At 32.7% G+C, this 142393-nt stretch overlaps 3 protein-coding genes across 3 annotated transcripts; all 3 read right to left on the bottom strand.

Moving 5' to 3' along the window:
• Positions 1-62838: 62838 nt before the first annotated feature.
• On the bottom strand, positions 62839-93130 carry LOC132744929 (uncharacterized). The gene is made up of 2 exons (XM_060733720.1): positions 92878-93130; positions 62839-64849 (listed from the first exon to the last, which is right to left on the bottom strand). The coding sequence occupies exons 1-2, from the start codon at positions 92922-92924 to the stop codon at positions 63406-63408; spliced, it is 1491 nt and encodes a 496-aa protein (XP_060589703.1). The 5' UTR covers positions 92925-93130; the 3' UTR covers positions 62839-63405.
• A 13413-nt stretch (positions 93131-106543) lies between these two features.
• LOC132744927 (uncharacterized) lies at positions 106544-126888 on the bottom strand. Its single transcript, XM_060733719.1, has 6 exons — positions 126552-126888; positions 122119-122616; positions 118543-118729; positions 117876-118096; positions 109757-109861; positions 106544-107478 (listed from the first exon to the last, which is right to left on the bottom strand). The coding sequence occupies exons 1-6, from the start codon at positions 126708-126710 to the stop codon at positions 106954-106956; spliced, it is 1695 nt and encodes a 564-aa protein (XP_060589702.1). The 5' UTR covers positions 126711-126888; the 3' UTR covers positions 106544-106953.
• A 6213-nt stretch (positions 126889-133101) lies between these two features.
• Positions 133102-140513, bottom strand: LOC132744926 (caspase-3-like; the record flags this gene model as incomplete). Its single annotated transcript, XM_060733718.1, is given in 5 exon segments — positions 133102-133684; positions 134474-134644; positions 137023-137125; positions 137857-138050; positions 140400-140513. Coding segments are annotated over 5 exon segments (836 nt in total), but the record flags the coding sequence as incomplete, so codon positions are not given.
• Positions 140514-142393: the final 1880 nt, after the last annotated feature.

The raw sequence follows: 142393 nt of genomic DNA, 5'->3' as shown, positions 1-142393 counted from the left end.
TTTCATCATTCATTAATTATTCATGCGTATAAAAATCACGTGTCCATGACACAACGTGTTCTAATTTATCTCAAACTTGTACATTTGGCGGTGTCGTTTGATAAAATTGTGATACTTTAATACCTAACAATATGGAATTGGAAATGTCCATTGATAAAAATTATATAATTCTGATTTGTGCACAAAGATTTTGACATGCGGGCAATCATCATGCGTTTTTGATCAAAAGGAAAATTAAATCTCTAACTTCAAAAGTTTCCGTATGTTTTCCAACCGAAAACTCAGGTATTTAGAGGATTGTGAATGGTTTTTACCTACTATGTATTATTGGAAGAAAGTCTGATATTGTGGAAATAAACAGTCATTGGCAAATGTCTTTTTGTATTGGTTTAACACAGCGCGCGTTGGTTGGTTATAATCCCAGTCAAATCATTTATAATATTTGAAATTAAAAATATATGCAATATTTCGAAAGAGTCGCCATTTTCATGCTCATTTAATGGTTTGCTCTTTTCCCAATAAGGATTTTTTTATTTCCTAATTAAGTATATAATTTCAGTTATAAAGTTATTTTAATCTAACTAAAATAAAGTACGTTACAAAATTAGTACAGGTGTGTAAATGTCACAACGGAACGCAATTTTCCTTCTGTGACAAATGTCTCGAAAAAATTAAGGGTTTTGTAAAAGTAATTCGCCTCTCACCGCTGATTGAAAACATAAATATATTTAATACTGTAGTAAGCTGGTTAATTGCAATTTTTTAACTCAAAAATGTCCCTTTTAATTTCCCGTAAATTACATCTCAAAATACACAAAGTTTAAAAAAGAAATATTTATTTCCTGTCGCATTTCCCGAAAAAAAACCAAACATTCCGAAAAGTAAGAAGTATATTCAGACTTTTTCTTTCTAAAATTGTAATTCTCTCTCGAGATAAATACCTGTGTTACTATCAATTTTTAGGCAGTTGTTTTTAATGCACGCAACAATAAAATGTGATACATTTTAAAGAGCGATTCCTTTAATTTAAAATGCATCTGTTTTCTAGCAGCTAAAGCATCTTTTTCGAAAAGGTGCTTCAGTATAAATATGCCGTTCATGGAAGAGAAATCGGATAACTGTTCATTCAAAACATCTAATAATTTGGTATTACAAAATGTCTGGATTTAATTTTTTGTTAGTATCGAACCATTTTTGCATTTGAGACTAACTAATTAATTAGTATTTTATAGTTTGCATGTGTACAGTACAGTAATTTTTCTTTTTAACATGGTTTTCTTTTGACATGTTTGTTTCATTTAACATAGAAAAAAAACCCAATTTATAAAATTTGTTTATTTTATTGAAAAAAATTACATTGTTTGCATATTTATGAAAACAAGATACTAGTGTTTTTAGTACTTATACAAATTTCAAGACTGAAAATACTATCTGTAAGTTTTTGGACTGATTGTACAGATTGTTTAAGTTTACAGAGCACTTCAATTTGGGAAGTACTTAAACTTAAAAAATCTTATAGAAATTTAGCTACAATTTGATGAATCTTGATCCACTAACTTTTTTCGCAGCTTTAGATCCTTACCTTGCTCCTTTAGTGTAAATTAAATAATGATCAAAAAACCGAATCAGATTCGGGCCCCTTAAATACAGTTTGTAATGCCCGATAAACGAATTGTTTTATTATTTTCCTGCCCGTTTTAAATTACCCAAGTTTTATCGTGCAAAAAGCTTTATGTTTGAAATAGCCGTGAGAAAAAAAAAACCCATCTGACTCGATATCAGGGTTAAAAATTATCCGGAGAAATTACGTCTTGCCCAAGAATCAACCAGCTACACATGGGTTTTTACAAATACTTAAGCGAGCACCTTTTGGCAAAAGTACTATTACAGGAATTTAGAATTTCATTTTTATATGGAAGTCAAAAACGAATCGACTAACTTTTATAGTTTATATGTTGTTACTTTAATGACAGAAATTTGAAAATATGCGCTACTCTCTTCAGGGGGCCTGGTGTTTCTCGAAGCTCAGATAAAATTAATCGTCCGTTAAAGGTCCACCAACGCAGTTAAATGTAAGCCGTTGTGTTAAATTGTTCTTAAAATTTTTTTTATTATAACTGTCCAACAGCTACATCCCCGTCCATTGATAAAAGATTGCTGCCACCATGTTAGTTCCTGTAAGAAGAGATCGACAGTTTCGTTATACCACCATTGACATGACAATGACCGATACTGAAATGATTTTAGTAACCAAGACGTAAATTACCTTGTAATTAAACTTTAAAATGACTTAAGAGGAGTACAAACGGAAACCATGCTAGATCATCAAGAAATCAAGTGTTGTTGGCACTAAGATTTTTTGCACCTGGTGCTATGTATGAAGTGATTTGGGATACGTGTGGCTTCAGTAAGAGTACTGTATCAAGAGCGGTTGACAATATCTCAAAAACACTGGTGATCACTTAAAAATAAATATATAAAAGTTGGCCAAATACTGAGAAAAATGGAATTTTTTATCATTTAATGAGTTCCCGGGGGTTTTCCATATGTAATTGAGGATTCAGCGAAGGGACCCCTTCGTGAATAGAAAAGGGTTAGTCATAGAAGGTTCGAACGAGCTGTTTGGGGGGTAATCCATTTTCCTCCATCTCGTTCGTGTGTTCGTCATATTGCCGTTTAAAGTAAATTGTTTTTGTTACAAGCAAAACAATAAATATAAAACATTGATAACTGTCTAATAATTTGATATCTTCAAAAGGGTTTTTTAAGGAAATAAGCTGGAGCGTATTGTTGCTGGGATATTTTATTGCATTATTATATTTTTCGTATGGGATATTAAGAATGGAAAAAACAAATTTTTAACTACCAAAGAGAATATAAATGTACTGTATTAAAATATTGCATTATTATATGTGATCCGTATATGTTAAATATTGTGGAATAACCATATTCTTTATTTAACTATAAAAGGGGAATAGAAATATGAAAACAAAGATCAATGCGGGGAAGTTGGCATTCCACGAACGCGACTCCCAAAAAAACCCTAAAATCAAACACAGGGACCACAGGTAAGGAGCCCAACAGGATATCAAACAAAACGCCACACAATAATGTTTATTTGCTTTGACTTTGTTGGCCTATTATTCAATCATTTATTTGTTTTCTTTGAGTTCCATATCAGTTGCAAATTATTTCCTATTATTCAATCATTTATTTGTTTTCTTTGGTTTCCTTGTCAGTTACAAATTATTTATCATTTTTGTGATTGACCTGTCCGTGGTGCTCTGTCTTGTGTCCTGTCCTGTTTTTGTTTGGTGTCCGCCTGGGCTCATTGCCACTGGTTCTTGTTGCTGGGTCATATGGGGGTTGCGTTCATTGAATGCCGCCTTTCCTTGTTGATCTTGTTCATCATATTTTGATAATGCAAAACGTGTTTTTTAAAAGATTAAATAACGGTTTTAGAGCAAGTTAAATATTTATTCAGGGTTCAGGTGAAATTTGACCGACCCTTTAATTAATAGTACATTAAAAGAGCTAACCGACTGGTATTTAACAGTCAGTTTAAAACTAGAACTATCACTAAATGTGATTAATATCCCCAGAAGACTGCTTCGGAAATGAGGATGTTACTAGTAACAGAATACCTTGTAAAAGAATTGAAATATAGAGTTATGGTTGTAGGCAATTAAAGATAGTTGTGTTTCTCTATATGTTTGCATCTTCCTTCTAATGTGGTTTGGTTGATGATGAAGAAGTTTAATTAGGAGTAGGCGTCGGCGGTAATAAGTCCAGAAAAGCCAACGAATAAAGGAACAAAGGGCAAAAACTCCTAAAAAAAATACTGAATGATAAGAGTTATAGTCTTGGGTGCACTGCACTTCCTCTTATTTTGTGCTTGACCATTGTTATGAAGTTGTTTTGAATTCCAACCAGTCCCGTTTTTTAAGTTATGTTCCTGACAAGGAAAAGTATTCAAAGGCCAGTAACTCTGTATTACTTTGTCAAAATGGAGTTATTGGCTCTTGTGCACTGTGCACTTCCTTTTAATGTCCTTGACAACTGTATGAAATTGTAGTTTGAACTTCCCAAAACAGAAGTTTTCATAGTTATCTCTGGACAAGGGAAAAGTAACAAAAGGGCAATAACTCTGTAATTATCAAGATGGAGTTATCAACTGTTCTTGTGCACTGCACTTTCAATGTGCTTTGCACCATTGTATGAAGTTATATTGAATTCCAACCATTGGTCTTCAAGTTATGGTCCGGACAAAAAAAGGCAATGGAAAAAGCAACAAAAGGGCAATAACTCTGTTTAATTACTTTAGATAGAGGGTTATGGTTTCTTGTGCACTGCACTTTCCCTTATTGTGTTTGACAATTGTTATGAAGTTGTTTTGAATTCAACCAGTTCTGTTTTTCACAGTTATGCCCGGACAAGGAAAGTAACAAGGGCCAAAGAACTCTGTAATTAGTCAAGAATAGAGTTATGGTTCTTAACGCACTGCACTTCCTTCTCAATGTGCCTTGACCATTGTATGTAGTTATATTGAATTCCAACCATTAGTCTTGAAGTTATGCTCCGGGCAAGGAAAATGCAACGGACGTCTGGACCGACCGACCACCGGGTGACTCCTATATACCCCCCCCCCCCCCAAAAAAAAAAAAAATCCTATATACACCCCCCAAAAAAAACTTCGTTTTGGGGGGTATAACTAGTTGCTCAAATATTTTTTACAGAGTTAAATAACACACTTGTTAAATTTTAACTAGCTGTTCACAGTTTTGTTAATCCCATAAATCCCTATTCTGTAGTCTGCAAAATGGCGACCGAAACATCAGTCTCAACATAATATGCAAAATTAGACCCAGTACTGCCCTCATGTACAGACTCAATTAAACCGAGTCTGCAATTCTTATGTTATTTTTTTATGATTTAAAGCTTTTGAGGGGGTCACTTTTTTTTCCCGAATTTTGAGAATGGACCGCTCAAGCCGTGCTGTGGGGGTAATGTTCACTTTCATTATCCCTCGTGTTCAGACTCAATAAAAACCGGGGTTCTGCAATTTTTTGTGTATTTTCCCCTGTGATTAATGCTTCCCTAGGGATAACTTTTTTTTCCAAAATTTTTTGTTTAAATTGAGATTGTACATGAGGGATAATTTGAATACGTCCCCAACCCTTTCCCTTTCACGCCCCCTCCCCACTGCCCTTGAGCGGTTACTCAATTCCCCAAAAAAAAAAAAAAACGAACAAGAATAAAGTTTCCTAAAAGGAAAAGGGTACCCCGTAACGTTCCGCCCACACCCAAAGTAGGTTTCCCCAGAAGACGCCCAAAAAAAAAACCTGGAGTGGACATAAGAGCGGGCAAAGGGGAAAGGGGGAACCATTTTATTTCAAGTGGTGTGTGCACTAAAAAAAAGTTGCCCCCGTCCCTTAAATTTCAGTGTTGTAAAAAATTTTTCGGGCCCTTTCGGGAAATCATTGATGCCGAACTAAAATTTTAAAATTTGATACGGCTCACCCCCGGGGTGCTAGGGGGCGTGAGGGTGTTGCTTTTAAATTCATTATCCCCATGACAGCCCTCCCACCCTAAAAAAAAAAGTTCCCTTTCGTCCCTTCATTTTCAGTGTTGTTATTTTTCTGGGGATCTTTAAATTTCCCCAGTACTTTTAAGGGTTGAAAAATTAGTACCGCCCCAAGCCCCCCCCTAGCGGGGGGGAGGGAAATGTTGCATTTATTCCTCAGTACAGACTAAAATCAATCGAATTTGCAATTTTATGAAAATTGTGTTTTTAAAAATTTTCCGGGAATTTAAAATTATCCCTCGGAACCCAAATAATCACAAAAAAATTTCCCAAAGAGAATTTAACCCGGTTTGATGAGTCTGTACATGAGGTAAAAAAGTGCAACATCCCCCCATGCCCCCTTTTGCTTGTTGCTGGGTTGTAGGGGTTTTGCGTCATTAACGCCGCCCGTTACTTCATTTCCCCAGTGTCAATGCCCCCCAGCCGGTGCTATGGGGGCGTGGACGGTAACTTGCACTTTCCATTTCCCGCCCATAACGGGCTCAATAAAACCGACCCCTCCCCCAACATTTTCAATTTTTTTCGTTTTGGGCTTTCTTTAGGGATTTGTTTTCTCTATTTTTTTGGGCACACCGTTTTTTATTTGTGCCGTTGTGGCGGCTTTTAAAAAGTCCCCCCAAACAATTTTAAAAATCCAATTTAAAATTTTTTTTCCAACCTTGAAAGCGTTCAGCACGATTTTATTTTGTGTATACATTTTTACTTTGGGTTTTTTTTTTTTCTTTTTTTGCCCTTTTAAAATTTTGGGGGTTGGTTTCCGTTTTTCCCCTATTGAAAAAACGGGCTTTAAAAAAAACCCTTTTGGAATGTTTTCCTCCCTTTTTAAAATTTTGTTTTTTGAACGCCCTATCTTTTGATATGCAGGCTTCATAACCTCAGACCCCCTTTAAAAATTTCCCCATTTTTTTAAAAGTAAACGCCCATTGTTTTCTCTTTTAGGGCACTTTTTTTTGGGGACCCAACCCCCGTTTTCCCAGGGGAATTTGAAAATTTACTTTTGTCACATTAATTAGAAAACCGCCAAAATTCAAAAAACACCGGGGAAAGGTTTTTTAAATTAAAAATTTCCAACACAAAAAATAAAATTTAAAATGACAGAGCGGCTGGGTTTGATTGAGCCTGTTCTTTGGACCGGGAAACGGGAAAAGTGCCAAAACTCCCCGTCCGCCTCCTGGGAAACCGGGGTTAAGCAAAAATCCCAACTACCATGAAAAAAAGAAAAAATTTTAAAAATTTAGGGGTTTTGGAAAATTCTTTTTAAAATTTTTGTGAATTAAAAATTTTTCAAAGGGATAATTTTTAATTTTTTTTCCTTCTTGTTTGCAGGCTCCTGCCCATGCCCTCTCAGTTTTTGTTTTGGGGTCCCCCCTGGGTTCCTTGCCACTAAACTTTTTTCCCTTTTGGACTTCCTTTTTGAACCCCGGGCCCCCCTTTTTTTAAACTTTTTTTATAAATATTTCAAAACCCCTTCTGTTTTCCCCTTTTTAAAAAATTACATGTTTTTTATTTTTTACCCCCCATTGTTTTTTCGTTTTGGGGCACCCCGCTTTTTTTTTATTTGGGGGGGAAAAAATTTATGCCGCCTTTTTCATGGAATGCAAAAACTTTCACATTTGAATTTCCCCATAAATAACCCCCCCAATATGAACAAAAATCTGGGGATGTTTAAAAAATTAGATTTTTACCAATTCTTTTTTAAATTTTTAAATTTCGGGGTTTAAAACCCGGGTTTGCTAGGGGGCTGGCCCGGTAGTTTGCATTTTACAGAAACCGCCCATAAAGACTCAATCAAACCGAAGCCTGCAACATTTTTAAATTTATGTTGCTTGTTGGACTTTTCTTTAGGGATTCTTGCTTTCTCTATTTTATCGTCACAGCAGCGTTTTTTTTTTGTGTCTGTGAGGCCTGTAAAAATTCGCCCCCGTACATTCAATCAGAGATGTTATATTTTCCGATCTATATAATCGTTCCGCACACATATTTGTTTTGCTCTGTGGTAATTTAGTTATTTCTATTGGGTTTTTCTTGTGGGTGGTTTTCCCAGTATTCCCTCACTTGAATTAGTAGTAAAGAATCACCCTTAGGATATGTGGCTGCTGTTTTAAATTTTGTCTTTTAACGTATTATCTGTGATATGCAGGCTTCATAACCTCTGAATCCCCTTTCAAAATTCCATTTATTTAGTTACACCCATGGTTTTCTCGTATAGCGGTACACGCATTTTTACTTGACTTTTTTTTTTTTTTTTTTGGAAAAAAGTTAGACGGTATTGTTATTAGTCTGCGTCCGGCCGTTCACGTTGCGAGGCCGTCCGCCAAACTTGTACCTGGATCCTAACTATTTTTATTTCTTGTGTATTGTCTCATATTGGCCCACAACAAAAATATGATAGACAAGGAAATGCGGCATTCAAATGAACCAACCCTTGGGACAAGACCTTTCAGATAGACCACACTAACCTTGACTTCATTCCATCAAATGACCTTTACCTCAAGGTTAAAAGTCCAAATTTGCTCTGTTCATGCTTTATTGGCCCTGTACTCCGTATTTTTGAATTGATTCGTCTTAAACTTGAAACATGAATAATCTTCAAGATATTCCCTTAAATAATAACCTGCACAGACCTTGAACTTCACTCATAAAATGACCTATGACTTTTGAAGGTCAAATTATTGAAATTTTTCATGTTTTTGCTATTATTGGCTCGAACCTTGTTATTTATGAATGGATTGTCTTCACAAACCTCTGAACATAAAATCCTCCAATGGACTATCCTTAAAAAACCGAACAGACCTTGACCTTCACTCATAAAATGACCTTACTTAAGGTCAAATTATTGAAAATTTCATGTTTGCTATTATTGGCTGTAACTTAACATAACATAATGGATTGTCTTCGAACTGACATATAATCTTCCAAGAATCCCTTAACAAATAACCGACAGACCTTGACTTTGATTATTTATGTTTGGGGTCCCGCCTTGGCCCTCCCCCTTCCATTGGTTGTTCGGTCATTATGAGGGGTTGCGTTCATTGAACGCCGCCTTTCCTGTTGATCTTGTTTTCATAGTTTAGTTATTTTAGATGGATAATTCTTCCAAAAACTTCAACATAATAATTCTTTCAAGGAAAACCCCTTAACATAACCCGAAGACCTTACCTTTACTCATAAAGACTTTTGACCCTTGAAGGTCAAATTATTGAAAATTTTCATGTTTTTTGGCCCCTATTATTGCGCTGTAAACTTGTTATTTTAATTGGATCTGTCTTCTCAACTTGAACCATACTTAATCCTTCAAGATAACCCCTAAAAATAACCCGACAGACCCTGACCTTCACTCATGAATGACCGTTGCTTTTTTGGCTGTAACTGGCTGTTATCTTGCATTATTGAAAGGTGCATCAACTTCATATTATAACAGAACATACTTAATGACAAGACCTTGTTGTATCGTACTCACCACGTGACTCCACCAAACTTCACAACATGACTCCACCACGTTGACACCAACCACGTCCACTCTACCAACGCTGACGTGACTCCACACATGACCCTGCACCACCACGTGACACCACACCGTGGCTCCACTCACAGACTCCCACCACGTGACCACCACCATGCTGACGCGAATTGGTGTCCCTATTGCTATATTATATATAAATAGTAAATCTTATATAATAAAATATATAAGGACAAACACTAATGCCGACCAAACCCAAAATGTTTAATTTCTTTGTAAAAAAGGAAAGTTAATTTTGCTTCAAACATTTCTTTGTTTGCTTTTTAAAGAGAAAGTAAAAATCTGAGCGTTGCCCACCCCCGGTCGGTGGCCTCTTGTTTTACTTGGGACCATTGCGCATTATCATGGAAGGCACAATCGTGTCATCATTGAAGGTTCCATGAATAACCGACCATATGAACACATCTGCCGCGATGTTCAAAATTGACCGTTAAATTTTCTGCTTAAGCCGTGCTAGGGCGTGGGACCGTAGTTTGCCCACTTTTACAGTATTCCCGGTCCATGGAACCAGGCTCAATCACCTTTACAGTTCCGTCCCAATGAACAGGCTCAATCAAACCGAGTCCTGCGAACATTTTTAATTATGTTGTGTTTGGCTTCTTAGGCCATTCGTAATTGTCCTATTTCATGATCACATCCGTGTTATTGCCGATATGGCGGCTGTAAAAAGTCTCCGTACATTTAACCAATGAATGTTATATTTCCGATCGCTGAAGCATCGTTCAGCACCCGACATTATTGTTGTGCTTGTTGGTATTTTAGTCCAACTTTTCGGCATTTTCTAGTTGGGTAGTTCCCCAATATATCCTACTTAATAATTATTGAATCACCCTTAGGATATGTTGCCTGCTTTTTAATTTTCATGACGTCTTATTGGACGACGGCCTCAGAGCGCGGTCAGAGCTAAGTCATCTACAAACATGGATTTCCCTTGGTTACCACTCGCGCATGTGTCCGTAAACCAGATTAACAAGCCCAAAGAAATAGTACATGAATTGACTCTTCAACTCCATTACTGTTCTGGATGCATCCTTAATGTCTTCCCATATTTAGCCTTCAATTTCCAAATTAAGTTATCCAGTTAAAATATTTAACTATTTTATTTGTGTAGATAAAAAACGTTTTTAGTTCCGTCTTATAATTAATTTCGCACGGAAATATGCACAAATACAAATTACAGCTGGAATTACCCAAAACGCACTTTATTATCGTAGACATGCTAACAGATAAATATAACAGGCATATTACAGAAGCTATGGAAGTAGCGACAGCTAAACCTTAAAAACAAGACACAAAATAACAGGGTAACCTCCTGATCTCCAAGACATAATATTAGTAGGAAATAAATATATTCTTACAATTATACCAATAACATTATTATTAAACAAATCAAAAGTCTCTTTCTACTCCCAGCGCATAACTCCGCGCCATAATAAAAGAAGACACTATTTTCGTACTCATACGCGGGTTTAGCTGAATATTCAGCAGTTATTAATATATTAGATACAGTCAATGTTAGTATAAATATCCTATTTTTGAAAATGCATCGTAAGACACTTTACCTCCCATGTAGTCTGAAATCATGGTAAGAAGTTAGTAATAATATCAGTTCTACTTCGATTCTTGTGGTTCTGTTTACATATTTTACTACGGTCATTGATATGATTAACCTCGATATTCTAAAAATACGATTCCTGCTTTACCTGTTCTGATTTCTTGGAGCAGCGCGATTAGGAAGTACAACCAGGGATTGTAATGCAATAGTTTAGAAATGCTATACAATGTAAGAAGCCAAACAAGTTGAAAGATGTAAATTTAGTGAAGTGGAAAGACAACTAAACACTGTAGTCTTAAGTGACATTTAACATTAAAATAAAACGATGTGCTCTGGCCCTCTACACTTACCTTGTAAATAAAAAAATCTAAGAAATAACACTATTAATTGCTGATGATTTTAACCCATTTGTTTATTATGAGACATATACAAGAGAAATAAAAATACAAAATGACTTATAGTTTATTGTCTGCATATGCCCACTATAACTATAACACGACAGCAATTCTAAATAGCATTCTCAAATGTACAATGGTTTATATGCTTGAATCTTAGTTGCTGGATGTTATTCTAGAAATATATTCGTTGATAGTTTTTTTTTCTATTTACATATCATTTCTTAGAATTAAATCGATAAGGACACTGATTTACCGAGTTTGACCAGAGTTTTAGCATAAATTTCATTCTGTATTTAAGTGCCTTTGAAAGTAGAAAAATCTTACTTATTATTCCCAATTCTGGACACAAAATATATGCTCTACAAATCTCGAAGTTATGGAACCGCAATTTCTCTTTTATATACTTTTGTGTTTTGTTTTTATTTTGTTTTGTTTCTCTAAAGAAGCCTTGGGTCTCTTCCGGTTGCATTGGTCCGTCGCATTCAGTGCTGCCAGCACTTTGATCTGTGAGTGAGGCAGGCACACGCTTTATATAACTGCGGTGACGCCATAACGCCGCTTTATTCATGGAATGGGCACGAAAGGTGTCACACTGAAGCCGTTCTCATGATAGAACCGCCGTAAGATAACACCATCTGCGGACGTTTCTAAATTCAAAACATTTTACTAACATCATGTTAAATGTTGAATTCTGCTTAAGCCGGTGCTAGGGGGCGTGGACGGGTAACTTGCACTTTCCGTACCGTCCATGAAACAGGCTCAATCAAACCGAGCCTGCAACATTGTTCAATTTTGACCAGTGTTTGGCTTGTCTTTAGGATTCTGTATTTATCTATTTCATAACCTTCTGATCCCCTGCACAAAATTCCATTTTTATTTAGTACGCCCATTGTTTTATCGTTTCCGGGCACAGCGCTTTTTATTACTTGGGGGGGGGGGGCATACGCCGCTTTCATGGGAATGACACTACTGTGTTCACATTGAAGGTTCCACCGAAACCGCCGGTATGGAACACATCTTGCGGATGTTAGCCAGAATTCAACCATTTAACACAAAATGGTGAAATATTGAATTTAGAAACCATCCGCAGATGTGTTCAGACGGCGGTTATTACGGAACCTTCAATGTGACACAGTGAGTGCCATTCATGAAAAGCGGGCGTATGGTCCCCAAGGTAAAAGAATGCCTTTTGGCCCTAAACGAAGAAAACAATGGGCGAAACTAAAGAAACGGCAATTTTGAAAGGGATCTGAGGTCATGAAGCCCTGCTTATTCAACAGATAAAACGGTCAAAAGAAGAAAATTTTAAAAAATTCTCGAAACAAGTATCCCTCGAGAACTGCATTATCACAACAAAATAACAAGAATTTGTCAGACTCGTTTAAATTGCAGTCTGTACACATGCAGGGAATAATGTACAAGTGAACATTCCCTCACGCCCCCTGCACGGCCCTTGGAGCGTGTTACTAATTCTACAAGACGGCAAGCAGGCAACATATCCTAACATTCAAATTAGGAATACTGGAACGACCCAAATTGAAAAAAAGGCCAAATACAAGAAACTAAATTACCATCTAAATTGTATACACAACAATAATGTCGTGCTGAACGATCTTCAAGGATCGAAAATATAACATCATTGATTAAATGTACGGGGAGACTTTTTACAGCCGCCACACGGAACAAATATCTCAATGAAATAGTGAAAAACAGAATCCCTAAAGAAAGCCGAGTGTGCAATTCTCTTGTAATTTTGTTGTGATTAATGCTTCCGAGGGATCACTTTGTTTCTCGAGAGGTTAGTGAAAAACAGAATCCCTAAAGAAAGCCGAGTCTGCAATTCTCTTGTAATTTTGTTGTGATTAATGCTTCCGAGGGATCACTTTGTTTCTCGAGAGGTATCTTGTGCTGTGTGGCAGTTGTAAAAAATTCTGGAAACAAAGTGATCCCTCGGAAGCATCAATCACAAAATATGATAAACAAGATCAACAAGGAAAGGCGGCGTTCAGTGAACGCAACCCCCACATGACCCAGCAACAAGAACCAATGGCAAGGAGCCCAGGGGGACCCCAAACAAAAACAGGACAGGGCAAAGACAGAGCACGGACAGGTTAATCATTAAATGATAATAAATTGTAACTGATTAGGAATTCAAAGAAAATAAAAATAGGCCAGGCACAAAAAGGGGAAGGGGACAGGAGACCGGGGGAGGGGGTGGGGAGTAATCAAAGAAATAAAAACTAGAGGCAATGGGGAAGATACTTACCGTAGACGAGAAAACAACAAGGGACACAAGCAAAAGTGTCACCAAAACAGTATGAAACAACATAAGACATACATCTGAGGAACACAGAGGGGTGCCGCCTTGGAACGGTCAGGCAGCATAATAATGACTGCTGGGAGTTTAAACCGGTTAATGGTGCACCAAACCTCGCTCTTAGCCCCACCATGTTCCTATAAACGAGACAGTTTGTAATATAAATGAATCCCCGCCAGTGAAATTCTAACAGTTGTCATGGTTTACAAAAGGTTAAATAAGTAAAACACTAAAATGATCATGTAGAAACATATAAAAGTAAACCAATGACCATAACAAAAGTACTCAATGTCCTAAAGGAAGACAGAGCAACAAGAAAATCACCTACAAGGGCCCGACGAAGCAAGGCAGAAGACGAACATTAAGACAATTCAGTCCCAAAGGGCTTTAACCCCCCCCCCTTCCCCCGGTCTCCTGTCCCCTTCCCCTTTGTGGGCCTATTATTATTTTCTTTGAATTCCTAATCAGTTACAAATTAATTATCATTTAATGATTAACGTGTCGTTGCCCTGTCCTTTTTTATGTTTGGGGTCCGCCTGGGCTCCTTTCCTTGTTCTTGTTGCTGGGTCATTTTGGGGGGTTGCGTTCATTGAACCCCGCTTTCCTTGTTGATCTTGTTTTTTTTCTTTGTTTTTTATTTGCATAAAATTTACGAACTTTCCATCAATAGAGTCTTTCCACTTGGGTCCGTCAGATGCCAATCAAAGATGGAAAGCGTAGTGCCAACTGTAAAAAGGGTTTGAACACTAAACATGCAGTATGTCTTAAAATAGTAGGGTCATAACCTTTTTTAATAAAACGTTTTAATGATTTTAGTACAAAACAGCAGAAAAATTACCATGACCCAAAAAATGTTAACCCGAAGTTTCTGTAAATCACATCGCCATAAAAACCAGGCTGGCTAATCCCTTGTCGCAGAAGAGTTTTTTAAATCACTATTGAATTTGGAAATTAAAATCAAAGTTACGATTGTAAAATTTAGTAAAATATTTCCGTAATTTATGATAGCGGGTAGCCCTGTTTTAGAAGCTTGCTGGTAATAAAAATATTCCGCTCGTTGAAATCCTTTACGTTGCTACAACCTCTAGCGAATCTAATTAACTGGGAAACATAAACCCCCGTAAGATGTTGCATGGGGTACGTCTCCATCTAAATGTGGATAATGTAACTATACAAAAGTCAAAGTCATCTCTTTTATCATAGATTTTCGTGTGAATAGAATTGTGTTGATAGTAATATGAAGATCCAAAAATGATGTACTAAAAATTTGAAGAGTTTGTTTTATTAAGTTGTAGTTCATGCGGATAAATGTCAGACACCATTTGATCAAAATAAGGATTATCTAAATTAACAATATCATCAAGGTATCTGGAAGTATTATTAAATGCGACTATAACATCTTGTTGTTTATCTTCAGAGAGACTCAACATAAAATAGATAAATATAGAATCCCTAAAGAAAGCCCAACACAGCAAAATTGAAAATGTTGCAGGCTCGGTGGGGGTTGCGTTCATTGAACGCCGCCTTTCCTTGTTGATCTTGTTTATCATATTTGATTGAGCCTGTTCATGGACGGTACTGGAAAGTGCAAGTTACCGTCCACGCCCAAGCAGAATTCAACATTTAAACGTGAAATAGTAAAATTTTGAAATTAGAAACATCCGCAGATGTGTTCATACGGCGGTTATCATGGAACCTTCAATGTGACACGTGCCATTCCATGAAAAGCGGCGTATGGTCCCCAAGTAATAAAAAGCGTGTGCCCAAACGAGAAAACAATGGGCGGAACTTAATAAAATGGAATTTAGAAAGGGGATCAGAGGTTATGAAGCCTGCGTATCACAGATAAGACGTCAAAAGACAAATTTAAAAAGCAGGCAACATATCCTAAGGGTGATTCAACATTATTCAAGTAGGAATAAAGTCTCTTTCATAGCAGTACAAAAACAAATCGGCGACCAGGGGTGCACAATTAGTACCCATAGGAATTCCTATGATCTGTTTAAATAGGGTATTACCAAACCACAACAATAACATAAGAATTGCAGACTCGGTTTGATTGAGTCTGTACATGAGGGATAATGTATAAGTGCAACATCTCAAGTTGCCCCGTACTTCATTTTAATGTTATATTTTTTTGGTACTTCGGGATCATTGATGCCAGCACTATTAAGTGTTGACAATCGAGTACCGCTCAAGCCGGTGCTATGGGCCTTAGGGTCATTATCCCTCATGTACAGACTCAAACAGGGATGTTGCACGTATTCATTATCCCTCGTGTACAGACTCAATCAAATATGATAAACAAGATCAACAAGGAAAGGAGGCGTTCAATGAACGCAACCCCGAACCGAACCAGCGGCAAGGAGCCCAGGAGGACCCCAAACAAAAACAGGACAGGGCACAAGGCGACTAACCACTAAAATCATAAATAATTAGTAACTGATAAGGAACTAAAAGAAAACAAATAAATCATTGAGTAATAGGCCCATCAAGTCAAAGGGCACAGGGGAAGGGGCAGGAGATACGGGGATAAAATAGATAAATATAAAATAAAAACTAGAGACAAAAGGGGAAAAAATTCCGGAAGCAAGTGATCGAGTCTGTACATGAGGGATAATGAATACGTGCAACATCCCTCACGCCCCCTAGCACCGGCTTGAGCGGTACTCAACTCTCAACACTTAATGGTGCTAGGGGGCGTGAGGGATGTTGCACGAATCCATTATCTCTCATGTACAGACTCAATCAAACCGAGTCTGCGATTCTCTTGTAATTTTGTTGTGATTAATGCTTCCGAGGGATCACTTTGTTTCCAGATTTTTTAACATGAACTGGTAAAATTTAGAATGTTGCAACATCCGCAGATGTGTTCATATGGCGGTTATCATGGAACCTTCAATGAGACACGTTAGTGCCATTCCATGAAAAGCGGCATATGGTCCCCAAGTAAAAAAATGCATGTGCAAACAAAGAGCGGAACTAAATAAAATTTTGAAAGGGGATCTGAGGTTATGAAATAGATAAATACAGAATAGCCTGCATGTCACAGTTTGTTTGTTTGTTTGGATTTTACGGCACGTCAACACATAACTGGCCATATCGTGCCGAATGCTATAATAGGCTTAAAATATTATGTTAAACATTGTAACAGATAAAAACGTCAAAAGACAAATATTAAAAGCAGGCCACATATCCTAAGGGTGATTCAACAGTATTCAAGTAAGGAATACTGGAACTACCCAACAAGAAAGATGCCAAATAGAAAGAACTAAAAAAACACAAGAGCCATGTCAACATGGCCATCCCCCGCCGAATGTGTTTGCTCATTGGAGGAATGTATATGTAGTAGAGCAGAATAATTCCATTTTAAGAGGTCTTTTGGTAATGAAAACTGATTCCTGAAGTGATTCTATGTGAATACTGATGGCTGAAAATAACAAAGGGCAATAACTGAAAAATAATGCAGGGTAGGTTATCATTCTTGTTTGCCCTCCTCAGTAAAATCTATCCACCTATGAAATTCTGGAAACAAAGTGATCCCTCGGAAGCATTAATCACAACAAAATAACATAAGAATTGCAGACTCGGTTTGATTGAGTCTGTACATGAAGGATAATGAATGTGTGCAACATCCCTCACGCCCCCTAGCACCGGCTGAGCGGTACTCAATTCTCAACACTTTATAGTGTTGGCATCAATGATCCCAAAGGACCAGAAAATATAACAACATTGAAGTGAAGTACGGGGCAACTTTTAACGGCTGCCACACGGCACTTGACACCTGCTGTTGTGAAGTACAAAATTCTGGAAACAAAGTGATCCCTCGGAAGCATTAATCACAACAAAATAACATAACTTTCAAGTTGATACCTCAAATACTTTTTGAGATAAGCTCCGGACAAAATATTATGAAAAAGAACAAAGGGCAATAACTAATTATATAGGGAAGAGTTATCATTCTTGTGCACAGCATTCCTCCTGAATAAGATCTATCCACCTATGACATTTCATGTTGACATCTCAAACACTTGAGTTATGCTCCACTCGGGTGAAAAATTATGAAAAATAACAAAGGGCAATAACTCAAAATTATAAAAGGAAGAGTTATCATTCTTGTGCACTGCACACCTCCTGGTGCTATGAAATAGATAAATACAGAATCCCTAAAGAAAGCCCAACACGGCAAAATTGAAAGTGTTGCAGGCTCGGTTTGCTGGGTCATGTGGGGGTTGCGTTCATTGAACGCCGCCTATCCTTGTTGATCTTGTTTATCATATTTTTTGCTTTCTTTGGGGATTCTGTATTTATCCATTTTATGATCACATCCGTATTATTTGTGCCGTGTGGCGGCTGTAAAAAGTCTCCCCGTACATTTAATCAATGATGATATATTTTCCTTGAAGATCGTTCAGCACGACATTATTGTTGTGCTTGTGGTATTTTTAGTTTCAACTTTTCGGCATTTTCTAGTTGGGTGGTTCCAATATTCCTACTTGAATAATGTTGAATCACCCTTAGGATATGTTGCCTGCTTTTTAAATTTGTCTTTTGACGTCTTCTCTGTGATACGCAGGCTTCATAACCTCTGATCCCCTTTCAAAATTCCATTTTATTTAGTTCCGCCAATTGTTTTCTCGTTTAGGGCACACGCTTTTTATTACTTTGGGACCATACGCCGCTTGTCATGGAATGGCACGAAGTGTCACATTGAAGGTTCCATGATAACCGCCGTTATGAACACATCTGCGGATGTTTCTAAATTCAAAATTTCACCATTTTTCATGTTTAAATGTTGAATTCTGCTTAAGCCGGTGCTAGGGGGCGTGGACGGTAACTTGCACTTTCCAGTACCGTCCATGAACAGGCTCAATCAAACCGAGCCTGCAACATTTTCAATTTTGCCGTGTTGGGCTTTCTTTGGGGATTCTGTATTTATCCATTTTTTGATTGAATAATAAAGGGCAATAGTTGTATTGGGAATAGTTATCATTCTTGTGCACAGCATTACTCCTCAATAAGATCTATCCACCTATCAAGTTTCATGTTGATATCTCAAAGGCTTTTTGAGTTATGCTCTGGACAAAAATTAATTTTGAAAAATAACAAAGGGCAATAAATTAACAATTATAGAGGGTAGAGTTATCATTCTTGTGCACTGCACTCCTCCTCAATGAGAACCATCCGGCTATGTTATTTGTGCCGTGTGGCGGCTGTAAAAAGTCTCCCCGTACATTTAATCAATGATGTTATATTTTCGATCCTTAAAGATCGTTCAGCACGACATTATTGTTGTGCTTATGGTATTTTTAGTTTCAACTTTTCGGCATTTTCTAGTTGGGTGGTTCCAATATTCCTACTTGAATAATGTTGAATCACCCTTAGGATATGTTGTCTGCTTTTTAAATTTGTCTTTTGACGTCTTATCTGTGATACGCAGGCTTCATAACCTCTGATCCCCTTTCAAAATTCCATTTTATTTAGTTCCGCCCATTGTTGTCTCGTTTAGGGCACACGCTTTTTTATTACTTGGGGAACATACGCCGCTTTTCATGGAATGGCACGGAAGTGTCACATTGAAGGTTCCATGATAACCGCCGTATGAACACATCTGCGGGTGTTTCTAAATTCAAAATTTTACTATTTCATGTTTAAATGTTGAATTCTGCTTAAGCCGGTGCTAGGGGCGTGGACGGTAACTTGCACTTTCCAGTACCGTCCATGAACAGGCTCAATTAACCCGAGTCTGCAACATTTTCAATTTTGCCGTGTTGGGCCTCCTTTAGGAATTCTGTATTTATCTATTTTTTTGATACCTCAAATACTTCTTGAGATAAGCTCCCGACAAAATAGTATGAAAAAGAACAAAGGGCAATAACTCAAAAATTGTATTGGGAATAGTTATCATTCTTTTGCACAGCATTACTCCTCAATAAGATCTATCCACCTATGAAATTCTGGAAGCAAAGTGATCCCTCGGAAGCATCAATCCCAACAAAATAACATAAGAATTGCAAGTTGATACCTCAAATACTTTTCGAGATTAGCTCCGGACAAAATAGTATGAAAAAAAACAAAAGGCAATAACTCAAAAATTGTATAGGGAAGAGTTATCATTCTTGTGCTTAGCATTCCCCCTCAATAAGATCTATCCACCTATGACATTTCATGATGATATCTTAAACAAAATTTGAGTTAGCTCCACTCCGGTGAAAATTTAAGTGAAAAATAACAAAGGGCAATAACTAAAAAAATATGAAAGGTAGAGTTATCATTCTTGTGCACTGCATCCCTCCTGAGTGAGATCTTTGCACCTATGAAATTCTGGAAACAAAGTGATCCCTCGGAAGCATTAATCACAACAAAATTACATAAGAATTGCAGACTCGGTTTGATTGAGTCTGTACATGAGACATAATGAATAAGGCAACATCCCTCACGCCCCCTAGCACCGGCTTGAGCGGTACTCAATTCTCAACACTTGATAGTGCTGGCATCAATGATCCCGAAGGACCAGAAAATATAACAACACTGAAGTGAAGTACGGGGCAACTTTTTACAGCTGCCACACAGCACTTTACACCTGCTGTTGTGAAGTTTATTCTATTCGGCCTTTTTCTATTTGGGTGGTTCCAGTATTCCTACTTGAATACTGTATAATCACCCTTAGGATATGTTGCCTGCATTTTAAATTTGTCTTTTGACGTCTTATCTCACACCGTATTACCGGCGGCAGTGATGGCAGATCACTGCAGTGATGGCAGATATCTGAAAATTACCGATCGATACAGGTAGGTTATAAATTTGGTTGGATTAATTATATTACACAAATACGGCCCATTTCATTGCTATAAAACTATTGTCAATTGAATGGAGATACTGTAAGGTAATTTTGGACTCGTTTTTTCCTGTTTTCAGACTATTTTGAGCAGGTTAAAAGTGAAAGCCTTAGAAAAATCCGTGAAAATGTCTGTTTTCTGTTCAAATTATCTCAAGTTTTAAGTAAATGGCAGAATATTCTGTTATCAATATAGACGTTCATCCATTGGGGTCACGCAAGCCAAATATCTACCCCGTGAGTCTTTTCTTGAAAGTTTTACAGACGCTCAATCTTGTCCGGTCGAAGAAAAAATGCTGCCGTTGTAGGCAGATACATATTATAAATGCTGCCGTCGATGGCAGAAATACCATGAAAGTGGCTAACATTCTGACAGAAAAATCAAGTTCAATCTTTTATCAATTCCTCTTTTCTTTGCGTCCTTTTAGTCAGAATTGAGACGTTAAACTATCATTTCTAATATTTTCTCAAGATAAAAAGTTATTAACCCATTACCCCATGAGCATCTTGTGAAAAATGGCTGTTTTCATTGAAAGGTCTCCCGTTACAAGTTCAAGTTGCTATAAAACTATAAAGACTGCTTCAATACTAATCAAAATTGGAACAAATGTTGACTGGACCATTGACTTTGTCCCAACGTGCTCAGTTTAAATTTCCTGTTACCATGGCAACGAGGGTACATTTAAAAATTGCCAAAAATCACTATTTTGCATTGATTTTTTATCATCAAAATTAATTTCAAAGTGCTGCAACTTCTCAATGGATTGAGATAGAGTCAAAGGCTTTTCAGCATTGGTTACAAGTTACCTTATGATCGACCTGGGGCAATTTTTAGCCTCCCACAAGTCCAAAGTTTTCTTGGCGATGAGGGGGACTCAGCCCCCCTTCAAACCCCCCAAACAGAAGGGGGCACATCCCCTTCTGGCAACCCCCTGATGTATCTTTTGGATTGGGGTGGGGGCCGCGCCGAAAAAGTGGTCAATTTTTTAAACAACTTTTATCTAACAAAAACAAGTGTTTGGGGCCTAAATAAGGCATTTTTTCACCATTTGAGAAAGCAAAAAAGGAGGGGGGGGGTGAAAAAGGCGTAGAAAGGCGTATATATCTGGTAATGGGTTAACAGAAAATGATGAAAAAAACGATATTACCCAAAAACGCGTTTTTCCATGTTAAAACATGGCCTCACATATAATTTTGAAGAAAAATTGCTGTTTTGTAGATTTTTTTATTTTTTTCATTAATGCGGTATGTGCATCGAAAAAAAGCTTATTAGCAACATGCAGTTACAATACAAAAAGTTATGATTTAGTACCACAAAATTTCACTATAAATAGAGAAATGAACATGAAAAACTTCATTTTTCTATTCATGCATGTGTGCTTGATCTGTTGTGTCTGTCAGTTACATGCATACAATACTATATGTATCTTAAGTTTAGCAGCGCACTCCCTTTTTAGCTCGACTTTTTTTTTTTTGAAAAAAAAAGTAGAGGTATTGTTATAGTCAGGTCGGCGTTGCCGTTGCCGTTGCCGTTGCCGTTGCCGTCCGAAAACTTGTACCTGGATCATAACTTTTTTATTTCTTGGTGTATTGTCTTCATACTTGGCCACAACAACCCTTAGGACAAGACCTTTCAGTAGACCACACTAACCTTGACCTTCATCCATAAATGACCTTGACCTTCAAGGTTAAAAGTCCAATTTTTGCCTGTTTATGCTGTTATTGGCTGTAACTTTGTTATTTTTGAATGGATTGTCTTCAAACTTGAACATAATAATCTTCAAGGATATCCCTTAAAAATAACCAGTCAGACCTTGACATTCACTCATCAATGACCTTGACTTTGAAGGTCAAATATTGAAATTTTCATTTTTTTGGCTATTATTGGCTGTAACTTTGTTATTTTTGAATGGATTGTCTTCAAACTTGAACATAATAATCTTCAAAGATAACTGTTAAAAATATACCGAAAGACCTTGACCTTCACTCATTAATGACATTGTCTTTGAAGGTCAAATTATTGAAATTTTCATTGTTTTGGCGGTAACTGACTGTAACTTTGCTATTTTTGAAGGGATAAACTTCATATTATAACAGAACATTCTTAAGGACCAGACCTTGTTGTTTATCAAACCAAAATTTGCTTGGGCTCTTTAATGACCTTGACCTTGAAGTTATATTACTGAATTTTCTCAGATTGTGCATTTATTGGTGTGTGTGTTATGTATAGTATATGTATTATATATATATATATAAATGTGTGTGTGTGTATATATATATATATATATATATACACATATATATACATATATATATATATATATACAATATATATATTATATATATATTATATACATATATATATATAATATATGCATGTATATATATATATATACACACACACAGATATATATATATATATAATATATATATATATATATATAAATTGCGTCATTTTTTCTATTTTTAGAAATTGCATCATTTTTTTCTATTTTTAGAAATTGCGTCATTTTTTTCTATTTTTAGAAATTGCGTCATTGTTGCTATTTTTAGAAATTGCGTCATTTTTTCTATTTTTAGAAATTGCGTCATTTTTTTTTTCTATTTTTAGAAATTGCGTCATTGTTGCTATTTTTAGAATTTGTTGCTATTTTTAGAAATTGCGTCATTGTTGCTATTTTTAGAAATTGCGTCATTTTTTCTATTTTTAGAAATTGCGTCATTGTTGCTATTTTTAGAAATTGCGTCATTGTTGCTATTTTTAGAATTTGTTGCTATTTTTAGAAATTGCGTCATTGTTGCTATTTTTAGAAATTGCGTCATTTTTTCTATTTTTAGAAATTGCGTCATTTTTTTTATTTTTAGAAATTGCGTCATTTTTTTCTATTTTTAGAAATTGCGTCATTTTTTCTATTTTTAGAAATTGCGTCATTTTTTCTATTTTTAGAAATTGCGTCATTGTTGCTATTTTTAGAAATTGCGTCATTTTTTCTATTTTTAGAAATTGCGTCATTGTTGCTATTTTTAGAAATTGCGTCATTTTTTCTATTTTTAGAAATTGCGTCATTTTTTTTATTTTTAGAAATTGCGTCATTTTTTTCTATTTTTAGAAATTGCATCATTTTTTTCTATTTTTAGAAATTGCGTCATTGTTTCTATTTTTAGAAATTGCGTCATTTTTTCTATTTTTAGAAATTGCGTCATTGTTGCTATTTTTAGAAATTGCGTCATTTTTTCTATTTTTAGAAATTGCGTCATTGTTGCTATTTTTAGAAATTGCGTCAATTTTTCTATTTTAAGAAATTGCGTCATTTTTTTCTATTTTTAGAAATTGCGTCATTGTTGCTATTTTTAGAATTTGTTGCTATTTTTAGAAATTGCGTCATTTTTTTCTATTTTTAGAAATTGCGTCATTGTTGCTATTTATAGAAATTGCGTCATTGTTGCTATTTTTAGAAATTGCGTCTTTTTTCTATTTTTAGAAATTGCGTCAATTTTTCTATTTTTAGAAATTGCATCATTGTTGCTATTTTTAGAAATTGTGTCACTTTTTATTTTTAGAAATTATGTCATTTTTTTATTTTTAGAAATTATGTCATTTTTTTGTATTTTTAGAAATTGCGTTATTTTTTCTATTTTTAGAAATTGCGTCATGTTGCTATTTTAAGAAATTGCGTACTGTTGCTATTTTTAGAAATATGCTTAATGTTTCTATTCATATATATACAAAATATATAAAGATATATAAGACCAACTAAATTTATAAAAAGGAAACGTTAATATATGTTCAAACCTTTCTATGTTTGCGTTTAGAAAAAGTAAAAAGTCGAGCGTTGCCCCCGCCCGGCGGTGGCTCTTGTTAAGACATAACGCCAATTGCATATTACAGCAAGTAACTTCTGTAAGTGGATATTCATTTGCTAGCATATGACATTATTTTCTCGAGGTAATAATGTTCATCGCTTTATGACAAATAAAGGCTGAAATTTACTTAATCGGCGCAGATTATAAATTATTAAATTGATGTAATAAAGGGGAGACTATTAACCTCGCAACTGGCATCAGTGCATCATAAAACAATGTATGTTAATGTAAAATGGAAAGATAATATTATTGCCAGTTCAAATATTTTCCTATATTATCAAGTTCTTGAAAAACACGACAACGTGGATTCATTTCTTTAAATTTTCATGTTTGTAATAGCGTTGTAGCTTGCCTTTGAATTACATTTACTATGCTAAACTATTAACAACAGTTCTAACATCACGTGCTCCCATTTAACTATATATTTTTTCATTCATTTTAGTTGTAACCATGACAACTTATAAAGATGAACCTTTCGATGATTCATATCACAAGATGAAAATAAATCCTGTATTTATAGGAAAAAAAAAACTAGAATTTTTTTATTTGTTATATTCTTTTTCTCTTTTTTGACCTTTCAATTCATATGAACAGATCAAGAACATATGCATGAATATAGAAAAATGAAGTTTTTCATGTTCATTTCTCTATTTATAGTGAAATTTTGTCGTTCTAAATCATCACTTTTTGTATTGTAACTGTATGTTGCTAAAAAGCTTTTTTTGATGCACACACCGCATTAATAACTTTTCTATCTTGAGAAAATATTAGAAATGATAGTTTAACGTCTCAATTCCGACTAAAAGGACGCAAAGAAAAGAGGAATTGATAAAAGATTGAACTTGATTTTCTGTCAGAATGTTAGCCACTTTCATGGTATTTCTGCCATCGACGGCAGCATTTATAATATGTATCTGCCTACAACGGCAGCATTTTTTCTTCGACCGGACAAGATTGAGCGTCTGTAAAACTTTCAAGAAAAGACTCACGGGGTAGATATTTGGCTTGCGTGACCCCAATGGATGAACGTCTATATTGATAACAGAAAATTCTGCCATTTACTTAAAACTTGAGATATTTTGAACAGAAAACAGACATTTTCACGGATTTTTTCCAAGGCTTTCCAATTTCACTTGGCGGGGATTCATTTTATTTACACTGTCTCGTTTATAGGAACATGGTGGGGCTAAGAGCGAGGTTTGGTGCACCATTAACCGGTTTAAACTCCCCAGCAGTCATTATTATGCTGCTGACCGTTCCAAGGCGGCGCCCCACTGTGTTCCTCAGATGAATGTCTATGTTGTTTCATACTGTTTTGGTGACACTTTTGCTTGTGTCCCTTGTTGTTTTCTCGTCTACGGTAAGTATCTTCCCCATTGCCTCTAGTTTTTATTTCTTTGATTAACCCCCACCCCTTCCCCCGGTCTCCTGTCCCCTTCCCCTTTGTGGGCCTATTATTATTTTCTTTGAATTCCTAATCAGTTACAAATTATTTATCATTTAATGATTAACGTGTCGTTGCCCTGTCCTTTTTATGTTTGGGGTCCGCCTGGGCTCCGTGCCATTGGTTCTTGTTGCTGGGTCATATGGGGGTTGCGTTCATTGAACGCCGCCTTTCCTTGTTGATCTTGTTTTTCATATTTTTCACTTTTAACCTGCTAAAAATAGTCTTAAAACAGGAAAAAACGAGTCCAAAATTACCTTACAGTATCTCCATTCAATGGACAATAGTTTTATAGCAATGATATGGGCCGTATTTGTGTAATATAATTAAACCAACCAAATTTATAACCTACCTGTACCGATCGGTAATTTTCAGATATCTGCCATCACTGCCGCCGGTAATACGGTGTGTATCTGTGATATGCAGGCTTCATATCTTCCTTTAGGCCATTGAGTACTTTTGTTATGGTCATTGGGTTTACTTTTATATGTTTCTACATGATCATTTTAGTGTTTTACTTATTTAACCTTTTGTAACCATGACAACTGTTAGAATTTCACTTGGCGGGGATTCATTTTATTTACACTTGTCTCGTTTATAGGAACATGGTGGGGCTAAGAGCGAGGTTTGGTGCACCATTAACCGGTTTAAACTCCCCAGCAGTCATAATTATGCTGCTGACCGTTCCAAGGCGGCGCCCCACTCTGTTCCTTAGATGTATGTCTATGTTGTTTCATACTGTTTTGGTGACACTTTTGCTTGTGTCCCTTGTTGTTTTCTCGTCTACGGTAAGTATCTTCCCCATAGCCTCTAGATTATATTTCTTTGATTAACCCCCCATCCCCCGGTCTCCTGTCCCCTTCCCCTTTGTGGGCCTTTTATTATTTTCTTTGAATTCCTAATCAGTTATAAATTATTATTATTTTCTTTGAATTCCTAATCAGTTATAAATTATTTATCATTTAATGTTTAACCTGTCCGTGCTCTGTCTTTGCCCTGTCCGTGCTCTGTCTTTGCCCTGTCCTGTTTTTGTTTGGGGTCCGCCTGGGCTCCTTGCCATTGGTTCTTGTTGCTGGGTCATATGGGGGCTGCGTTCATTGAACGCCGCCTTTCCTTGTTGATCTTGTTAATCATATTTCACAACCTTAGATCCCCTTTCAAAATTCCATTTTATTCAGTTCCGCCCATTTTTTCTCGTTTAGGGCACAAACATTCTTTTACTTGTGGACCATACGCCGCTCATCATGGAATGGCACTACTGTGTCACATTGAACGTTCCATGATGACCGCCGTATGAACACATCTGCGGATGTTTCTAAATTCAAAATTTCACCATTTTCTTGTCAAGTGTTGAATTCTGCTTAAGCCGGTGCTAGGGGGCGTGGACGGTATTTGCACTTGACAGTACCGTCCATGAACAGGCTCAATCAAACGAGCCTGCAACATTTTCAATTTTGGCGTGTTGGACTTTCTTTAGGGATTCTGTTTTTTTCTATTATATCATGTTGATATCTCAAATAGATAAAAACAGAATAAAAAATTCTGGAAACAAAGTGATCCCTCGGAAGCATTAATCACAACAAAATAACATAAGAATTGCAGACTCGGTTTGATTGAGTCTGTACATGAGGGATAATGTATAACTGCAACATCCCTCACGCCCCCTAGCACCGGCTTGAGCGGTACTCAATTCTCAACACTTTATAGTGTTGGCATCAATGATCCCGAAGGACCAGAAAATATAACAACACTGAAGTGAAGTACGGGGCAACTTTTTACGGCTGCCACACGGCACTAGACACCTGCTGTTGTGAAGTACAAAATTCTGGAAACAAAGTGATCCCTCGGAAGCATTAATCACAACAAAATAACATAAGAAAGGCATGCTTTTTGAGTTATGCTCTGGACAAAAATTAATTTTGAAAAATAACAAAGGGCAATAACTCAAAAATTATGCAAGGTAGAGTTATCATTCTTGTCAGTGCAATCCTCCTCAATGAGGTCTTTCCACCTATGAAATATGATAAACAAGATCAACAAGGAAAGGCGGCGTTCAATGAACGCAACAAGTTTCAAGTTGATAATTCAAATACTTTTTGAGATATGCTCCGGACAAAAATGTCGGACGGAAGGTCGAACGGAGACTATTACTATATCCCCCGCCGCCTTTTCGGCGGGGATAACAAGCACAACAATTATGTCGTGCTGAACGATCTTTAAGGATCGGAAATATAACATCCCTGATTTAATGTACGGGGCGACTTTTTACGGCTTCCACATGGCACAAACAACGCTGATGTGGCGATAAAATACATGGCAAAATTAAAATTGTAGCAGGCTCGGTTTGATTGAGTCTGTTCATGGACGGTCTTGTCAGGTGCAAACTACCGTCCACGCCCCCTAGCACCGGCTTAAGCAGAATTCAACATTTAACATGAACTGGTAAAATTAAGAATTTTAAAACATCCGCAGATGTGTTCATATGGCGGTTATCATGACAAGGTTTTAAACTTTTGACAGCTCTTGTTGAAAGATATTGATCGACCGCGTCTCCTAGTTGAAACGTTCAATGTATTCTTTAAAAATCCGGAAACAAAGTTGTCCCTCGGAAGCATTAATCACAACAAAATTACAAGAGAATTGCAGACTCGGTTTGATTGAGTCTGTACATGAGGGTTTATGAATATGTGCAACATCCCTCACGCCCCCTAGCACCGGCTAAGTTGGTTTGCTGTTTTGAACATTTATCTCTGAAATTCTTTTATTTACTTCGATAATTTCATGCATTTTGATTTTGCATTGCTGCAGTGCTGTCTTCATAAAAAAGAGTAATAGAGTTGGTCTTTGGACATTTGATATTCGCTAAACTTCTTAATTGCCGTGTTGGGCTTTCTTAAGGGATTCTGTATTTATATATTTTCTTAATAGAAGCTGGTGCTATTGTTTTGAAATTTCCGTGAAATATTTATGTCATTTCAGATATATAAGTTTGAAAGTTTTCACTTATATTTGTCATTTTTGAATTTGATCTGTTGAATGCCAATTCAGTGAATTGAAATGTGTATTTTTTCCAGTAAAATTGCAAATTCCAACAGAAATGAAATAATTAAATGTGGTTGATGGTGAACAATACAAGCCAATTAAAGCTGAAATAATGTTGCCCTACAATAATTTTTAAAATACAATTTGAAAACAATTCATTTCCTGAATAGAGGTTTTGAAGACCTGCCTCCTAAGACAGTTCCAATGACAACAATATCTTTTTCCATGTTTAATACCTATAGGAGAAAGGAAAGAATAATGAATTTAAATTTTTTAAATGCTTCTGTCTACTTCAGAAAATAATAATTCTGATATCCAGTCATATGTTAAGTTATAATTGAAATCAGTAACAGGACAATAATATTAAATATTTGGTCTAATAGCATCCATTCATTCTGGTTGTTGAGAAGAAGTTGCTAAATCATCATCACTTTCATTGTCTTTATTTTGTTTATGCTTTGCCCTTTTCAATTTGACAAAATTTGGACATTGATCAATAAGAATAAAACAGGTTCATTTTTTTTCATTCCAGCTCACCTGTTTTATCTGAAATGTGCCTCCAAAATTGTCAATGAAGAGGTAACATTATATAATTGTAATCTTCATCTCGTGGCCAAGTTGCATTTAATGAACAACCCAAAAATACGGGATTTTCACAACTTTGACTCTGTTTTTATCTATTTGACAAACAAATTCATAAAAAGACATATTTTTGTTTGCATCTCTTGATAGATATTGATCAAGTGCATTGTTCCGTGAGATAATTTGACCATCTTTTTCAAGTATTCTAGCACCTGATAAACTAACTGATTTGAAAGTATGATTACTTCTATACAATGGAAGTGATGATAATTCAAATGAAGATTCGACAAAAGAAATGACTCTTTACAGTGTTAATCAAAACTTTATTTGTAGATAGTTTTAGCATTAGAACTATTTGATGTATCTGCACAATTTACCATGTCATTAAATAGCGCCAGTAGGGTGATTACCTTTACAAGCATATCCAGTGATATATTTTTCAGTTTCTATAATTTCATCTACAGAGGGATTGTCTGGTGAACTTTTTGACAGTATTAAAGAGATATCACCATTTGTGTATGAAACCTAGAATGCTGTACGAGCATAAGATGATCTCTTGTCATTTCACTGCGAAGTGATACATTTTTGTCTTTAACTTAGGCTGAGTGGCCCCGTCATTGCTTTTACCGGGCATATCAGTTGTACCAAATTCCATTCAATTTTCCTGACTTGGTAGCTTTAAGACTATAATCCGAGCATCTATGTAAATTAAAACGGTAAGTAAGTAATAAATGATCTTCTAATATTGTTTCTTGAGAGTGCCTTACATCCATAGATAACTTAACAAGAAGGTTTTTTTATGGTGGGTATTCAGGAGTACCCTTTAGTGGTGGCCATAGATCTTTTCTTGGCAATCCATTTGTATCTTTGCCTGCAGGGTGACTAGCTGTCATTCCTAAATGTAATTTTGCCAAATTACCAAGTTCAGCAGCACATTGCTCATCAGACAGACCTGCATTTATGGCTTCATATCGATCTTGTTCATCATATTTCATGTATTAATTAATGTGGTTCTCAGCAGAGTCCATGCCAGTGAATAATATGCCCGAGCCTTAGCAAATTCTTGGCGGTACCAGTACGCGTTTATAGCAAAGACAGGACCCATTACTTTGCGAAAGTAAGATGTTCTTAAATCAAAAAAATGTGCTACTCTGTGGGTGTTTTGCTGCAATGTTTCAAAACGTAAAGCAGTCCCATTTAAGTTATATAAATAAAATATTTTCTCCAGTGGTGATTTTTTTTTTAATTTCTAAAAGACGTGTAAATGGCTTAAAATGGTGTTCGGCACAACTACCGGTAGTAAAATAAGAAGGTAGGCAATGGCTTCTGCTTATTTCATACTGTGTTAAAGATCTTTAGCACGTTGTACCCAGTAATGAGTGGTACCTCTACCCGTACGAAAAAAACTCCTGTTTTACAACTGTAAGACGACTGAAAAACACCTGTTTTTGCAAAAATACAGGTCTTAGGGACCTGTGTTTGCTGAATTGGACATTTTGACTAAGAAATACAGGTGTATTTTAACAATTTTACAGGTGTATTTTTGAGACAAGACCTGTGTTTTAGATGTACACATGTAATTCCGATACTTAGAAAATATTGAGCTGATATTTTGTGCTGAAAATAATCTAAGTCCAAAACTACAACTGTATTTTCAATGATACAGATGTACAATACACACTTAGAAAATCTTTTAGAGAAATTGTTCTTATTTAAATACTTTAATATCTTTGATGCAATTGTACAGACTGCATGCACATAATTTACACTTAGGATTTAATTTTTAACATTCATAATGTAAGCAACTTTGAACTAAGAGTGCTATCTAAATTTGAATATACATGTACATTGTATATGATTATTTAGTTTTAAAATATATGAGATAGTTCACATAGGCCTGTACTTGTTGTTCTTTTAAGTATAAGAAGAACAACAACAAAAACTACAACAACAACAAACTGGTACATGTTCTTATTCAAGGCTCCAAATTTGCAGACATTATGAGTTATTCTTCACTCTGTAAAGTTAATTGTGTATGAAATAAACTCATACATTAAGCTCTCTCAATCTAGTTTGTAATGTAAATGACCTGTAAAGTAGGATAAATAAATAAACACTGCCTCTACTACTCTACAATGATTTTACACAACTGACCGATTTTTCACCATGCACTGACCAATCCACCTGTTTTCCCACCATAAATTCTGCTACAGTCCAGACTCTTCCATTTGATTTTTTCTGGGGGGAAACAACCTTATAGATTTTAAATGAAGTCTGTTAAGAAGCCGACATTGCAAAGTTATCTTTAAAAACTTATTATGAATTTGAAATTATACATTACACTTTTTTTTCTCATATGTCTATATGACTGTGAAATTAAAATGATGGTTGCTTTGATTTGTGGAATATCCCTGTTTAACATTATGCATGATGAATCAGTCCAGTTCTACAGTTGTAAAATTTGAAATCTGAGGTATTTGTGGAAATAGTGCTCATGACTAGGCCTATCACAAAGGATCTTATTGATAATTAAGAAATTGTGGAGATATAAGCAAATTTCTAGGCCAAATTTTGTATAAAATGTGTGGGTGTAAATTCTTTAACTTTTCAAAGAAAAAAATCAAGGCTACAGTCTTGTTAATGAAAATGACAATTCTGGATTATGGGATATGCTGGTTGTAAATGAAATTTGAACCTTGGACAAGAAGATGAAAACCAGAATCATAAAAAAAATCAGGTAATAACTTTTGGATACATTTATGCAAAAAAACAAGTAATATTTCAGGTCTGCTAGCAATTATTTTTATCAACTTTATTCTGAAAAAAATATTTTACATTCTATTTACCCAGGTGGAAAATAATCTTTAAATGTAAATTTTGTCACCAATAGCATTTAATTAGATACTACAATATTGACTTTTAACTGCTTTATATTTTTGAATACAGTCTTGAAGAGATGATATCAAATACATGTACATTTATACTTAACTTCTAATTAACAGGTCATAATTTATTTCCATATCTTTTATAATGAACTATGAATTTTGTTCTTAAAGGTCCCCGTCAAAGTACAACCCCAGAGACGTTTCTACATGAAACAAAGCAAAGGACTAAAACAGACATGGTAAAACGAAATTATAGTCGAAATAATTAGAATAGTTTTGACAGAAATTCATGGTTAAACAAAATAAGTCTCTTTAAAAGTTGTACCTTAATTATTAAAGTTAAGTTACCTTTACCACTAATAGAAACAGCTCAGTAAATATTTTTTATCAAGCAATCCATTAAGTAGGAAAATTAATACATGTATTCATTAATTGTCAAAACATAATTATATAGGTTGGAGTTAATTGGTACGTATTTAAAAAAAATGAACTGGTCAGGCACTGAATATGTGCATTGATGACATTAGTACAAAATGCAAGCATTGAAAGTATGATTATCATTTAGTATTCATTTAATGATAAACTATTTATGTTTTATTTGATTCAGGTGAAGCTGCTTTAAACAGGATCTTAAATCACAATGACAGGGGCCAGTTAAGAAGAGAAAACACTTGCAAAGGCTTTATTCCAAGTACCTATATATGTAGACATTAATTTGGCAAATACTGGCAATAAATTTTTACAAGAAAAAAAACTTTATTAGCATTTGTGAATTTTTCTTCAAATGAAAGGATGCCTGCAGTGTAATTCATGACTTGGATTTTATTGATGCAGTATCAATAGTGTAAGACTGTAACAGAATGTAATAAAATATAGAAATCCATTATAGACAAAGTGAAAATTGGTTATATTTATCCCCATCTTTAGTGATAGTGATTCTAGTTCAGTGATATTTCCGCTCACCTTAGCACAGAGTGCCATTGTGAACTATTGTGATTGTATAATGTCTGCTATTTGTACCTAAATCTTGTAAAAAGATATTTTCTCCTCAACCATTTCTTATTTTTAAACAAATGCACAAAATTTCTGACTAAAGTGTATTTATCCCAATGAAAAAGATATTTGCACCATACATGCCAATTATGGCTGCATTTATGTGTGGTTTTCATCCCTAAAACAATAAGGACACCTGTATTTTATTTTTGACCTGTAAAATTTTACACCTGTATTTTTGAGCTGAAAAAATTATACACCTGTATTTTTAGACCTGTAAAATTTTACACCTGTATTTAAACAGCTGTAAAACAGTACAACTGTATTTTCGACCCGTAGAAAAAAACGGTTAATTTACATATTTCGTTCATAGTACAGGTGTAAAACAGGTGTATTTTTTAAAAAACAGGTGTAATTTGCTATATGTTTATCAAAACTGAAGAAAAATACAGCTGTAATTTTTAACAGAAAAACAGGTGTATTTTAGGCAAAATTACAGGAGTAAAATTTCGTACAGGAAAGGCTAGAGCTTAAGTAAATTATCTTATTTGATAAATGATAATCGCCATTTTGTATTCTGCTACGATCTTCTAATGACCTTTGCAGTTTACCAAGTTGTTGTTTTATAAAAAATGTGCCTTTTTCATTGGCTGATTTTCTCATTATCATATTATGTACAACACATTTGAAATAATGATGGGATGCAAATCTTCCATTTTCATCCCAAAGTGCCCAATTTGCTAGTGATGAACATGTAACTTGACTTGCATAAGGAAAATCGCAAGGAAAAGCTAATGTAAAAAGTATTGTGTAGATAATTCTGATAAAATTTCAGGGCCCTGTTTGTACACTGTCATATTACCATGGTTTTTACCAACAACATTTTGAACAATATTTGTGACCTGTTCTTTTAAATTAATTGGCAGATCAGGCAAAAGAGTAGCAGATGCAGTTTCACCCTCAATTTCTTCTGAAGGCATTTGATTAGAAGCAGGACCAAGATCATTCAAATGAGAAACTTTTGAATCATATTCTGCTGTGGGTATATCTGAAAGTTCACCATCATCAGGCAAAAGGCTAAGTCTTTTGTCACAAATCTTTATGTCTGCATATGCAGGGTTATTGTTTTTTAACCATTGTAAAGCTGATTGAACTTTATTACGCCTTACCCTAAATTCTTTACTGGATTGTTTAAATCCAAGTTTTCTTACTTTGAGGACATTAATTTCATTTGGCAGTCTTGGAAATATTTGTGCAGGCTCATTTACTTCTTGAGGAAATGTGACACAATGCCCACTTGATGCAATGCCACCATGTTTAAGCATGTGTATATTAATACATGGTGAAATCCTACAAATTAGTTGTTGTTCAATTGCTGTGAGATTTTTAAGATGTTCTGGTTGAGGTTTAGGGTCCATATTATTTTGATTTGAAAACATTTTAATTGTATTGTTATCAGAAAAGCAACACTTACATTTACCTTCTGAAGACAAATTTGACAAACATTTTATAAGGCATCATTTTATAAGGCATTTGCTCAAGTTCAAATGAGCAAATTGCATCCATAGCTTTGCTATAATTTTTATTTGTAGTACTTGGCGGTGGGTCGTGGATTCCATGTAAATCTTGAAATTGGTCCTTCTTTTATAATTTTATACTTAATTCTCCTCTTATCATTATTATTCATATGAGATTGCAGATTGAGATCAGACCATGTGACCAACTTTTTAACATATGAAAAGAAGACTGAATATGCAGTAACAAATGTGTGCTTTTTTATTCAATTCCAGAGCACTTTGTTAGACTTAAAGCAGCACGCCTCAGGATTCATGCTAATTTTCATGAAAGTTTTGAAAATGTATTTGAATGTATAATAATGTGAGATAACCAAAAGGAAGCCATTTACACATTATCAATGGCACTGACAAGCCATGTAAATTACCGAAAAGTAGTCAAAATATGTATAAATTGCCCTTAGTAACGCAGTAGAAATATAGTTGTAAATACTAAAAAATCCGTCATTAACCGCACATAACATGTAAAATATTTCTTGAACCATTTTACGTTTCCTAAAATCGTAGTACATATTTCTCAAGTTTAATTTTATTGATATATTTTGACTCATCTGGAAGCATGCAGCTTTAACATAATGTTTTTTAGATTCAACGTGATAAGCATGTGCTGATGGTGTTGAAAACTTTTTTTTATCTTATTCAGTTTTATTGATGCATTTGTTGTAGTTTTTTCTTCTTCAATTTTTGCTTGACAGATTTAAAAGTCATACTGGACATTGCATAAGAGATGACTGTATGATTAGACAAATTTTTAGGATCACTCTTCGTCCGTCGTACGTCGTCCGTTGTCCGTTCACACTTTTAAAACGACATCTCCTCTAAAACCATAAGGCAGATCAATATGAAACTTCACAGGGATGTTCCTTGTCTGAAGCCTTAACAAAGTTGTTCAAAGAATTATATTCCATGCAGAACTCTGGTTGCCATGGCAACCAAAAGCAAAAACTTTAAATATCTTCTTCTAAAAAACCTAAAGAGCTAGAGCTTAGATATTTGGCATGAAACATTTTCTAGTGAGTGTCTACCAAGTTTGTTCAAATAAAAGCCCTGGGATCAAAATTGGCCCCGCGCCAGGGGTTCATTGATTTTCCCTATATGTATATAGTAAAAACTTAAAAAAATCTTCTTTTAAAGGACCCAAAGAGCTAGAGCTAAAATATTTAGCATGAAACATCTTCTAATGGGTGTCTACAAAGTTTGTTCAAATAAAAGCCCTGGGGTCAAAATTGGCCCCGCCCCGGGGGTCATTGATTTTTCCTATATGCATAAAGTAAAAACTTAAAAATCTTCTTTTAAAGAACCCAAAGAGCTAGAGCTAAGATATTTAGCATGAAACATGTTCTAAAGACTAATGGATGTCTACCAAGTTTGTTCAAATAAGAGTCCGGGGGTCAAAATTGGCCCCGCCCCGGGGGACATTGATTTTCCTTCTATGTGTATAGCAAAAACTTAAAAATCTTCTTCGAAAAAACCCGAATAGCTAGAGTGTAGATATTAAGCATGAAACATCTTCTAGTAAGTGCCTACAAAGATTATTCAAATAAAAGCCCTGGGGTCAAAACTGGCCCTGCCCCAGGGGTGTCATTGTTTTTAAATATATGTGTAAAGAAAAAACTTAAAAAACTCTTTTTAAAAAAATCCAACGAGCTAGACCTTTGATGTCTAGCATGAAACATCTTCTAATGGGTTTCTACCAAGTTTGTTCAAATAAAAGCGATGGGGTTTAAACTGGCCCCGCTCCGGGGGCCTATATACAGGTGAGCGACTTCAGGGCAATCATGGCCCTCTTGTTATCCCCCGCCGGAAAGGCGGCGGGGGATATAGAAATAGTCTCCGTCCGACTTTCCGTCCTTCCGTCCGACATTTTTGTCTGGAGCTAATCTCAAAAAGTATTTGACTTATCAACTTGAAACTTCATAGGTGGTTAGATCATATTTAGGAGGAGTGCAGTGCACAAGAATGATAAATCTACCCTGCATAATTCTTCACTTATTGCCCTTTGTTATTTTCCAAACTTAATTTTTGTCCAGAGAATAGCTCAAAAAGCCTTTGAGATATCCACATGAAACTTGATAGATGGATAGATCTCACTCAAGAGGTGTTGATAACTCTACCTTTCATAATTTTTGAGTTATTGCCCTTTGTTATTTTTCATACTTAATTTTTCACCTGAGTGGAGCACAACTCAAAAAGTGTTTGAGATATCAACATGAAATGTCATAGGTGGATAGATCTTATTGAGGAGGAATGTTGTGTGCAAGAATGATAACTCTTTCCTGTACAATTTTTGAGTTATTGCCCTTTGTTCTTTTTCATACTATTTTGTCCGGAGCTTATCTCAAAAAGTATTTGAGGTATCAACTTGAAACTTCATAGGTGGATGGATCTCATTCAGGAAGAGTGCAGTGCACAAGAATGATAACTCTACCCTGCATAATTGTTTAGTTATTGACCTTTTTTTATTTTTCGAAATTAATTTTTGTCCAGAGCATAACTCAAAAGGCCTTTGAGATATCATTATGAAACTTCATAGGTGCATAGATCTAACTCAGGAGGTGTGCAGTGCACAAGAAAGATAACTCTAATTTTTGAGTTATTGCCCTTTGTTATTTTTCATACTTAATTTTTCAATTCAATTTTTTTCTCCAAAATTATTTGAGGTATCAACTTGAAACTTCATAGGTGGATAGATTTTACTGAGGAGGGATGCAGCACACAAGAATGATAACCTACCCTGCATTATTTTTTTGTTATTTTCAGCCATCAGTATTCACATAGGTTTCAAATCTGTAATCACTGCTATATAGCCATCAGTAAAATGGAATTATTCTGCTCTATTACATATACATTCTTCCAATGAGCAAACACATTCGGCGGGGGATGGCCATGTTGACATGGCTCTTGTTTGTATTTTCGTTTATTGTCTGTGAGGGATACTTTTTCAGACTTTTTCTTTTACGTTTGTTTAGTTTGAAAGAATAACATGTCACTTTGACAATTTCAGTGGTCATTGCATAACAATAATCAATAGCAATAGCAAGATGTTGCTCATGACTGATCACAAACAGGTGTTTGAGTACCTATAAACTTACATAATACTTTGAAAAGATTATATTCCAATAGTAAATTCACGTCATTTTCTGATTATTTTTTTTCTTTGTATTGAATTAAGGTATATGCAGGCTGTTTGTGCATACATCCTTTAAGGTACACAAAAAAGTGAGATCTAAATATATCAGAAGCTGCCTCAATTTCAGATCCATGTGCCCAAGAATTTAGCATACCATTTCTATACTTTTCAATTGAAATGGCGTGGCCGTGATACAATTGCCCTTCATTTTTGTCCCATTATTTTTTCCATTGATTCCAGCTTCTTATAATTCTATTACAGATTATTTTCTGTACATCTGCATTACTAAAATCGTTTGTAAAACATAACTTAGACAAGTTAAAAAAGGCAATTTTTCCATTGGTACGTCTTTTACTCGGTACAAAACACCGTGTATTCTTTCAAATGTGATACTGGTCATGTTTTACAGGTGAAGTGGGCTTGACAATACACCAAAGAAAACGGAATGAGCCTTACATATGATATATACTGATTGTTTAGCCCCGGGGTTCTGTCCAGGATAAAGCCGCGCAAACTCCTGGATTAGACCTTTGTATGTTTCAGAAGTAATACTTGTATACAATACACCAAATTAAACGGAAAGAGCATCAAATATACTCCTGGTTTAGAACCCGGGGTCTATTCCATTAGCCGGTGATGAATGGACTGTTACCTATGTTATTTAAAATTTTATATTATATGACACTTAAGGAATATGTACGTACATAACTTTTAATAAATAAAATTAATACATTTTTTTAAAAGAAGAAAGAAGGATCGGCTCGACTGTTGCTGTAAACAAATGCAGACGACGAGTGCGTGTGACGTCATATGTACTGTGTTAAATATGGCTCCGCCCCTCTATTATTTTCCTGTTATTTTTTTAGAAGTATTAAAAAAACACGTTTGCAAACACACCTCAGCATATGATATAAAAGTTTTCGCAACCATTTAGGATAAAAAGGGTTTCTTAAGCTGCTTGGCTGTGGTTAATAAACAAAGAAAATATAAAGATAGACTAGAATGTATAAGACTAGCATCCTACAATAAATGCAGAGGGGTGTTTAAATTCTAGCACGTTATTTAGCCATTACTTTAAATGGAAAAAAATCATTAAAAGAATTGTAGTAGAGCATTCATTATGCCCCCACTTGTATATTGCTTTGCATTTGTCGGTCCGTTGGTCCGTAGACCAAATGGTTTCCGAGTGATAACTAAAGAACCTTTAGACCTAGGAACTTGGTATGGTGATTGGTCATGACCAGTAGATGACCCATTGATTTTGGGGTCAAAGGGCAAGGTCCCATTGACTTTGTAAGTAAAAACGGTTTCCGATCAATAACTAAAGAACACTTAGGCATAGGAACTTCAAATTTGGTAAGGTGATTGGTCATAACCAGTTGATGACCCCTATTGATTTTGGGGTCAAGGGGTCAAAGGTCACATTGACCTTGTAGGTAAAAACGTTTTCCGATCAATAACTAAAGAACGCTTAGGCCTTGGAACTTCAAACTTGGTATGGTGATTGGTCATAACCAGTAGATGACCTCTATAGATTTTGGGGTCAAATATAAAAGTGACATTGACCTTGTAGGTAAAAACGTTTTCCGATCAATAACTAAAGAACGCTTAGGCCTAGGAACTTCAAACTTGGTTTGGTGATTAGTCATGACCAGCAAAGAACCCTATTGATTTTGGGGTCAAAGGTCAAGGTCACATTGACCTTGTAGGTAATAACGGTTTCCGATCAATAACTTAAGAACGTTTAGGTCTATGAACTTTAAACTTGGTATGGTGATTGGTCATGACCAGCAGATGAACCCTATTGATATTAGGGTCAAAGGTCAAGGTCATATTTACTTGAAGTTAAAAACGGTTTCCACTCTATACCTTAAGGACCCTAGGGCCTAGGAACTTCAAACTTGGTATGATGATTGGTCTTGACCAGGAGATGACCCCTATTGATTTTGGGGTCAAAAGTCAAGGTCACATTGACCTTGTAAGTAAAAACGGTTTCCGATCAATAACTAAAGAACCCTAAGGTCTAGGAACTTCAAACTTGCTATGGTGATTGGTCATTACCAATAGATGACCCCTATTGATTTTGGGGTCAAAGGTCAAGGTCACATTGACCTTGTAAGTTAAAACGGTTTCCAATCAATAACTAAAGAACGCTTAGGCCTAGGAACTTCAAACTTTATATGACCAGTAGAAAACCCTTATTAATTTTTTGTACACTGGGTCAGAAGTCATGCATAATATCCTGATCACATGATTAATTGGCTGCCCATAGGGTGCATACATGTTTTACAAACATATCTTGTTTCTTCTGAATTCCATAGTAATTTGAGTCCATTAACCTGGCCGAAAACAGCACAGGTAGCTGTTCAACGAGAAAAACGGTTATTCTTCTGTTGCTGCATCTCCAAAAGGTAGTAACGAGTATTTTAACCGCTTTCGTGGTCGAGGGGTTAAAATCGAGGACTTCAGTTACCTTTCTGCTTGTTCAGCATGGGCTTCGAACAAAGCTATTTTTGCATAGCCAGAGTTATCTTTTAATACTAAACATCTGACTGGCAATTGTCAGTCGTAGTAAATTTCAAAGGGGAAACCTGCAAGAATTATACAACAATAAAAACAATATATATAATAAAAAGAAAGCTTTTACTTAATTCATTTTAGAATATTTTATTTATCGGAGTAAATTCTACTCTAGATGTATTTCTGGTATAATTTAAATCAAGAGATCTTAAATAAATATGTTTGCTCTCATGTAAAGTGTGTTGTACAGCTGATAACTACATAGAAAGAATGGTATTGAAAAAGACAAAGCAGCTATAATTTGAATTTTATAAGGAGTGAATTCTACTTTAAAACAAAACAAACAAGATATGTCTGTAAAACATGTATGCCCCCTATCGGCAGCCAATTAGTCATGTGATCAGGTTATTATGCATGACTTCTGACCCAGTGAACAAACAATTAATAAGGGTTATCTAGTATCTACTGGTCATGACTAGTCACAAGGTAATAACTATTGTCACCCCATAGGTTGTGTGCAGCAATTTAAGTTATTACAAATCTTACCAAATAATATGCATAAATTTTATGAATCATGTAGGCCTCATTAATGACAGCCAAGTTGTTATATTACATAAGACCTTCAAATGTGTATACCAAAAGCATTTTAGTTTAATATAAAAATATCAACCAAGGCAACTTGAGTGGTTGAGTAATTGGTCAGAAACCGTCATTAAGTACAAGGTGAATATGACATTGACCCCTTGACCCCAAAATCAATAGGGGTCATCTACTGGCCATGACCAATCATCATACCAAGTTTGAAGTTCCTAGGCCTAGGCGTTCTTTAGTTAATGATCAGAAACCGTTTTTATCCACAAGGTCAATGTCACCTTGACCGTTGACCCCTTGACCCCAAAATCAATAGGAGTCATCTGCTGGCCATGACAAATCATCATACCAAGTTCGAAGTTTCAAGGCCTAAGCGTTTTTAAGTTATTGATTGAAACCGTTTTCATCTACAAGGTCAATGTGACATTGACCTTTGACCCCAAAATCAATAGGGGTTATCTGCTGGTCATGACCAATCATCATACCAAGTTTGAAGTTTCTAGGCCTAAGCATTCTTTAATTATTGATCGGAAACCGTTTTTACCTACAAGGTCAATGTGACCTAGACCTATGACCCCTTGACCCCAAACTCAATAGGAATTATCTGCTGTTCATGACCAATCACCATACCAAGTTTGAAGTTCCTAGGGCTAAGCGTTCTTTAGTTATTGATTGGAAACCGTTTTTACCTACAAGGTCAATGTGACCTTGACCCCTTGACTCCAAAATCAATAGGGGTCATCTGCTGGTCATGACCAATCACCTGACAATGTTGAAGTTCCTAGGCCTAAGCGTTTTTTAGTTATTGATCGAAAACCGGTTTTACCTACACGGTCAATGTGACCTTGACCTTTGACCCCAAAATCAATAGTGGTCATCTGCTGGTCATGACCAATCACCATACCAAGTTTGAAGTTTCAAGGCCTAAGCGTTCTTAAGTTATTGATTGAAAACCGTTTTCATCTACAAGGTCAATGTGACATTGACCTTTGACCCCAAAATCAATAGGGGTTATCTGCTGGTCATAACCAATCATCATACCAAGTTTGAAGTTTCTAGGCCTAAGCGTTCTTTATTTATTAATCGGCAACCGTTTTACTTACAAGGTCAATGTGACTTTGACCCCTTGACCCCAAAATCAATAGGGGTCATCTACTGGTCATGACCAATCACCATACCAAGTTTGAAGTTCCTAGGCCTAAGCGTTCTTTAGTTATCACTCGGAAACCATTTGGTCTACGGACCGACAAATGCAAAGCAATATACCCCTCTTCTTTGACGTGGGGGCATAGTTATTAAAGGAACTCCACTGAGGTTTGTAAGCCTAAAAACATAAAATTTTAATTTTTCACATAGATAAACATGAGCGCTTAAAACAGAAATATAAATAAAATATAACCAAGAAATATACAAGAAATACATTGAAAATCATATGTTTGTGCTATTCTCACTCCAATTTGAGTGAAAAGCGTTTAAACGCTTTTCAATTTTGGGTCCTTTTTCACTATAATAATAATTATTATGGAAAAACAGAGGAAGCTAATGATCTGAAATTTTGCACATACCTTATTAGTATAGATCTACATCAAATGAACTAATAAACTCAAAAAATTAGTTCCAGTCCCGTCATGTCAAAAAACCTCAGTGGAGTCCCTTTAACAGGCAGACTTCAGTTATCTTGCTCTGATATGATGTTTTGCACACACATAACTAACATTATCAAATCTTAAAAGATGTTGTATTGTACAGTGTAAAAATCAGCAATATCAGTATAAATACAACAATTTCAGTAAGAGCTGAACAAAGGAACAACCATAAGAAATTATGTAAAATTAGATTTGTGGAGTAAACATGTAAGACTTTTTTGTTGCAAATAGTTCTCAGACTTTAACAATACGTCCTGTCACGGTAGTCTTTTGAAACGCCATTTTTAGAGTTCGTTTACAACCAGTTGTTGGCTCCTCCATTAGTATCAGTACAGTAGATGGATCTGTTTGATTTTGCAGTGGTGCTGCAAAACCTGCAGAGCTGCTTGAAACTACCCAGAGACTGTCAGCTTTCTCAATACAGCTTGTGAATCTGTATGTCAAGCCTTGTCGTTCAGTAGTAATTGTGAACTTGATAGATTGTTAGAAATACTGTCTGATTGACATCAATTCCAACGGCATTAAAATAATTCATACTACCAGTTCTACCTTCATTTGTTAGCAACTGTTTGGATTTTTATGATCTTCACGATTACTGTCTTTTTCAACGGAAGAAAGACTCAGCAAGCTTTCACCAAGGCAATGGCTTTTTTTGAAAATGTTCGATTTACGAAATGAATCTTGAATAAAAAGAAGTTTGAAGTTTAAATACATTAAAGGTTAGAACACATATTGGTTGTCCTTCGTAAATAAGAAAGCTAAAAGGAACGTTAGCTTGAAAATGTTTGATTTACGAAATGATGTTAAGTTAAACAAAGTTAGAATTCTAAATATGTTAATAACAAGTATATGTTATAACGTATATTAAGTGTCCTTCGTAAAAAAGATAGCTAAGATGAGCGTTAGCAACTACAGCTTTCTTATTAAAAATAACACAAAATATGCGCTCTAACCGTCTTAGTGCTCGTAAATTATATTGTCGTAATATCATATTTAGATTGTGTTTACGTATTGTAAGCGCTTTTAGAAACTTAGTACGGTTTTATGTAGAATTTTACATTAGACCATTAAGGAAAAATGAAAACAATGAATGTGACAGGTTTTCGCCCTGTCTTACACCAATTGTACATGAAAAATAATCTGAATTCTTACCATTTATAGATACACAGGTTTTAGCTTTATTATATTAAATACTTTTAATAACATTGAGAAACCAGTTATATCATAAGTACAGAGTTTTGTCTACAAATTTGTTATTCATATAGTATCAAATGCACTTTTTTAAATCTATAAATGCACAAAAACAATTTCTTTCTAGAATTGTGTAATATATCAGTTAACATTTTAAGAACATACATATTATCAGCAGTTTAGTATCCCTTTCTAAAAACACACTCATACTGATTTTTCAATTCCTTCTCTTCAGAAAATTACTGCAAACGTATATTTATACCCCCAAAAACGAAGTTTGGGGGGTATATAGGAGTCACCCGGTGGTCGGTCGGTCCAGACGTCCGTTGCATTTTCCTTGTCCGGAGCATAACTTGAAAACTAATGGTTGGAATTCAATATAACTACATACAATGGTCTAGCACATTGAGAGGAAGTGCAGTGCACAAGAACCATAACTCTATCTTGACTAATTACAGAGTTATTGCCCTTTGTTACTTTTCCTTGTCCGGGGCATAACTTGAAAACTACTGGTTGGAATTCAAAACAACTTCATACAATTGTCAAACACAATAAGGGGAAGTGCAGTGGTACAAGAACCATAACTCTATCTAAAGTAATTACAGAGTTATTGCCCTTTGTTGCTTTTCCATTGCTTTTTTTTGTCCGTTGCATTTCCTTGTCCGGAGCATAACTTGAAGACTAATGGTTGGAATTCAATATAACTACGTACAATGGTCAAGCACATTGAGAGGAAGTGCAGTGCGTAAGAAACATAACTCTATCTTGACTAATTACAGAGTTATTGCCCTTTGTTACTTTTTCCTTGTCCGTGGCATAACTTGAAAACTACTGGTTGGAATTCAAAACAACTTCATACAATTGTCAAACACAATAAGGGAAAGTGCAGTGCACAAGAACCATAACTCTATCTAAAGTAATTACAGAGTAATTGCCCTTTGTTGCTGTTCAATTGCCTTCTTTTTTTTGTCCAGAGCATAACTTGAAGACTAATGGTTGGAATTCAATATAACTACATACAATGGTCAAGCACAATAAGGGGAAGTGCAGTGCATAAGAACCATAACTCCATCTTGACTGATTACAGAGTTACTGCCCTTTGTTACTTTTCCTTGTCCAGAGCATGACTTGAAAACTACTGTTTGGAATTCAAAACAACTTCATACAATGGTCAAGCACAATAAGGGGAAATGCAGTGCACAAGAACCATAACTCCATCTTGACTAATTACAGAGTTATTGCCCTTTGTTACTTTTCCTTGTCCAGAGCATAACTTGAAAACTACTGTTTGGAATTCAGTACAACTTCATACAGTTGTCAAGGACATTCAAAGGAAGTGCAGTGCACAAGAGCCATAACTCCATTTTGACAAAATACAGAGTTACTGCCCTTTGATACTTTTCCTTGTCCGGAGCATAACTTAAAACGTACTGGTTGGAATTCATAACAACTTCATACAATTGTCAAGCACAATAAGAGGAAGTGCAGTGCACAATAACTATAACTCTATCTTCAGTATTTATATAGTTATTGCCCTTTGTTCTTTTTCTTTGTCTTTCTGGACTTATTACAGAGTAACTCAATTAAACTTCATCAATGGCCAACCACATTGAAAGGAAATGCAACATACATGAACCACAATTATCTTTAATTGCCCACAACCATAACTCTATGTTTCAATTCTTTTACATGGTATTCTGTTACTAGTAACATCCTCATTTCCGAAGCAGACTTGTGGGGGTATTAATCACATTTAGTGATAGTTCTAGTTAATATTGACGTTAATAATTTGCCAAATCAACACAAAATAGTTATTGGTCGACAATTGCTTGGCTCAGTAGCATCGCCATTGGATTAATAACACCAACTTCTATTTATCATTTGGAGATAATACCAGATATAAAAAAAATATATTATATAGCTTATGATACACAAATTTCATAATGGGTAAAGAGTAGTTTACATATTCGTTTAAAATGTCATCGTTACCACAAGTTTTATTATTTTTGAGCCCCTTTACAAATTATTCAATTTATTGCATGGAGATGTCTTTTTTAGGGTGTCTTTACTGACATTGTGTTCAAATTGCAAATCGTAACTGGAAGAATTAGTGTCATAAATGCTGCTTACATTTTTTAGAATTCACACAAATCGTTTAATTGTGCCGAAAACATCTTTTTTTTATACTGCCGTTAAGAATGTTCCAGTATTCTCTAGGACTAGAATTTTTGAGCTTCTTTATCTTTTCTACATTTGACCTTTTGAATTTATTAAAATTCCTATTAAAACACATTTTATACATTTTACTGAAATACTTCAAGTTTTGCTAATTTATATCAGTTTTACGTAATTTATACAAGTACATTGCGCAGTAAAAACAACGCCGTTCCATCCAAAGTCTGTTTTATAGACTATTTCGAGGCGGTCATTTTTGCGTTTGGTGCAGTATGACTAATACTATCTCAGAATGTGTGAATTAGTTATATTTTTCAAAACGATTGGCAATGAAAATGATGATTGACTGAAAATATTTTTGACAGATAACTTTTTCATGATTGTCAAATTGTACACAATCTTGGCAAAATTTCAAGTTATTTGTATTTTTAACTGTTCACTGAACATTTACATTTGCATGGTCATAATGCCACTTTAACTTACGAAATTTTAATTTTGGCGACGTAGGACACCAAAAATGGCAAAAAAGACCTAGTTATTTTTAAAATGAAAATTTTCTACAATTAAGTGTATGGTTAGCTTTATCCAGCCTTCCTAATGACATTTTCAGGCTAGACAAGTGATCTTCAAATATTTTTTCACATTAAGCCAAGTTAAAACACGCTCCAGTCTTTCAAAAGCTGCATTGCTTCTTTTCATAGGTTTCTAAGTAACTGATATAACTGTAAATTGACAGGGATCAAACTTATGTATCTATTATGCTGTTCTTTCCTTGTCTCTTTTCCGGGCGTACCAATTTGCAATAAACCTGATTTGTAGTCAAATGTCGAGACAGATAATGAATCGAATGTATCATCAAGTTATCGCAATGGTTGAATGTCTGTTTACAATATTACAACTTAAGTTGCAACAAAATTAAACAATAACATTGTGCTTGGTGCCCATAAGACATGCATTACTGGTACTGAAATACGTGCTGTAATTATTTTGAAAGTACTGAAACTGATATAGATCTACTAACACAATATGTTCCTATTAAGGGTATACTGGTATGTATTACTGTAACTATAGCATGAGTGAGAAGAAAAGGCTGCCCTCATTCATGTTAAATTTTAGATCAAGGGTAATTGTAATCAATCATTTATTTCAAATACTATTTTAGTCTGTTTGAATTGCTAAATATAAGTTCAAAGCACGCATAAGTAATTTGAACCCGTTCTGTTGTTTTTTTCTAGAATTCGCGTTTGATCTCTGCTTTATTTTGAATTCTTAGTGTAATTGGAACGGTGATCATTCAATATTTAATTATCTTTTTGAAGTAGCTAACATGTTAAGAAAATTGACATATACGGGACATGAAATATATCTTTTAAAAGCGTATTGATTTATAAAGGGAATTCTAGATTGCTTTAAAAGTAATCTTGTGTTAGATGCTTGTGCTAGATTCTGGAACACTTTGTCACTCTTCATTTTTTGAATTCTTTTGTTTAAGTTTACTTAAGGAACAAAATCATGGCATATTGTAAACTATTGTATTTTCATACAATTTCGTGGCTTTCCGGAACCATTGATGTCCAGCTGCAGATTGCAGATAAATCAATATATATATTCAAGGGATTGACGTCGCGTTAAGAACATGCCTGTGTTATATATTGGCGATCAGCTTTTCTTGTGCCGGTGTAAACAGTGAAAAAACCTGTTTGATATGCAAGAATAAAAGAATCTTACACAGTCTGGAATAACAAGCTGGAACGTAACGGTTTACGTCCACGTTTGTAATGTCTGTAGAACAGCATTGATGAACACTAATATATACATAGTAGCGCATGGATTTACAAGTAAAATTACAACTGGAAAATGACGTCAACTGAAACCTCAACCATTCGTATTCATTCATAAAAGATGTGGCATTTTGATTTACAGCTAAATCACGGCAAACTAGCGTTATCCTTATGCCAATTCCTTTTTAAAAGACTGGTTTATTAACACGGGTTTATCTGACACTGATATGAACATTAGAAAAACTTGTCCTGTGTGCAAGAAAATGGCGTTAATCCTGATCTTTGATAAAAGTCAAAAACTCATTGTGTTCATTTTTGTCGATTATGGTAACATTATAATGACCATTAACTTTACATACCCGATTACAAAATTGCTTTTGTTGATGAAGCAAAATGTCTTGGAGTTATATTTAATAAAAAAATATCCTTTATTCCGTATATGAAAAGATAAAAACTACAAATCGCTGGAGGTTAACATTAGTTTTCAAATTTAAAACAAAAATGCATGCAATTCTCAAAATAAAAAAAAAAACAATTTGTTTTTAATTCAAAAAGAACATGAAGATTTTATGAAAATTTAAGCACAAAGGATTGTTGCAAAGTTGTTCGGTCGTGTTTGAAAACCTTTTTACATCTATACTACCTGATAATGCATCTGTATTTACTGCTGAAGTGAAAAGCCTTTGATCTAGCATTGTCATACATTTCACAGTGTATTGTATTAAATTTGTATTTCTTTTTTTTTCAAATTCAATCTCCGTATTATATCCAATCAAAACTCGGAAGTTCGATAATGTAATGATTAAGAAACTCCTTTTGCGATTTTATAATGTTGGAGCCAAAGCCTAAATTAATATTCATATGCAACTCATTTTAAGGTATAAACAATTATATTGTTGGTAGCTGAAAGCAGTTAATTTGGCAGTGATTTGTTGAAAATTTTGTTCCTGACTATTTACCACGGTTTCAAATGAAAAATCTTTTCCGCTTCAAATTTCTCTGCAGTGTTTTAGGACACATCACCTAATTTTGGTTAATTTTGATTAATTTTGGTACTGCAGAAAGCGCAGTAATGCTAGCTAGAAAATTGGCTACATTAAATTAAAGAAATGTTATGTATAGTTTTCATAAAATTGATAGGCGACAATGTGCGATAACAGCTAGTAATATGCCCCAAAAATCTTATTTCAATTAGCCTACATTTCACAGCTGACGGAAATTATTTCTCCAGTAAACAACAGTTTATGACAATGTAATATATGCTCACATTACTAAAGTTGGGTAAGGTAAAAACAAGAGGCCAATCTTCAATATGCGTAACAAAGAACATTATATATCTACATTGGATAATGCCAGACAAGCTTTTGGTGGACGCACAAAAAATCGTTAATTGTTTGGCAACCTAAATGTAATGGTATCTTGAAAAAGAACATTTAGCATATGTAATGATTTATTGTTAGTTCTATAGGAAAAACAAATATGTTTATATAGTTGTCATTATGAATTTAGAACGTGTGAGGTGCTTATCGCCAAAATCGAAGAAAATGGTTAATGTGAAATTTTTGTCATAAAAGAAGCAAAATGAAAACACTATACCGCTAAGAAGCAAATGATAGAATTGATGTTTGGCTAATGAGTAACATTTTGGAAACTATGAAAGGACACCCAAAATGATTCAGAAAAACAACGTTACATAAATATATTATATTTTAGGCATAATGAGCTTTTAACGTTAATATCCACTTTTTTAAAATTATAGAAAAACATAATCTTAAAAGTTACCCACTACTGATAACAAGGACATTTGGTACACTGTAGGAAACTTAATACGAGTATTTAGGTAATATCTTGATGTATTTAGGTAATATCTTGATGCATTTAGGTAATATATTGATGTATTTAGGTAATATCTTGATGTATTTAGGTTATATCTTGATTTATTTAGGTAAATAAATATCTTGTTGTTTTTAGGTAATATCTTGATGTATTTAGGTAATATCTTGATGTATTTAGGTAAATATATATCTTGATGTATTTAGGTAATATCTTGATGTATTTAGGTAATATCTTGATGTGTTTAGGTAATATCTTGATGATAAAATATGTTGGAATTTATTAACGTTTGACATACGATCATGATGAAGTCCAGAATTCATGTCATTAATTTTGCATTTTCGAAAATAGTCATATAAATAATGAGCAAGTATATTTATACCTTGAAATCTTTACTTTAAAGGGCATTTTTTTATAAAACTTATGGATAGTACAATTGTGACGTTTCGAAAATCTTATGGCCGATTCTGGTTGTTACATGGAATGCTCCTATTATTAAACATACCTGTATATCGAATGTAAACATAATAAAGTGTTCCGGTATTATAAGCAGAATATTTACTGCTTGGCAATGATCGATTTTGTTCACCTAACAGTCACAAAAATTGTCCATACAGGTTTTCTGGGAGTATTCTTTTTCAAAAGTAGATATACAGCTTTATATACGTGGAAAAATTTAAGTTGCGTCCTGTAAGACATAATGATCTAAATATTTTTGTAACCCATTTGGCATTCACTACTTTAACAATAACTGTTCATTTTTGGTAAGTGTATTCCTGTTATTTTACTCTTGTTCGATATCCTTAGTCTGGCGAAAAGAGACGAAATGTTGCGACTAAGCATTAAATATTTATACCTCATCAAACACATTGACTCCGTGCTCTCTTCTTTATTTTTAAATTGTGAAGAAATCATTAAGATATGGAAAATATTTCAGATACATGTACCTCGGCAAATTGGGTCGGATGACTCGATCTAGGAACTTTCATTGTGATTTCGTTGTGTCATTCTAAAAGAAAGGCGTATTGCCTCTATATTACGGAACAGGTTTGCCCTAAATAAGAAAACAAGTCGTTGAAATATTAAGCAAATTTTGAGATAGAAATACAGGATTAAAACATGAGTATCATAAAAGCCTCTCCAAATACACATTAACTTTCTACCTATCATGAAGGTGATAACGTGATTTATATATGAGCATTGCGTGTTTCTGCAGAGAAATGACGAATTTGTAAAACCCGGAATAACCACAAACACATGTATAATGAAACAAATGATCAGGAAAGATTATTAAAAAATAAGTTTACAAGGTAAAGGCATTGATTTCTTTATTCCATGATTTTGAAGTAAGGTAAGATTTTGTAAAATATTATCAAAACAAGGAAAAAATAACCATCGGTTTCCATCACCTTAGGAACAACTGGACAATTGATCCGATATTTTTCATTTTCTATCTCAAAACACTGCCAGGTAACACCATTGGCTTTATTTTGGTATTAAAAAGACAATCGTTGTGGCGGGGCTTTTAGCGTGGAATTTACCACCTGGTTTTCTCCAGCTTACGGGCTCTTTACCAAGGGCTATAACCACCATGGTTACAAATTCCCCGTGGCATTATTCAAACATAGATGCTAAAACATTAATATGGTTGAACCAAAGCCTATTTTATGTCAAGCAAGAAACATGCATAAGGTAGTTAAAAACCTTAAACAGAAATAAAGATAAGAGATTGTGATGCGTGCATTTTATCAAACGCGTAACACGCGAAAGAATTACTTTCCGGTTCGTCATTCTAAAATTACTTCTTAAATTAGATGCAAAAGGTAAGCCTATAAAATGTGAGATTTTTAAAAAAAAAAACGCAAAAAATCAAATTTAAGAGAAATTCAATTGATGTACAATAAAAAGAAATTTACTACTTAATTAATCAGTATCGTGTTTCTATGACAGAGATTGCTTCCTGGCTAAGTGCTGACAATTTCCAATATGAAAGTAAATAAATATTTGATGACTTTCGTAATCGTTACATTGGCCTTAAAGTTTAAAGAAGTAAAGTTTCACAGAATAATGTCTGGTTTAGAATAATCTTACATAATACATACATATCTCTTAACATACAATTATATAACTTATATATTTACAAATCAGGGAGAGTATAATTTATTCATTGTTTTCTGGTGTTTGTAATACTATTTGACTATTTGTGGCAACATCAAAATATAGAATTAATATTTTAGAAGTAATCAAATTGTTGTCACCAAACTTTCACCTCTTTTATTCTGATATTCAGTCTTGGTTAAAAATTAGCTGGTTTATTTTATTAGTCGGTAATTACACATATGTGTGCAGAACAAAAACGTATAATTTATTTCTGACTTGGACTCAACATCAATCATCATAACATACCTATACATGTATATTTACTACAGTGTTTTCATCAAGATATTATGCATGAAAGAAAAACAACAACAAAATAACTTTTGTTCAAATCTGTAGTATTTTGGAAGTCATTTTTTTCACACCTGATTCAAACGTGTCGGCGGTGAGTAATTACACACACAAAAAAACGTTCAACATAGTAATATTTCATATTATATATTATTATACATTAAATCAAAATTTTGTACCAGGAAATGTGAAAACGTTTTCATTTATTAACTTGTAACCTCTGATCCCCTTTCAAAATTCCATTTTATTTAGTTCTGCCCATTGTTTTCTCGTTTAGGGCACACGCATTTTTTTTACTTGGGGACCATATGCCGTTTTTCATGGAATGGCACTTACGTGTCACATTGAAGGTTCCATGATAACCGCCATATGAACACATCACAACAACATTCAAAATTCCAAATTGTACCAGTTCATGTTTAATGTTGAATTTTGCTTAAGCCGGTGCTAGTGGGGGCGTGGACGGTAACTTGCACTTTCCAGTACCGTCCATGAACAGGCTCAATCAAATCGAGCCTGCAACATTTTCAATTTTGCCGTGTTGGACTTTCTTTGGGGATTCTGTTTATCTCTATTTTGTTAAAGACAACATATTGTTATGACTTCTGTCGGTTAACACCGAAAACTACTACCATTGCTTCCGCTTTCTCTTTATTTGGCAATCATGACGCAATATCAATATGGCGCCACGCATATCTACTAACTGTTATAAGTACCTTTGAAGCTTACATGAAGTGGTTTTCTCAAATCATCATCACAATTATTATAACACAAACCTATCATGTATCAAAGAGTTTTGTTCTCGATTAAAAATCTTAAATGTATATGAGATTTTTTTATTCTCGATTTAAAATGTTAAAATGATCAAAAGATTTGATTTTTGGTATCTTGCCATCAAAACATTGATACTCCAACACAATGAAAAGAATAATTGAGAAAAGCATTAAAATGTAAACGAACGATATACATTCCATTGTCTATTTTTCACACAAACACTTTGATAGAAAATTGAAACTATAATGGACCTGATTCGAATAATTGTTAAATTATAGATTCGTCTTAAATGTATTTTAGATTACTAGCACATTGATGTCTGCTATAATGCAGAGTTTCAGATCTTAATCGCAATCACGATATAGAGTATTTGAAGTATGATACTGGTTAGTGTTGTTAATAAACATTTTGTTAATGTGTTGCATTAAAATTGAAAGGGTGTTTTAAGAAATGACGTTTTAAACACTTTCTGGATACATTTATAGATTAGATCAACTGACAGCATTTTATATATGATACAATACAAATGTCTTTTTGAAAAAAGAATAACAGACTTTAAAGACGAGTTAACATTATTTGAATTCTTAAAATCTTTGTACGTATAGAGTCATGAAACAAATTATTTGGAAAATTTAAAGTTTGCCCAAAACTGAAACATTGAAAATGCTTTAGGACCGGTTTAGTTGAGCCTGATTATAGGCCGATGTGGTTAATGCTGTTAAAGTCCTATAGCAGCGGCTTTCGTTTGAAAATTTTATTTATTTCAGGATAAGTAAACATCTTCAGATGTGATACATAAATGTTAACTGGTTCTTTTAAAATTTGAGGACATGAGGATCATTTATTTTTTCAAAATACAAGCCTTTGATGAACTTACTGATGTCACAATTTTTATCTCCTTGTGTTTTCGAAAGAAGTTTTACTTTTTTGCTTTTTTGTATAAAAAAAACTTTACATTTTGTAAAAATTAAAATGTTTTCAAGTTACAATTCAAGTAGATAACCCATAAAGTTCTTTCTTTCTTCCGACAGAAATTATCAATAGCACGATACAATTTCTTTAAGTAATGTTTCATGTGAGGAAGATAACAAGCTAGCTAACGGAACGTCGGTGGTATTACTCAAACTGAGGTCTTCCTCCACCATACGCTCCCTTAGCAGCTCAGTAAGAAAGTAAATGATAGTGAAACATTTCACTGATGCGAAGGAGAGTATATTCGCCAGTAAAGCTTTTAAGACCTGAACTGTGTTGTTCCGACGTAAAAAACCCAACTAAAAAAACCTATAGGCCGCAAGTTTTAAAATCCAATTTTAAGCCATAACCTTCAACGCAAGTCGGTTTCAATCGTACTTATTTAGAAAGATAGTTTTCCGTATGACACAATTTAGCGTCTTTTAAAAGTCACAAACTCAAAGATGCCCGACAAAGGATGCCATATATGTGATTCGATGCCAACGGTACGACGGTTATTACTAGTCATCGTCGGATACCCACGATTGATAAACATGTTACATAACATGCAATCAACCGTGGGTAAAATGAATCGATTTGCGTCGATATACAGCAACAGGTGCGTAAAATATCTACCAATGAAATCGCGTTTACACAAATCTAATTCTTCAACAGCGGAGGTAAAAAACAATAAGAAACAAAATGGCAGCGCCCACGGTTAAAAACTGTTGTACGTGTCTTGCTAAAATCAATGGCAAAAACTATCGCTAAATCAGTTCTTCTGCAAGCAGATATCAATCAGAAAGGAAAACATCTCGCTGTAAAAGTAAAATATCTATGCTTTCTTGCTGGAAATCGTTTAATTTTTCGATGTTGACTTGAACTTTTCACGTCGTCTATGGTTGTCTGTAATACCGAACGTCGTACAGAACGAGCGTTTTAATTGGTTTTAATCGCCTCATGAAATCGTGAGGCAGCCAATGAAAAAGCTGCCTTTGACACACCTCTAATCGACTGAATATCGGCAAAAAATCCCACGGCTGATAAATGTTAATGATTCGGCCGTGGGTATCCGACGATGATTACTAGTATACTCGTATAAGTATAAAGTGTACTATTATATATTATGTGAACTTGATAAAAGTTATATTTTAAGACAGCCTGAAAGTTGTTTAATGTTCAATGACGTGCCAGGCGAGTTTACTTAACATGATGATTCACAGATATTGAATACCATGGTCGTGATTTTTATTTCTTTGTTGAAAACAAAAACACTTAAGCTTTACGAGGCTAATAGAGGATACTACTCAGTTGCTTTAAACACATTTTTATGAGTGTTTCTGAAAGGTTGGGAAAAAAGCAAATAAAACAACCTTTTTTGCCTGGGAGATACTTGCTTTATTGAAAATTTTGAACTCACATCATATTATTGATGTGCTGTTTGTGTAAAATATTCACAAATTAAAAGTTTCTACCTGCATTCGACAACTCATGTCACGTCGAGTAATCGAAACAATGTTTCATGTCAGTTTTAGCTGGTAATACTTGGCGAGCTTTGGAACAATTTGGATTAATTTGCTAAAGAGTAGCACAGCAGATAAAATCTTGAAAGCATGTTGTCTTTACTGTTTCAAGTGTTTAAGTTAACTTAATTTATCATCAATACATTAATCAGTTATTTTCACTTCTGAACTAGAGCAAGTTTATTACACAAATCGCATTCTTACACCCATTAATTTGCGGCGTATAACACATTTTTTTTTTCATTCTACCTCGAGCACAGAGTAAAAAAGTCTCACAACTTGACATGTTAAGTCAATAAAAGTTTTACGGAAATCACAACCGTCCAATCATTTTTTTCTGAAAAGGAGCTGATATCTCGAAGTCAGAGAAAACAGAAGACATGTAGACATCAGAAATAATGTAAGTGGAAACAAAAGTTTAAGTTATTTTCAATAAAATAATAAATTCAATAATATTTTATCTTTTATTGCAATGAAAATAGAACTGTGCTGTACATTCGATAAAGCAAATGATCAAAATAGATATATTTTTTTATTTTTTTATCACTTCATTTCACAACTACACAAAGCGATTGTTTATAAATGGTATATTTGTCAAATGTGTAAGCATCGCCAAAATGCAACTGTGTTTATGCTGATCTTCCGCAGCCAACTAGTATTTATATATTAGAACTGGACAATTATATACATTTACAAATAAACAAATTTCACCTTCTCTACTTAACAAAAGAGTATGTAGTTCATTAACAATTATTTTTACACACATTTATTTTCAATTTTAGATATAATCTCAATGTCAACATGAAAAAAAAAGATTTAAAACGAGATTCATCCATCTTTGTTTCAAAAGTGATTTCAAGTTAGTTGGGGAGTATTCTTTTTTAAATTAAGCAGATATGCAGCTTAATATACTTAGACAAAATAAAGTGGCGTCCTGCAAGATATAATTGATAAACATTTTTGTAACCCATTCCGCATTTACTGGCTTCTTGACCTGCTCTTTTTGGTAAAGTGTATTCTTATTATTTTACTCTAGTTTGATAGTCTGGCGGAAAGAGACGGAATGTTGTGACTGAGCATCAAATATTTATACAACATAAAACACATTGACTTTATGCTCTCCGCTTTTTTTTTAAATTGTGAAGAAATCATTTAGATATTGAAACTATTCAGAAACCTCGGCAACTGGGGACAGATGACTACACTTGAGGAACTTCCATTGTGATTGTGTTGGGTCATCCTAAAAGAAACGGCGTATTGTCTCTATATATTAAGGAACATGTTTGGCTTAAATAAGAAAACAATATAAAGAAGATTTTGAGATACCGGTTTTAAAACCTGAGTACCATAACTACCTGTCAAATACATTAACTTTTTACCTATCATCAAGCTGATTATTTTTAAATTGTTATATTCATGTATGGGTGTAACGTAGCAAATGATCCGGAAAGATTGGGAATAAGTTATAGGTAATTGACTATAAGAGTAAATTATTTACAACCTCCACACAATAGATCGATTATCAGTTAGTTTAAATATAACGTATGGTTATAAGAAAAGAAGTTTACAAGGTAATGGCATTGATTTCTTTATTCCATGATATTTAAGTAAGGTAAGGTTTTGTAAAAAAAAACAAGGAAAATACAAGTCAATTATAACCATAGGTTTCCGTCACCTTAAGAACAGCTGGACAATTGATCCGATATTTTACCTTTTCTATCTCCAAACACTGCCAGGTCACACCAGTGGCTTTATTTTTGTATTAAAAAGACCGGGCGTATATGTCAATTGTTGTGGCGGGGCATCTAGCGTGGAATCTACCACCTGGTTTTCTCCAGCTTACGAAGTCTTTACCAAGGGCGACAAATTGTCTTCTATAACAACCATGGTTACTAATTCCCCGTGGCATTATTCAAACATAGATGCTAAATATTAATATGGTTGAACCAAAGCCTATTTTATGCCAGGTAAGAAGCATGCATGAGGTAGTTAATAACCTTAAATAGAAATAAAGATAAGAGATTGTGTTCGTGCATTTTATCAAACACGTAACACGCGAAAGAATTACTTTCCGGTTCGTCATTGTAAAATTACTTCTTAAATTAGATGCAAAAGGTTAGCCTATAAAATGTGAGATTTTTATTTTAAAAAATCGCAAAAAAATCAAATTTAAGAGAAATTCAATTGATGGACCGTAAAAAGAAATTTACTACTTAATTTATCAGTATCATGTTTATATGACAGAGATTGCTTCCTGGCTAAGTGCTGACAATTTCCAATATGAAAGTAAATAAATATTTGATGACTTTCATAATCGTTATATTGGCCATAGTTTAAAGACGTTAAGTGTCATAATCTTACATAATACATATATATCTCTTAACATAATACAATTATATAAATTATATAATTATAAATCAGGGAGAGTATATACCTTATTCAAACGTGCCGGCGGTGAGTAATTACACAAAAAAAACGTTCAACATAGTAATATTTCATATTGTACATTAAATCAACATTTTGTACCAAAAAATGTGTAAACGTTTTCATTTATTAACTTGTTAAAGACAACATATTCTAATGAATCGTAAAAAAACACTTCTGTTGGTTAATACCGAAAACTACTACAATGGCTTTCGCTTTCTCTTTATTTTGCATGGCAAATGACGTCATCATGACGCAATATCAATATGGCGCCACGCATATTATCTACTAACTGTTATAAGTACCCTTGAAGCTTACATGAAGTAGATTTCTCAAATCGTCATCACAATTATTATAACACAAACCTATCATGTATTAAAGAGTTTTGTTCTCGATTAAAAAAATCTTAATAAATGTATTTTAGATTTTTTTATTCTCGATTTAAAATGTTAAAGTGATCAAAAGATTTGATTTTTTGGTATATTGCCATCAAAACATTGATACTTCAACCACGGATTTATATTACATAATATAAATCCTTGCTTCAACACAATGAAAAGAATAATTGAGAAAAACATTAAAATGTAAACGAACGATATACATTCCCTTGTCTATTTTTCACACAGACACTTTGATAGAAAATTGAAACTATAATGGACCTGATTCGAATAATTGTTAAATTATAGATTCGTCTTAAATGTATTGTAGATTACTAGCACATTGGTGTCTGCTATAATGCAGAGTTTCAGATCTTAATCGCAATCACGATATAGAGTATTTGAAGAATGATACTAGTTTGTGTTGTTAATAAACATATTGTTAATGTGTTGCATTAAAATTGAAAGGGTGTTTTAAGAAATGACGTTTTAAACAGTTTCTAGATACATTTATAAAAGGATTAACTGATAGCGAATACATTTTACATTTGATACAATTAAAATGTATTTTTTTGAAAATGAATCACAGACTTTACAGACAAGTTTACATTATTTGAATTCTTAAAATTGTTGTACGTATAGAGTCATTAAATTATCTAAATAGAAATTTTTAAGGTTGCGCAAAACTGAAACATTGAAAATGCTTTAGGTTTGGATTAGTTGAGCCTGTTTATAGGCCGCTGTGGTTAATGCTGTTCAAGTCCCATAGCAGCGGCTTAAGTTTGAAAATGATGTTTATTTCAGAATAAGTAAACATCTGCAGATAAGATACATAAATGTTAACTGGTTCTTTTAATATTTGAGGACATGAGGATCATTTATATATTCAAAATACAAGCCTTCAATGAACTAACTGCTGTCACCATTTTCATCGCCTTGTGTTTTCGAAAGGAGTAATATCCTTTTTGCTTTTTTTATACGAAAAAAACAACTTTACATTTTGTATAGATTAAAATGTTTTCAAGTTACAATTCAAGTAGATAACCCATAAAGTTCTTTCTTTCTTACGACAGAAACTATCAATAGCACGATACAATTTCTTTAGGTAATGTTTCATGTGAGGAAGCTATCCATCTAGCTTACGGAACGTCGGTGGTTCTTCTCAGACTGAGGTCTTCCTCCAACATACGCTCCCTTAGCAGCTCAGTAAAAAAGTTAATGATAGTGAAACATTTCACCGATGCGCAGGAGTAAAGCTGTTAAGTCGCCATATGACCTGAACTGTGTTGTTGCGACGTAAACCCAAACTAAAAAAACTATAGGCCGCAAATTTTAAAATCAAAATGCCATAACCTTCAACACAAGTCGATATCAATCGTACTTTTTTTAGAAAGATAGTTTTCCGTATGACATAATTTAGCGTCTTTTAAAAGTCACAAACTCAAAGATGCCCGACAAAGGATGCCATATATGTGATTCGATGCCAACGGTACGACGGTTATAACTAGTATACTCGTATAAGTATGAAGTGTACTTTTATAATTATATTATGTGAACTTAATTAAAGTCAAATTTAAAAACAGCTTGAAAATTGTTTAATGTTCAATGACGTGCCAGGCGAGTTTACTTAATATGATGATTCACAGATATTGAATACCATGGTAGTGATTTTTATTTCTTTGTTAAAAACAAAAACATTTAAGCTTTACGAGGCTGATAGAGGATACTACTCATTTGCGTTAAACAAATTTTATGAATGTTTCTGAAAGGTTGGGTAAAAAAGCAAATGAAACAACCTTTTATGCATGGGAGATACTTGCTTTATTGAAATTTTTGAACTCACATCATATTATTGATGTGCTATTTGTGTAAAATATTCACTAATTGGAAGTTTATACTTGTATTCGACAACTCATTCCGCGTCGAGTAATCGGGACAAGGTTTCATGACAGTTTTAACTGGTAATAATTGACGAGCTTTGGAACAATTTGGATTAATTTGATAAAGAGTAACACAGCAGTTAAAATCTTGGAAGCACGTTGTCTTTACTGTTTCGAGTGTTTAGGTTAGCCTAATTTATCAATACATTAATCAGTTATCTTTACTTCTGAACTGGAGCAAGTTTAATCATACAATTCGAATTTTTACACCCATTAATTTGCGGCGTAGAACACATCTTTTTTTCATTCTACCTCGAGCACATAGTCAAGAAATTTCACAACTTGACATGTAAAGTCAATAAAAGATTTACGGAAATCACAACCTTCCAATCATTTTTTTTCTGAACAGGAGCTGATATCTCGAAATCAGAGAAAACAGAAGACATGTACTGTCATGTAGACATCAGAAATAGTGTAAGTGGAAACAAATGTTTAAGTTATTTCCAACAAAATAATAAATTCAATAATATTTTATTTTTTATTGCAATGAAAATAGAATTGTGCTGTACATTCGATAAAGCAAATGATCAAAATAGATATATTTTTTATTTTCTAATTACTTCATTTCACAACTTCACAAAATGATTGTTTATAAATGGTATATTTGTCAAAATGTAAGCATCATCGCCAAATTGCAACTGTGTTTATGCTGATCTTCCGCAGCCAAGTAGTCTTTAAATATTAGAACAGAAAAATTATATACATTTACATATATAGAGGATATTTGTTTGTTTGTGTGTAAGATGAAATTTTATTTCATCGAGTGGGCTTAAAAAACAGTATTCTCACGAGTGGCGAAGCCACGAGTGAGAATACTGTTTTTAAAGTTCACGAGATGAAATAAAATTACATCTTACACAACAAACAGACAAGTTTTCTTTTTATTTTATGCTTAAAAACAAGTTAAAACGAAATTTCCATAATTTTAACGTTAATATTAAAACTGTTTCCCCCATTGAGAGCCCCATTTATTCGGGATTTCTCATTAAAAAAAAGAAGTCTTGAGCTGAAAAATAAGTCCGCCAATCAACATTAAATGACGGTGATATTTATTAATTTTATTAAAAAAATATGAATGATCGCTTGTTTTGATAATAAAAAACAAACAATTCTTGTAGGAGAAAAGTCCAACCATCCATCCATATTTCTGTTACTTAGTGCGAATTTATATTAGACCTGGCTTTGTAAATTGTAAGCGGCAGCCATTTTTTAAAGTTGTGTATTTCATGGAGGAAAATAATTGTGTAAGATTCAGAGGGATATAATTTGGATTTGTTAGTCATACACATTTTTAAAAGAAAGAAAACTTATTTGAGGATTGTAACAGACAAAAAATAAGTGTTGACAGATGTGAAAACATTCAGAAAAGGAGCTAGGAAAATGGAAAACTTGGAAACCTTCTCAAGAACGCTGGGTTGATTTAACTTATTCTTCGAGTTATGGCTGTCAATGCTGTCAATTTTTCATAAAGCATACGGCAGTTATTGCTCGTAGGATACTTTAATATGCCCAAATGTCATCAAGAGCAGTTTTGCATGGGGAAGGAATGTATTTTTGAGACTGTCAAAATGAAACAAAAAAAACGAAATTTGGTGATTGGAATTTCATGAATTTGAATGAATAGAAGTAAGTTTTCTTCTTTTTATTACTTTTGACATTTAAGTTATTAATCAATTTCAGTTTTGCTTTTTCTTTAAACAGCCTGACATTGTCAGAATTGTCAGCAAAAATAAAATTGAGGTACCACATGGGGAAAATCTTAAAAAAGTAGTTTCGTCATTGAAAAGAGTGAAATTATATTTTGATAATTTTCACTGTGAAATTACCAAATATAATTTTCACGGATAAATCAGTAATCCACTGAAAAGCATAAAATAAAAAGTCATTTTTACAAAAGAGTATGTAGTTCATTAACAATAATTTCTAAACGCAATTATTTCACATTAAGTTTTAGGTATTATCTTAATGTACACATGAGAAAAAAATTCCGGATACATCCATTTTTATTTCAAAACTGATTATTATCAACAAATAAAGTTGGCCAGTAGTTTGCCTTGATGCTTAATTGCTGGTTGGTTACTATTTCATTAACATAAACAGGCGATATAGATATATAGTTCCAAATATTATTAGTATATAAAGCGGTTAAACAGTTCAGATGTAAAAATAAAGCGTTAAGTTCAATCTTTTTTAATTATAATAAAAATGTATAATTAATGCTAATAATAATTTGTAATGAGAAAAAAAACAAAAACAAACAAACAAATTTCAAACGTTTTTTAAATGATTAAAAGAATTGAAAGTTAGTGTCATTTTAACGGTAATCAAGTTTCAGCAGAAAAAAAAGTGTTTCAGCACTGTTGAATCAGAAGGCTTATCACGCCTATAAAAATAATTAAAATATATTCCACGTAATCTTGAAAAGACTATTTATCACAGCCGTTTATATTTCAAATTTTATTATTTAAAAAAGAAAGTGCTTATAAATGTTATGTGTAAACATGAGAATAAAACTTCAAGTCACCAGGTCAATGCTATATTATTATTTACTCGCATCAAGTAACGGTTAATGTAGTAAGAACACTATACCACCAACCAAAGTCTCTTCTTCCCACGAGATTAAACGTACCACATTTACACCATGCCCCGAGGTTATAAAGAAGCTCTAACACAGATCTCAGGTATTTGATTGGTCAAAAACCAGCTCAGAATGTACACTGCCCAATGAAAATCCTGACATTTGAGATAGAACTCAGAAAAAATTTATAACCTCAAGCCCAGAACTAAACGCATGCGAACAAAAAAGGTATTTTGTTTTTTAACTGACAAGTACATTATTTGATTTCTTGCATGATATCTTTAAATGTTTAAGTATGTTAAATAGCTAAACCTATCAAAACACTGCAAAGACCATAATAAGTTAGAAACGAGTATTATATTTTTAACATACTTAAATTCTGTTGTCGAAATTAAACAATAGCTTCTATTTTTCTACAAAAAGTATCAGTTAATTAGTGAATAACTTTATAACAAAATAGTAAGAATGAAAAATATTAGAGATTTTCCGGCAATGCTTATGCGGCCAAAGATGACATATAGATACTCGTATACACCTTATTTGATATTGTTCATCAAACTGGCCGTTATTGTAAACTCGTATCGCTCTTGTCAAGCCGACATTATTATGGAAAATAATCAATCAAAGTCCTGTTAGTTTGTATCATTATGGTTTCGCCAACTCAGATTTGTTTATCAAATATATTTTTTTAAACATAACAAATAACGCTTTTATATTAAAAATCGTGTGCAATTCCGTTATATTGCCAACAATTGCTATACATGAAAATAATAATATCATTTCAACAAGGCAATAATTTCTTAAACATCATGTTCATCCATTCTTTTTGTTCAAAAGGTACAAGTAACCGTTTAATCAAATATGCATCCGATAAAAACGTTAAACAGCTGTCATGTATAATTGTACATCACTCTTAAGTTTCATTCTTCAAAATAGATCATCCAATTGATCTGTATAAGGATAATACAAATCCGAATCACGGATATTGTCATATGATCTTTTGAACAATCCATATCCTATACGATCAAAGCCTGCAGTACGTTTCCTTCTATGATAAGCTTGGAAATCAGGAGACTGACTCTCTTCAGACATGCCGCTCCGTTTAACAAAACCGGAGTTGAGTCTGTCAAAATATCTCTTGTCCATGCTATTTTCTGGGTACTCTTCGTCAAAGTAGTTATTAGACTTCTTCACAAATCCAGAGGACAATCTATCAAATGGGCGGCGCTTAACGAAGCCGCTTGTCAGCCTGTCGAATCCCCTTTTATCTTGCATGTCTATATCGCTTTTCTTTACAAATCCGCTGGAAATTCTGTCGAATCCTCTTTTGTCCTCCATGTTAAAGTTGTCAGACTTTTTCACAAATCCGGATGTTAATCTATCGAATGGGCGCTTTACGAAACCACTCGTTATTCTGTCAAATCCTCGTTTCATTTCTGGATCTATTTCATCTTTCTTTACAAATCCCATAGAAATCCGATCTAGCCCTCTCTTATCATTTGAATCTCGTTCGTCATTGAACTCCTGTTGGTCTTTTTTAACAAATCCACTGGAAATCCTATCGAATCCCCGTTTTTCCTCTTGTCCGTCAGAGAGTTCATCAATGTTGTGTTCATCCAAATCATTTTTCTTTACAAAGCCACTGGACAATCTGTCAAGCCCTTTCTTAACAAATCCACTAGATAACCTATCAAGGCCCTTTTTTACAAATCCGCTAGATAATCTGTCTAGACCTTTTTTAACGAACCCACTATTCAATCGATCGAGACGACGCTTTTCGTTTTCAATTGTGTCGCTTTTCTTTATAAATCCACTGTTCAGCCGATCTAGCCCTCGCTTTTCATAAAGATCTTGATGGTCTTCGTCGTTTATCTCATTATCATCATCCTTTTTAACAAAGCCAGAAGTAAGTCGATCGAAAGGCCTTTTCTTAATAAATCCAGAAGTCATTCTGTCAAGGCCCTTTTTAACAAATCCGGAATTCAACCGATCAAAAGCCTTTTTATCGAGTTCAATGTTTTGTTCACTGTTATCTGTATTTTTCTCACTGTCAGTATTTCCTTTATCGACATAATTGTCGGTAGATCTTTTTTTTCGTATAAAACCAGATGATATAGAATCAAAACCTCGAGTTTCTCTGATGGGAACAAGATTGTTTTTAGCATTTTCAAGAGTCGACATGAATTCTCTTAGACTGTCTCGATCGGACTCATCCATTTGTAGTGTCTCGTCAGGTACCTCGTCAGCTCTTTTGATGAATCCCATCGAAATCCTGTCAAGACGGCCTCTTTTATATCCATAAGGTCTTGCATCGAAAGCTCGAGGACGGTTGTAGTGAAAAGTATACGGATAATAGGCATAGGAATACCCCCTTAAAATATAAAGCATATTTATTTATCAATATGATTATTATCATGCAATACTATTATAATATTAGGTGTTTACTATTTAACTTAACATAGCATTCGTTATTAATAACTTAATCATACATGACTGATATAAAACATTTACAAAATGTATACTGCTTCTTTCCATTTTTTTACCAACCAAGATAAATATTCACAGACAGGGTTTGTCTACTTGTTTATTAAAATTTTGTTTTGTGGTGGTGTAAAGGCCCTTAGACTCAAAAATGCTTATATGTTTATTTAACATTTTTGTTGTTGTTGTTGATTAGGTGTCCTATAACAGTTTCCAAAATGTTTTCTGTGGCCATCTTTTGCTACATTTGCAATTAGTATACATATAGTCATAGTAAATAAGTACTTCATATTGAAGTCAAAATACCACTTTTCTATGTTACTACATTTATCACATTATATTCTTTCGCATTCAACGATATCATTTTCGGGTGATAAGCATTTCATATGTTCTTTACCCGTTATTACAGAATTTTAAAACACAGTTTGTTCTTTCTAAAGAATAAAAACAATTATCTTTGAGTTACTATGTCCCTTTAAATTCACTAAATCAGAAAGGGTTTATATTTAATCTAAACGATAAGTTCGCAACATAATCATTTTATGAGTATATTTCATGGCATTTTTTTTTACTGAATTTAGCATAAGTAATTAAGTACATAAAAAAACGAAATCTATTTGTCCTTTATGTTTATGAAAAACCTATCATGATCCAGACAAAGAATACATTTGTGAAATGAATTAATATTTGTTCAAGAATTATCTGCAAGTTATACTATTGTTGTATTTAGATTGTAATCTTTTTATGAGTGTTACACTCGGACTTTATTATCGTGATACTCTATAATGATAGTATTGTAAACAAAAATTGGCAGAGAACATAGTCGTAACTTGCGCTATCATATATCGGGTCTGGATGATAATTGCTGATTTGTCTGGACCGGCATTTATCAATTGTGTAGTATTACATATTCCAATAATTAAATAGCAATGAATAGACCGACATCTAACGGAATAATTAATAGGATTTCTAACCGGCTCTCTGATGAGAATTATACATAAGTAGAAAACAATGACAATGATGGTTTTATATGAGAAAATTGCACAAAGAATTTCAATCAAATTTGCACTTTTCAAATGAGATTACTTAAAAATCTTATCGGTATTGTTATTATTTTTATAGATAAACACATCACAAGGAAATAGTTCATAATATCACCCTAAAAGACTGATTAAGCAAAATGTATTACAAAGTACTACATTAGATTGACGACATAATCAAAGTGTATAAAGCTGATAAAAAGGAATAATTCATAGAATTTATATAATTTTTCCATAATTTCAAAGTTGATTCTTGAAAGAGCCGTAACATTGAATATTGAATGTCTCAGAATTGAATGTTCGATGACAAAATAGTATGTTGCTTTTCTATCGTTTAACAATAATTTTGCGATGCACTGTTCGCTCTTAAGGAAATCAACAAAGAATGACGTATTTCTTTCTTAAAGGTATTTTGGGAGCTTCCTCATTCACAACACCATGTGAAGCAATGAATAAGGAAAGCTTTGGCCATGTTTTATTTCACACACGCACGATTGGTCTAACTATCTTAATATATGCATAGTTTTGTTACTATCTGGTACTTTATTTTTTCCGGGGTGTAAAGCTGCATGCCTCAAGATGAGCCAAAATATTTCATAAACATCAAACTTGAGCAACATGTACAAAGATTCGAAGAAAAGTAAAAACATTCAAAATTGAAGTAAGAATTTACACGTTATTTGCAATTAATGACTTTTACAGTATTTAACACCATGTTTCTAATGCGTTGCTAACACAGTAAAGGCTAATTTTACATGTTTTGACCTCTTTTTTTTTTGGTATTTTACATGGATTGTAAGTGCCCTGTAATTTATAAATTACTTTCGTAGTCCACTTCGCAATATTTTCTTTTAAATACATTTTTTAAAAGTTTCAAAAAAATTAGCATGAATCTGGAGGCATGCTGCTTTATAAAACAATAGATTATATAAAAGTGACTAGCTTTTGCTACATTAATATATTCTGTAATAAAAAAGTAAAGTCGTTTAACAAAGGTTTTTATGTTGAAATTTCTTTTCTGAAGACTTTACTTGTATTTATTGTTAAATATGAGACTTAAATGAATAAGCCTGTCCATCTGAAAAGATAGACAAAAATAATTAGAAAAATATAAGTGTTTTAAGTTTTAAGGTTTGTTGACAATTAATTTCATTATCAATTAGATCGACTTAACTGAATATATAAGTTTAATTCATTTTAGCCAAGTTGTCTTTTTGTAACACGTCTTTAAAATTGAAAAAAAAAATGTTATATGGAGATAAACTTTATTGTTGTTTAACTGTGATTACATAGTTTAAAATTATTTGCATTATGAAAGCTAATCATTCAAATTTTGAAATTTAAAATATCGTTGAAATTTTATTCTTCATTAAAATCCTTACAGCTTTCATTACTCCGTGATTTAACACAGATTCAAGATAGGCATATAGTCTCGACGAATTAAGAACTATTGCTCAATTAATGGATCAGTAATTGAATAATTGTGATGGATAATAAACAACAACTGAACAACAAAAATACATCAAAACTTCAATCATGAATAGCCAAAAGGAAATCCCATATGAGTTTGTAAATATACCAGGAAAAAAAATCATCGGAAAACAATCCGTTACGGCGCTCACAGATCATAGGGCCCATGGGCAACATTTGCACTGTATGACATAGATTACATTGTAACATTTATCTCTAGGATGTCATATCCATGTGTTGATAAAGGACGATAAAATAAGTAAAAATGAAGTGACAAACTGTAAGTAAATTAAATGTTTTAAGTCTAAAAAATAAATAAATATGATAATTCTTACAAAAAATAATTTCTCGGACATACACATTTGTAGAAAATACCATAAACCAAAAAAAAACGAATTATCACTTAGAAAAGAAGTATTTTATTTCTTCCATCCTTCAGTTTTTCTCGTTTTAGTAAGACTTTTAAAGATTTATATAAAACATATTCCTGGAATAATTAATAGTTACTATAGAAAATTGTATGAACAAATACTTCTCATGCTTTTTTCAGGGCTTGAATGTAACATGTCAAAGCATTTTTAAACTAAAAAGAAGATATGGAATTAACAGGTTCGATGCACTTGATAACATTTGAGTTTCTTGATTATTTATAAAAAAGAAATACTACATGATGTTGTAGGAAGCATAAGATCTAAGTACAATTATTCACAACATTCTAGCATAACCTTAGGCTGAAAAAATGACAGAACCACGTCGATTTATATGTCACATACACTGTCCCAATTATAAAGCGTTAACAGCAAAGGGGAAGAAGTACGGACCATTCAGATAAATCAATAATCTACAAGTTGCAATTACGAACAAAATCATGAAACAAAAATAACTATAACGAATGATAGACTGCATAAAAACGATCGCAAATATAAAAAAAAGAAACATTTCAATAACCCTAAGTTGGCTGCGATATGAACAGCCTATGCGACCAGGGTATTGCACATCCGTCAGTGGTCTTGGTCTGCACTCTATATTCAGTCAGTGCATATTATAGTCTTGTAAAATCGAAAGATGGACATGTCCAATTAAAATATTTATCGCGGTATAGGGTAAAATAAATTTTTTTTTTTTATAAAATAAGGCTTTAATTTCATGCTATCATGACAGACATCTAACCTATGTGTATTTCTTTTCTTTCTCTTCAATCCGACAATACTGAGAAAAAGATATGTAGAGCTAGTAATTGGATGTCGTTAAGGCGTAGTTTCGCATTATTAGTGTCGAATTTGATGCTAGGATGACTCCTAATCAGCGATATTATCTTGCCAAAGAAGCAAACCCTTGACAATAATGCGACAATCAGAGACGAAAAGAGCGCGAAAATGAGTTTACACAAATATAGGAAATTCAATCGTTGACAGACCTAATAGAATACGTTTTAAAGAGAGTTTATTTGGAGGAATAAAATCTCTGTACAGGTTCACTATGTGATATATATTCAGAAATAAACGATTCAGTGACATGCGGGTAAACATTTGACATTTAAAAGAAATCAGAACGCCATAGTAAATATAGTTATAAGTGACAAAACATGAGGACATGGCCGGTTCTTCGAAACACTGACTAAAAAATATTTTTGGGAAGTAATCATATGGTCAAATTACAATATATACATATTACAAAAAAAATTCTTTGTTTTTCAGATACGCCAAATATCGTTTTGGTATCAGTCACTGCAAACATTTATTTCTTAACACACTCTAATCATTCTTATTTTCTTTTTATTTTTATTTTTTATTTACTTAGTGTAAATGAAACGATTTCAGTATTTCACTAATGATACATAGAACAAAAATCTAGTAACTAAAAATAACGCTGTCTGAAATAGCACCATTTGAAATAAATAATAAATGAAAATGAAAATTAGCTTAAACTGTGGTATAAAATCTATAAAAAATTACAATTTTCCCATTGTTTTATATTTCAATGTCAGCAATTTAGTAACATAACATATCGAGGAAACAGTGTGGTTTTAAGAACTATATATATCTTGAATATGTATGAAATAGATCAGCGGGTGTGACTTTTAGCATGTAAAGATTCCATATCAACACAATATCCAGCAATATGAATTTCTGTAAGTCATATTGATGACATTAAGCTGCTTTTCCCATGGTCTTAACACCCGGTCGTTGTCTATGAACCATTAGATAACAGCAATGATCAATAAAACTGTCAGCAGTTTTTGTTATTTTCATGACGTTTATTGCAAATTATTACATTCTTTATCCAAGAAGCTAAATTGGAGAGATTCAACCCACATTTATAATGTAACAGACAAAAAAACATGACTTAAAATAAGGACAAACGGTCGTTTTGTGTATGTTAAGCTTAAAAATGAACTTCATTCTCTTTGGATATAATTGTCTGATTATAAACGTGTGTGAGAATTGTTTATATATAAAATTGTCATTAAATAGATTTTTGTCCTACACTTTGTCTAAAAAACATAAGTTAAATAAATATTATAGTATACAACATTGGCAAAAATTCTGTTTCCGTGATTTTTTATGTTCATTTTGTATCAAACAGGCGAGAATGACAACAAAAAAGCATATAAAACCTTTAGCTTTAGTAGTATCAACAGACTATAGAAATAAAAAAGGCTTTTTTCATTTAATGCTGTAATGAGTTTAATTGAATAATTTCTAATCATACACAAATATGTCGGTAAATAAAAGAAATTAGCACAAAGAATACAAGAAACCATCAATCCGTCTAATGTGTATATTTTAGAGGCACAAAGCACGCAATTCTCGTATTAATTTGCGGTAAATAAGATGCTTACTTAATCAAAACACGTGCAAAGTCAATATAGGATAAAACGTAAATGAAACCATTCAATGTTAGACTGTATTGCGATTGTAAAACTTGAGAGTGAATGATCTATATCTAGAACCAGACTGGCGTTTGCTCACGTCACTTTCCATTCGGGAATACAGTGTTATCACACTATAGACAAGTCTCATTACACGCACGTGAATCTGATGCCTTTAATTAGCAGATTAACGACGAAAGTATTACCGCTGGGACTATTTCTCATAGAGATTTTACGATTTGGACACTGCTTTTACTTTTTCATTGTAATGTATTGTCTGCTGGTGGTTTCAAAAAGATGGTATGAGGGTGGAATTAACAATCCCACTATCAGTACTTGAATGGTTTCTTACGAATACTTTAAAGGCCCATTATGCCTCAGAATGGCATTGCTTTTATTTTTGTTCTCAAAAGCCTTTTCTTATTTTTGGTATACTTTTATAGTTTCCAAAACGTTACTAATCTGCCAGTTACATGAACCATATCTTTTCATCTGCTGCATTTTGGCAGTTTGTACAGTTATAGTTGTTTAGTATTTTATGGAAGTCAAAACACTACTATTTTGTCACATTATTTTACATTTATCGTTATTTTCTTCGTGATACAAGTACATTACACACTATTCACTTGCTCTTAAATCATTATTTAAACGTTTAACAATCATGTTTGCTCATTCTAAAGAAGTAAAATTTTATTCTTTTCTGAGGCTTTTCAACTTCATGAATTCACGATTGCAACTTCGCGAATGCGCGATTTCAACATTTTAACTCCACGAATTCATCTACGTGAATTCACGATTTCAACTTCACGAATTCACGATTTCAACTTCATGAATTCACGATTTCAACTTCATGATTTCACGATTTCAACTTCACGAATTCATAAATTTCAACTTCATGAATTCAACTTCGTAAATTCACGATTTTAACTTCACGAATTATGAAGTTGAAATAGTGAATTCGTGAAGTTAAAATCGGGTATTCATGAAGTTGAAATGTCCCAACCGGTCTTTCGTATATAAAACACTTATTATTCCTGCAATAGAATGCAGTTAAGCATAAGACAGTTATACAATTCTCCCGCTCATAACACTAGATTAGACTGCAGAGCTCAGTTATGTTTCATATTATGAAATTCTAATTTATATCAGTTTGATGGAGCATCTTTTATTCTTAAGTGGACATGATAGACAAGCAGGACACTCCGCATTCATTTATTTCTCTTTAAGACAAAGATCTTTTTTGTAAAACCTCGATCAATTAAGACATCTCTGGGGGAGAGAATAAGGACGAATTATTCCAGTCCTTCACAAACATACAGATATGCTCAGATCGACTGTCAGACGGGAACAGAATCATTCTATCAATCAAAAGTGACAAGTGGACATTCGTTCTGCGATCAAGATAAACTTATGAAAATATGTGTTCATAAAAAATGATGAATCAACGTTAAAGATGACTTACGTATTTGGTATGATAGGTTTTTTAAATATGTTTATTGTTCGGCTTTGCATTGCACATGCTGTTGAATATCATAACATTGAAATTGCACACACACACTTGCATAGTCGTACTGGTATAAGAGTGTTATACAAATGATTGATCATGTTTTCTTTCTTTCTTTTAAATTCTAGATATTTATGAAGAACAATATTTTCTGACTTTGTTTCTAGTAAATATTTAGATGATCAATGTTTATAGAATTAAAGATGTCCAGAAGTTGGGCTTATTGGAAATGATATGCTGCTGTATCAACACTGTGTAGCGGAAACGGAATTAAATAAATGCGAGAAATTTTAATTTTTTTTTCTGGCGTTAATGTATCGAGTTGTGATACAATGTATTCTCACAATGGCATAAAAACCTCGTATAAGGATACGAAAGTGTATACAAAAGTCCAATTTAGTTCTTTTATAGAATGATGCGGTGAAAACGTGAAAATCGTCCCTCATAAAATACAGAATACCACCGGCACATGTCTAATTACTAGTCCCACAATCAAATACGCTACTGATTTATTTCACATTTTATTTTCTATTCGTTGCTTATTGTGTTTTGGTATCTGCTTGAAAAGAGACTTTGATACTATATGAAAAAAAAATCAATTCCTCTTGGTGTATAAAATAATTTCTTTTCCCCTCAATTTGCAAATATTATCAGTGTTGGATGTTCTGGTATACACTTACGCCGTATAAATCATTCCCACTTATCCCTTGTTAGTAACAAAACAACACACAACTTTGCCTGTAATGTTTGTGTGTGATTAACATATGGCCTAAATACGAAAACTTGTTATCGCCTCATCAAATTTTGTAATGAAATGATGGGTTTACAATTGCTACTGACAGTAATAAACGATAAATATATTATACTAATATTACTTTGCGGATTTTCGCTTCAAACTGATTGACATTACGATTGAGCTACGCCCCATGAAAAAAAGCTCTAACTATAAATCTGTCTTAATATTGTTACAAAATATGAAAAAAATCATCAAGGGAGGGCAGCATTCATTGGACGTATCCCCCAACACCCCAACACAAGACCACTTACTGGCACGCAGCCCAGCAGAACACCAAACAGGACAAGCAAAAAAAACTTGACTCTATTATAAAACAGGAAACCACAGAAGTCCCCTTAAATTATAGAAAATTGTTTTCAAATAAATAAAAAAACACAATACTGTTACATCTACATTTTTAATGAGTCTTTTTTAATGAATAGATATAGTGTCGGACATCTTTAAAGTTGATGCATGTAATCTTGAAAAGGGTCCTTATACTAATGAATGAATTAATAGCTCAAACAAACTAAAATTATGTCTTTATCGTTTAGGAAAGCAGTAACATACGATCAAATTATTATTTTATGACCTAGTTTGGTACAATATTGACATACCTCCATATTTTGTAACCTAACCCCCAAAATTACCGAGTTATCTGTACGACTGTAAGTATAAATAAACAAAGCTGACAATTATCAGTTGGAAACATTTAATAAAAGCAAAGCTTTTCTTATATAACTTTTTTGTTTTACTTTATTTGTCTACAGCTTATCTGACAACGCTGGTTATTTGCCTAATTTGGTTCCGAGTCAATATTTGCGCAAATTATATATCTAACATTAAATAATAATTCTCTAATATTCAAACAAGGTTTTCTAATGAAAATAATTGAAGCCAGTAACGGCAGTTTTTATTTGAAAACTTTTATATTCATCATATTCACAGCTTTAGAAAATAAACGATTTTTTTTATTTCAATAAAATGCAACTATATATTACATTGTAATACCAGTTCGTTATTAAGATTTTTTGGGAAGTTAGAGTATCTTGTATTAACAGATTTTCCAGTTATTTTTATACAACCTTCGTCTGGCAACATGGGTTCTATAACGTTGCGTCCATATTGTACTTGTCCTGATCTGTCCAGACTATTTATACACAAATAATAAAATTAAAAAGTTTTTATTTACAAAATTAACAAATCATGCATGAGCGCCTAGCATTTGTTATGATTTTAAAAATAATTACCACGTTCCCATTTTACAAAAGCCAAATATTCACAGTGTTGCAATGGAATATGTTTCCAGCTCTTTTTCCTCTCTGTCCATCGCATATTTAAATGAAACGTTTTAAATGAAATGTGTTTGTTTTATAGTATATCAAGGATAAATCACATCTGATAAACGTCTGTTCATAGCAGCATCTGTCACATTTATAATAAAATGTATTACATTGCGATACTTGGAGCAGTTTTCAGTTTCAGTTTTTATTAAACCAAGGAATATAATATTCAACTGGTTATAACAACAAACAAACAGAAAAGTAACAGTCAAAAATCACTAATATCACAATATAAGAATACAATTATGACTAGCTAAATAAACAAAAAAAGAGATCATATTGTTCATTTCAAGTACTGAATTCAATACAACATGTATTTTACATTGTAACAAATGGAAACGGAGAATGAGAAGCATTGATTATCTAAATTTTAACATAATGTTTTTACAAAATAAAGATAATTTTAATAGAATCTTTTTATCACAACTATTCATTAATGTGTCAAGTTTAGAAATATTGGGATGAATGTAAAACCTGGGAAGACAATTAAAATAACATTGTTATTAAATGGTTTGTAAAATGAAGATGAATAAGGCCTTGAATGAAAATCGAAATTCGAAATGATAGATAATCATATCTGAAAACAGTATTGTCAAAACAAGCACGTCATTTAATTAGATAAATAAAACTAGTTTATAAGTAAATATCTCAACATTATTCCTTCATATTCTCTTAATATTTATCGTCTGTTATACTCTCCGGGCATGTTGCTTTGTTTTTAAATGGTTACATTTTTATCTAGAAATATAAATGCTCACAGTCAATTTTATATCTATTTACCAGCATAATCCGTTAAAAAATTCAATTGAATGGCAAAAATGTTTTATTTCTTGTCAAGACGCATGCTTTTGTATACTCATAGGATTAATAAATCGTAATAAAGATACCCCTGTCTCGTCCAAGTTGAATTGCTTTGTCAACATTGAAACGAATAAATATCAATTTGAGAGCTATAAATGACAAAATAGGCCGTGAAGAGATTGTCTCGGAGATCAACACTGTCAATGCAATCTTTACACTCTACACGTTATCAACATCGCATGATAAAGATTTACATTGCTAAATCACTAAAACAAACATCTTCAGGGATATACAGTACAGGCGAGAAACGTTCCGATATGTGTCAGTTTATTTTTTTCTCTTTACTTGTAATACAGGAAAGCAATTCCACTTGATCACAGTGGTGCAAATTAATGATCAATGACGTCGTGTTCGACGCTATGTGTTTATCTTATACATATATCTTCTCCTTTATATATGTATGAACATGTTATCTTGACCAGAACTGGTCATGCCGATTTACTCACTAAGCAAACAAACTGAAAACTCGACCTCGATAAATTATATAGTATTGTCAGTATTGTCGTGAAACAAAGCAAAGCTGTATCAAATGTCGACGTTCAGTAAGAAAATTGAATCAAACTATGCGCAAATGCTTTAAACCAACAAATCGGAGTCATGCTTATATATACTCAATAAAGTTATAAAACTTGCCATGTAAAGACATATCAAAACTAAAAACATTAACCATATTCATTTACAGTTTTGGATTAAGATGCTGGTGTCATTTTTAAAAATAATATTCATACAAATCTGATTCTGTTCAGATTGACTTATTATGACCTAAACTGCTTTGTGACTTTAAGAGAACTACTTCTTTATTATTAGCTAGATAAAGACTTGCCGGATAAAGCTATATGTCTCCAGTCGTTACGTCACATTGTTAGCCTATGATAACGTCAAATGGTTAGCAGCAAAAACAAAACTACATATATACGTTGTTTTATCGGGGGAAAACACATTTTAATAATTTGAAAAAAAGATTAAACTAGACAAAAGCAGGATAAATCGAATACATTGTTGTCGGGATAGAGAAGGTTCATTCGGTTCGCTGCGAAAATGAATCTTGGCTCGCTAAGTTCGCCAAGATACACGTTCTCGGCTCACCGGATAAACCTTCTCCATCCCGACATCAACCATGTTTTCTCTATATTCAAATTTTATTTATTTATTCATTTATTTATTCATTCATTCATTCATTAAAAAATCAAATCTTCAGTAAAAAAAACAAAACGTATGCAGCACGTGAATAATATCAACTTGATTATTTCTCCTCAAAATTTTATCTAAATCTCGATGATTTTTAAATTACTATTTTGTTATTGATTGAGAACAGACAACAATACAACAATACGTTTTAACTTCCACACAACGTTATCAATGAAAGCACACTTAACTTGTAAAAAACTACTAATTAAATCATTAAACTTGTCACTTTCATCCATTCACGTCTACGATACTTTTGTTCATTGAAACACAAATCAAAGTTCCTGTAGATGATGTAGTTATTGTTCGCCACCAGCATGTCGTATGATTCCTTTATTGTAATATTGTGACAACCATTCTGCTCTATTTGTTTTTCGACATGAATTCATTTAAATCCTTTTAAAGTGTACAGTAGCCAGACATTCTTATTGTTTAGCCCTTTCATTGCCCACATAGATATACAAAAAAAGTATTTTTGTTTGGTAAAAAGGAAACATGATCAACTTATTTTCTGATCCTTTAAATAAGATTTGACGGTATAGCCGACGTTTCGTGAAAGTGTTGTTTGTATACCTTGACAGTTGTGACAATAACATATACGAGTAAAATTACAATTACAACACATTTTAATTGTGAACTAAAGGCCTCCGACGTAAGTACTAAATGAGTGTAGTAGGTTACAATTTACTGCCACACAAAGTGTCTGGTGTGTAATTGTTCAAGGAGTGATCCTGCCAAGACCACCCCTTAGCTGCTTGTAAATTTTTATTTTTCTGAGCAGTAAATGTTACTTGTAGCTTTAGAAATGTATTGTTCATCCGTATTCATTCCCAAAATCAACTTGCTGTTAACATTTTACTGTCGTGATCATTAAATGATTTAAGCGTTTTTAAACTGTATAGCTACTGCTTGCGAAGGCTTTAAACAAACAATTTGTATTGATATTAATCATCTTTTAACTAGGAAGAAATGAGGCAATAGTAAATATATTAATATTCAAAATATACAAGATTCCATATTGTTATACGCATGATTTTTTCTTAATTGAACAAAGCCCTTTTCTGTATCAAACATTATAGTTTAAAAGAAAATCGATCAGTATGTTAAAAGTATGAACAAAGATACATATTTTGCTTCCTGTATGTTGATATTAAAGTATACAAATGATCGAAATATATTCCCTTTCAGCTACACATGATTTAGCATTAAAATTAATTTAAAAAGTCACACGTTTGTTTAAAGCAAAATCGAAGCCTTGCATTTGAAATTAAAAAAACCGATGAACTACAAAACTATGTTTGCATTTCTATAATATGCCTTTTGAATGTTTGAGCAAAACGCTGGTGGAAAGTGCATTATTAATATGAAGCGTACACTCAGGGTAATACAGGACAATAAAGTCCATTTAATAGAAAGAGGTGAAAAATTACCCCCATTTAATGGCATTGATTAGTTGTTGTATGTGAATATAACAATACTTTCAAATACTGAAACATTAATTTTATTATTAACGGGTTATGACGCAGAGTAAACGGTAATGTTTTTTTTTTTACCTTGTCATGTTTAAAAGTAAGCGAATGATCAAAAGTAACCAACCGCAATATACAATTGAAATATACACTATAATGAAACAAAGTGAGATTTACTTTGATCTTTATTAGGTTATGATAAACTTTTCATTTTAGATTCTTTTTCATCTTGAACATTAAAAAGTATCAGAATTATAAATATAGATTAATTACGTATACACGTGTTGAGCTCAATCAATAACTATCTATTAAACGAAAACAAGCTGTTTAGAGCAATCAGACAATAAATGCTTTTTAAGAAAACAAGCGATTTACTCGATTGCGATGAATTCTTTATCTGTTTTAAGAAAATTTGAAATGCTCGAAATTGCAAAAGGTTCAATGGAAATGAACATCTAACACTTACATTTTTATGACAGATGACCATAATATATATAATATATGTTTTAATTTATCAACGGAAATGTCTGCAATATCACATCGCAAATATAAACCATTAGTTTTGTGGGGGTTGCATATATCACGTTTATTGCATATATAAGAATTTACAAAAATATTATCTCTTTTTTATTGTTTATGTTTTCCTACAAAAAAATGTTTTTGCTTAAAGTAGGTTATGAACATGAATAACAGAAGACAAATAACAGAAGACAGAAGGTGGTCAAACATATGACATATGACCGGAAAAGATCAAAATTAATGACAATTAATAGAAGGCGGTTAGAAAAGACAAATTGCTTGAGATGGTTGCAAATAATGTTTTATGAAATAAATTGTTTGAACATTCTGAAATGTGACAATAGTATCAATTCTGTACATAAAGAGCAATAGTGACCCCAAGAAGATACTATCATTTAATCAGTACTTTGGTCAAAATCTAATAACTTAAGTCCAGTATGCCAGAGAAAGAATTTTATCAAAATGACTAAAAATGAAAATTAATCAAAAAAGTGAATTACTTTCTGTAACTATTTGATACTATTTTAGAATATCATGAAATTCAAATAACTCAAACTCCTGCTATAAAACAAGGTAAAGGAAATTAGAAAATTTGATATGATCAATGCAATTTATATGTACAAGATCTTTTTCGCAATTCAATACAAAATCAATTTCATTTAATATATTTAGTGTTTTGAAGGACAATGTACGATAAAACGAGTAATATTCACTTTCTAAAAATGTTGCCAATTTTGTCAAAAATAAACATTCAAGTCAAGAGTGAAAAGTAAATGGACTTACATACATTTTGATAAATTACATTTTTTAATTTGCAACTCACTGCATACAAAACATATAAATGTTCTCTTTTATTTGAATAGCTAGCTAATGCTGCACGCCTTCATATTCATGCCAAATTTATAAAGATTTTAGAAAACCTTTAAATAGTCAAATCATTGCGATGCATAATTATTTAGTAAATAAAGCTTCAAAAAACACTTTCAACTCTCTCAACGTAAGATACGTTCGTATGAAGTGTCAAAATATGAAAAAGTATGCATTACTTCTTATAAACACTGTGTATAATGACTGAAATTGTTAGATTGCAAATGATATCATAAATTGTGAATATATTATTTTGCATTTCATAAATTTTATTATCTGTTTTCTTCAATTTGATTGTTTTACAGTTTATATACTCATTTAGATGTGCACAGCTTTATAAGCGTACTTTTTACATAACGACTTCATTTGTTTTCTAATTGACGGTAACTGCTTTAAGGACATTGTGTTTCATAATTTACGGCATGTCAGTTTCAATAGAGTAGTTAATTTCCTAGCAGAATACCGAGTCAAATTTATGTGCTGCAATAGCTGTGAGATGTTGGAGATTTTGTTACAAATTATTAAACATTTACTGTGTCAGTATTTTTTCTTTTTGTCTTTGAATCGGACCAGTGCCTGCGATGAGGATCGTATTAACAGAAATTGTGTATATAAATTATTCTCAAACTAGTGTGTACGTTTTAATTAAAACTAATACAAGCACATTTTTGTTTTACTTCTTTTCTTTGTGAATCATTCACAAAAGGCATAAAAAGTCTTGTGGTTTGCAACATAAGCCTGCACCATTTTTAGTTTTGCCGTGTTAGGCTTTTTTTTGTTTTTCTCTATTTTGATATATTCATGGAAGGCGTACTACTTTTTTGAATATTATATATTGTTAGGATACTACAAAAATTTACGACAATTGACAAACATTTATGAGATAAAATTGCTACAAATAAATTTAGTTTTACAATATTGTATTTTCACGAAAATTTCACTATTTCTTATTGTTTTATGAATAGTTAACACCAAACATCAATTTAATTTATGATTTATACATCAGCAGCTATACACATCAGTCTGTTAAAATGATAGCTTTCTCATTCAAAATACTCGTAATCTATTTATAGAAACACAAATACATGACAGTATATAAATTCTAAAACTATGAACGGGCAATTGTCAAAAGGTCGAATTGTTTAATTTACTCATAAACATATAAAGGTTGGCATCAAATAACTCGTAAACAATGTGTTATCCAGCCAAATTATTTAAGAATAGTATTATTTCTCAATGCATCAACAAAATACGCACACAAAAAAAAAACACATTTAAATGCCATGGACATTGATAACTTACTTTTTAACACCATGTGATTATATTAAAACAGATTGTTGAACAGGGAGCAAAGATGTTTATAATCGGTTATTGTATGACGTAGGGAGCAAAGATGTTTATAATCGGTTATTGTATGACGTAGGGAGCAAAGATGTTTATAATCGGTTATTGTATGACGTAGGGAGCAAAGATGTTTATAATCGGTTATTGTATGACGTAGGGAGCAAAGATGTTTATAATCGGTTATTGTATGACGTAGGGAGCAAAGATGTTTATAATCGGTTATTGTATGACGTAGGGAGCAAAGATGTTTATAATCGGTTATTGTATGACGTAGGGAGCAAAGATGTTTATAATCGGTTATTGTATGACGTAGGGAGCAAAGATGTTTATAATCGGTTATTGTATGACGTAGGAGGTATGATAGGGAGTGTGAAAAAATCATTGTTTGCTGGATATTTAACACAAACATTAAACATGCTTTCTAACGGAAAACGTAATAATGTGAGTACTTAATTATAAGGCGGCCTTCAGATTTTCTGAAGGTTAAATGTGTTATTTTTAGATAAATCGTTTCATACAATTGTCAAGGGGGGGATTATATTTATAAATAAGAAGGAAACCCTTTGGTAACTCTAATCTACCGGTCCGCTCTCATAATTAAAATTAGGACTATCCAATTCCTGATGTCCTATTTTTAGAAATAACGTATAACTGACGCGTAATATATAGTTCTCGCGTCGCTGTTTTGAATAAGGCTTAACAGTGATATGATGCACATTTTCAAAATACTTAACTTGGAACAACACAGTAATGTTTTCCAATATGAAATAAAAACTAAAGGCCGCTTTAACCTTGTCAAAATATTATGTACAATTGATTCCCTTTTTCATAACGTTTTCATACCAATAACCTTTACAGAAAATCATGTTCTATTTACCATAACTATTTAAACATAAAAAGAATAATTAATATTGTCTACTACACTGTTTTGAAAGTGGTACTTGATTAACCTTTAAATAAATATGAGTAATTTAGGCCTTAATGGTCTGAATAGTTGTCATTATACATGTTTTTAAACATAGCACAACCGTCCAACGGTAATCTAAAATAATCATAGATTCAACGATATAAAGGCATTACCAGACGGAAGGATTTAGTTGTACAATATTAATTAAAGATATGATGTACACTTTTCAAAGCAATACATTACTTGCATTTAGACCGTATGTTGTATGTTTCATCAAGAATTTATTCACTTTTATTACTGAAATATGTGTTAATGTTATATTATTGTTAGAATTGACCAATTAAGAAGATTGATTAAGAGATAGGCCGTTAATTGGGGGAGCATTTAAGAAATTACCCTATTCTGGAATGAAAAGCATAACTAAGCAACCTAAAGCCTGTTTTGTATGGTTTTCTGGTGTCACTTAGTGAAAAATTATTTTTCTGCATCAGTAATGGTGGAAATTCTATAGTCTATAATCATCTTTTTCTGAGTAATTTGGGATTCGAACATGCCACAACTTGGGGGCTCCCCAAGAGTTTTTCAACACCCTTTTTACTCCTTCTTACTACATGTACTATGTTTACATTTTAGCCCTAATTGTTCTGGAATTTCATTCATAAAAACATTATCAGGGGATAGTTGGGAAATCTGCCACCTGTCATCGTGGTATGTCTGTACAACTAGAATTAAGAGATAGAACATGTCCTATCCTGTAAATTAAGTATTAAGTTGTACGAATTCAAGAAATAGTAGCCGTCACACATTAAGATTTGCTTGTACATTTTAAGTTTCAATTGGTGTGGTACTTCAGAATCCTACCGTCTGTTGTGGCCTAAACTCATTGTACATTAACAGACGACTTCGCGGTCAGTATCTTAAATACTACAAAAGAGGATTAGCTGTTTAATATGCATCAAAGTCATTGATATGAAATGATACAAAACAAGACGTTCATGGGCAGGTCAAACACAAGAGTCTTAAAACTAATGATCTTTTATAATGCTTCGCCTGTTGCGTTCTTAAGAAAATATTTTTTGTAAGATAGAAACATAAAATCTTTCATAAACCAATGTTTTTCATCTAAACTATAAACGTTAGAAACAAATCATACTTTCACAGGTAGAAAGTGGCGTTGAATGTAAATTAATTTTTAATAAAGGAAGTAAACCAATTGGTATTTTTATTTCCCTAAAAAATACTAAATCACAATACATGAAATAATACAAATTAACAAAGAACAGAGGTGCCAAAAGATGATTCAGCTTTGTCAGTTCTTACATCGGAATTCCTTACACGACACCAAAAATAAAAAATAAAACTTTTGAGAAATAAACAATCATAGCATTTTTAAGCCGAAATGCATCTTTTAAAACCTGACAGACCATTCTTTGTCTGGCTAACGTAAATCAGTAACGGCTTTACATATTATAATTTTCATTCAAAGTCAACAGCAAAACTTTACACTAAATCGGGATAAAAAGTCACAATTATCTCAATTGCAAATATGAGTTTAAATTACCTCAAAAGAGCAAGAAAACAATCACGGGTGTAGAACGCTACTGCATTTAACATTTTAGCGTAAATACGTACACACTGTTTAAGACGGTTTTTTTTTTTTCAATGTAATAAGTGCGGAATATCTTAATATTGTAAAAGAAATCGTAAAGATTAATTCTTTTTCTATATTTGTTTTGGGATTGTGATAGTTCCTCATTTATAGTGATAATTGTTGGATTTCATGTTAACCTACCACAAATGATTATTTACAATCAGAATTTAATAACAATGTATTAACTTTTTTAAAGACTTAAATAGAGATCACAAATATAAATACGGTAATTAATAACAATACTTTGGTGCAAAACAAAATTAAAATGATAAAATATGCTGCAATAAAATTGGTTGAATCTATTATGACATATGTTAGCAAATGTATAAACATAATAAATAATTAAACTTAAGAAATGTCAACACATTGTTCATCACGACTTTCGCTGTTGTTTTCTTTTTAGTTTGTTCGGTTGTTTTTTATGTTGTTCTTCTTTTAGACTGTAACATCTATTTGTTTAAGGATCTACATGAATCTATATAACAGAACAGTATAAATGTTCATTAATTTGGAAATAAGCCAACGTGACTCTTATTTTGTATAAAAATATATAATGATAATATTCATATGATCAAACCCTAAGAAATATGCAATGTCATAGCTACTTAATATGTGTTAATTAAAAATAAATATTGCCTAGGCTGTTTACATTTTCAAATACAGTAATTTATTATGACGTATAAACATGATTGTATTTATGAATAACAATTGGCCAGGCCAATAATACATGTATGACATTCCCGCACCATTTTATAATCTCACCTCCCACAAGTGTGTCCCACAGAAATAATTCATGAGCGAAATGGTTATTATGCAAATATCTATTTGTAACATATACTATATCAAATATAACAATACCATCTAAAATAAATTTCATTGACTATTTAAGGTATATCAGCGGCATCAAAAGATAAGCGGTACACACTAGCACATAAATTTGGTTGATGAAGCACACTTTGTTACATCAAATGGCTTAAACCTTATCTTGCTGAATACGTGTAATATATTTCACCTGTTTTTTTACTTAGAACAACCCATTTGGAAATCGATGGATTTAAGTATCAAAATGCCAAAGATGAACTAACAAAAATATAGACCATTGTCTGGTTGTACGGATGTGCTGATTGTTGTTGGTCCGTGTAGGTTAAGAGTTTAAATCAGCAGCTTACTATTAGTATATTCCAATCTATAAACGTATGAGTACCGTTGTTAATTAATAAAATTAATTAATTGAAATGATGATTCATTATGGTAACAATTTTGATAATTTAGGAATTATAGCATAGATAAAGGTGAGTCTTGAAAACCATATATTTGAATTTGGATTGATTTCATAAATTTGAAGAAGATTTTTTTATCTCCCATGAATAGGTTATATCAGAATTTCAAAAGTTGGAGATTTCTCGAGAACAGAATGAAACAAATAGTTGGAAATCACAGACAATTTTCTATTGAGTCTGCTTATTAATAAGAAAGATCATGGAAAATGTAAAACCCTTATACGACCTTCAAGTAAACCGAGTTGGATTTTTTTCTCAATAATCTTATGTTTTTTTAATTGCTGTCGATAGATTTACTTTTTTCAGCCAGTTTAAGAAAAGTCAAGATATATAAATGATTATTTTATAGGATATCAACACCTCGATGCATGCTATGGAAATCGGATTGTAATAACTGATGACCTAATTTACCCATTCGAACATGGAAGTTATTGATGTTATATCATAATCACAGAAAATAATGTTACTCTGATAATTCGATTATCTGGTTGGTTTACGGATAGGTTTGTTTACAGTTGGACAATCATTGCCTAACAGAACTGGGACATGATACAAAGATTGATTACCGGGGTACAATGACATTAAATACTGCTGGAAAATTTATTGTAAATGCATTGAATTAAAAGTAGAGCAAGCCGCCTTGATGCCCATCATTAAGCAAACCTATTTGAGAGTTTTTTCTGCTCAAAACCAAAATCATGAAGCCTATATATGATCATTTGGAACATATTTGTGCAATCGGTAAATGTTTGCATCAAAATACTGTCCTGTCAAGTATAGTGTTAGAGCAATTTTAATATTCTGACAGTTTATATGATTTATAAGCTTATAGATTCCTACACAATGGAACAAAAAGTAGTTCCATAAAAGCTAAATATATATTTCATACAAAGTGATGTCATGATGTTATTTATGTTTGTATTTGCAATTGGTTGTTTTATTTTTTTCGTATACTGCAGTAAATTTTATATATATATAAATTGGGTTTCTGCTTTTTCGAAAGCATTAACATAAGTGTGACAATTTTGTACAAAATTTGCAAAAAATGGCTACACGCTTATAGCTGAGGCAACAAAATAAGTTTTTATCAAATTGAAAGAAATACATTGAGGTCCAAAAGCCTGAAAACATAAAATCTAAATTTCTAACATAGATAGGGTGAATCATTTTATACAAAAGACAATTAAGAAAAATACTCAGAGATAAATTGAAAATCGTATTTTGGTGGTATAGTTAGCCAGATATGAGTGAAAATCGTTGTTACTCTTTTCAATTTTGGGTCATTTTTAAATATTCTTTAATTATTGAAAAACGATGCTGTCGAATGATCTAAAATTTGACAATAAAGCTATTTGTCTAGACCTTCATCTATTAGAAGATTAAGCTCAAAAAATTATTTACAATCCTATCATGGCAACAATTGTTTTTCATCACAAGTGTTTAAATGTCACTTGACTCTTTGACTTTTGAATGTTTATAAACCTACATTTAAAGTTATAAGTTTTCTTTCTTTCATTTTGTTCTCTTTTTCTTCTTCTTTTTTTTTCCTTTTTAAGATTGTAACGTTACTCCTGGGTATGCTACAAAAGAGGTTACTGAACACTTATTTGCTATAATGTTTGCTATCACATAGGAAAAACACTTTAATATGAACACTACCACAAATGCAAAGTACTTTCATTTGGAACATATTTTAGTATTTTTCTTGTTGTTTTGTTATTCATTATGAAACAATATTTTTATTTGATTACTGACAACAAGCATTATCAGACAGGTTGTTGAATCCTTTATGGTTTAACAGTATTATATGAAAATTGTTGTTTTTAGTTGGAACACAGGCAAAACTATTGCCAACATATAAATACACTTCAATATAAACTTATGTATACCTAAAAGATTTTAAGTATCATTTATACAAAGTTACGTAGAATAGTACACATTGTCTCTCGAGGCAATAATGACTGTCACAGAAAGAACTTTTGATTTTGATGCTCCTCAATGACAAAGTTTTCAACTTTTGTACGTAAATGTTGTGATTGAGCAAGCATTGATGACGGTGTTAGAACGATTTCCTTATATCCATAACAGCATTATGTACCAATTGTTGCCGACAACTAAACGGTTCCTTAATAGAATTCATTCTAATTTGCTTGAAGTGGAGTCACGGGGTTAACAGAATAATGAAACTAATATGGCGTTGACCGATAGAAAAAGATTCTCAAATTGTGTTACAACTAATTCTATAAGAAAAATTTATTCTCCAGACATTACGATATAACATGATAACTGAAAAAAATGATGCCAACATGTTAAACATTTTGAAATATTTTGCTTTTATGGAAAGAAAACAGACTTGCAAGTACATGTAATCTCGGCCAGTATTTTCCACCTTTTGTACAAATAACGAGCCTTAGAATAATACATAATTACAATAATTACCTGAGCCATTAACATTGAAAAAAAAATATATAGTTATATTCTTGTAACATAAAGCCATAATTGCAGAAGGTTTTCTTATTTAGAAAAGTAATGCACATTCAACCAATTATGATTTGATTAATAACAACTGAATTATACTGAAAAAAAAAGACTTTTTACACCTCAAACAATATTTAACAGTTATCGAATAACTATTTAATTTGAATTACAACAGTTGTTATAAATAAAGGTCTATGTATTGAATTTTTTGCAAATAATAAATGTAATGATAACGATAACCTGTTTTAAAATAACTATAACATTTTTGTCGTTTACAAACGAATATTTCACCAACAATATTTGAACATATGTCTTAAGAAATTTAAGAATATATTTTTAACTTCTTAGGAGGTATCTAGTTTGTATCAACTTTCTATTCATATGATACTATTGTTTAAATTGAATTGTTACTATCATAATGATGATATTTTATTGAATTAAAATGCTGATTATTTTTTCAAAGATACACCTTATTTAAGAATATAAACTAATTTAAAACAAATAAAATTAGCTGTATGTATATATCATTTAATAAATGTATCGTTTTATTGACCTGACACAGAATTTAGATAAATGCTACCGCCATGATTTTTGAACGAAGAAAAAACTATATTTATTGAATGATATAATACACTTTATGATATATAACAATGTAAACAAAACTCAAACGTCATTAAGAGATAATTAGTATTTTTATGCCAGCTAGTAAATAGAGGATATTCAAGTTTTTTCTATAAATACAGGATTAATTTTCACCAAGTGGTGTGAAAATAAAAAAATTTTGAGTGGTTGTAGCCATGAGTGAAATATGATAATTTTCATAGCTTACGTATTTTATTTCATCAATATTTCTCAATATTTCATTTATAAGTATATAGTAAATGGCGGTAGGGCCCTCCTTCATTCATAATTAATAACAATAAAGATTTTGCAAATGATTATGTTTTCTTTTTCATTGAATGTTTTCAGGAAATTGAATAATGAAAACATATATGTAACAAAGTGAGGCACATGATATTTTACAATAGCAAAGTATATCAGAGACAATCGCGTACTATGTAGAAAAATATGAAGATAGAATGCATACATTGAATGGATATAATGCCATTCAGTAAATGTATTATAACTGTTTCTGAATACAACGATAATTGGCTTTTATATTCTACGATATCAATATGTATTGTATGTTGTTTTTTTATACTGCTGTATCATGTTCATTATCTAATTATTACTTTTCATTCTACTATTAATGAGACAAACATTTATAAATGAATAGAAATATAGCACTACTGGTATTCTCTGACATATGAAATAAATGTAAATTTGATATGAGCTATATAGTTTCATACATTGATACATTAGTAGATGAAAACAAAAATTGTAAACAATTGAATAATCATTTCCATACTGAACATAGACAAATGTAAGAATATCCTAATGTTGAATGAACACAAACTGGTCATTTTGTTTTCAATGACATTTTTTGTTTGTTTTATTTTTCCTTTTATTTGTTTGTGCAATAAGCTTCCTGTTTGAGTTTTGGTAAATGTTAGGTTTCATTAAGGTGGGATAAAGAAATGCACATGTGTGGAATAATTGTTTACATGCTCCTAAAAGTTATTCATACAATTTTTATATTCAATTTCCAAACATCTAAAATGACGAGCGTTCAGTGGCTTAATTGCATTTTTAGGATGTAAGAGCAATTTACAAGTTTATGTAACTGACACGACTGTTTCGTATTTGACTCCATTTATTATTCATTGTAAACCGACCAGATAAACAATTTCTTCGTCTAATTATTCTATCCAATAAAACCAGCACAAACATAACAGTGGAATGAGAGAGTGGCTTTACATTAGTGCCTGTGTAGAAAACTTTCAGTAACGTCCGATATACGTCAACTTCACAAGTGATATATTGTAAAGAACGTATCTATTACCGTGTCACATCAGATATGTTTACAGTATTGGTCATCTAGAATCATTATCTGTACGGTCACATTCTCTCGAGACATGCTGTATACACATGATATGCATCAACAATCAAGCATGAAAGAGATCAGACAAATTGCAGGCAAATGGTCACACGATTTATTCGTTCATTTTAACATAAGAATAAGTAAAAATGTCTTTCACAAATTCTTAATTTGACCATTGTCATGTGGAAATGTTGAACAGTTCATAAGCCGGTGCTAGGGAGTGTGAACAGTAGCTTGAACTTGCAACAATTGTCTATTAACAGGCTCAATCGCCCGAGCCGTTTCAGTTTTCTTTAGATTTTCTTTTTGCATCATTACTGTGTACATTGTCATATTTGTGATGTGAAACAAATTGCTAGTATAACTTGTGCACATTTAAGGCAACGAAGCGATTGTTTTGAGAAGAATAACGTTAAAAACTGAATCGAGACTACTAAAATAACAATTTCATCTAGAAAAAAAACTGACAAAGTAGCAAAACAACCAAAAGCAATATACGTATGGTTTACATGGCTTTAAAAACGGTAAGTGGAACTGTAAAAAGGTAACGCAGTCAATAAAAGTGGTCGAAAGTTGAATGATTCCTGCATTATAAACTTAGTTAAACCGATGATATTATTGTCATAATTGCACTAGTTTCCGGATGAAAGGAAATTGCTTTGTTTGATACGGATATTTCATTACCAATTACTTCACGCTTAGAATATAAAATACCGCCTCAGCTTTAACGACTTTATGATCATAAACTCAATAAGATATATCGTTATAAGAAGCCAATGTTTTTTAATTAAAATATAACTACATTGAATGTTTGCCATCTATCGGGCAATATGCGTTTCTGTGATACTGGAACATTAAGTAGTGCTTCAAATTATTTTTGAGGTTTCCTTATGGTTGTGGTAAATGAAATTATGTAAAAGTGTAAATAATAAAACAGAAATTGTGTAAATGATATTAATAAAATAACAGTTTTATTACTTTATGACTTCATTTAACATTTACAAATTAATTATGTCTCTTTTGTATACCATAGTACTCAGTTCAATTTAATCAAGTGATTACAGTAGTCTCAGATCAAATACTTCGAAAGATTAAAAAACAACAACGGCATATAGCTGCTAGCGTTATGTTCAATGAAGCTATAGTTCCCTCATAAATCTTCACAAAATAAATAATTAATTACTTTACTTTTTTAAATTAAACTGTCGTCATTTTTGTAATGAAATTGTCACTGGAATAAAGAGTTAAAAGTTAAATAGAAATGATATTCACATTCAGAATTTTACATACGGTACTTTTGACTTTCATTTATTACTGTTAAATTTAGTATTTGCCACCAACTGCTTTTTATTAATGTTCAGGTTAATATTTAACCTATTTGCTGGCTGTCGAGATCTTAATAACCCAATTTTAGATTCGACAACGCCAATTTTTACTTGGTATTCTTAAAAAAAATAAAAATATAAACAGTCTAATAGCAAAATGCTCTTGTTGATTTATAAATTGAGCCTTTACTTTTTAAGATGTTACAAAAATTATCTTTATCGACAATTTTTAAAATCAATTATTTTACCAAAGTCCTAAAGTCATGAACCAAACATGATAAACAAATAAAAGTTTGAAAACTCTTTTTAAGACATTTCCAAGCAATTATTAATAAACAGTTATAAATAATAAATCATATTATAACATTCCTTAACATTTATTCTTCATCTTTAGAATTTTAATTATTTATCAATTTTACTAAACATTTAGTTCTATGAAAAAAAAACATTTGTGTTAATGACATTCATGCTACTAAAGTTTCGTCAACAATTCAAAATAAAACTATGAAGAAAATTAAATTATTTATAACATAAACGAACATAACCGAACATAACACTACATTTTAAACGTAAAAATGCAAAAAAAAAGAGAAGTACAAAATGTTTTTCTGTCATCCTTCTTTTATGACAAGGAATTGCAAGCCTTTTAAATCCTAATAGACGTTGTTGACGCTGTAGTTTCATCAAAATTGTTCTGCTATGGACATAAATAATTTATGCATCCTATTGCCCACGGCCCACTAGCACCGGCTTTAGCAAATGTAAACATTTAATTAAAACATGAACGGGGGATATATATATAGATATTAAAAAAAATACAATGAAATCAATAAAATGAGTTAATCGCATTTATCAGTGACTTCAGTGTCACATATGTGCTTGTTAATTTGCATTTGTTTTATAACTGCCGATAATTAAATAAAAAACGTACAAAAAGAAACTATTCAGGCGATGTAATTTGTGCTCATTTATGTCAAATAGAGATACAATGCCAATAAAGAAAAGATGACACTGACAAGGTTCTGACCTCTAGACAAACTTGTTGTGGACATTCTATTGTGTTGAAGAGACAGATTTATCTCCTGGTAATACTCCCACAACTGTATAAATGCTCAAATAGAAAACCTTTTTTCCAATGTGTTCTTATGTGCTGCAGAAACTGTGCTGATAGAACTATCCGATTGATAAAATGTGATTACAAAGCAATCACCCCACTTCTATAACACAAAAATCTGTTTGAAACATTCTCTTTTTATGACATTTATTGTTGAGGTTTAGTTTTACATATAATACAGCATAGTTGTATTCCCTGACAAAACATTTCCATCTAATATTCGAATTAGGGTTTATGGAACGTAAGAAGCCATGTCGCTGACAATTATACTTTAATAACGCGAATTTTACAGACTCTTTTATGTTATTTGTACATATCCTGGGGGAATTTATCCTTTTAGTTCAGCGTCATGTTTACTTATTGCGAAAAATTTGACTTATTACTTATTCATTAGTAATTTCTCAGTTCAAAACTGTGTTTGAAAGCCATGAATCATATCTCGACGCTGCCTTGTTATAAAAATGGGCGATTAAGCAGAACGGATACAGGAATTGATAGTCGGAAATAACGCTAAAAAACAGTGATGATAAATGAACAAATTAATATTAACCTGCCTATCAAAAGCTTAATTGTTTAGAACATGTAATAATACCGACCCAATAAATATATAAAACAGTTCTAAACGTATGAATACTTGTATGAAAATGAAAACACGTATACATTGCAAATATTGTTGAGCAATTTTAATTGACTTTGACTATAATTTAATAAAAAGAAAATGGACGCCTTTAGGGTCGTCTAATCATGGCAAAATTGAAAATTGTATAGGCTTTGTTTGATTAATTGTGAATGACGGTAGATATAAGCTCCCGTTCATATTTAGCTAGCACTGGATTGAGAAAATCACTGCATTTAATTCACAAATATGTTCTTGTTTTGTTTTTGTGTGTGTTTTTTGTGTGTTTTTTTAATAAGATTCGACAAAAACACATAAACATAAACACCATATATAAACATTATATGCATCGTCGTCTTTATTTTAATACAGATCAAATCAATTTACGATTTGCTGGAATTGCCACCTCTTAAGGGTGGGTCTTCTGGTCGGAACTTTCTAAATAATCTCAAGGTTTTTTTTTTTGTTGGTTTTGTTTCGCATTTTTTTTTTTTTTTTTTTTTTTTTTTTGGTTATTGTTTAAACTGTTTCTATTGTTACATAACATCATACAAATTTCATATCTTAACCAAATCAAAAAGGTCACACACATAAATAATTTCTATGTAATTACGATTAAAATTAATAATGCAATGAACAATAACAAAACTGTTCACATGTGGATGATATATGATTGTTTGATTTATTTATTTAAATATGATTTGAAATAGTAATGTTGTTCTCCGATTGCAATTTTCATAGCTCCATTCCAAATGAGAATTTGAAATTTTGAAATTGGAAATTAAATTGTTTTTGTTACATTTAAAAAATTATACAATACATTTGAATCAAGAAAGTGTTACCTAACCAAATACATACGGGCAATTAGATATATGTTGTTTTTTTAACTACAAAACGTTTTGATACAATGCTGCATAGATTTAGTGAAATCATGACTTAGAAGAATACGTTCAAGAAGTGTAAGATATTTTTAAAACTTAAATTTGAAGCGTTAAAGACTACATTTTCCTGAATATCTTTCGTCGTGGTAATATTACATTTTAAAGCGTAGGTACATTTTTCATTTGTGTTTATTTTAATTTAATTGTATACGACAAGATGAGTTATTATTGAGATAATTTTACTACAAGTTCATATTCTAAAATCTTCATCACATTTCAAATGTTCGAAAATTTATATGTTTGATATTAGCAGGACTTTTGTCCCTATTACATAAACTTTACATAAAACTATTATACATTTTACATAACTATCATAATATTTAAAAGAAAATCAACAAAAAGCAAAAAGAATTAAAACCAAATTAGATATACTTACAGTGAAATCAATGTAGCCAAACTCAAGAAGAAAAGTGTCGTCGTCATGTTTCCTGTTAAAGTGTTGCCTGCACCTTGCAACAACACAACTTTATTAGTCCTTTCTAAGTACTAATGTGCTCATATCCTGTCAGCGTGCTGTCATGACGCTGTAAAATATCACGTGATACACACACCTTTCATTGACCAATGAAAAGACAGCGTTCATTTACTCACTCCTCCTTGATTGTTTCTATGAATTGCGTTTGAGCATTGAAGCTATGTGACTACAGAACTATCGGAAAATACCAGCAACTTTCGTCAACTCGGCAAAGCTTTGTGTTCATCAAATCTCATGGTAAATCCTGTATATTCTGATGACTGTTAAACTAATTCTTTATCAAATCTCCAAGCTGTGCGTTTCAAGCGTGAAAATAAAAACAAATGGTAAATGGTTTATATCAGGGATATATTTTTATGTAAGAATAAGTGAGACTTATCCAAGCCTTCTCTCTTTACCGTAAAACTAGCACATTAGGATAGACTTACTTTAATGAACCATGAAAAATTGAAGACTAAAACGAGATAGTTATCTTTTAAGGAATAACGCCCGCGTAGTGATAATAAAGGAAGAACGCCCGCGTTGATATAATAACCTTAATGAACTCCTGGAGACCGCCGTTTTAGTCACTTTTTATACATTTAAGCAACTGTTCTTTCTTATGTGTGACATACTTCTACCGCATGACCTTGAAACAAACAATGATTCTGTCTGAAATTATAAATTTATTCATTGACATTAAAAATATACAATGCTCAAATTAGATATTTGAAAATAATGTTGCTACAAAGTATTTTTGTAAATATGAAATAAATATGTTTTGCTTCAACCAAAGTAGATGTGTTCTTCTTTAAATCCTACACGCAATAAGTGGATACACTATGAAAATAGAGTGGTATTTAAAAAATTGGCAGTTTTCTTAAGAAAGGGCAAGCTTTACTTGATCGTAAGAGCAAACTCAGATTCCAATATATAGTTCTTACTTCTTTTACCTAAATAAGACATGTTCATAAAATTCTGCAATAAAATTATTTTACTCAAAGATGATCATAGTATATCTTTAAACTACCACCACAATTTGAATAAACACATTATCAAAAGGCCAAAACCTTTGAAAAACTAACAATATTATAAACAAAACAAACACATATTCACAATTCAAATTTAGAAGTGAAGTGCAAGACGTTGCTGCTTAAACATTTTATCGCTTTATTCCTTTTTCTTAATTTGTCCACATGGCAAAAAACTTTGCTTTAAGTCTTACTTATATATACAATCAAATGACTCTATCTGGCTTTGTACTTGTGGTTTTCTTTGAGATGGAAATCGTTTTCATGAAAAATGGCACCTTTCATTGCAAAAACTGTAGATCTAATTTATATATCTACAGGAATTTCTATTTTAGATAATCTATATCAAATAACAATTGGATATTCATACCACCCTGATTATACAAGATTATAAAGTTTAATACTAGATGTACAGCCTTGTTTAATACAGAGTCTTACTTAATATAATAATATGCATATCCAAATCGCACGTAGAACTGGGAAAATTGTTAAAAGAATATCCCATCAATTGAATCCGACAATATGGACGACTGGTCAGTATTTTTTGCCATTTTGCCATGAATTTTATATGACGCATCACTTGATTATTTGTAAAAGAATTTTAACTGATTTCAGTGCAGTCTGACCAGGGTCTGTGTCATTTAGCAAAGCTGTTTCTAACATTGAAATCACTTAAACGTTGAATAACATGTTCTTAATACAAAGCAGGGCAAATTATTTACACAAATTCAACAGGTTAAGGGGGGGCAGTATTAAGTATACCAATAATCAAAGACCGATACAAATAGAAAGTACCGACTTTTTTCGGCCAAGATATTACTAACAAATATCCATGGATATATCGCGTTGTTATGTCAACGCCGTGTCATCCAAAACAAGATGTATGTATATGATTTGTTTGCAAAAATTCTTAACTCATTTATAGGATAATTGGTGTGTTCAAATAATTAGGTCACTACCATTAAATCATTTCTTATGGTAAATAAAAGCTCTGATCAATTTATAAATAAGGTTATTTTTGTTCGTGAAAAAAATATACAAGTATTCTTATTTGGAAGTTGACATCAGATTTCATCATTCGTCATTAACCATTCCGAGTTGCGTTGTACCCTTCATTTCTTTAAACAAAACAACCTCTAAGAAAAATAAGATATTTTTTATTCTACCATTATTCCAGTTGGATATTGAAAACCTTTAAATTTATGAACATGTTATTCATTTTTCGCTCTGATTGGTGTATGTAACTTGCAAATATTTTATATTAATATCAAAATTTATATTAGTTAAAACAACATTTTTTTTTTCAATTAAACATATTTACAACAAATGATTAAATTAAACACAAATTAAGATTGAACAGGAAGCTACAAGCTTGTTTTTAGAAAATCTCTCCATGGAATGAAAAAACAATTGTCATCATATACAGACAAACTATTGTATGCTTGTAAAAAGTTCTTGGGTAGGAATAACATTGTTTCAGCATTGTCTCAGTTTCAACGCCACGGCGCGTTTATCGGGACTTTGTCAATACTGTTGAGAAAAGGCATAAGCCTTAGAAAGGTAAACGTTAAGAAATCATTTTTAAGTTTACAGTGTATCTTAAATACCAATCTTTTGCATAAATAAAGAGTGAAAGATGTTTAAGATTCTTTTTTTAGATTAAAATCGGACTGCGTAAAGTAATTAGTTGAAATATTTTCACCCGAGTGATGAAAGAGTTTTTTACATAAATGTTTCATCGTAGATGTCTCGCGTTATGGATCCCATGGGAGATGAAATACTTGCAATACAGGTATAGAAGAGGGAAGACAGTAATGAACCTGTTACTCTGTGAAGTGAACATGAATATTTGAGTAGGTCTGGGTATATTTAAAGTAGTACGCAGTCATTCTAAAGGAATAATTTATGGCAAACTTGATTGCTTATATCGTAACGTGATAACCAATAAATTATATATATACATACTGACGTATGTAGGCCTTTGTTAAAATCGTTGACAAAACACCACCTCCGATACGCTTTGAGCCTCATTGACTTCATGATAATTGCTTTCACTAATGTACTAGTCGTAGTTAATACAGAATAATAAATAATTGATAGTATATTTTTTTTAATTTCGAACCAGTGAACATGTTTTTAATGTCTATCATTTAAAATCTGACATTAATTAGCTCCTAACAAGTATGCATTCACGCCACGCACAACACTAATGGTATGGATAGAATCACATTAAGAACGTTAACTTTAATGACTTGCCCATATTTAATGCTGCACGCCTCCAAGCGAGCCTAAATATGTTTTAAAAACTCTGCCTTGTGAGAAATATACTCAGAGTTTTAAGAAAAGTAGAAATAATTACAATTAAAGAAATATTTTGCCTGTTATATGCAATTAATGACTGATTTTGTACTTTTTATCACCATATTTCTACTACGTGACTAACGCAGTAAGGACATTTTTGCATATTTCGACCTATGTTTAGAAATTTTGATAAGACACGCTGTATGAAGATGCGATTTCTTGTATACATATCACTTGAGAAATACTAATTAGTACTTTTACCATTGGGAAATTATTTTAGTATTTCATCTTCACCATGACTTGAAAATAACGGAGCTAAACTTTAATCCTAAAAAGATCGACTCTTTATCTGATCATAATAATTATTTAAATATCTACTACACGTACAGCTATATGAAGAAAGTAACGAGGTTTCGTTAAGGCAGAATAATTAAGCTCCATAGCGTTATATGAAAGGCGCTATGGCGTTATATGAAAGGCGATTTAATTAGAATGCATCATTAACAGTTAGGAAAAAGTTGTCACTATGTATATAAAAAGAAGCTCAATACAATGATGCCATTGATTTGTCGGTAATGTGTTTTAATACAGTGTAAGTAAACGTTTAACAAGTGTTCTGTATCAAACGGGAATATATTTGAACGAATACACAGCTGAAAGACCGTATTTGTCGATACCTCAGTGAATTCTGTATGAATTTGTATTTGTTTGGGTCGTCAGACCAAACAAATAATGGTAGCGAAATTTCAGACCCTGATATGCTTATTTGCAAAAACCAAGAGTAGTCCGAACTCCTCGAAGCGGTTACTTCCCTTTATAAGTACACTAACGCCGAAAAAATTAAGGGAAGAGCACTGCGTGTTGTCAAATAAAACGCGCATTAATTTTCAAGACTTCCCGGGAGAAGAAAAAAAGTTCCCAATTGGTCGAAGATTTCTAATATTGTGTTCTTTACAGATATACATGCTTATATTAAGCTCCATAATTATTTACATCAGTGTTAAACAACAGGTTTACCGTGAACAAAATATCTTGATATTAATAAGGGTTGCAGACCCTAATTTAGAATACTGTGGTTTTCTTCAGGCTGTTAACCTTCCCATGAACGAGGGGTTACATGCTCGTTTAGGAAGCGAGAGGTCTGGAGTTCAAATTCGAGATAAGGCAACTCACATTTTTTTTCTTTTTTTTTTATTATTATTATTTTTAAAATTGTTTATGCCAAATACACATTGAATTGAATAACAGTGTTGCAATTAAACTTATAGCCAATTTACTACAGTTATAACACTGGAAACAACATTGGTGGCACTATACAAAAAAAAATGGTACCTTCACCTTTCTGATATTTTGAGACCCAAACAATTCAGCGCCTTCTGTGCTTTGATGTTATAAAGTAGAGAAAAACCAGAATCCCTAAACAAAGCCCAACACGGCAAAATTGACCATGTTGCCGGCTCGGTTTGATTTAGCCTGTTCATGGTCGATAATGGAAAGTGCAAGTTACCGACCACGACCCTTTGCAACTTTTTAACTTATAAAGATCTTTTATTCTTGATGAAAACTCTGGAAAGAAAAACTCATACGCTTTCTTCTGTCCGATATGGGATATATTTGACCCTACTTTGTCCAATGGAAATTAATTACATATGTAGTTGGTATAGAATAAAGTTTTGTTAATCCAATAGTTATCTTAATACATTGATCACAAAATCAACTTATTAATTGTGCATGTGCACTAAATATAATATTTTGCTTCATTGTCGAACTTTTGTATTACATTATGACGGATTATATTCTAACTGACTAAATACTGAATGACTACGTATAGACGGAATATAGTCCTTCTGAATATCACCAGTCAAATTTGTTCACAACAATCTCGTCAGAAGGGTCATAAATACAACAAAATCAATGCTTGGAATAATATTGTCCTTTCCCACAAAGGATTCTAAATATTTACTGTAATAGCATGAAATATCGTCTTTCACTTGTTGATATTATTATAACAACAATATATTGACAATTCTGATGCCAACAAAAATTTGGTCATATATGTTATTGTTTTTCATTGTCTGTTTATTTTGTTTTTGTTTCCATTGTATTTACATTTCGCATTGTGACCAGGAGCTTCATGCAATTGTAAGCAAACAACGTCTGTACTTAATTGTTTGTGTGTTTGGTTTGCTTAGACCTTAAAGCAATTGTTCATGTCAGTCGTCTTTTTAGAAACAGTAAACTAAACATTGCTTTTTTAATTTGTTTTTTTATATTTCCCCCTGGACCACCACCTAAACTGTTGACAGATATACTTACAGCTTTTATATTCCGGTCGGAACCCCACCTACACTGCCGTCAGATATTCCTGCAGATGCATTAAAGAGCGACTGATTAAAGCGTTTGCTAACTGACGATTTTCAGACCATTTGGGACTCGTTACTTGAAATTTAAGACCTGTAGTCAATTCATTGTCAGCATTTCAAAATATTCTGTGCAATGTTTGAACATGGACATCTTCCTACTGGCCGACCATAGTATTGATCAAATATTCAAATCAAGTTGATTTGTCAAGACTGTTTATAGATGCCTAAATATCTTAGACATCTTAGAAGCGACAACTTAAAGCAATTAACTCTGAAATATGTCTTTCAGGATAACTTTTACAAACAAAATATATTTTAAATCATAATTGCAACATTTTCGACTTTTTATCTTCACCAGCAAACAAAAACCTTATGTAGGTCAATATTTGTTGTTATAATTTTTCACTTATATAAAGCATATACATCAAGTTTTGTGGTATCCGATAATTTCTTAAAAAACATATTTATTCGATATATTAACATTGTTCGTGATGTTACACAATACATTTTCGGATTGGGCAGAAAGCTATGACTATAACTCCATGTAAACTACCATTTCAAGTTTTTTTAAACGTTTAAATTAGTTTTTTTCTACAACTAATTGATCAAGTAGCTGTCTCATTTAAAGATTGAACTTGATATAAGGATGTCAATAAACTTTGCTCTAGCCCCTAACATACGCCCTAGTCTGTGAAAGACATAGATATATGCAATTCTAAAATGTTTGTCTCAATTTGGAAATTATTACTGTATTACATTAAAGGAACTCCACTGAGGCTTTTTGACATGACGGGACTGGAAATAATTTTTTCGAGATAAATGGATAAATGTTCCATTTGATGTAGGTCTAGACCAATAACATATCTGCAAACTTTTAGACCATTCGCTCACTCCGTGTTTTTTTTAATCAGGATGATTATGCTAATTGTGAAACATGATCCAAATTGAAAAGCTTTACAAATCGGGATAAAATAGCACAAAATACGACTTTCATTTCATTCTGAGTATATTTGCATATCTCCTGTTTTAGGTGCCTGCGATGATCTATATGCAAGAAATTTAATTTTATGCTTTTAGGCTTTTTGACCTCGGTCGAGTTACTTTAATGTTAAAATATAATTTTTATTAGAAATAAAGGTGTTTGTCTATATAGATTATTTGGTATGATTTACATTTTATTCTTCCATTTTATATATTTGCAGCAAATACCATTACTTTTTATTAGACTGATACATTTATTTCACTATCACTTAATTTTATCTGAAATCAATTGCAGACATTGTTATACGTAAACAAAAGTCTTGAATTATCTCTGCAATATTGGTAAATGCAATATTTAATATCAAACACATTAAGTGTGTGTATATTGACTTTTAAATTGATTAAAGAACAAAACGCAAATAAAAAGCGTAGAGCTCAAACATAGAAATTATCCCAACACACTTATGCAAATACATACTATGTTGATTCTAAACATGTGACAAAACTGTATTCTTTACACGATTTCCCAGAAACAATTTTAACATTAACATAATGGCAAAAATGCTTTAAAGAAGCATAAACTAAAATATAACTGAAAGTAATAAAAACGTGCAATTAACATGCTATACAAACCTGCATATGGCTGGAGAAGAAGTTGTATCATGCAGTAAAGAGTAGATGTATTAAATATTGTGCTAGTGTATGTATATTTTACCGCCGTAGCAATAGCTGAATTTATTAAATTAAGTTTTATAACTAATTGCATTTTTACGAAAATAAACTAAGTGTGACAATCATTGTTCACTGTTTTAAGTAAACATTACTTGCAGACAGTTTTATATATATTTTTAAGGACTTGGACGGAGATCGGGTAAACGAAATATTCAAACAGTTGAAACTCTCATTAAGGTGTGTATCTATGACATGAGAAGAAGTTGTATCATGCAGTAGAGAGTAGATGTTTCAATGAAACAAAAATAATATAATGCCTGTGTATAGATGCATTTTTATCGCCGTAGCAATAGCTGAATTTGGTCAATTAGGTTTTATAACTTATTGCATTTTGTACGATAATAAACTAAGTTTGTCAACCATTGTTCACTGTATTTTGCAGACAGTTTTATATATGTTTAAGGAATTGGACGGAGATCGGGAAAACGAAAGATTCAAACTGTTGAAGCTTTAATTAATTCCAGATGAGCTTAAATATTTCAAGAAAATCAAACTTGAAAAAAAATGTACTACAATTTTAAGAACACTAAAAAATATATAGATTTAAGTAATCATTTTTATGTTATGTAAGATTCATAACTGAGTTTGCATTATTATTCCCACGTTTCATCTGCGTGACTTACGCAGTAAGGGCTATTTTTTAACCACTTTTTGGTAATTTACGTAGATTATAAATGCCGCTTGCAATGGAAATATTTTATTTGAAATATAGCTAAATGTATATACCCATTTAGTAGAAAAGTCAAAATTCTTAAAGTTGTAGCAGAATATATGTATAAACTTAGCTTTAAGTGTCTAACCAATTGACAATTATTATTGTTAAAAGCAAAAGTGCCATCAACTGAAGTAAATGTAACTTGATAATTAATCTTTCTACAACTTTCATCACAATTCAATTATAAATCCATTTTTCATTGCCTTACATCCGACCTTTATGTCTAAATACAATTATCTTAGTGTCGTGTTCACTCACCTTTAAACCCCATTTATCAAAATACAATCTTAAATTGTTACATGTTACGGAATAATCACCTAGAGCTTCGTTAAGAAATAACATGTTATCTTAGAAAAGCAGAAATATTAATGTATTTTTATTAATACATGTAATATTAATAAGAACAACATTGTCCGATAACGTTGCTAAATGTATTTTAAGATCTTGTCCGGACTATTATCAAACACTACTGCTGCATTTTCATTCAAACATTACAGGAATGATCATTACCACGTTACGTTGTGCATATCCTGGGCATTTTTCCGGTTAAATGATTTTTGTCAGAGTTATGACCCTTTAATGTTTTATTTGATTTTTTAAGTTTGTGTGGACTGCTTCTCTTATACCACTAATTCAATTTGAATGAAACTTTACAGAATTGACTCGAGTACTTCCACATATTACAAAGGTTTTCCGGATTAATGATTTTTGGCTGAGCTATGATGGCCCTCGAATAAAAAAACATGTTGCTGATAATATTAAAACAGATCCGAGCAAGTTGACAGATATGATATTGGTCTCGTGACAACTAGATTATGATCAATGACTATTTATCCGAATGTAACAATAGTTTTAAGTCTTTTTATTGTACTCAAGGTTCTTCTTCATAATTTTAAATCTTGAACCATTATCTATTTTGATAATACTGAATGAAGAAAAAAAATGATAGAATAGATTATCAATTCAATTAGATTTTAAGAAAGATAAACTCAGACATTGATGTTGTAATAGTTAAACTCGTATAATATATTACGTATTTACCAGATATTATTTGATCGTCGAAATTGTTTTTGTAAATATTTGGTAAATAGGGTATAAATATCAGGACTATAAAACAAATTGAAATTTACTATAAATCAGACATTAGACACAAATAAATATCTTGAAGTTTCCCCTTAGTTTTAAATCCCATTATTGTTATACGATGAAAATTGCGTTGGATACTTATAAAATCAAAGAAAACTTGCCAAGGAAATCACATAAACACAATATGTTTGAACTACTAAAATTCGGCTGATATCAAACCCCCATTAGGCTCGATGACATCATTCTACTATATGATGGCTACATGCTGGAATAATCTTAGCTTTACGTATCCATGCTGCCTTACGAAGAAAGTCGTGGAGCTTATTGCAATGTATACAAGTGGCGAAATATAGCACCGCTGACCATACTAAGAAAAGAGAATATCATGCACAATACGAGTTGACAAACAAAAATATTTTTCGAGTTACAAGACTGACACGAGTTCCAAATGACTATAAGCTTTTATTCTTATCTTACCACAGTAGGGAGCATACAATGTACCATACATAAAGTTTGGACCAGCTAATGAATCTACAAGTTCGCCCTGTTTTATGAAGCATTTCAGGTTATTGTCTTAACCTTTTCACAATTCAGTGTAACTACCTATGTTTGATGTACATCTGAACTGAAAGTGTAAGTTTGTTCGCTGTTGTTTTTTAGGTAACTTTGATTAAAAAATTGCTTAATCAGTAAATATAGTTGTCGGACACTGTTCTGATTAAAAGAAGTCCGAGCCAGATAACCATCATGTTACCGCCACCTCATCAATACAGGTCAACGTTTTTAGACTCTGGAAGCTGCCGTAATATTGCCATTATAATGCTTTTTTCTATATTGTTCATGTTTAATTTTAATAATTATTTCTATGTTTTCTTCGTTAAGAAATACACCCCGACACTAAATAAAATTGTACAAAGATGAATAACTCTTCCTGAATTTGTGTAATTATACCCTTATTCTTAATCTCCCTTCTGCATCTCTTGTTTATGATGGAAGGAGTTTCTGTTATGCTGTCATGATAGTTTTATTACACTAAACTTACTGCTTCCCCTAATATAATCAATTGTTTTGACATGTAAACACGTGTAAAAGTGCATATACAAGCCAGTATTTGTACTCGGATGGTTATCTGCTTCAAGCTGCTGTTTACTCCAGTGTATATAATATCTATAAAAGATATTTAGCAGACATGCCATGTGGATGTTAATGAAAGGTGCAACAAGCACTTTCTTCACGTAGCTGAAGTGGTTACAAACCGCAAGGCGAATGCGGAGTGGTGTGAAAAGACGTCAGGACCAGAATAACGAGGAAAGATAACACCTATAACTGACGCTGCGTGTTGATGTACTGGTGCCATTTAATGAAAACTGTTTTCCAAATGGTCGGTTTCATATTTTAGTACGCTTTACCCGTGTAAGACTCGATATCAAACCCTGTGGTGAGTAAGACAGAAACTGAACTTATGGCTAAACTTAGCTAGTAATATTTTTTTAATCAAATATACGCAGAAAATATTATAGAACAAATACTGTTAATATTTACGTATCACTTGAAGTTACGTAAAGTTTGTTGACTTCTTGAAATGTTTATATAAATTCAAAACTTATGCTCTTCTATTAGTAAATAAAATATGTAATATAATTACAATACCGTGTTGCTGTTCATCGTCTTCTTGTGAAGTATCTATATGTTTAAAAGTTAAATAATTTACTAATTTATTAATGCCGAAATGTCTTAAGAAATTTAAAGGAATTTTTGATGTTGGTTTTCTAGTTTCTAAAAGAGAAAGAATGCTGGATCTGCTTTGCACGTACTTTTGTTAATTCTTTTCACGCACCTTAAGTCGCAACTAGGGTGTCGCGTGAGTTCTAGTCAATCCGATTACAGATAAAGTTTTTTTTCCACGGGAGATGTACGTCTAATTGGCCAATCGCATGCACCGTTACAATAGCCTGGTAGTAAAAGCACAACGGGAAACATGGAGTTGCTCTCCAAAGAAAGTAGACCCAAATGTTGGCGATAGAAAACATATTTCAACGTCAAATTGATAAGCGCCCCTACGTCATGATGAATTAGTGTTGTGCAATCTTGGTTTTAGCAGGATAGTAACTGTCATGTTATAACCATTCTTGCGGCCGTTCTTGTGCGCCGCTAAGGAAAATAGTTTGTTTGGGTCAAAAATTTAAGTAGCTATGATTATTTGGCCTGCAATTACATGCAATGGTGATATCTGGATATATTTCAACGTTTTGCTACATGTATAAATATTATTTTCGTTATTACTGACTCGAGTGATTTGGTAATCACCAATTAGTTTCATATTTAAGTTGAATTGTCGTGGGTTTTCACGACTTCCGGGTTTGAGCTTAAGAAAATCATAAAGCCATCATAGAAAGTGGTTTAAGGTTATCTGGAGATAATTCAAGTTTTAATTTGCATGATTTACGTATATGCCAAATCCCGAAATTTTCTCAACCATAAACCCTAGTTCTCAAGGAAATTGATATGTTTATGTGATGAGGCTTTTAAAGATAATTAAACTGGAAGAAAATATTAAGGCATTTAAATACAAGCTTCAAGATTCTACCCTTTTGAATTGCGTTTATCAATGATAAGGTAAACCAAGTTTGAAGTTAATACATTTGCTAATTTCTGAGAAAATATGACCTAAACGCAACTTATAACAGACGCCAATGCAACAGTAGATTTTTTACTCCGTTGAACATCATGGGTCTTTTTTTTAACAGATTTGATAATTGTTCAACGTTTGAAATTGACCCCCGTTGGAAGCTGATCAACTATCGACAGGTAATATTTGAGAATAGATAAGTAATATTGCGAGATATACCTATGATCATTCAGATGAAACTGTACAGTAATATTTCTTTCAGATTTTTATTTTATTCAAGAGGACCACGACCTAATGCTACTTATTTAGTGATTGCATGTCGAATAGTGTATGCTTAGGGTTTTCAGCTATCACGTCGCCTCCTAGAATTAAAGTAACTTAAAGTCTTCTACTGGTATAACAATTCAAAATATACCACACTAGTTAAACTTAGAAATTGTATTAAGTCCGCCGTACCGAATCAATTGTTGTTAAGGGAAGTAACCGTTACGAATATTTTGTAGTCTCACTACAACGGCTGCCCTCCCAGATCAGTACTTAAAAGTTAGAGTAGCAAGATGAGTCGGTGATGTAGATGTAAAAGGTTTGTTATAATATTGTCTGGTATAAGATAGGATACCCTATAAGGATACAATATACGTAATTTGACACATGCTTTCTGTACAGGCTGCCTAAACATTTATATGTGCTTATATAGTCAATGTTGAATATGATTAACTCTACTTTTATTTCCTAAAGCATACCTTGAGTTTGTAATGCGGCAATGCAAAACTGTCAGTTTTAAAAGGCGGAGAAGATAGAAATAAAGAATAAAGATTTTTGACATGTTTTACGGCTCTTTATAAACGATTGTTTGTAAATATAAGGGCTCGGGTTATATTAAAAATAACCGTTTATGTACGACTATATAACCTGTCCAAAAAAGCTTTATAACGAATTTATGACACGGCAAACTTCCTTTTTTGTGAAAAAAAAAGAAAGAAATTACTCCATAAAATAACTGCAGCCGTGTATAAAAAATTATTGTATATAGACTGTATTATTATTTGGCAATATTGACCTGAGACTCATTAATTTTCATGAGTTTTTTTCACAAGTTTCCGTAATTAATAATGATTTACGGTAAGGATTTTAAGAATAGTAAAGATCTCAATAAATACAACTCTATGGCCTAGTGGTAAGAACGACGGAATTGTAAGCACGTGGTTGCAAGTTCAAATCCGTATGGTGTACTTCGGGATTCGAAAATTACCGACAAAAGGTCATTGAATTTTCAAATGTCTCAGGTCAATATTGACAAACAAGAAAGACAAGGCCTTGTTATGCTTATGAAATCATTTCAGAACGCCTACAGGTGCGAAAATTCTTTTTCTTTCAAACAATCTCTCTGCTACAAACAGACGTTTAACTAATACGAAATACTGTTTCAAAGTTAAATGTATTGCTAAATTGTAACTCACCGTTAACAGTTACCTTATTCTAATCAAAAGTTAACGATTGATCCGTTCTGAATGATTTTTAAATGAAAAATTTAATGCTTATTATTTTGCATGGTCATGCAATTTCCAACGTTGAAAAATATCCCCCAGGTTCAGTTCTGACCGTTTAAAATTGGCCCATATGTCATTTTCAACGGGCTTCAAATTAAATGCTACACCTGCGGCATCACCACTTCATTTTCCGAACTAAAGCTATTATAATAACAAATTTCATTGGACGACGAAGAAAGCAGGAAAGGAAATATAAAACATTTGACGGTGAAAAACTATATTTCTATAATAAACAAAGACAAATTACTGTAGGAAAAATCAGATAATAAGTCCGTGTTTTATACTGTCATAAAAATAAGTTGGTTTTCATTTTTTATAATGAAAAGGTAATGAAGCAAGTTATGAATTTCTTACATAAAAACAAATTTCTTCAAAAAAATATGTGAACGCATCAATTTGATGGATGACATTTAAATCAGAGACATTGTATTGCTTTTCTACTTTTGTGCACTCAACGATTAAAAACTTAACTATATTGTACGAATCTCTTAATAATACAGTTTAACAAAAATATCCTGCAAGTCTGTAAACAGTATTTGATTATCGTGTACAAATGGAAGTTATATATTATGTGTTTATTTGCATGCATACTTTTTACAACTCCTTATCTTTAATTAATGTCTGTTGGATCCCTGCAAGTTTTAAGTGCTGGTCTGAATGAACTGTCATAACGTACAAAGTAATTATTTCTCCTTGCATATTTACTCATATCAAAGTCAAACCAATTTTTCAAAAGTATGTTAAGAGCGGATTCATCAAATCTATGACACCCAGCTGGTTTTCGTCCGGTAAAATCGAATCTACATGCCCACTTTGCACCATTCGGAGCCAAACACGAATCTTCCATTGCGCATGCGGTGAAAACTTTCATGATATTTTCATGCACTTCCGGTGTATTATGAATAAAAATGGCGCGTATTTCAAAATGCAGTTCACGTGATAATTTTTCTATATTTGTAGGAATGAATTTGATCATGTCCGGGTGGGTGGCTGCAAACGTTGTATAGGCTGTACTCTGCCCAACTGCTAGAATACCGGTCTCGTGTGACTCGTGAATCAGTGGCGCAATCTCCTGGGTGGTTAAACGGTACCGTGGGTTGACCCATATCATATGACCAAACTCTGCGAGGGCTGTCTGTCAATACAAAAAGAAAATAATTAAGCTATATGGAGTTACGAAATTTTGGGCATGTCACACGAATGTGCTATTCTCATTGGTTGTAACTTGTATCTTGTATCCATACGAGCACGTAGGGCAGTTAAGAATACAACTTAATGCCAGATCTTATTATTCGATCTGAGTATCGGCTTGAACTGGCAAAAAAGCGTATCCTCTACAAGTAGGCGAAGCCCCTTTTATCAACCGTACTGAAGTATGCATATTGTGCTGAATAAACAGAAATTAAAGAAAGACTGTTAGTACGTTATCAACTTTAAAAAATAAATTGTCTTTTTATATTATTATTTTTTTTTTTATTTGTTGTTGTTGTTGTTGTTGTTACCCCAAGTACACAAATAAAATCATTCACTTGTACATGTACTGTTGTATACAGTAAGATAAGGAGAAAAAAGATATATTGCATATATAACTTGCATTTTAAGGTACGCCTAATGCAGAACTTCCAGTCATTAAGATGAGGAAACACAGAGCATGGGTTTAACCCTCACTTGGGAAAACTTCTTATTTGCAGATTTCTACACACCTCTTTTTTTTTGAAAAAAGCTTTACAACTAATTTAAATCTGGCTTGTAAACCTGCTTTATATCGTATAATAGCCAGCATTGTGTAAAGGTAACTATTATCACCATATAGCGATGCCTTATTGAAAAATGACCATTTCTGAATCCTATGGTGGCTGATTTGTACCATTCTTGTTTTCACCGCCATTCTAACTCGTTAATTCTTGATTTTTCTCTTGGTGGGTTCGCGGGGCGAAAACGCACTAATTCGGGGCGAAGTTTTTTTTATGTAACTTCGCCCCGCACCCCGCCGTTTTATGTCTTAAATCTCGCTCCACGCCCCCGCTAAAGTAGCGTGTTTTCATTCCGCGCCCCCGCCATCTTAACTTGTAAATTCTCGGCTGTTCGCGTGGCGGGGTCGCGGGGCGAAAACACGAATCATCCACCATAGAATCCATATGAACACAATATTTTCCTATTTCATATTTTATATATTTCATATTTCCGATACCGGTTATAATTAACATAATAGAAATGTGTCCATAGGACACAGATGTCCCCACATTCCACGGTTTTGTCAATCTATAGACGTACAGCAGAACAGTTTGACAGATGGACAGGTAAAGGAAATTCTACATGTTTCCCCCTACCCCTAAGTGGTTGGGGCATAAAATGACATCATTTTTTTCCAATGTTGATCATCTTGATGTTTCCCAATATTGGGATGAAAGAATTCCAAGTCTCAATTTCATATCTTAAAGTATGCTTAAAAGAAAATGATAACAAGCAAAACCCCAAGTTGCACAACTACACATGCTGACCATTATTCCTGTAAAGTTTCTTGACCTTATTACCTTTATTAGGCAATGCTTTATGCTAAATATAGAGGCAAAGTATTTATCCATTCCTATACCTTGGTCTACAAAAAAGCAAGTGACTCCCGGGGAGAGTCATAATCAATATAATTTATGTAGAAATCTACAAATTGATGCTCCAAGTCAAATACCCAAGTACTTGGCTTTTCAGTTTCATGCAATAACACTGAAATGTGTTTACCTATAGAAGTTTATATATAAGTTTATATAAATAAAAAAACCGGGACGGGCTAATATGGAACAAATTAAGGGGCATGATTTAAAAAAAAAATATTTATTTATTTTCATTATTATTACTTTATTAAATCTTATTTTTATTTCTCAGTGTTTGTTTTGTTGTATTTTGTGATCATACAGAATTTATATACGAATATCTAGGATATTCGTATATATTTTTCTATTATACTGCTTATTTAATGTTTGTTTATTTAAAATACTATAGCATAGTTCAGTGGTTCTAAAATTGGATTCCAATTAACAGATTTTTTTTGTATCTACATGTATAACAAAGAATATATATGAGAATTTGGTGAAACCAAATGGCAACAAAAATCCCTTTCTGAAACGAATGACTTTTTTCTTACATCTCTGAAAACAATGTCAGGTATTACTAAAATTTTCGAGTATAACTGAACTCGATTGGCTTTTCTGTAAGGGAAGAAAACAAATTCTGTATCGTATAAAAGGAATTATGATTAGTTTTATAATATACTGCAAAATAGCGAAAGTATAATTACTTATTTTGTTTAATTGTCTTTATGAACAGTTTAATGACTTTCATTATACTTTCCAATTCGAAAGAAAGATATTTTACGATGATATTTATATATATTTAAAGATATTAATCAAAAAGACCACCTGCATAACAAGGGGTTTCCAATGGAGATTGTCCAAGTCTTTAACATAGCTCGGAAAGATATCTTTCATAAAGAACCGCATCTTCACTCCACAATATGACATCAGCTGAAAAAGGAAACAAAATGTTACATTATCTTATAGTTGAAACTGAACACGTTTTCAATTATTTTGAGGACACTTCAAAAAGTTCTAGCCTGCGGGAAAAAATCATATGTTGTTTGAACGCATTTGTAGTAGCTTCAGCCGTCTGTTGTAGTTGTTGTGTATTCAAATTATGTTGGTAATTTTTTTAATTGTGTTAGTTAAAGATAATCTGTCAAATGGACGTTTAACAAAACACAGCGGAAGTTTTTATGACTTCATATAAAAGGAACGAACGTCTAGGAAATCTTTGATGACATGTCAAAAGAATTAAATGAGGATTCTCTTACATCTTTAAATGTAACTGTAAAGTTTTGTGTTGTTGATAAGTCAAAAGTAAAAGAAGGAGACAAAGATGAAAACCGACCAGTAAACGTGTAACAGATATTCATATTACAAACACCCATTACGACACACTGCACGTAATCTTTGTTTTATATTTTTACATATGTAATGTTTAAAGAAGAATATGTTCACCAAGAGAAAACTTTTGATGCGTCTTGTAACCTTCGAAAGCAATGAAACAACAATAATACATGAAAATAGCAGACTTGGTTTGATTGAGTCTGTTGATGAGAGAATGTGGAAAGGTGCAACATCTTTCACGTCCAGTAGCAGTTACTTGAACGGTTTTTTAATCTTTAGCAAAGATGCCTCAAGCCAAATCAGACATTAATGTCAAGCAGTCGAGTTAACCTTGATGCCATTAGCGCCTAAAATGCGCTAAAAGTAGTTAACATAATTTCATTTTTGAAAAATGATGGTCACTCCTTTTTCGCATTTTGAGAAACACCCTCCACCAATAACTTATTTTTTTCCCATTAACAATATCTGGAATAACAAGACATTAAAACAAAAATGAAATTCGAAACAGCAATTGTCATACATTTACCAGCAATTAATTATGTTGCCATGTGTCAAGAAGGAAATTATTAACTAGATACTCCCTATCATTTAGGATATTTGATATATCTCGTAGAATCCATATTTTACTTACATAACATAGCTTTAATGGAACATTTACGAATGATACTTCGTCATCTCATGGACACTTATTTTTACATAATCATGGTCAAGTGGTTGATATACTGTATTTAAATCTCTGGTCCTGCATCATTTTTGTGTTCCAAACCCACCAAAAATGTTAACGTATTTTATGTTTGGAAGCTATGTAAGTAACAGAAATGGCATCGACACACACTGCTATCTTATTTTACGAGGGTATAAATTAGATTGTCGAGTATTTTGATATTCTTTTTCTTTTTGGATGGTGCGGCGATTTGTCTTTACTCTTCCTTAGCTGTTATACGCCAAAAATATGCGTTATTTGTAATAACGCACAATGCGATATCTCCGATAACGCACACATTTTTAGAAAAAGTGTGCGTTATTTCAAATAAAGCAGTCATGCTAGTTCATTTGTTTCCTGTATAACCACCACTATTTTGCCTATGATAAAAAAGAGAAAGATAATAAAAAAAACACTCAGCAATCTGATTAATATTTGGGGTCTATGTCCTTCGTACAAATCAGATAGCCTCGTACTTCGATGCTCTTTCTATTACATATCATAGACAAAAGTAAAAACGTTCCCTGTCGTCACAATATGAAACCCCAGCAAAACAGTAACCAATGTACGAACATTTAAATATATTTTTGTATCGTTATCCCTTTCCCTGTCGTCACACGAAGTATACCCAAGGAAAAGAGTAGCCAAACAACGAGTATGCTCTATGTTCGGCCCCAGACTGTCAGTGTGGTAACTTGAGTGACACATTTCCAACAGCAAGATGTGATACAACATGTAATGTATCACAGTTTGGATACCTTTCTTTTGAAGATGTGTCAGGGGCAAATCGAGTATGCTCTATGTTCGGCCCCAGACGGTCAGTGTGGTGACTAGAGTGACACATTTCCAACAGAAAGATCTCAAAGCAAGCTATGATACAACATTTAATGTATCACAGTTTGGAGACCTTTCTTTTGAAGATGTGTCAGGGGCAAATCGTACGTGAGTTACTTTTTCTTTGGTGGTGGGGGTATATTGTGACGACAGGGGACGTGTTTTTATTTTTACCTTTGATACAAAAGAGAAAAAACATCAAAACACTCGGCAAGATAATATATGATCGGTCGTTCAACCTTGAGGCGTAGAACCATAATATTCCTATTGTTTGCCCATTCATAAAAAAATAATGAATTTGATCAGTTTCTATTTAACGATAAAGGAAATACATTTAAGATTATAAAGGTTGCTAACGGGATACATGAGAGTGATAACATGTACATTAAAATGATATCTCTGCTCTACCGCTGAGATTTTTTCATGAAATAATATAAGAATAATTCTGACAAAAGGGTAAAATTCACCAAGTCTTTCTTTCTTTTTTTTTTTCCTTTCTTTTTTTAGGATTCAAGGGTGTTTCTGTATTAATCACGCTAAGCTTTCAGGCGGTGAATTGTTTCTGAAACTTGCAAGTCTAACTGTTTAGTGATATATTAATGACTTCTAGTGTTTTAAGTACGTCAGAGTGTTTAGAAATCAATTTTCTAGTCAGTCGGGATTCTAGTCTGCTGGAATTATGGAATTAATAAGTAGCATATACATGTATATACATGTACACCTGCAAATATGTTAACCATACTCGTTTACGACAAGACCACAACGGAAATTTTGAATTTTATATGGGCAATGATACGAACTACCTGTACTTAACATACAACAACTGGAACAAGCCCTGCACCAAGAATGACACAATTTACCTCAAAATCGTATTAGACGCCTTAGAAGGTTTGAGGCTATCATCCGGGCACGTGGCGGTTACACATTTTATTTCAAATTTGGCTACATAATGTCATTTTAGCTTACGTAATCGTCAACAATTAACAAAAATATCCACAAGTTTTGTAAACGCTCCAACACCATACTTTTAAACACTTACATTTTTTGGTAAAAAAACAACACATTTGCTTATGCTTCAATAATTTGGTTAAGAATAAACTAAACTCATAAATTTACTGGTTTATGATTACTAAATTGGTATCGCTACTTATCAAATTACTATTTCTTAGCTCAATTAAGTCGTCATCTCATGACAGTGCTTTCAATCACAACCAATTTGAAATTTCTCGGGGTGTGCTTAACTTATTTCCAGGTGTATATTAAACAACCAATATCCACATACAGAAGAAGACACAAGAAAGCATCGAACAAACACGGGGCAGAAACTGCGGAAGACAAAAAAGGCTAATCGTGGTTTGGTTTCGGGAGTGGGGAACAAAAATCCAGAACTATCTCAAAAGATAACAATTGAATCCGTAAAGGTTTAATAAAATACGGAGGAGAGGTCATAACAGTTGTGTCACAGAAACAACCAAGAAACTTAAAACCCGACTTGTTTTTGTGTTCATTTCTATTAAACTTGCATGGTATCGATATATTTTGCATCTGAATTGTTTCAGAAACTGTGTATCATGGTAACCAATGATCGTTTCTTGTTAATTTCATCTCGAATAACCTTATAATGCTTAGAACATTATAATCTTGCTTTTAAGGCCTTTTTTATCGAGACTGCCAAGAAACGTACCTGCAGACAGTAACTAGCCAGTATATTTTTGTGTTTATTTTAATTAAAACATATGTGTCTAAAAGACCTATATTTGGAAATAAAAATGATTCTATTTTTAATGGTTCATATGTGTGCAGAAGGTAGAGTGGATAGACACCAGACTGGTTCTCTACTTTATATTTAGATTATTTGGCAGAAGTATTGGTTCAGAAAACTGTTTGTTCAGATATCTAGTGAATGTGTTGTATTCATTTCCTTTATGGTAACCTTATGTCTTGTACAATGTGATTAAGATATTTAACATTTTTTGTTAGGATGAAGGGCTGCTGGCACAATTAGAACATCGTGACAATTATTCATTATAATGCAGATTGAAAACAGTTATAGAGGCATCCGTAGCGATCATAGAATGAATTGTCAACCAGTTATAACCAAATCCGGAAAATTGTCCACAGACTTTCAGTATAAAACTGAAACCGTATGTAAAATAACAGAACAGCTGCAATGTGAAGACTCCTTGCAGAACAAAATAGATAAAACCAATATAACAGAAGTTAATAAAACAGTAAAAAGCTCTTATAGCAGGATTTACGATAGTGGTTCTTCACCGATGAAACTTTCAGATGAATAGATGTTTGCTGGACATATGCGTTTTACTTGATTTGTTTTTTAAAATAATTAAAGCATATTGCCTGGCAACCAAATTTGGACAAAGTCTTGTGTTTTGTCATCGAAGGAAGTGATTAACATAATATAAACCACAGAGATAATTATATTTAAAGAAAATGGAACAAAACTCATCGTTATTGAACAATTACAGTGACCGTAATAGTGATGTAAAAATTGGTTTGGTCGCTCTAGTCCCTCATTCGTGTCGAATTATTCTCATAACTTTTATGACAATAGTCTTTTTCACAGGATTGCCTGGGAATATCATCGTGCTTTTGGTTCAAATAAGAATAAGGCACAAAACGTCTACTGACTGGCTCGTTATATTCTTGGCAGTTTTCGATGTCATTTCTGTAACAGTTACCATACCGATATTTTTGACTGTGACAAGAGAGTGGTGGCCGGAGATAGGATCAACGTTTGGATGTAGGTTACATTATTTTGTTCTACATTTAACATTCACTGCATCGACGATATTGTTTACATATATTGCCTTAGATAGACTATGGAAGACAAAATCGGCACGTATACAGTTTTCTCCATCGAATGCATTAAATGGTGCGATTATTGCGCTCTGTCTGTCCATCGTGTTAGGGATAATGGCGGCATTCAGCGTTAAGGATAATATTCTTGGTCATTGTATTTACGACTCGTCGAAAAAGACGCTACAACAAGTTCTGTACACAATTATTTTAACAATTGTTGTTGTTTCTAGCTGCATTATGTTTTATTCATACATTCGGATTTTTATATTTCTAAAATATAGAATGAGAGTGCATCCAATTTTTCATATTTCTACGATATCTGATCAAGACGGAAGACATATTTCTGCTTCCTTTCAAGCAAATACGTATGGTAAAGCTGTAAAAACCACAAAGTTAATGTGTCTCGTCACGGCAGTTTTTATTGTTTCTGCAATTATCCCGGCATTTGCTGTTATCATTTTAATCGGTATGGACTCTAGAAACAACGTTAACGATAGGATAACAATCTTTTTCCTGACTAGATTATACCTGATTAACAATTGTACTAATCCATATTTCTATTTATGGCTTAATGAAGCATTCAGAAAGAGAACTCTCATTTTTCTTAAAAGTTTTCTTTTTATTTGTTAATGTATCATCTTTACTACATTGATTATTTCTTTGACATGCTTTAATTTATAGAGGATATTGAATGAGTGTAAGTTCAATACTGAATTTATTGCACGAGTTGAATAAAATTATATTATGCGAGCCTCTGGCGAGCATAATATTATTTTATTCAACGAGTGCAATATATCCAGTATTGAACTTACACGAATTTGATATTCTATTTATCACATACCCAAAATAAAGACCGTTTAAAGTGAAATAAGAGTCATTTTTCATTGACGCGCCTATAGTGTAACGCTAACATTTAGCGCGTCTTTACACTATGTTTGTATGACGCTAATGACGTCACGTCAAAATATATGCACGGCCGTGCAATACCATATTTACGGAGTCGCAAAATCGGCACGGGTGTGTGATAAAACTTGTTATTAAAACTCTTGTACATTTTATTAAACGTTTTAAATAGGACCATATGAGATAAGAATTCAAACACTAATATTACCCTAATTCGAAATATTTATAAACTTAGTCTGAAGTCAATGATAATCGAATGTGATTAAAAGAATACATACTTTTCTACACAGGATATGAAGTTATACTATTTATGATTGTTGAAAAATGTGTTCGTATTATGATTACAACAGAGATCATTCTCGACTTTTACAAAGTACACAGTCGCCATTACAAAAAGTTGTCATATTCGTAACGAGAAGCCTTCTCGATTACCTGAATTGATTAAAAAAATGTTTCCAAGTTTCCGTTCAAGAAATTGATACTTGCTCGGAATCATCGCTTTAGTTAAAAAAAAACGCGTATTCTTCTATTTAATTAGATATTTTTATGCATGCGAGTTAAATAAGAAAAGGCACGTTTTTATGAACACTCTTGAGAAAATTTATCACAAAAATGAGGGAAAACAGAAAGGTAATAAAGCCTTTTAAGATTTTTGTATTCGCTGGTTAAAGCTTTATACTTTTTTGAAAAAATTGTGTTGCTATACAAGATATGTTGTACGTTTAATGTAATTTTATGTAATTTACATATAATAATTACATGTATATGAAATCATAAAAATTAATATTAATCATATTTTTAACAATATTTTAGTTCCTTATTAGCTGATATAAAAAAGGGCTGAAGACAATGTATATGCATCATAAAAGAATAACAATAATGTAGTTTTTTCCTAAAACATTTTTCTGGAAATAAAAATTTAGTGTATAAAGAGTCCGACAAAAACAATATAATTCAGTATTTAATTGAGAATGTCTCAGTAGAATAATATCATGACGTTAAATTTCAAAATCTGATATGTATCAGATCTGATATATCAGCTCTGATATCTAAATTCTAATCAATCCGCGTTTGTAGGATTCAATGTAATTATTGTATTTATTAATATGAGCACTAATGTGCTTGCTTCATTACACTTGATTCCTTTATAACATACTTTAAAAAATAACAAATGACACAGCATAATGTCCTGATAATATATTTGTTTATTTTACATCTGGAAATGATGTTTTCCCTATAAAAGCTTTTTTGCGTGACATGGATTTGCGTCGTTATAAGTGGAGACACCTAATTAATTTTTTTTCATATACTGATGTACATAAAACTAAGAGATTTCTATCATACGACGAAGAAACATTCATTCAACAAAAAAGCTTGTTACTCTATATAAATAGCACATGTATTAATGTAAAACGCATTTTAAAAAAGGTTCAAAAGAAATAGCTAATATGCTGTTATTACTTATCAGAAAAACAATAAAGAAATGGTTATTTTGCATAAAAAAGTGTTACAATGTAATTGTGTAATTGTTCCACGGAAGTTCAAGATTTAAATGTTTTCTTAAAACTATGGCACTTTCTGCGCAAAAATGTTATATATATCAGAGTGATAATACGCTCTATAATGAAAAAAGAACAAATATATTTATATAAGATGTTCAGAAGGTGTTCTAGTTGCATTGTTTTAAAGGGTGCATGGCTCCGGAAGAAAATTAAACTGGAGAAAATAAGAATAAAATTTGTCATTTTAATACAGTTCCATTACATTAATTCATAAACAATTATAATTAATAATTATAATCATAATTAACGTTTTTAAGAAGTCAACACAAAATATTTGACACATGCACATTTCATTGAACCTCTATTATATATGGATATTTTTATGAAAATATTTATTTCTTACATTTTTCAATAATCTTAGTTATTTCGTGTAAATTATTTATTAAAAACTTTAAATAGAAGGATTATATCGCTATAAGACCTGATCACCATCTCAAATTTTGTCTCTTTCAATTGTTATGCAACATATCGTTAGTAATAATATTATCAAAACATTTAGAAGGTAAAATAATAAAAAGGTTTTGTTTAAGAAACTGCTAAAATTTAGGAAATGTTGAGTAAAGAAGCTTCTCGCAATCGTCTTTTGACTTTGCGGTGAACAGAGCGTCTAGCGTCTAAATAGCGCGGTTACAAAAGAACTTACAAAAATATACCTAAATATACCAATAAATATACACCTACAAAATTAATAATAATGATAATGCAATATCAAACAACAGAACAAAAATGATAAAGGAACACTGATATTTAGGTTAACTATAATCTATATGTTTGAATAATGAGTCCTTACCTTTCGCTTAGTATCTTTGTCAAGGTCTAGGTCATATACGTATATTTTCCTGCCTGGAAAAAATTCTTGAACAGAAGCAATGAGTTGTATAACTTCTTTTACAGTTGTCGCCCTTACAGCTGTAACAAAGGGAGGAAACTCATGGTCATCGTCTTGTTTTAGAGCATCGCGGCGAGCCTTTTCGTTCATAATTTGAATTTGATGTGGGTTCAGTTTATTTCCTGAAACGATAAGTCATTTGTAACTTTAATAGTATTATGTAAAGTCAGTATTAATAGGAGAGAAAAAATCTCATTTCGTTTTGCATTCATATATTACTTATGAACACTTAAGTCTTTTAAAGATATATTTAGCAACAAAACAAAAGCAACAAAATAATTCAGAATAACATGCTCTAACATCAGAATAAGCAGGAAAAACGATATGGCTTAAATCCAAAATAAAGATTACTGTAAATAATGATCTTCTGACCCCAATATAAGACTAGAAGTAAATGTTGTGCTCTATAAGACCAATCACCCTGTGAAGTATTAAGGGTCAGAGGTTAAGGGACAATGGGAGACGAATTTGAAACTGAAGCTGACGATGACCTTAAACATTTAACAACCGGCTAGAATATTTAACGCAATAAATCTCATGACTAAAGTAAGGAGAAGATTTTACATACCTATGTTTCTCACAGCATAATGAAACTCTTCTTTCTTCTGGAAAACTTGCTGTATTTCTGGAACGTGTACGTTTTCCATGTGATCAACGTTTTTGGCAATATCAGGTTGTACAACTTCTTGAACGTTGTCGTCTGCGCCAACGTCATTTTCCTTTTGTACTTCTTCAGCCGCCTCGTGTATAGCATCCTGTAGATACATTCATATATTTTACATACCTCCACATTTGGCAGAGGTCTCTTGATCTCAGATAGCCCTTTATTAAGATTAAGAAACCCCGCATGGAAATTTATCTAATGTCAATATCTACTTGTGTATATGAAAGGTTAAGAGGATATTTATTATAGATTTCACAGAGTGAACACTAGATGCAATAATATTTTCACGACTGTCGTAGCCACAAAAGAAAATATAACAGCTAGTTTTAAACAAGTGAAATATATTTTGATCTTACATGAGCTCTCCTTCATCAAATCATAACATCACCATTAGATATAGAAAAAAATCATCTATAACTTATTTATTCATTTTATGTGATGTTGTTGTTGTTTTTGTTTTTGTTGTTTTTGTTATTGTTATTGTTGTTATATTTTGAAAATGAATTGTGCAAATATTTTAAGTGTTGCTCGTTGTTGATGACATATCGACATTTTACTTATAACGAAGTGAATTTCTCACAAGTTTTTTTAATATCTGAGATGCATCCGCATTGAATTATAAACCGGCTACTATGAAGTTTATATTACATACATACATGTATTTAATTGTTGCTGAATTGCGTTATTTTGTTTTCTTTTGCTTGTTTCTTTTTTATTAAATTCATGTTGGCACATCGACCTTTAAAAAAACTTCTAACTACATCGACTGTATTTAAGGTATCAATTACATACTATGTGCTTTTATATTACCATGATTGTGAAATAGTTATCTTTATTTGGCCTTAAAGTATCATATTCGAGTATCTTATTTTATAATAAATAACTTAATAGCAAATGATGCATATATATATATGCGTAGCTATGGTAATCTGTTAAGAAATGTATATTTATAGATATTTCTGTTCACTTGACTTCTGAATTCTTATCATACATGTATACCTGCTAGAATTACAAGAGCTGTCGAAGGAGACTACACGTTCGACAAATTAAATACTGGACACAGTAAAGAAAGACGTAACTATGAAAAATTGTCAGTTATGATTAAAATTCATTTCTGTGTCAGTTATCAAGAAAGCATTCAAATGTTCAATATTTTTGCACCGTATGATAGGCATATGACTATGTCTATAAAAATTAAACAAACATTTCTATGTTGTAATGGAAAGGACATCAAATTGAGACCTGAAGCCAATCTCTTCAGTAACAAAAATGATAAGAACAAAAAGTATTTAAAGTTTTTTAAGTAAAATTATATGTACAAACGAATAACTCTTGAAATAAAGATGCTAATTTTATGCACCATGTCAGAAATGACAAAGAACAATTATCATAACCGTTTATAATAACAATAATGATACTTAAAAAATTATAACAATTTTCAAATAAATTCCAAGTTCAATGATAAAGTGGAATACAGAAGCTTAAAAGTTATGAATCTAATCACATGACAACAAACATATTTTTGAAGCCCTGGAGAAATGAAAAAGTTACATAAAAACAGGCAAATTGTTAGTTTAAGGGAAAGATAATTCTTTTAATATTGACGCTAGTTATATGAACCTTGTCATGTTTTTATGATATGGGACTGGATGTGAAACTTAAATATAAAGTTTCAAGTAAATCATTTAAAAAAGTAAAAAGAAATTTTTTTAGAAAAAAGTTCAAAAGAGGTAAGAATTCTGGAAATATTCATGCTAGAGTTATGAATCTGTTCACACATGATGTGTCTGATGATAAGAAACAAATACTTGAGGTTTGAAAAAGATTATTTAAAAAGTTATTTTTAAACAAAAATTCTAAGTTAAAGGGGGATAATTCTTGAAAAAATGTGTGCTAGAATTATGAATCTTGTCAAACATGTCATATGTTGATGATAAAGAATATATATTTGAAGTTTGAAAAAGATACCTCAAGAGATAAGGAAGGTGTAGTAAAATAATAAGATTTTTTAAGAAAAAAATTATGGAAAAAATCACGGGAAGATAATTCTGGAAAATTGGTGCTAGAGTTAAAAACCTTGTAACATATGTGGTTGATGATAAGGGACATATATATGAAGTTTATAACTGATCCCTTATGAAGTAAAAAAGTTAGAGAAAAATAAAAAAGACGACAAACACGTGAAAACATTTAACAGTGAATTCGAGATAAATCAATGACAACACGATATTGTGATGTTACAACAGTTACTAGCACATGTTCGTAAAATACAAAAATATCTGAGCTTTTTCTCGTCCCTAGTCCCAGTAAGCCTTGAAATGCTATAACATATATTTCTCAAAAAAAATATTTTTATGTATAGTTACAGTTTTGAAAAAAGTTACTCATTGACCATATATATGAGCCATCGTTAAGCAATTTACATTCTAGCAATCAGTACAGTTACATAATGACTTAGTATTGTGTTCAGACGTCAAAATACTGCTTAAGTGTTTTTTTTAATGCGCTTAAATTTTTTTAGGTCGCCGCCAAAAAGCCCATATGGGCGACCGTACACTCAAGTCGGGCCATCCTAAAGCGTCCGCCGAGATTTTTCGTCGATTTTTTCCAGCTTTAAAATAAGGTGGAGGAAGACCCAGGTGCCCTCCGGGCATTATTTCAGGCACGAGCGGGCACCTGGATAGAAACCACCGACCTTCCGTAAGCCAGCTGGATGGCTTCCTCACATGAAATATTTCGACCCGAGTGAGGATCGAACCTACAGCGGTGAGGGACCTGTGATCTCAAGTCAGCGACCTTAACCACTCGGCCACGGAGGCCCCTACTGCTTAAGTTACATTTTACTACCCTTATGATAAACAATATTCAGCGCTATTTTTTCAGGTGATAAACATATTATACCGGTATGATCGTAATCCATAAATACAAGATGATTAAACAAATGTTTGCCTGGTCTACAGAATAAAATAGAGGATCAATGTGCTTTTAAATGTTTTTATATGATGATTGCAAGATATGCTGAGAAGATTTTACTGTTTACTTCTCAAATTATTTTATTTTGTCAACAACAACAACAATCACTTTTATTAGAAGCCACGTCACAATAGTAACAATATGACTGATTAACATAAAATAAAGAGTGGGTAACATGATACGTAATACAAATTCTACTTTAAACTTTATTTTCATCACATGGGGACAGTTATTATATTGTCAAAACTGCTGAAATGTTGTTTATGTTTCCAAATATACATTGTCGTCGTCGTCGTCGTCGTTGTTGTTGTTGTTGTGTTTGTTTGTTTGTTTGTTTTCATTTTCGATTGACCGATCAAATATAAAACCGATGGCTTTACTGCAGTAAAAAGCTCACAAGAACACTATCAAAGTTTGTTTGTGTTTTCTTTTATATTAGTGGCATCTTTTAAATGTAATGTTCGTGTTTTCTATAAGAAGTAATTTGTTTAAAATGGTGTCACTTACCTTAAACGCTTCCGCTAAACGCTCCTCAATTTCTTTCTCAACTTCAAGTTCTTCTTTTTCCTTCTCTTCGTCTTCTTCTACGTCAAACATTTCATCATCATTTTCTTCTTCAAGAATGTCAGCATTTTTGTTGTCGTAAAATACATCTTTGTTATTGAATCCCTTAGTACCCTTGTCAACGACGTTGTTTAAATCATTTTCGCCGTTGTTTTGCCAATCTTGCTTTTCATTAATTTCACCTTGACCGTTTTTAACTTTGTCTAAAACATCTTTATAATCTTTGAACACATCATGTTTCTCATTTTCAACTTTGTTTACTTTTTCTTCTTGCTGGTGTTGGATCTCTTCAAACACTCGCTTTATTTCTTGTTTGACACGTCTATCTATTTCTCCTCTGACGATTTCATCATCATTTTCGTTGTCAAGCGGATCAAGTGCAGTTTGTTTATTTCGTTCTTTGTCCTGTCGGAAGTCTTTTTCGGCTTTAGAATTTGATTCCTGTACGGAGTAGAGTAATAATTAAACCTATGAAATAATACTTTGAATTTCTCATTTACGATTGGAAATTCACATGGATCCAATTACACGTAGAAGTTAGAAATCAGAAATGTACATACATGAAGGAAGTCATTTATTTTTATAAGTTCCTAATACATCTAGCAGTTGTTTGTTCATCACACAAATCTAACTTATAATCAAAATAGAAGAATATGCATTCTGAGAGTAAGTGTTATAATAATGTTTTAATTGCACTCTTAGCTCTAATAGGGAGAGCATCAGCAACGGGATCCTTGCGTCGACGGTTCGATTCTCGGGCGAGTTGAAAATTTCTCTACAACAAGTGATCTTTGATCTTGAGTCTTATGGTAATTTGTCAACATAGAAACAAATCTCATGTTTGATTGCTATTCATGTCATAAATAGCTTATATTTTTCTAAAGACAGGCGATTTTATCACTTTTTTTAGTAAATTTTAGTAAATGCCAACACGTATCTACGAAAGCCTAATAGTGTCAAATGAAATAAAAAATAAAAATACAAAGGCGTTATAACGCGAATAAAGGCGTTATTACGCGAATCAAAAGGCGTAATAACGCGAATAAAGGCGTTATAACGCGAATCAAAAAGGCGTAATTACGCAAATCAAAAGGCGTAATAACGCGAAAAAAAGGCGTAACAATGCAAATAAAGGCGTAGCAACGCGAATAAAGGCGTTATAACGCGAATCAAAAGGCGTAATAACGCGAATCAAAAGGCGTAATAACGCGAATAAAGGCGTAATAACGCGAATCAAAAGGCGTAATAACGCGAATAAAGGCGTTATAACGCGAAATGAAAGGCGTAATAACGCAAAACAAAAGGCGTAGTAACGCGAATAAAGGCGTTGTAACGCGAACCAAAAGGCGTACTAACGCCAATTAAAACGAATTATAATGCCAATTTAATACTATATTTATACTAATCAAATGGCCTGGTAACGTAAGAAAGCAAGACCAATATTGATCTGAATTTATTCCTCAAGATATAAACTCGTATAGAATAATATAATATATATTTACAATAACTAACATTCCATTTGCGCAGTTATAATGCAAACTATTTGTCATAAACTAATGAAGACTCTTTAATATTTGCCAATTTAAGGTGTCTGGGTGCCTTATAGGTCCATTGGACTGGACGTAAATACAGTTAATCTGAATTCTGTATCATATATTGCTTTTACACATGTCACTATAGTAAAATGAATTTCTTTTCTTTTCTTATCTTATCTTATCTTATATGTGCGTCATATGTTCAATTATCTTCGGATATATCCTATTTGATTACCTTATAACATCTAGTATCTTCTAATTATGTGAATGCCATTCCTAATTAAGCTATAGGTAATATGCTATAGGTAACAAGATTTGGGAAAACGTAAGGTATAAGTTAGTCACATTAGGGTGATTATTGATAAGTATGTTTAAATGGGGAATAGAGTTTCAGTCAAGTCACAATTATAGGAGACATTCCCTTCTTTGTCTATGTAGAAAAGTATCTATAGTTGGGTGAATCTTAACCTTTAATCTGACGAAAGCATTTCCTAATAAAAGATTTAAAAAATCAGACTGTGTCCTTAGGACGTATCCGTACAGAATTGAAAATAAAACGTACGTCTTGATCGATTTATTTATATATCAAATTGTTCTTCCTATCTTACATTACTAGGCCACGGTTTGGAATTTATATGGTATTAAATTAGCGTTATAACGCCTTTTGTTTTGCGTTATTATGCCTTTGGTTCGCGTTATTACGCCTTTTGATTCGCGTTATAACGCCTTTATTCACGTTATTACGCCTTTTGATTCGCGTTATAACGCCTTTATTCGCGTTAGTACGCCTTTTGATTCGCGTTATAACGCCATTATTCGCGTAATTACGCCTTTTGATTCGCGTTAAAACGCGAATAAAGGCGTTACTACGCCTTTTGATTCGCGTTATAACGCCTTTATTCGCGTTATTACGCCTTTTGATTCGCGTTATAACGCCTTTATTCGCGTAATTACGCCTTTTGTTTCGCGTTATAACGCGAATAAAGGCGTTACTACGCCTTTTGTTTCGCGTTATAACGCCTTAATTCGCGTTATTACGCCTTTTGATTCGCGTTATAACGCCTTTATTCGCATTATAACGCCTTTTGATTCGCGTTATAACGCGAATAAAGGCGTTACTACGCCTTTTGTTTCGCGTTATAACGCCTTTATTCGCGTTATTTACGCCTTTTGATTCGCGTTATAACGCCTTTATTCGCGTTAGTACGCCTTTTGATTCGCGTAATTACGCCTTTGGATTCGCGTTATAACGCGAAACAAAAGGCGTAATTACGCGAATCAAAAGGCGTAATAACGCGAATAAATGCGTTATAACGCGAATCAAAAGGCGTAATAACGCGAACCAAAAGGCGTAATAACGCGAATCAAAAGGCGTAATAACGCGAATAAATGCGTTATAACGCGAATCAAAAGGCGTAATAACGCGAACCAAAAGGCGTAATAACGCAAAACAAAAGGCGTTATAACGCTAATTTAATACCATATAAATTCCAAACAGTGGCCTATTAATTTATGGAAGGAAGAACAATGTTGATTTAAATGAATTGATCTAGATGTACGTTTTATTATATGCCCGAAATAATTTCGGACATATTATGTTATACCCACTGGCGTCCGTACATCCCAGCAAACATTTTGGGTTTAGGGGCTATATAACAGTAAAGAGAACAAAAGAGAACAATAGGTACAATCCGTGATCAAAGGGTTTATGGGCTAGTAGCCCTTAAGAGAACAAAGAAAATAACAAAGAAAATAGCCCCTAAACCCAAAATGTTGGAACGTGCGTCCGTCCGTCTGTATGTCTGTCTGTCCGTCCGTCCGTAAGCAATTTGGTTTCGGGAGCATAACTTAAGTTCCATTTGGCCCACAATATTCAAACTTCATAGGAGGATTGTTATTTGAAGGAGGTAATACTTTATAACCTATAAGTCACCAAGTCATCTTATATTGGCAAATATTAAAGAGTCTTTATTAGTTTATGACAAATAGTTTGCATAATTACTGTGCAAATGGAATGAAAGTTATTGTAAATGTATATTGTATTATTGTAAACGAGTTTATATCTTAAGCAATAAATTCAGATCAATATTGGTCTTCCTTTCTCGCGAATTTGATTAGTATAAATATGGTATTAAATTGGCATTATAATGTGTTTTAATTTGCGTTATTACGCCTTTTGGTTCGCGTTACTACGCCTTTATTCGCGTTACTACGCCTTTTGATTTGCGTTATTACGCCTTTATTCGCGTTATTACGCCCTTTGATTCGCGTTATTACGCCTTTATTCGCGTTATTACGCCCTTTTTATTCGCATTATAACGCCTTTATTCGCGTTACTACGCATTTTGATTCGCGTTATAACGTGAATAAAGGCGTTACTACGCCTTTTGATTCGCGTTATAACGCCTTTATTCGCGTTATTACGCCTTTTGAGTCGCGTTATAACGCCTTTTGATTCGCGTTGCTACGCCTTTATTCGCGTTATTACGCCTTTTGATTTGCGTTGCTACGCCTTTATTCGCGTTCTTACGCCTTTTGATTCGCGTAATAATGCCTTTATTCGCGTTATAACGCCTTTGCATTTTTATTTTTTATTTCATTTGACACTATTAGGCTTTCGTACGTATCAGACAAAAATGTGACTAGAATAAATCTTTAATAATTTTGAAGTGATGAAAATTATATACATAATTATTTCAATTTCTGACAAATAAAGCTCACTAACATGCCACAACAAAACGGTTGTTTTGTAACCGCATTATGCGTTTCAGGGATAAATTTAGTTAATTCATAAAATAAACCAAATGAAATATAAGTATAAAAAAGTTTTTCTTTACTTACCTTTTGATATACAGAATAAACAATATAAACTATTACTAGCAACACAACATATTTGACAGAATTTGACATTGTAAGTTTCCTCATTCTAGCTACGGGTAAAATATGCGATCCAAATTCCACAGTATCACCGTAATATCCACGTGTCCGTTTTCTCTGCATTATTTTGCTTTAATATTTGATTTTAATCTAAATTTGACCTGTCACGTGGTTTTATAAGGGAACATTTCTTCTCAACAAAGTTTTTGAGTGGATTGACTCGAGTTCGATTCTATGGATGTTTGATATATGCATATTATGTCGAGGATTTAACGTGGCATAATCAACTGATGTGACAGCTGTTGATAATTATAAATAAGCAGCTAATATTTCCCCCCTTCTATTTACCCTACCTTTACGGTCAATATATAGATAATACAATCTCGTATTTACACCAAAACAGAACATTAAGCATGCTTTAGGTTTGTTGAACAATTACACACGCAAATAATGCAGTACAATATTGAATGTTAAAAAAGTAGCAAATTTTTTTTTAAATTTTAATAAGAAATCAAAGAAAAAATGAGCAAATAAATTCTCCAATAATACTATATAACAAGAAAATTCATTCGCTTAGACATTTTAGTATCTAAAATTAAATAAAAAAAATCCTTGAAAGTTAAAGATATCCCCCCTTCCAAAAAATAAAATAAAATAAAGAAAGAAAAAACATAAATTTGATTGCCAATGTAAATATTATAGTCATACACTAATATTGTGCGTTACGATATTGAAGTATTTCTGAAATATCTGAAACTGAATATCTAATATTATTGTACGAGCGTATTCATTTTGTTTATTTTAAATTTTTCTCTTTTTTAATATTTTCCATTTTATCTTATAATTGCAAAGTGTAGCTAGCGTTTTTTCATTTATTTATTTATTTTTATTTATTTATTTATTTATTTATCTATTTATTTATTTATTTATCTACCTATCTATTTATCTATTATACATCTATTCTTTATTTATTTACTTTATTTTTTTTTTATCATTTTGGTGGGGGTGGTTGGGGGTATTAGTGTTTGCTGTTGTTGTTGTTTCTTTTTTAGGAGAAAAAGTGGGATCAAAAGAACATTTTTTCTGCCGATGGATATGATATTACATGTAGTACGAAAGAATTGTTATAACTGATAATATTTATGATTTAGGTGACAGATTTTTACGAATTTTATAATGTTTTGCTCATTCCCTGTAAATCTAAGGGTTCAAACAAACTTTTACCGTTATATACTAGTAGCTTCGCGGCGCAATACCGCCTACAATAGGGTTTTCAACGATATATAAATCAAATTATGTTTTTACCCGCGGATGAGTTTTCTTTTGGGGGGAGGACACATAAGTCGAGTTCCAGATAATATCAATAACTAGATTACTCTTAAAAAGTTGTAGACATCACATCTATGTATGATGAAATCACAAATTAACGATCTGTAAATAACTAAAGCATCATTCATACAAAAAGTACCAGAAATCTATTGAACGTGTAATTAAATATATAGGCAACAGCTGTGGACGGTTTTCTTAAATTGATTATACAGGAAGACCCTCTAATAATAAGTACACACATATGTTATTAGACAAAATTTATTAACACTTCTACTGAAAATTTGGTTATCTTTTCAAATTAACGTCTTTGATAGTCTGTATTAAGTAGACGTTTGAGTCTTTGCATCCACAACACTTGACTCAAACGTCTAGATGATAAAGACTAAAACTTTGATGTCGCGGGCAACACATTAAGCCAATACTATGGTGGCTGATTTGGTACAATTTGCGCGTTGCGTTGTCGATAGCGACAACACAACTTATATAGTCATCGCATTTTTGTCCTGTTGCTAACGAAACGCGTTGTCGTGCGGCGCGTTGTCGCGCTGTCTCCCTGTCGCTTGGCTTATACATATACAAATAGCCAATCCTTCGCAACAACACACCGCACGACAACACGCCATTTAGTGTGTTTCGTTAGCGACAGAACGTCAAGACGACAGTGCGACAACGTGCCGTTTTGATTTAAAAATATTTAAATAAAGATTACCATAGCTTATGGAAATTATTTGATAAATACAAATTATTAAATTATGGAAATGAACAAATGTTTGAATGTAACATTTCAAAACAAGATGCTGATAATCTATTTCCACACAAAAGTTTTATAAATAATATGCTTAACGCATTGTTTGAAATTAAATGTACATGTTTAACAAAAAAATCTCTTATAAAGATACTATTTGGAATAACTCGGATATAAAAATAGATTGTAAATTATATGAAAATTGGTTAAACAAAGGAAAACAATTCATAGAACACTTATATCATTATAAAACGGGAAAGTTTTATTAATTCGAAGAATTTAAATATTTGTATGACATCAATAAAACAGATTTCTCCTTATTGGAAATATACCTGACACTCTTAGCAACAAGCTAAAAAATACTTCAATAAAAAATGTTTCCCTGCAACACCTTTCATACAAATGTAATACAATCCAAATCTGTTAATAAACCTTTATATGATATGCAAATGGAAAATGTCAAGGAAAAAAAAGTAATGAAACTAAATGGGAAGAAAATATACAAAACCATATTGACTGGAAAACAGATATATCAACTGCCTTGAAAAAAAAACAAAGAAATTTCCAGTATAAATTCATACAACTAATACATTTCTTTTCAAATGCAAACTGTCTGACACAAATTTGTGCGATTTTTGTCATAATAGCATTGAAAATATTGGACCTTCTATTCTGAAAATGTACAAAAATACCAACTATTTTGTGAAAGCTACGCATGTGGCTAAGCTCAATTGGAATTATATTTAATCTTTCGAAAGAAATAAAATTCTTTGGAGAACTTAAAGTTAATCTGCATACTGTAATTTTAAAGAAATAGTGGCATTACATTTTATTATTTCTTTCTCTCAATATAATATTTTATGGGGGTCATTTTAACAGGTTGCTGCAATGGTACTTTTATTGAAATTAGCCCATTTTAGTCAGAATCGCGTCAGTTTTTACCTGATCATCATCCATTTCCCGCTTTCCTTCATCAAATTTAGATGAAATATATTCAGAGCCACTTGTGACCCAAGAAAGGAGTTACCAACAATAATTTATTAATATGAATAAGCCACGGCATCAAAGCGAACTCTTTGGAAGAAATTATAGATCTAATTCATTTCACTATTATGAACATATATAAAAAAACAATCGGCAGGTTCCAAGACTGGTCCCCTGCGCACTTCTAAAAAGTACCAATTATGTGTAGTCATCTATGTGGATGGGAACTATAACAGGTCAGGGAACCAGATAAGCGTGTTCCAATAAAATAGGACAGGGAACCCAAAATAACCTCCGATAAAGAGCAGGCAAACTTATTACCCATAATCATTTTGCTATACTTCTAGCGAAAGTTTTCAAAACCATCACTCGGAGGTACTCGCGTTGCAGTAATGCTCGCTTTGCGAGCAGGCTCTTCGGAACTCGCTGTAAAACAAGACAAAAATAAATCGGTTTATTTTTTCCTTTAATTTTATAATATGAAAGTAGGCAAAGCCTATGAAGGTGGGAAAGTCAGATAAAAAAAATCGTTAATTTTTTAGGTTACATTTTCTGTTAAAAAGTGTCATTCAGTATTTTATGCACTGCTTCCGTTAAATCTTGTTCCCTGTCCTATTATGGTTCCCATAGAAGTGTACAGGGGCCCAGTCTACGCACCCTTTTTCATTTTATTGTTACCTTGTTGATTGTCTCATTATCGTAATACCCCGCCGTTTATCGTTGCGTAACAGCGCCAAACAAGGGACAGCATCACCCGGTTTAACCGGTTCTTTTTTTAATTGTTATTTGAACATACACGTGGAGTCTATAGCCAGGCAAGCCAAAGCCGGGGCTTTTGACTTCCCTGTATAACATGTATAAAGCAAGACGGGATTTCATCATCATCAAGCGTCCTACACACACGTTCACTACACAGAATAAGTGTTTTATTTGGAGTGTCCGTTATATTAAACAATGATATCCACATGATGATATGTCTTCCTTATTCTATTAACATTAAGGTGTTAATTCTGATTTATATTTATCAGCCGCGACATGTTACAATGGATAAAGAGAAATATTTATAAACATTGACACTGGGAAAAAGCAATTAAAAGAATGAATGTGATTATTGTTTAATTACTTAAGTAAGCACTGAAAGTGTTTCCTGTTGCAAGGACAACATATCAAGAGTCGTTTGCATATAAATAGATAAAATTTGTCAACTCATAATATTCCTTTAAATTCACGTTCTTAAGGTACTTGAAATACGATTCAGCGAAAGTTTGTCAGGGGTTCCAGGTTACCCGAACAAGTTTATCAGCGCAGTTAATACTTAAAAAATGGGTGTGAACTGCGGAATAACGTCATCATTTTGTTTTCTTCTTTAGTGTAGTAATTGTCTTTGAATTGAAAAATTAACTATACTCTGAGTAATATGGGTTTTATCTCACTAAATAAAATCCCTGATTTTCACTTAAAAGCATACACTATAACAAGGAGTTGACAAAAACGAACCAAGCGTACTTGACCGTATTGAGTTGTACATCTTTCTACAAATAAGGAGATATTTGAATGCATATTGTCGTTTGAACATGCCACGAACGCTGTCAAATTTCTATCGATGACCATATTATAAGTAAGCAATAGACATGTAAATAATAAAGATATTACATCGATTTAAAAGCTTATTCTAGCAAATGTCTGAAAAATGATAGATCAGATTATTTTTCCTGAAAACTGCACAGCGCTGATTAGAAAAGCACGCGTCATATCATTAAGAAATATTGACGTCAACAGATGTTCTATGATTAGTCTTTCACAAATATGTCATGTCACGGCTCCAACATATTTAATTGCAAGCCGAATTCTGTGACCAAAAGATCTTAACTACATGTATATTTGACCCCTGTGACTATGACCCTTTGAACTAGTGATCAAAGATATTGCAGTTGCAAAGTACTCGGCAATCATTATTTTGAAGTATCTTTGTATGATATATTAACCAAGGCTCTTGGTCAAGATCTTGACTCAAACTTTTACTGACATCATGTGTAGACTAAGTGAGGTGCAAAAGATATAAAGTTGTGTTTAATAATCAATTTTACTTCAATCCAACCCTGTCCAAAAATGTTTGATAAAGTTGAAAGCAGTATACATGACAAAAGAACAAACAGTGCATAGCACACACACAAAATAAATGAATAAACAGTGGAGACCATAAAAGTAATAACAAAAAAATGAAAACACCAGGACATCAATGTAGACCGCAACGATACTCGGAGTCCCACTTTTAGTATTACCAATACAGCGAAAATAAGTGATGACAGCTTGTTAAACTGAGCCCGCCATTTCATAAAATCAAATAATTACCTCAATGCGTTCACCGGCGTTGCCAATAAATTCTCTTCTCCTCGCTGAGAAGGCACAAGGCAACAGCAGAAGATTTGAAGAACTCAAGATGGTGAAAAATAAACAAAAACAAGAACTTGTACCCGCGGATCAGCTGCCGATGATCTGACTAATACGGAGGGAAGTGGCCCAACAAAATAGGCTGGTACGACGAGGAAAGTGTATTAGGGTGTTGGAGCATCTAGCACAGGGAGTGACGCCTTGAAAGGCAGGTCCTTTGTTTGGCACCAACAGCCCTTTTAAGGGCTACGTCTTACTGTCTCAAGTTACTGTACATTTATGTTCTCACTCGCCGCCGTACAGTGTCCAACTTTTGGCTCAATGTTCATATCTTTGGCAATACTCCGTGGCATAGAGGTAAAGCAAGACCACTTTGTGTTTCAAAATTAACCCTTTAATGGCGTGACTGGTAACATGTCCAGGGTCCGTTCTCGACAGCAAAAGCTGCAATTTGTGCTGCACCCTCATTAAGCATAGATCTCATCATCATCATCATCAACATCATCGTGAAAGTATAATACATACACGATATAGAGCTGACTTAAACACAATTTGTAAAATTTATCTGTTATCAAAGTTCCACTGACCTTGAAAAGGATACGTATGATTTTATAGAACGGATATTCATCGCAATGCCCACAAAAAATTCGGTGGAGTAGGACTTTTAGTGAAATTCTGTGAAAGTGATATTTATAACATTGTCATCGTCGGAACTCACGTTAAACATGCCGTATATACAATATAGTCTATATTTAATAATATTTTACGATACTGGTGTACGGTATATAGCCTGGCTTACACCAAAGATAAAACATTCATTGTATGTTATACCAAATAAATCATACGATGGCGTTATTGCAGTGAAATTTACACATAAAGAAAACAGAAAATTACTTTATGGTATTCTCGTGCTACCTACCTCCAGAAAAGTCTACAGGAGGTCGTGATGCCCATCCTTCTTGCATGAAACATTGTATAAAAGCGCTCATTAGCTTTTGCTTACTTGGAACTTAAAGTTCTCAATATTTCTCCAGATATATTTCGGGCAATTATAAAAACAAGAAACACATTTTATTGTTTATTACATTGTTTTAATTATTACAATTATTTTCACCAAGCGATATCATAAAGATCTCCTATTATTCTTTAAATTTATTTGATATCATTTGTGCAAGTCTTAATACCGGCCAATAAATGCCGTGCCTTCAGCACTTTGATTTCTTCAAGTGATTTCACGAGTTAGAGTTAGGACTAGAGTTAATATATAAGACAATATCTATTTTAAAAAATAATAATAAAAAAACAACAAAAAACCATATTATGACTATACGATAAAAATGTAGCCAGGCAGTGGAAAGATACATATATTGATTGTATGCGTATGTATTGATTCCTCATTGCCCATTATAAGGTGTAAGGTAAAGTCGTTTGGTAAGCGTGCTCTGTGTACACGGCATCTGTTTCGTGTATGTGTATTTTTCTGTGTCATAGAGTGAAGCATTGTCTATCGCCACCCTTTCTTTAACTGAGATTAACATGTCTTCCACATGATCCGTAGTGTAATACTCTGTAAACACATCTATCAAAGCCTTAATGAAGTATGTATGAGCGGTGTCTGGGCGTGACCGATCTCTGTATGAAGCATATCCTACAAAAAATATATAACTGTCTTAGGCATTAGTCACTATGTATAGGACTATAGATTAGTGTACAATAGTAAGCACTGGTCAAGAACTACTCAGCCGATTTATAAAGATGAATAATAAAAGGCGATTTACTAAAATTAATGTCTTAATATTAATTCAAAATATTGAAGACTTATTGAACAAAAATTCTAAACAGGATGCTATGGTGGCTGATTCTGAACGCTTTTGTACGTCGGGTTGGCGCTAGCGACAACAGAACAAAGTTGTCGTGCTTTTTCTTGAAGTCCTGTCGCTAACGATGTACGCCAAACGGCGCGTTGTCGTGCGGTGTGTTGTCAAGATATCACATTGTCGCTCGGTTCAAATCGAAGGATTGTCTTATAACCAAAGCGACAGGGCAACATCGCGACAACGCGCCGCACGACAACGTGTTTCGCTAGAGACAAGAAAAGACGACAGCGCGACATAACGATATAGGTTGCGTTGTCGCTACGCGCAATTTTCCAAATCAGCCACCATTGGATGCTCACGGACACGTGGCACGATATGATAGGATTTATGTTTGCTGAACACGTGACGTGATAAGGTATAGGAACATGTGGCATGTTCAGGAAAATGTGTGCTTCCTGGACACCTAGTATGATAAGGTGGATACTACATGTTTTCTGACATAATTTGTATTTGTATAAAATGCTTCTTGATAGAAACGATAAATACATGTACATCACTGTTATTTTGAAATTGAGCTGACAACAATTTCGTTTATTTATGGAAAAGAGCTATAAACTAACCTTTGGTGCTTGAATAAGCTAATAATGTGTTAGCATCCGAGGGAATATAAATTATTTCATCTGCCATGTCAACATTGCGTTGCGGTACAATGTCGTCTGCATCATCAACTTCGTGTAATCCTTGCGCTTTCCCTCCACGACACGACTCTATAAAAAACAATTTGGGTCGTCCTGAAAAAAGGAAAACTTTGAGTAGAAAACCAACAATAATTAAATTACTCAGCCTACCGATGTTCTGATTCAAACATAAATATACATGTACTGTTCATGTACATTGTTCGAAACGTAGGTTTTATAATCGTCTTTACATTTAATTTCAGTTTTGAACACCTTTTTCAAACCGGCTATGTCATTTTAATTGCATTACACAATAATTTGTTGTTCAAAGCATGCGCTAAAGTTAAATCCGTCTTTACATCCAATCCCTGTTTTTGTATTGTACCACATGACCGTCCAATATTTATTGGTTATTAAATATGTTACTGTAAAATACGGGAATATATTTTGACTAGTACCATACTGAACAAGCCTTCAGGCTAATATGAGTACACGAGTCCAAATATATTCCGGTATTGTACTTGTTTAATGCTTAAACTTTAATAACCAATTTATTCGTTGATCCAACTTTTATTTCAACTTATATTTCATAATGTCATGGTTTAAAATTGTTAGACCCTTGCAAGCTTTCGGTAAAATTCATTACGATTCTTTTGTCGTTAACGCCTTTTTATCTTTGACGGTACATGGTAACATGGAAAAAACAAAACGCATTCGGTATTTTTATTCAATAAATGATTATTATTTAGGACGTTACAGCGTCCAATATGAGAATATATCACATTGGACAATTTAAAAGCAATAATTGAATGTTCATAATTAGTGTAGAATAAATTATTTTATTGAAGACTATTGTGTCAAATATATTATTCTTTATAGCATATTGGCTTTTTTTTCATGTAACGTTAAGTATGAAAACCGTTCACGACAAAAGTTTGCGGAAGATGTCTCTTTTCTTTAAAAATATATAAATATAGACGAACTCCGTGACAGTTATCACAAGAACTCCTTAACAAGTTATCATAAGAACTCCATCCTTCGTGTAACAGTTCCTCCCCCGTGCATATAACCCGTCAACAAAATTAATAACTAATAATATAAGTACTGGTACTGAATGAATAGCCGAATAAGTAGACCAAGAATAGAAGACAAGGGTAGAATAGAATAGAATAGAATAGAATAGAATAGAATAGAATAACTTTCCCATCAAGGGTCATGTTAAATGACATGTAAATCACAATAATAATAATGAGATCAAAGATCAAATAAAGACGTTAAAGAAACTAAAACTTGAGTTGTATTATAGTAACAACAATGAACTTAAAGAAAGAAACAAAACAAACAAACACAGTAAATGACATAGAGTTTCGAGCACAGGAATTAAACATCATACTTATATATATGTAAATAACATTTTGTTTTTATTCTTTCGAATAACATTTAATTTACACAAACAGATAGCGTATACCTGTTTTGTAACAACACTGTACATTACACATGTCCCTAAAAAGTACATATACCAAGTTAAATTAATTTATGTTTTTCTCATTATCATTTCTGAGTTTAAAACAAGTAAAAATTAAATCTACAAATTGTTTTATGATTTTTTCATCTTTGTTGCTCATTAACCAAATGAATTTGCTTATTTCTGACATTTGTTTCAAAGTTTAATTTCTTATCTTTTATTTCATTATATAAAATGCTGCGTTGACTAGTAAAAGCATTGCAAGCAGTAACAAAATGTACCTCGTCTTTAACTTCATTTGAGTGGCAAACTTCGCAAAATCTTTTACCAAAGACTTGATTTTTTTATATCTCCCGATCTCTATTTGAAATTTGTGAGAACTTATCCTTAACTTTGTAAAACAAGCTCTAATATTTTTATCTTTGATTACTGCTAAATAAGGTTCGCTACAAAATTTTTTTTAAACAGTGCATAAGTACGTAGTTTTCCATCATTATCTACCGCATTTTTCAATTTATCCATAAATCTAATTTTAAAAGTACTCAACGGTTGTTTTCGTACAACAACATATAGATTATTATCACTATATTGACTTTCAGGTATTTTAAATATTTTAGTATGAAGAATACATTGGATAACCAACTGTTTTTTTTTTTACAATTGTACAAATTTTCACTTAAAACACAAGCATTTTTTAAAAGTTCAATAATTGGAGATTTGGTCAACCTTGTATAATACTTAATACAACTGATTATGCAATCAAAATATAAAAGATATCTCCCCAATTCACCTAAAACAGCATCATTGCATGCTTTTTTTAATCCCTAACACATGTTTTATGAAATTTGTAAGAAGTTTTTCACATGGCATTACATTAAAGCATTGAGGTGGTCGTATTGATTATTTTCAGCTTCTACCTGCAGACTAGCAGACTAAGTATTAAAACATTCAAGAATGAAACACACTGTATCAGTATCATTTAGATGTTCTCACCCTCAACAACAGAAATAGTCTTTAAGTTCCTTACCGGAGAGTTTGTTTCTACGGAGGTTGTGCTCCTCAATTTTATCCTTGAATATTTTGCTTATTTCATTAACTTTAATTGCACCATCTGTAAACGACAGCCCATTCTGAAACAGATTATTCAAACTAATCAATGTCTTCAACTATATATATTTGTAAACTTATTGGAAACAGTTTGTTTAAATTTGTTTGGGGTTTTGTTTACAAATATTTGAATTTTAGGAAACTGTGTCTAAATGAAAATTCACAAAATTTAAAGGTTTGCAGCTCGTCCAGAGCTGTCTTTTACAAACGTTTAAAAGTCGTCCGGAACTGTCTTTATAATGGTTTGAAGCATGTTCAGAATCGTCTTTTATAATGGTTTGAAGCAAGTCCAGAATCGTCTTTTATATAATGGTTTGAAGCACGTTCAGAATCGTCTTTTATAATGGTTTGAAGCAAGTCCAGAATCGTCTTTTATAATGGTTTGAAGCAAGTCCAGAATCGTCTTTTATATAATGGTTTGAAGCACGTTCAAAATCGTCTTTTATAATGGTTTGAAGCAAGTCCAGAATCGTCTTTTATATAATGGTTTGGTTTGAAGCACGTTCAGAAATGATTTATAATAGTTTAAAGCACGCTCAAAACCGTAAGCAACTCGTTCTTTATTTGTCTATTACAAACATCTAAAGTTTTTCATTAACCACATAAGAGAAACAGATAAAGCAGCAATCAATTTTCACAAAAATCTGAGGGTCACCAGGAATGTTTTTTTAAATGTTTTTTTTTTAGCTTGACGGGAATTGCTATCATTAAAAAGATCTGGGGCTGCCAAAGTAAACAATGACTTTTGTGTTACCTCGTCTCCATGGGAAAGTATAGCGCAGATAAAAGGGAAATATTCATGTGTGGCACCAGAACGGATGTTATCCCGTGCGCTTTGCAATGCCCGAATAACGTCTGCCCTGGAGAGATCATTTGATATAGTGTCTACTCTATAACGAAGTATGTCTCCAAAGAAGTATTGTAAGTTGCTAACATCATCTCCAGTACCTACAGATAACACATTGTATTAGTCATACTTAAAAATGTCAAAATAAGGAAAGGATAACTTACATTTCTGATTTAATGTACATATATATAAGATTTATAACAAAAAATATGCTAAATAAATTAATCATTTGTTACGTCTTCACCATCTGTTTACATATAACTATCCGATGGAAACCAGTGTTTGGCCTTTGACTGACTGACTCTGACTGACTGACTGACTGACTGTGTCACGCCCGTTTAACTCACAACGAGTGTAAAATGTCCATCGGTAAAAATGTTGTGAGCAACTTCCGTTCCTCGTTGTGAGCACCCATCTATGACGTGTGACACGATAAACAAGGTGAGTTTTTCATAATTTTTGAAGATTACAGACATTTATGTAAAAATATCGGAATGCAGTTAGCTAGCGATATGTTTTCCGAGTATGCACATGTAAAGATATTGCCCGTTGGTGGACAATTTGATGGAAATACCGTGCGACGCAGTCACTCGGGGTAGCTGGAAAACTGGAGACAACTTCTCTCCGGACCAAATTTAACATTGAAAACGTCGATTCTGGTGAAGTTTTGTGCATTCTAACCTAAAACAGATGCCCACAAGTCTTCGGCGTAAATTATTACCTGAAAGTCTTCATAGAAACGAAGATATACCCTTTTTTGCTTTAATCCTCGTTGTGAGCTTCATAACCTCGTTGTGAGCAAAAAAAGCGCAGTGCTTGTCTGCTGGTTTTAATATGTAATCCAAATGGCGAGAATACAATTTTCAATCTACCAAAAGCAATCAAAACGTTTTTGCACAATAGTTTTTCTTTGCAATAGTTCTTCTTTTTCTACATAACTTGGCCAGTCTAACATGAATGCAGCTCAGGCTAAATACATGCATGTTTATATCACACAGACTGCCCTCGATGTTAACTCTACTCTGGCAACACGAAGTATATGCAATTAAAAACATAATTTACCTCCCCTTATTACCTCCCCTTATTAGTTCAACACCATTTGCACAAACAGCAAAACATTTGCAAAATCGTAGGTGTATGTATGTTTTTTTTTTGTTTACCATTATCTATTAAACTAAGATTATACTTGTGTAGTGTTAAAAGTTACAACACACTAAATAAGTAATCCTCCGCGAAAAACGATAGTCGCATAATAACAGATTCAAATAGTTCTCGGCGTCTGTTTGCTCTGTAGAGCGTTTTTCATGAGTTTAGTTGCACTGTCTTTCCTAGAAAGCTCATGACAGTCTGTGTTTGACATTTAAATAGCATTTTCATCATGAAATAGTTGCATTTTTAGAAATCTTCATGACTTCTTAGGTGTTACACCACTACTGGCACTAACTAGTACAATTTTGGGTTAGCTGATTTTACAGTGTTTTTGACTGGAAAGAATGATTTGCAAGAGACATGACCCCAACTTTTCTTTTGATTTTTATGCATCACTGACAGTTTTTCTAAGTGTTGTGCCTAAATATGAATTAAATTGATTTACTAATAAAGCCATTATGGCCAATCTTAAATGTTTTTGGACAATTTGACCTTCAAGGTAAAGGCCATTCAGGGGTCAAGGTAAAAAATTCAGGTCCGTAGGAAGGTCTTATGCTAAGGGATTTTGTGTTCAAATATGAATCAAATCCGTTTACTAATAAGGAAGTAATGGCCAATGTTAAAGTTTTCGGACGGATTGACGGACTGACAGCTCAAAACTAATATGCCAGCATTCGGGGTATGCACAACGTCTTGCAAAGAAATGCTGCTGTGCAAAAACGTTTTAATTGCTTTGGTAGATTGAAAATTATATTTTCAGCATCTGAATTACATATTAAAACCAGACACGCACTGCGCTTGTCTTGCTCACAACGAGGTTATGGTGCTCACAACGAGGATTAAAGCAAAAAAGGGTATATCTTGTGCATACTCGGAAAACAAATCGCTAGCTAACTGCATTCCGATATTTTACATAAATGTCTGTCATCTTCAAAAATTATGAAAAACTCACCTTGTTTATCGTGTCACACGTCATAGATGGGTGCTCACAACGAGGAACGGAATTTGCTCACAACATTTTTACCGATGGACATTTTACACTCGTTGTGAGTTAAACGGGCGTGTGTGTAACAAAAATTGAAATTACTATCTGCATTATCTGTCTATATATTACAGGTAGCGTAATTTAGACGGTGATATTATTCAAACTGCGATCTGTAAAAATGTTGACTGTTGGTTGACGTTGTTTTAGATTTCTTTTTAAATCTCAGAAATTACGGTTTATACCTAGCAAATGATAGAATTGACTTTTTATGCACAAAACATATCAGAAAATGTCAGAAATAATAAAATGATATCACCTAAGCGTCTGTGGGTATTATTGAGAATAAGTAAATATCCCCTCTTTCCCGCCGTGTCATAAAATCCCCTTCCTCTGGAATCGCGACCATATAAAGGATCTGATTGGTCGGTTTCTGGAAGATAAAGTTATAAGTATGTTAACAATTTTTTACACTCTCGGTGTCAACTTATAATGATTTTCATTACACGTGACTCAGATCCGAACATTTACGGAAATAAACGAAGGGCTTCCCGCCAAAATATAAATCTTATTTGACTAACCCGGTCAAATAAGAAAATGCATTTTTTAGAATGGTCAGAAATGTTAAGGCCTCAACAGACGGTAGGATTTTGAAGTACAACACCAATTAAAACTAAGATGTACAGACAAATCTTAATGTGTGAAGGCTACTATTTCTTGATTTCGGAAACCTTATGTCGAGATGTAAGGGATAGGACATGTTCTATTTTGAAAATCTTCAATGTCGTACCGATTTTTACAGACCTCCCACAATGACAAGTAACAGATAAGCAAATTATCTCCTGATAATGGATGTAATGAATGAAATTCCAGAACAATTAGGGCTAAAAGGTAAACATAGTAGTAAGATGGGGTAAAAATTTGATGTTGGAGACCCAAAGTTGTGTTGTGTTCGAATCCAAAATTATTCCGAAAATGATTATGTCACGGTATTGAGTTGTTCTCTAATAACATGAATTTGGGAGAGGGGAGGTAGTTTGTAGGCGGCCACATAGCTTAGTCAGAACAGCCGCAGTACGGTAATCCGAGGGTCCCAGGTTAGAGTCTCGGTCAGGCTTCACATTAACAAAAAATATATATATATTTTTTTTTTTAATGGAGGTGTTTCAATCATTACTCATGGCGAAAAAAAGTATTAAGTGAGTAAAGTATGTAAAGGATCAATGTAAAGTGATCCTTTTTTAGGGGAAACCTCAGAAGATTCTTACAGTATAGAATTACCGTCTGAATGCAAGTGTTGTATAGCTTTGAAAATTGTACATCTTATCTCTAATTAGTGCTGTACAGCTAAATCCTACCGTCTGTTGAGGCCTTTACGGAGAGCATTTCTACGTTGAAAAACTTTGTCAATACTAGTTAAATAATGCATTTGATAACAATAAGGCGTTAATTTGACAATCTGTTTTTGATGAATTTGACCAGGAATATAACTTTAAATTATTATACTCGATTGTCAACTTTATATTAAATTATGATATTCGAATATTCATATCATAAGATATTCGAACATTATCATTCGTCATTTTCAAAATCATTTTTCTACTTTTACACGCCGTGTGTTTGGTCATATGCCGGCGGTCAATAAACTTATTTAACCAACTAACCACGTGATATCTAAACAAATGATCATTAGATGGAGAAATGATGCCAAGGTCGAATATTCACTAAATGATTTCTATAGAAGTTTAAATAACGTTTTGCTTTACATTTCTTACACACGTAGATTAAAACATTGCTGGTGACTAATCAAGACAAGTTTCTTTTTAATTCACTAGCCACTGTTTAAAAGACATACAGTAAAATGCCACCTAACGACCACGCCACAAATAATCAGTCAACTGAACAGTAAAGTCTCTCTATAAAGACCACTTACGGGACTGACTCAAAGTGGTCTTAATAGTGAACTGGTCTTAATAGTGAATAAGTCACTTTAACAGCTGACGAAGTCCAACTTAACTTAATGTATACCTTGTATAGTTTTTCAACTTGTTATAATGTTTGAAAGCGAACAGCATGGATCCTGATCAGACTACGCGGATGCGCAGGCTGGTCAGGATCCATGCTGGTCGCAAACCCATTATGTTGGTTTTGTCATGGCGCGGCTCAAATATAGGTTGCATAAAACTTGGACTTCAGTGTTTACAATTTTTCAAAAATATGAGTCCAGATTTTTTATGAGTCTACTATACATGCATGTATAAAATATATAAAAAACACATACAGAATAAACTATACTTAAAAAAGTAAAGCCTA

Source organism: Ruditapes philippinarum, unplaced genomic scaffold (assembly GCF_026571515.1).
Source record: "Ruditapes philippinarum isolate M1 unplaced genomic scaffold, ASM2657151v2 ctg1413_1_1_1_1, whole genome shotgun sequence".
In the NCBI taxonomy this organism is placed as follows: Eukaryota; Metazoa; Mollusca; class Bivalvia; order Venerida; family Veneridae; genus Ruditapes; species Ruditapes philippinarum.
This window is presented reverse-complemented; position numbering and strand designations above follow the sequence as displayed.

Excerpts from the sequence above, each read along its gene's own strand:
- LOC132744929 (XM_060733720.1), bottom strand. The coding sequence starts at position 92,924 with ATGACGACGACACTTTTCTTCTTGAGTTTGGCTACATTGATTTCACT. Across the intron at positions 64,850-92,877 it reads TTGGCTACATTGATTTCACT|GGGGTATTCCTATGCCTATT; the intron begins GTAAGTATATCT and ends TTATATTTTAAG.
- LOC132744927 (XM_060733719.1), bottom strand. The coding sequence starts at position 126,710 with ATGCAGAGAAAACGGACACGTGGATATTACGGTGATACTGTGGAATTT. Across the intron at positions 118,097-118,542 it reads TTATGCTGTGAGAAACATAG|GAAATAAACTGAACCCACAT; the intron begins GTATGTAAAATC and ends TTATCGTTTCAG. Across the intron at positions 109,862-117,875 it reads ACAAAGATACTAAGCGAAAG|CTGATGTCATATTGTGGAGT; the intron begins GTAAGGACTCAT and ends TTCCTTTTTCAG.